We start from the raw sequence: 144,179 nt of genomic DNA, 5'->3' as shown, positions 1-144,179 counted from the left end.
GCTGTTTTAGCCACAGGTTCAATTGCTGTCTCAACTACCTCCGACATTGTCTCAAATATATCAGTCCAATATCCATGTAGGGTTAGACAGAACCAAAACATATGTGCCAAGGTTGCAGGAGCCTGACGACAACGGTCACAGATATGATCAATGTCAGGATAAATTTTAGAGAGTTTGACCTTAGTCCAATGAGTACGATGAAGTATTTTGCATTGGATCCATCCATGTTTGGCACACACAGATGAGGAGTGCACCGTGTATAAAATACTCTCCCATAGTTCATCTGAAATATCTTCTAATAAGTCTTCCTACCACTGACTTTTTATAGATGCCAGTGAGCTTCTATGTAGAGAACATACACTCACCTAAAGGATTATTAGGAACACCTGTTCAATTTCTCATTAATGCAATTATCTAATCAACCAATCACATGGCAGTTGCTTCAACGCATTTAGGGGTGTGGTCCTGGTCAAGATAATCTCCTGAACTCCAAACTGAATGTCAGAATGGGAAATTAAGGTGATTTAAGCCATTTTGAGCATGGCATGGTTGTTGGTGCCAGACGGGCCGGTCTGAGTATTTCACAATCTGCTCAGTTACTGGGATTTTCACGCACAACCATTTCTAGGGTTTACAAAGAATGGTGTGAAAAGGGAAAAACATCTAGTATGCGGTAGTCCTGTGGGCAAAAATGCCTTGTTGATGCTAGAGGTCAGAGGAGAATGGGCCGACTGATTCAAGCTGATAGAAGAGCAGCTTTGCCTGAAATTACCACTCGTTACAACCGAGGTATGCAGCAAAGCATTTGTGAAGCCACAACACGCACAACCTTGAGGCGGATGGGCTACAACAGCAGAAGACCCCAACGGGTACCACTCATCTCCACTACAAATAGGAAAAAGAGGCTACAATTTGCAAGAGCTCACCAAAATTGGACAGTTGAAGACTGGAAATATGTTGCCTGGTCTGATGAGTCTCAATTTCTGTTGAGACATTCAGATGGTAGAGTCAGAATTTGGCATAAACAGAATGAGAACATGGATCAAATCATGCCTTGTTACCACTGTGCAGGCTGGTGGTGGTGGTGTAATGGTGTGGGGGATGATTTCTTGGCACACTTTAGGCCCCTTTGTGCCAATTGGGCATCGTTTAAATGCCACGGCCTACCTGAGCATTGTTTCTGACCATGTCCATCCCTTTATGGCCACTATGTACCCATCCTCTGATGGCTACTTCCAGCAGGATAATGCATCATGTCACAAAGCTCGAATCATTTCAAATTGGTTTCTTGACCATGACAATGAGTTCACTGTACTAAAATGGCCCCCACAGTCACCAGATCTCAACCCAATAGAGCATCTTTGGGATGTGGTGGAACAGGAGCTTCGTGCCCTGGATGTGCATCCCACAAATCTCCATCAACTGCAAGATGCTATCCTATCAATATGGGCCAACATTTCTAAAGAATGCTTTCAGCACCTTGTTGAATCAATGCCATGTAGAATTAAGGAAGTTCTGAAGGCGAAAGGTGGTCAAACACAGTATTAGTGTGGTGTTCCTAATAATCCTTTAGGTGAGTGTATTTTGTCATAAAAAAAAGAAATCATCCTTTTCCCAATAGATATTGGCTCAAGGAGTAAATCTATGGAAGTGGGAGTGGGGACACTAGGAAATTGAGGGTGCATATTACGGATAAAACTGCGAGCCTGCAAGTATCGGAAAAAATTGTTTCTGGGCAGTGAAAACTTGTCCACGAGCTGTTGAAAGGATGCAAAAACATCATCTATATATAAATCTTTAAACATTGATAGACCATATGTTGCCCACTGGGAGAAAGTCTTGTCCATCATTGATGGTGGAAAAGAAAGGTTTGACGCTATAGGGGCAGACATAAAGAATGTTTGTAATCCATAATACAGCCTAAACTGTCTCCAGATTCGCAGTGAAGTTTTTACAATTACATATTTTGTATAGGGAGAAAAGGAACCATTAATAGGGGAGTATAACAGGGCAGGTAATGTAGTAGGAATACATGAAATTGCTTCCATGTCAAGCCACATGGGTGAGCACTGCGATTTGACCTGGTTTAACCAGTACTGAAAGACCCTGAAATTAGCTGACCAGTAATAGTGTCTAAAGTTGGGTAAGCCCATACCCCCAAGAGATTTGGGTCATTGAAGAAGTGCTTTGCTAATTCTGGCAGTCTTTTTATTCCAAATAAACTCTGAAACTGACCTGTCTATTCTCTGAAAAAAGGATTGAGGGAGAAAAATGGGAATGCACTGAAACAAATACATAAACTTTGGTAGGGTATTCATTTTTACAGAATTAATTCTACCAGCTACGGATATAGGAAGTACCGACCATCGTTCAAAGTCTTTCTGAACCTGAAGCAGTAGATTATCAAAATTAAGCTTAAAAAGATCTTGAAATCTATTGGTTATACAGACCCCGAGATATTTAAAATTGCACTGTGTAATTTTAAATGGTAAAGTATGTTGAAAGGGTATTTTTTGGCCACTGCATTCAATGAGAAAACTCACTTTTGCCTAAATTTAGCTTGTAACCAGAAATAAAACCAAATAATTTTAAATTGTTAAGAACCGCAGGTACTGACACAGGAAAATCAGAGATATAAAGAAGAAGATCATCTGCGTACAATGAGACCTTCTGTTCAATACCTAATCTTGTTATTCCTTTTATTGCTGGGTCAGATTTTAAAGCAACGGAAAGAGGCTCAATGGCAATAGCAAAAAGAAGTGGGCTTAGAGGGCATCCTTGGCGGGTGGAACGGTAAAGATTAAAGTATTCTGAACGAGTATTATTAGTCCTAACTGAGGCCTGGGGAGCAGAATACAGCAACTTCACCCATGAAATAAAATTCTCACCAAAACCAAATTTCTTTAATGTATAGAAAAGATACCCCCATTCTACCCGGTCAAATGCTTTCTCAGCATCTAATGACAGGACAGCTTCTGGGATAGAATGGGGTGAGGAGTTATAAACAACATTACATAAACGCCTTATATTAAAAAAGGAATGTCTACCCTTAATAAAGCCAGTCTGGTCTGAAGATATGATTGAAGGCAATGTAGATTCCAGACGCACCACCAATAATTTTGAAAAGAGTTTAAAATCCACATTAAGTAAACTAATAGGACGATATGAAGAGCAGTCCAGAGGATCTTTACCTCCCTTTAGGATCAGGGAGATCGAGGCCTGATTAAGGGTTTGAGGGAGTTTTGATAAATTAAATGATTCGTTGTACATGTCTAATAATATAGGAGCCAATTTTTTCAAAAATTTCTTATAAAACTCTGGATATCCATCCGGTCCAGGACATTTACCACTTTGCATCGAGGAAGCCGTTTTAGCAAGCTCGTCAATAGTGATGGGTACTTCCAGCTGATCAACAAATTTAGAATCAACTGTAGGGATACTGAGGGTACTAAAAAAATGATCAAAGTCAGAGAGGTTGGCAGTTTGCTCAGGGAAGTATAATAATCTTTAAAATGATTGTTAATTAGTATGGGATCTGTTGTTGTCCCTGAAGGTGTTTTAATCTGGGGAATAAGGTGGGAAATTGATTCCTGCCGCAGTTGGAGAGCCAGCAGTCGACCCGCTTTGTCACCCTCTTCATAATACCTAGACCTAGTTTTGAGCAGTAAATTCTCTACATAACTTGTTGAGACTATATTAAACTCTGCCTGTAATGATTGGCATTCCTTATAAATATCTGGAGATGGGGTAACTGCATATGTATTATCTAATTTAGTTATTTTCTGCGTTATCTCAGAACGCCTCTTTTTGTTTAACCTTGCCTTATGGGAAGTATATGAAATGATTTCCCCCCTAAGAAATGCCTTCAGGGCTTCCCAAAAAAGAGATGCAGATATCTCCAGACTGCTATTTGTGGATATGAAAAAATCTATTCGATGGGAGACAAATTATACAAAAGTGTTTTCTAATAGCATACGGGTGTTGAATCGCCATGGTGGGCACGTACCATTGAGCCCCTCAACGTAAATATTCATGGTAATTGGTGCATGGTCCGATATTACAATAGCATTATAGTTGCACGATTCCACTGATTGGATAAGTCTATTATCTATTAAAAAATAATCAATGCGTGTAAATGTTTGATGAACATGGGAAAAGAAAGAAAATGCTTTACCACATGGATTAAAGAAACGCCATGGTTCAGAAACGGCAAATTGTTCCGTAAAAGACTGAATTACCCGAGCAGATTTTGAGGGTGAATTATGTCTGAGAGAAGAACGATCAAGGTCAGGATTAAGCCAACAGTTGAAATCCCCTCCCAAAATAATAGAATATGAAGAAGTGTCTGGCAATGAGGAAAATAAACGTCTAAAGAATTTGTCGTCATCCCAATTAGGGGCGTAAATGTTAACTAAAAGAAGTGCCGGGTTACCAATTCTCCCTGAGACGATGACAAACCTGCCATTAGGATCCGTTTTAACATCTAAACATACAAAGGGCACTGATTTATGTATAAGGATTGCTGTCCCTCTGGCTTTACCCTGGAATGTGGAATGATAAACTTGGCCTACCCATCTTCTTTTTAATAGCTGATGGTATTTCGTTTTGAGATGAGTCTCTTGGAGATAAACAATATGTGCCCCCAAATGATGAAGATGATGTAGCACCTTACTACGTTTCACTGGTTCGTTTACCCCTTTGCAGTTCCAACTAACAAACCTTAAGTAGTTGCCTCCTGCTCTGTACCCTGTCTTAGACTGTGACATGTTTAAAGGGAAAGTATTAGGTCAAGTGTACAAGTAATATTGATCCAGCAAGGGTTTATCCTGGAGTTGCAAAATCTCCTGCAAAAATTGGGCCACATATTCAGAGGGACGTGAGCCCTCGCAGCCCTCGGGAAGACCCACCAGACGAAGATTGTTTCTCCTGGAATGCCCCTCCAAATCCTCGCACTTAGCATCAAGATGAGTTGCTCGATCACTGAGCGACGTTATCAAATTCTCAAGTTCCGTTGATGATGAAGAACGCTGCAGTTCTTTTATGGTACTAGTGTTGGCTTCGACCATCTGTTGCAAAGGTTCCATCCAGCCTTTAACGTCTGATCGCACTGTAGTAATCTCAGAGTGTAAATCAGTAGATAATGAGTCAATTTTCTGACAGATCTCATTCTTAACAGAGTCCAACATTGACTGAAGACAAGTGACAGTCCCGTGTGAATCATCCGCGGGGCCAACATTCACCGTGGACCCGTCAGCGTCGCCTGAGGAGAGCGGGGCTTTGTTGCGGCCTCCTTTACCCGCGTCGCCTTTTGACCGAGATGAAGTCATATTTACACTTATAATCAGTGTGATAATAGTACCAGGGTTTAGGAAGTTAGTTTTAAGTTATATAACACAAAAAAAGTGATTGTGCTGTTCAATACATGAACAAATCTGTTACCTTCTCCGAGAGCGATCGAAAACACGTCTTACATTGTCAATGCGCGATAGCGCCCCTCAGGTATGTAATTCAAAGCATTAGTGTGACATGGAGTGGCGTGGTCATGCGTCTTCTGTGGGAGAGGGAGAGCGGTAAGGTTTGTCACCTGGCTCATAATTGTCTCTAACACCTGTCTCTCATTATAGTGATGGTGGTGGGAGACTTAAAAGGCACGCCAGAGAATCAGAGGAGGAGCAGGCAACACAGGAGAATTTTCTGCAAGTGCAAGAATGTCAACGCCGGCTGTACGACAGGGGAAATCGACTATGGGAATTCGCACAGGGAAATAAAGTGCTTGTATTGCTTTCTACCCCAAGCTCTAAAATACTCACCAAGTGGCAAGGACCATTTGAGCAGGGGCGAAATTTTCATCAAAATGTTGGGGGGGACAATAAACATAACAATTATCAAGAGCAATTTTTGAAGGGGACACCAATAATACAGGCAAAATTGTACTTGCAAGGATACGTGTACACCGAGGAAAGCCTTACTACTATTATTAGTGTAGCATGGAGCTAAAACAGGCAATATGGTGTCTAAAATATACATCACTTAATATCAACTTCTTGTTTATTAAACTTGTATAAAATCAAAATTTGTTACATTTGTTATCATGCTGATATCTGGAGAAAAACTGCACTCTTCGTGTGATATTATATTAGATTAACTATATTAAATGATATAAACCAACTAAATCACAGTGAAAGCGTTAAAATATCAATGCGCACCCGGACTAGTCTAATCTACAAGACTAACCTTGCATGTAGTGTATGCGTACACTCTATGGCTGTGTGTGTGAGTGGGGATATACTACTGTATTAAACAAGCTAGGTAAACGCATAGACTGTATTAAACAAGGGTAACGTTAAACATTATAATCGCTAACATAGCAGACTGCATCAGTGACAAAAGTACATTGGTACACAAGTACACAATCATATATTTGTTTTTTGACATGATTTATTAATGACTCAGCATCATCTATATTAAAGAGAAAATAATAACTTCATCCGATGTTTAAAGTGAATAAAATAACATTGACTTACTGGAGTTCCACAACTACTCAAAAACTTTGTTCTTCTCTCCCACCACCGGAATGTGTGTGTGTCGGTGGTGAGGTAAAAGGGGCGGAGGCAGTGGACCAAAGCACTGTGAGGCAAGGGAGGGGGGACTCAAAATGTTTAAAATGTTTTTTTGTTGTTGCCCCGTTTGCATTTGTATTATTTTATTTCTTAAACAATTATTTTAAGAATATATCATTATATTATTTACAATACACATATTTTAATAATATTTTAGGGGGGGACAACTCTCAGATGGGGGGGGGTCCTGACCCCCGACCCCCACCCCGTGATTTCCGCCTATGCATTTGAGTTCACACGACAAGTCGGAGATCTCGATAATGACGTTAAGCGAATGGATAGGAGAGGGGCATATCAAACCTACCACCTTAACCTCCGCCAACCATGGAGGGAGGTGATACCAGTAGAGTGGAGCTCAGGCCAGAGGTATCTCACAAATCAAGTTAATTTACCCCGGTCCCTTGCGGAGACCACCTCTCACTGTCACAGCTTACAGACATTGCTCAGTTGCAAGCGGAATTCGCAGACGTGTTTTCACCCCTATCCAGTCACACAAACCTCCTAGAGCACCATATCAAGACCACCCCAGGGGTAGTGGTTCGTAGCCGCCCTTGTGAAAAAAAAAACATGCTAAGTATACTTGAAGCCAGACTAATTTAAGTATGCTTCAATTGTGTTAAATTAGTTAACTTGAAGACTGCTATTTTGAAACAACTAATTTTGTAATAAGTATATTTTAGTTGTATTTAAGTTGTAGTAAAACAAAACTTTAAGTGTATTTAGTGTACTTTTGTGTACTAAATTGGAACAAATTCAAGTATACTTTAAGTATATGCCAGTGTAGGGTAATTCCATGCTTGATTAGTGATATTAAAGTATACTTTATTTGTGTTACAAGTACATTACAAATTAATTGCAAGTGTATTCGAAACATACAAACAATATACCATAAGTGTATTATATTTGAGTAAAAAGTATATGCTCTGTAACACCTTTGGCTTATTCAAAATACTACAAATTGCACACTTTGTCTTCAATATCAAACTGTTATTACTTAGCCATACATTGTACAATACAGTTTAAACGTTACATCGTCTTACACAAGACAGTATTTTAAATGTGTTACCTTCATACACTGTAAAATTGTACATGTTCAGTTTACTTCAAAATTAAGGAAACCTATTTCTGCAAAGAAAACTTACTTACTAAAATGAAGTTATATTCATTTTCCTATGCAAGTAATGTCAACTTGTTATTAAACTTAATAGTAGTTAATGTTCTATAAATTAATTAGTAACCTTCCAAATTATTTATTAGTAGATTACGCTTAAGTCAATTAACTTAAATTTAATACAATTTGTTCACTTTACATCTGAAATACCACTAATCTCAACATGAGTTTACTGTATCACTTTTGAGTGGTGTACACTTAAAATACTATGTGCAATCGGTTTCCACATTCTCTTTAAGTAAACTGAAAATATTTTTTCTAGTTCAAATAACGCACTTAATAAGTTTGAAATTCTCAACTGTTTTTTGTGTAATAAACAGCTGAAACTCTAAGAACAACACAATAAAAAAACAATCTGTTCACAAGACTTCGACCTCTTGCCGCACTCTGCTGCTTGACAACATAATATCTGGACCATAAACAAGGTATAGAGCATTTGCACAGGCACTGTGCAAACTCCAAAAAAAAAAGAAAAAGAGCCTTTACAATTTGGAAAACCCTGCATGTGTCTTTGGAAAGATTTTTAAACTGAACTGCAATTACAGCAAAATATGCCAGAAACAAGTTCAGCTTAAAAGACCATTTTTAAGGGTTTGGAGACCCTTAAAAGACAGAAATGTCTTTTTTGTCCCAAAGACAGAAATACCCGCTGAATAAAATCAAATGTGTTCCTCATTGTCTTTGGATGGTCTAAATTTAGAGCATAGATCAAAGCAAAGTGGAGACATACAGAATGTGGCAAATTTGGGACATCATCCATGACAATTCTTCCCTCCATTGCATCCATGTTGAGGGCATGTGGATGTTTGGCAGGCTTGCCTTCAGGTAAAACTGTGAGCAGTCCAACATCTAATTCGCTGAAGCCTGCATCTACATCTGAATCCTATAAGAGAATGAAAAATAGGAAGTGTGAATTTCTGTTCAGTGCTGGATATATTCTAGTGACCAGGGGCTGTTCATTAACCAAAACTTTAAACTTCATTAATTTTTGTTAACCACAGCAGGTGTACAGTGCTCACTGCAAACATCAAGCACAAGGAAATGTAATCAAGCTTTAAATCATGAGAGAGAGGACAAGATTTACAGAGTTACAAAACAGAACATATTGTTTCAGAAGACATTGATGAAATCACTCATCATAAGGGTGAATTATAATTTTTGGGTGAACTATTCCTTTAAACTTTGTTTTCTAGTTTACTGTATCATATTGCATGTCTTCAGAAGACTTGGAAAATCACAAGTTCAATGGAATACTTTATTGTACTTTTACATTGATCTGAATTATTAAAGGGCTAGTTCACCAAAAATGTATTCACCAATTCAAGCAATTCTAGGTGTATATGACTTTCTTCTTTCAGCCAAACACAGAGTTATATTAAAAAATATCCTGACTCTCCCAAGCTTTATAATGGGAGTGAATGGAACCTTAGATTTTGAAACCCAAAAAAGCACATCCATCCAACATAGAAGTAATCCATCCATACGACTCCAGGGGGTTAATCAAGGCCTTCTGAAGTGATGCGTTTTTTTAAGAAACAAATCCATATTAGCACTTTATAAACTATTATCACTGGCATCCGGTAACACTGTCCGCACGCTCACAAGAGAGTCGAGTTCCGGCGTATGACGTAGGCGTAGCATAAGCTCCGGTGATAAGTGACAAACGCGAAAGCGCAGCGGATAGAGAAAGCCAGTGAACGGCCGTGACCAGAAGCCAGTTATTACAGTACATAAAATTATAAATATGGATATTTTTCTTACAAAAATGCATCACTTCGCTTTAGAAGGCCTTTATTAACCCCGTAGAGCTTTATGGATGATTTTTTTAATGGATGGATGTGCTTTTTTGGGCTTCAAAATCGAAGGTAACATTCAATCCCATTTTAAGCTTGGAAGAGACAGTGATTGTGTATGGCTGAAAGACCATATACACCTAGGATGGCTTGAGGGCAGGGGCAATTCTAGGGTCAGAGCTTTAGGGGTGCTGAGCACCCAATGAGCCCCACTGCCACCACCCACCCTCTTTTCACACAAAAATAAAAAATATGTCTATTGAAAAATAACTTTATCATTTTAACATTGGTTCAACTAACTCCAAAATCCAGATTTTTATTTTATTTATTTTTTTTCAACCTCTTCAGAGCACCAGCTTAATTGTGAGAGTTCACACAGACAGCCCCCTGTAACAAACACAAAACCTTCTTCACTCAGCTGGTTTTCCTGACCGTTAACTCCATGTGCCTCCTTTGTATCAACAGTCATCAGATTGGTTAGATTAGATTCAACTTTATTGTCATTGAACAAAGTAACAGGTACTTGGACAACAAAATGTAATTCATCTTCTGTAAATTATTTACAAAAAATGGTTCTTGAAAGGTACTTTTTTGTGTGCCAAACTGAGTACGAGGGTATTGAGACAGCTTTAACTGTTTAGGACCAGTGTCCTTATCCCCTAAGTCTGAACAGCTCTCTTCTGTCTCTGCTGCTTTGGCTTGGTGGTCCCTCTGTCTCTTCATTTCTTTCACTAGTCAATTCCCTCTCATCCCTTATGGACTCTCCCTGTTGTTTTCCTCCTCCTTTATTATGAAAAAATGTAGTGTAAAATAATGTTACAAAAATGTAATGTAATATAGGCTACTTAATGCCAATAAGTTAGTATAGGAGTATGAGTAGTTACTGTTTTGCTTGCCACTATTCACTATATGTCAATTTATTGTTGTTGTTTCCTCACCTGGTTCTTCCTGCATGCTCTCCCTTTCCCTTTCTCCTTCTCCATCTCCCTGACTTGGCACTGACAATCATACACAAATATATTGTAGGCAGGAGAGATGAGGTCAGTTTGTCATGTCACAAAAATGTCATGGAGACCATTTACAGATTCCAAGGATATGATCAAAAGGCACACAGAGGCGTAGCATTTTAAATGTCTTTATTATTATTGGGCTTAGAAACTTTTTTAAATCACACATTCCTTTCACAAGAGAAGCTGTATTCTCCATTGAGGGTTTGAAATGAATAAAAAAAATAAAAGCAGGGGACCATTGCCTAGATAAGTAATTTGATACAACAACAGATAGCTGGTTTGCATTATCTGTTACTGTAGCTTAACACTTTTCAGAAGAACAAAAAAAAAAAAAAAAAAACAAGACAGAGGTCATTATGAACTGTCCCTAGTCTCTCACCTGAATCTGTCTTTTTTCTTTTAAAGAACTGTCGTATGTCCATTGATCACTGGCAGGCCACACACACACACACACCGAGAGAGAGAGAGAGAGAGAGAGAGAGTAATGCTAGGAGTTAAGCCTGGTTCAGGTTAAATCCTCTGTGTGTGAGGAATGAATAAATACAGCAAAAGAAAAACATTAAACTTTCTTTTATTGTCTAGTTTGATAGTCAGCCACAATTGAAAAATAACAGATTCATTTAAAAAGCCACAGTGAGTGTTTTCACACATACTGGTTTACAGTGATATGTTTGTTTTACTCTGGTCCAAACGCCAGGGCTTCATGTTTCCATGACGACTGACCAGAAAAGACGCACGTGATGTCATGTTTACATGACTCCCGACTGTTAAAATGAGTATCAAATTAACGATAAACTTTAACAACAGAGACACACGTACGCACTACACAGTTTATTGTCGCGCTGCTGTTTTTGTTTCACGCTCTAGCAGTTAATAAACAGAACTGCATGCGTCTTGTGGAAGAACATTGTAACCGGCGCTATTTCTCTTCGTTTATGACTAGTCACCCAGGTGCTGTGCTACTCCACAGCGGCGGCGACCCGCTGAACTAAAATAGTCCGAAAATAAACACTTATTATGGGTGTGATGGCCGACAACGTGGCCCCACAGCAAGGCGGTAACTAACCCATGCAAAAACAATTTTTTTTCCTTTTGTTTGTTTATATTATTTTGGTTACCTTTTAGTACATTGCATTATTCAATATTTTGTTACAGACCACTTTATATACATTTCATAATAATGACAGACACAGATTTGGTTCATTACATTCACTTTATTTATTATTTACACTTATCATACATGACTGGGTTGGGTGCACACTATCCAGTTGTCATTGGTATATTGTGTTAATGTTGATTTCTTTTGAGTTTAAGTTACCTGCATGTGGAAAGTGGAGGTTTGGTGCTGCCTGGGACGCAGAGTTCCGGTGGAGGTCCATTCCATTAAAGGAAGGGCTGGCGTCAGCGGCTGCCATTTTATGCTGTTGGGTTAATCCATTTTGTTGATTAGCAAAAGGGGTGTATGATTGATTATGTTAGTTTTGTTTATTATTCTATTTTACATTTTGTTTATTATAATTATTTGAGTAGGTTATTTTATGACCTCTTTATTGATAATTTTGGAGTTAATTACTTTATTTTTTTTGTAATTGTCTTAATTGATGATTGTGGGGTCCCCTGTAAGTGTTTAATGGACTAGTCCTTTGTATATATAAGTTCTCCATGTGTGTTATTGGGAGGTCATGTTGGTTGGGTTGGTTTGATTTGATTTCTGTTAAGTTTGGTCCTGTTTAGTTGACCCCTTTCTTTATGGGCCCAAGACCTGACTTTATTTTCATTCAGTTTTTCAATTATTTTATTTTGTAACTTTAGTTTTTTTTTATGTTTAATAAATTATTTTTGGTTGGAAATCCTGTGTCCTTGGCCCTTGACTGCTTGGTCCCTCACAATAGGTGTACCATGGTGATTCAGGATACTGACTCCAGTACTCACCGATATGGTTTCGGAATCGGAACAACTCTAGGTAAAAGGAAAGAAGTGTGAGACACAGCTTTGGAGCAACTTAGTTGATTCACAACACTACATAACGGGTTCTCACTCTGCGTGTGTTTCGCGCTGGATGACGGTCGTGCTGAGCGGTGCAGGTACAGAGGAGAAGTAGAAGAAGAGAAGAGGATGATACCATTTGCTAAGCGGGGGTGTTTTCATTTTCATCCTTAACGCATACATTTTAAACCACAAATTACAGAGTATGTTTTGGACATTATTTAACCTTGTCAAAGATGAACAAACATTTTAGAATAACAACATTTCTTACTCCAAGTTTTAGGGGTGCTGAAGCACCCCTAAAAAGGGACTAGACTCGCCCTTGCTTTAGGGTGTGTAAATTATGGGATCATTTTTTTTAAACAATACATTTTTGGGTGAACTAACCCTTTAAGAACACAGAATTTAATTTACTGTATATTTTATTGCATCAATTTAATTTAAAATCACCAATGTCACAAATCAAGTCAAGTCAAGTCAAGTGGTTTTTATTGTTGTTTCAACCATATACAGTTAGTACAGTACACAGCAAAACGAGACAACGTTCCTCCAGGACCATGGTGCTACATAAAAACAACAAAGGACCAACATAGGACCACATGAGACTACACAACGAAATAAAATACCTATATAAACTACCTATATATACCTATATAAAGTGCACGTGCAAACATGTGCAAAAAGTACAGGACAGTACAACAAATTACTGACACTGAACAGGACAATAGACAGTGCAGCGCCGACCAGTACTCAGTAGTGCAAAAAGATGACAGTTTCTAAAATGTAAACATAACATACTATGAGATAATGTTCTATGCACATAGCAGTTATTGAGGTAGCAGACAGTTATAAAGTGACAGTTTATTAAAGTGCAACTCAGGACACGTGTGTGTCAAACCAGTCTCTGAGTATTGAGAAGTCTGATGGCTTGGGGGAAGAAGCTGTTACACAGTCTGGCCGTGAGGGCCCGAATGCTTCGGTACCTCTTGCCAGACGGGAGGAGGGTAAAGAGTTTGTGTGAGGGGTGTGTGGTGTCGTCCACAATGCTGGTTGCTTTGCGGATACAGAGTTTTTTGTAAATGTCTTTGATGGAGGGAAGAGAGACCCCAATAATCTTCTCAGCTGTCCTCACTATCCTCTGCAGGGCTTTGCGGTCCGAAACGGTGCAAGTCCCAAACCAGGCAGTGATGCAGCTGCTCAGGATGCTCTCAATAGTCCCTCTATAGAATGTAGTGAGGATGGGGGTTGGGAGATGTGCTTTCCTCAGCCTTCGAAGAAAGTAGAGAAGTATAGTATAAACGGTGATAAAAATTCTTACGAAACTCATCCTGAAAAATTCCTCTGGGTCATCCCCAAGAGGATTGGAAGACCCTGAAGCACTGCAGTGCAAACATGTGTTACATCAGATGACTAAGAAAAAGTAGATACAGGTAGACGTGAGGGTAACAATCATAGCCAAATCATGATTTAAAGATGACAATCACAAAGAAATACCTTGAGTCAACATGATGCATAATTTCATCAAGTGTTCTTCCCTGATTTCCTCCTTTTCTCTGAAATTTTCAGTCAAACATACAGAATGCTTGTTCAGCGCTGCATAGAACTCAGATCTCAGATTTTCCCCAGATATGCGATTGAATTTTGCAAAGACCTGAGCAAAAATATGGAGGTTATTAACATTCAAATACACAATTCATAGAAAGTAACTCTGGGATTTGGAGGAGGAAAACAACCTGGCTTTCTGTGAAAAGTGCTGGCCACTTCTCCAAGATTTCACAGACATGTTACTGTCATGCACAGTAACGTGAAGAGTCATCGACATGGCAAACTAAAATTAAAAAACAAAGAAAAAAGGATATTATAAGCTGCCTGTTAGATAATTTTGTCATCCAATGTATTTAATTTATTTGTTGATCTGCAATCCCCGTCTCGATACGGCTCAGCCAAGGGAAGAAAGAACTGACAGACACGAATGGTATCAAATCCTTTCTTCAAAGTTTATTGTCTCAGCTTTCTGTTATATGGTCCAGAAAACCACATTCCACTGGACCCTCACCAATGAAATAGTTCTTTACCTTATATGGGGTGACATACATTCGAGGTACATGGGAAACGTGAGAGAGAAAAAACACATTCCTTAGAACATCTTCAGAACAGGGAGCAGCTGTAGGTACCCAACAAAGAGGTTTGAAAGAGGCCTTCATTATTCCACATTACATCACCAGAGAAGTTTGTTGAAAAGCATTAATTATTCCACAATGCCCACTTTGATCCTGAAAGGATCACGTAGCCTTCTCAACCAACTTCAGTATTAGGTACACACATAATGGAGCATGGCGATATTATGCCTGTTTATCATTACATTCATCTTAACCAACTTCAGTATTAGGTACACACATAATGGAGCATGGCGATATTATGCCTGTTTATCATTACATTCATCTTTTGCATTAGTAGCAAACATGGGCCAAATAATAACATAAATAGAAAGCATATGGCAATCGATATAATGGAAGACATCCAGGGTGCGAACCACCCAAACACATTGAAAAATGACCCCATATTCCCTTATGTTATCATCAGCTAATTCTTTATTCAACTTATCCATTTCCTTTCATACCTTCATGAATTCACCATCATCATCATCAATGTGACCCAGGATGTATGTATACCAAATATTTTACATATTCCTCCTCCATCTTTAGCCAAGAATTAATCCAAACATTTAATACCTCTTGGCTGTCCAACACTGTCTAGACATACTTCAGGGTCACTTGAGGCATCACATTCTATGTATCTTCGTTTCCGGGTGTTTACCCATACCTTCACGTACCCGTACCTTCATAACAGAAACATCTTCCTGTAACATTACCATAAAACATAAAACATCATACATTATTTCTAGGAATTGGAATTACACTTGTGACTCCTTGCTGTTGTGTTGATACTGAATGGGCATAGGCAAGCACGAACACCTGCCATATGCAGAGTGTCAGTAGGAATGTCTTTATGTTGACTGTTCCGGGTCCCTCCTCAGGTCCTCCTAATTCGCAGATTCCCGGTTGGGCACTGGCGCTGCGTGTTCAGCTCCTCCAGTGCTTTCACCGTTCACCTTGAATCAGTAAGGCCCTCCTCTGGAGCAAGCTTCATGTGGCTTGCGTGGATCCACTGCAGTTGAAGGTCAGTCAGCACCCCTGTTCTTGTCACCGCCAGTACAGTAGTTGGGCCCAAATACTTTGGTTCTCCTAACTTCGTTGGTCTCAGACACTTCACAAGAACCTGCTGATTTGGAACAAATGGATGAGTAGGACTTTCTGCAGGCAGAGGGAGAGAGAGAGAGACATCACCATTTATGCCATTTAATGTCTTAATGAGGGAATCCACATATTCTGCAATCACCACCTCCGTGTCACCTGTGGAGAGAAAGCCAGTGCGGCCTTTGACCCAAGGGGTCGGGAAAGGCCTACCCATTAGTATTTCAAATGGAGAGAATTTAACAACAGAAGATGGTGACATTCTGAGTTCAGTCAACACAGCCGGTAGAACATCAACCCATGTTCTTCCGGTTTCGGTGCAGGCTTTGTTCAATCGTTCTTTTAACGTGCGATTCGTTCGTTCAACTACGCCCACCGACTGTGGGTGGTAGGGTATGTTGAAATGCCAATTTATGTTCAATTCCTTTGCGAGTAGTTGCATAATTTTGGACGTGAACGGAGTGCCATTGTCACTCTCAATAACGGTTGGAATGCCGAATCTTGGTATTATTTCTTTTGCCAGAATTTTTACCACTGTTTTAGCATTTTCCCTCACACACGGGAAAGCTTCTGTCCACTTAGAAAAACGGTCCACGATTACGAGTAATAATTTGTTATTCTTACATGGCGGCATATGTGTAAAATCTATTTGCAGGTGTTGGAACGGCAATTCCGGGTGCGGTAATGAGTCGTGCTTAGTAGACTTGTGTCTGTTATTCTGTGCGCATGTTAGACATGAGTCTAGGATTAATTTTACTGCACTTCGTACCCCACTTATGCAATATGTTTGATTTATTGACTGTATAACTTTTTCTTTTGAAACGTGCGAGATACCGTGATAATGTCGACAGAGTATTACTATTGCGGTTTTAGGCAGAGCCAGACGCCCTTGTTCATCCCTTAACAAATTATTCCGGTCTGGTTTCACTTCATTTGAGGCCCAATGTTGAATATCAGATTCAGATGGATTTGCCTGCAACAGTTTTATGTCAATGTCTCTTACCAGGGTTGATTGCATCATGGAAACTCTCTCTTTAGCTTGATTCAGATCTGGGCTTACCACAACTTCCTTCGCAGCCCACTTTGCTACCTCATCAGCTAATTTATTTCCCCTCGCCTCTTCCAGTTCCCGTCATGTGCCCCGCAACTTTTATTATGGCCAATTTGGCAGGCAACTGTGCTGCTCTCAATAATTCTGAAACCAGGTTATGATGTGATATAGGTTTGCCTTCAGCTGTCTTGAAATCTCTTTCCTCCCACATTCGAGCAAAATCATGTATCACCCCATAAGCATACTTCGAGTCTGTGTATATATTGATTGATTTACCTTTAGCCAATTGGCATGCTCTGATCAACGCAAACAACTCAGCAGCTTGTGCAGATTTATATGGGAGCGAATAGGCTTCAATAATTCGATTCGGAAGTTCTGTTACAGCATAACCACAACATTATACTGATTCATTTGGCTTGGAACAGGACCCATCAATGTACCAATGGTCCCCCTTCCTCCAGGGCGGATGAAGAAATATCTGACCTGCAGGAAGTACAAAGCAATCGTGTGTCGTTGGAAAATTCACCTTCAGTTAGCAATTTGTGTAATGACAATGTCGGGCCGTGTACAGAGGAAGTTGGTTTAATGGACAGATTAGCAGTAGCCAATAAAATAGCTTCATACCCCGATCGACGTTGTGCTGTCATGTGTTGCGCTGTAATGTTGTGCATGATCGTTCCTACCTGGTGAGAGGTGTGCACAACTAATGGATGTGAGAGTACAATGCGTTCTGCATGTTGTACCATCAATGCCGCAACAGCCACTGCTCGCAAACATGCAGGGAGGCCTCTGGCAACTGCATCCAAAGTTTTTGACAATTACGCCACTGGTCTATAGGTTCCGCCATGGGACTGAGCGAGGATCGCTGCTGCTGTGCCTGCCGCCTCGTGCACGTACAGATGAAAGCTTCATCATAGTTCGGTAAGCCTAGCGCAGGTGGAGAGCTAAGGCTGTTTCGTAGATGTTTGAAAGCCATGTCCATTTCAGCAGTCCACTCTATAGGTTCTTCAGCATTTGAGAGTGTTGCTTCTCTCAGTATTTTGTCATATAATGAGCAGTTTGGCACCCATGCTCGACAATAGTTCACTTCACTAAGCCCAAGAAACTTTGCATTTGAGTTTTTGTTTTTGGGCATTTGAAGGTAGTAATTGTTTTCACCCTGTCTGTGGAGAGACGTACTGTTCCTTTTTGTAGTTCATGACCCAGATAGTTAACCTTAGGTTCCACCCATTGCAGCTTTTCTTTTAATGCTTTGAAGCCAGCCTTTGCTAATACATTGCACACAATAGTTGAAGCGGCTGTGCATGACTCGATGTCTGGGCCGGAAACCAGTATGTCATCAGCATATTGCAGCAGACAGGTCTGTGGTGGCAGTTTGGTACCTTTGAGAGTAGCATGCACTACAGCAGAGAACACAGCAGGCAAGTCTCGAAATCCTTGAGGCATTCGCGTCCAAGTATACTGTTGGCCTCCATAGGTCAATGCGAACAGGGGCTGCGTAACTGGTGCAACTGGCACACTGAAGAAGCCAGAACATAAATCAATAACAGTAAAATGAGTGTGGTTTGCTGGAATTGAGTTAATGATAGTGCGTACATCTGGTACCACAGGTGACAATGGAATAATTAAATCATTAACTTTCCTTAAATCTTGTGTTAAACGCCATGTACCATTAGCTTTCTTTACTGGATTAATAGGTGTGTTGTATGGTGAGTGAGTAGGTTTTAAAATACCTTGTGATAGGCATTGCTGTATTATTGGGGCAATGCCTTGTTCTTTCTCTTTGGAAAGTGGATACCGTTTGCAGTATACTGGTAGGTTTGAGCAGAGTGTGACAACATATGTGTTACGAACGAAGGCAGCGAAGGCAGACGAGGAGAGCGGGTCTAAATGCAAAACTTACTTTATTGGACCAGATAAATGAACAAACACAAAGGAAAACCCTCAATGGGGAAATAAACACAAGACTGAGGAAAACGGGCAGGGAACACACACCAGGCTAACAACATTCAATGATAGACAGCGACTGAACAAACAGACAGGGTTTAAATACATGGACAAGGACAAAGGGGCCAATGAACAAACAGAACTCAAACAAGATAACAAGGGGATAAACAGAAACCGATGGCAAATTAACGAGGGCAGGTGAAAACAATGAACGGAGAACACAAACGCTAACAGGGAGACTGTGGAGCTAAACAAGGGACAAAAGTGAAAACTACGGAATTAAAAGTGACAAAAATGGTAAACAAAGGGGCAACGGTGAAACAAGATGAGGTAACCCTAACAGAGCCCCCCCTCAAGGATCAGATTCCAGACGATCAACAGTAACATCACATAAAACAAAAAAAAAAAGAAAAATGTCCATTGACTGGGGGGCACAAAGGGCTGGCAGGAAGTCCAAGGGGGCACAGAGGGCAGGCAGGAAGTCCAAGGGGGCACAGAGGGCAGGCAGGAAGTTCAGGGGGGCACAAAGGGCAGGCAGGAAGTCCTGGGGGGCACAAAGGGCAAGGACAGGTTCATGAGGCCTGGGAGCTGGCCACAGGGCAGGGACCGGTTCAGGAGGCCTGGGAGCTGGCCACAGAGCAAGGACAGGTTCAGGAGGTCTGGGAGCTGGCCACAGGGCAAGGATAGGTTCAGGAGGCCTGGGAGCTGGCCACAGGGCGAGGATAGGTTCAGGAGGCCTGGGAGCTGGCCACAGGGCAAGGACAGGTTTGGGGAACCTGGGAGGCCACTGGACAGGGACTGGGTCAGGGGGCCTGGGAAGAGGCCACAGGACGGGAACAGGGTCAGGAGGCCTGGGAGGAGGCCACAGGACGGGGACCGGGTCAGGGGGCCTGGGAAGAGGCCACAGGACAGGGACCGGGTCAGGGGGCCTGGGAAGAGGCCACAGGACGGGGACCGGGTCAGGAGGCCTGGGAGGAGGCCACAGGACTGGAACAGGGTCAGGGGCCTGGGAAGAGGCCACAGGATAGGAGCCGGGTCAGGAGGCCTGGGAGGAGGCCACAGGTCAGGAACAGGGTCAGGGGCCCTGGGAGGAGGCCACAGGACAGGGGCCGGGTCAGGAGGCTTGGGAGGAGGCCACAGGACAGGGACTGGGTCAGGGGCCCCAGGAGGAGGCCACAGGACAGGGGCCGGGTCAGGAGGCCTGGGAGGAGGCCACAGGTCAGGAACAGTTTCAGGGGCCCTGGGAGGAGGCCCTAGAGGCGGAGACCTGGAAGGATCTGGCGGCAGGGCCGATGGAGGTGGCGCCATAGGAGGCTCTAGAGGCAGAGGCCTGGAAGGCTCTGGAGGCGGAGCCGTAGGAGGCTCGGGAAGCGGAGCCCAGGAAGTCTCAAGAGACTTGAGGGGCGGAGTCCTGGGAGGCTCGAGAGACTTGAGGACCGGAATCCTAGAGAGCCCGGGAGGCGAAGCCATAGGAGGCTCAGGAGGCGGAGCTGTAGGATGCTCGAGAGGTGGAGCCCTAGAAAGCTCTGGAGTCTCTGGGAGCAGAGCCGTAGGAGGCTCGGGAGGCGGGGCCGTAGGAGACTCTGGAGGTGGAGCCGGAGGATGCTCGAGAGGTGGAGCCCTAGGAAGCTCTGGAGTCTCTGGGAGCAGAGCCGGAGGAGGCTCAAGAGGCGGAGCCATAGGAGGCAGAACCCTAGAAAGCTCTGGAGCCTCGGGGAGCAGAGCCATAGGAGGCTCGGGGAGAAGGGCCGTGGAAGGCTCGAGAGGCTTGAGGGGCGGAGCCCTGAACGGCTCGAGGGGCTCGAGAGGCTGGAGGGGCGGAGTCCTGGAAGGCTCGGAAGGCTCGGGGAGAAGGGCCGTGGAAGGCTCGAGAGGCTTGAGGGGCGGAGCCCTGGGCGGCTCGAGGGGCTCGAGAGGCTGGAGGGGCGGAGTCCTGGAAGGCTCGAGAGGCCCGAGAGCTGGAGCTCTGGGAAGCTTGGAGGGCGGAGCTCTGGAAAGCTCGGGAAGCTCGGAAGGCAGAGCTCTGGGAAACTCGGAAGGCGGAGCTCTGGAAAGCTCGGAAGGCGGAGCTCTGGAAGGCTCAGAGGGCGAAGCTCTTGAAAGCTCGGGAAGCTCGGGAGGCAGAGCTCTGGAAAGCTCGGAGGGCGGAGCTCTGGAAAGCTCGGAGGGTGGAGCTCTTGAAAGCTCGGGAAGCTTGGAAGGCAGAGCTCTGGAAAGCTTGGGAGGCGGAGCTCTGGAAAGCCCGGGAGGCGGAGCTCTGGAAAGCTCGGGAAGCTCGGAAGGCGGAGCTCTGGAAAGCTCGGAAGGCGGAGCTCTGGAAAGCTCGGGAGGTGGAGCTCTGGAAAGCTCGGGAGGCGGAGCTCTGGAAAGCTCAGGAAGCTCGGGAGGCAGAGCTCTGGAAAGCTCGGAGGGCGGAGCTCTGGAAAGCTCGGGAAGCTCGGAAGGCAGAGCTCTGGAAAGCTCGGGAGGCGGAGCTCTGGAAAGCCCGGGAGGCGGAGCTCTGGAAAGCTCGGGAAGCTCGGAAGGCGGAGCTCTGGAAAGCTCGGAAGGCGGAGCTCTGGAAAGCTCGGGAGGCAGAGCTCTGGAAAGCTCGGGAGGCAGAGCTCTGGAAAGCTCGGAGGGCGGAGCTCTGGAAAGCTCGGAAGGCAGAGCTCTGGAAAGCTCGGGAGGCGGAGCTCTGGAAAGCTCGGAAGGCGGAGCTCTGGAAAGCTCGGGAGGCGGAGCTCTGGAAAGCTCAGGAAACTCAGAAGGCGGAGCTCTGGGAAGCTCGGAAGGCGGAGCTCTGGGAAGCTCGGAAGGCGGAGCTCTGGAAAGCTCAGAAGGCGGAGCTCTGGAAAGCTCAGGAAGCTCAGAAGGCAGAGCTCTGGAAAGCTCGGAAGGAGGAGCCCTCGGAGGCTCGAGGGGTGCTGGCTCTTGGACGGTCATGGCTACTGGCGCTGGCTCTTGGACGGTCATGGCTACTGGCGCTGGCTCTTGGACGGTCTTGGCTACTGGCACTGGGACGGACAAGACCACAGGCGCTGGCTCAGGGACGGTCGAGGCTACAGGCGCTGGCTCAGGGGCGGTCGAGGCTACAGGCGCTGGCTCACTGACGTCGGAGGCTACAGGCGCTGGCTCACTGACGACGGAGGCTACAGGCGCTGGCTCACTGACATCAGAGGCTACTGGCGCTGGCTCGCTGACGTCTGAGGCGACAGGCGCTGGCTCACTGACATCGGAGGCTACAGGCGCTGGCTCAATGACGTCGGAGGCTACAGGCGCTGGCTCACTGACATCGGAGGCTACTGGCACTGGCTCGTTGACGGCTGAGGTGACAGGCGCTGGCTCACTGACATCGGGGGCTAATGGCTCGCTGGCCGTGGCAGGCATGGGCTCTGGCTCGCTGACCGTGGCAGGCGTGGGCTCTGGCTCGCTGGCCGTGGCAGGCGTGGGCTCTGGCTCGCTGGCCATGGCAGTCGTGGGCTCTGGCTCGCTGGCCGTGGCAGGCGTGGGCTCTGGCTCGCTGACCGTGGCGGCCGTGGGCTCTGGCTCGCTGACCGTGGAAGGCGGAGACTGGAGAGCAGAAGCCTTTCTTCTTTTCCTCCTCCTCCGGGCGGATGAAGCTGGCAACGCTGGCTCGTTGGCCGTGGCCGGCACGGAAAGCCCAGAGGCGGAAACCAGGATCGAGAGAGGTGGCTCCCCAGCAGCGAGCTCCCTCAAGACCAGACTCACATACTCCCTCCACGTGAGGTCTCCGGAGTCCGGCAATTCCCTCTGCTGGTGTGTTGGTAGCCCGAGCCGGTAGATGGTCTTCAGGGATGTGCCGTCGAAGCCGAGGTGGTTGGCAACAGTCGAAAAGAAGTGGGAGTATTTGCGGATGGTCAAATCCGCCTGGGTCAGTTCCATAAAGTAAGCTGCTAGATCCATATTTGGTGGTCTATCGTTCTGTTACGAACGAAGGCAGCGAAGGCAGACGAGGAGAGCGGGTCTAAATGCAAAACTTACTTTATTGGACCAGATAAATGAACAAACACAAAGGAAAACCCTCAATGGGGAAATAAACACAAGACTGAGGAAAACGGGCAGGGAACACACACCAGGCTAACAACATTCAACGATAGACAGCGACTGAACAAACAGACAGGGTTTAAATACATGGACAAGGACAAAGGGGCCAATGAATAAACAGAACTCAAACAAGATAACAAGGGGATAAACAGAAACCAATGGCAAATTAATGAGGGCAGGTGAAAACAATGAACGGAGAACACCAACGCTAACAGGGAGACTGTGGAGCTAAACAAGGGACAAAAGTGAAAACTACGGAATTAAAAGTGACAAAAATGGTAAACAAAGGGGCAACGGTGAAACAAGACGAGGTAACCCTAACAATATGGTCTTACGTCAATAAAGCCCGCCTCATCTTTGTGGGCGGCCCATAGCGCTGGGTCGACGTTGAGCATTTCCTGTTTCGCAGCAGAAGTGTTGTCAGACGTTGAGCTGCAAACTTCTCCGTAATGTCCTGTATACACAGACTGAAAATATACTGAGGGAAACAGCAATAGTAATCAGTTAGAATCAAAAGTTTTTTTTTTTTTTTTTTTCAATTTTATGCATCGGATTACAGACGAGTCAGGCAAAATCATGCATTTTAAACAAGTTTGTGTTATCTGGAGATGTTACGGGTAATTTTGGTGTCATATTGCACTTCACAGGAATGCCGATCATTCCCACAGAGTTCAGAGTGCGTCCCGTAATACAGCCCTCATAGCAATGCGCTGTAAATGATCTTTTAGATGCGCCAGTTTCGATGATAAAGGTATGCGGTTTTATATAGTAATTCTTTGCATTTAGTCAGCGTCTCTGACAATGTTATTGAAACGATTTTATATCCGTTTGGGCACTTGATTAAAAAAATGCAGCTGTTGTATCTTTGCTCGTATTTTTCTTTGAATCTGAATCAAATACGTCCGCGGCTGCAGGACGTGATACAACAGTGCGCACGGTGTCTTTGGTAAGCTAGGGGTTAAAGCTTTGTTCACGACAACATCATATTTAGGCGGCTTGTTTTGAAACAGAGACCGCTGCATGCATTTGATTAGTCTTTTTTTGTTCAGGACCTATGTCCCAGAATAGTTTTATTTTCTTATACACATCGTATGACTCTTTTATATATTTATAATCTCACTGAGGGTCCATTCACCCTTATTAACCATAGATTTTGGATTTACTCATGAATTGATCTAACTACGTTTTTTCTTTTTTCTCTTCCTTTTTCCTTTCTCCTTTCTCTGACCACACATCCACATTGTTGAAATATGGCTCAGTATTATAATCTTATTTATTGCAAAACATCCATTATTTCGGATTTTCCTTCGAAAGAGGACGGCTTATTTCCTGTGCCATAATGTCACCCTTTTAATAATAATAATACAAACAATTTCCCAATCAACACCGTTCCTGCAAATCAATAATGCAGATCAAATTTGTTCCATCTTTTCCTTAGGACAATTCCAGTCCTCTTCTTATTCATACCAGAATAAGGATATCCTTAAACTGCTGCTGTGGTTGTGGGGTTTTCCCTATATTATAATAGAGCAAAACCCTCCTTCCTATTTCATAATAGGGCAATATCGTCTCTTAGAAGAGGCCCCTGAGCAGAGTTATTAACGGAGTTAATATCGAGCCAAATTAAACTACGTTTTATTCAATCTGTCATCAGACAGGAATACCTGATACTTAAATCAGTCTTACCTGTCTGGAGAAATCCCGGACGAGCCCCCAAACTGTTAGATAATTTTGTCATCCAATGTATTTAATTTATTTGTTGATCTTCAATCCCTGTCTCGATACGGCTCAGCCAAGGGAAGAAAGAACTGACAGACACGAATGGTATCAAATCCTTTCTTCAAAGTTTATTGTCTCAGCTTTCTGTTATGTATGGTCCAGAAAACCACATTCCACTGGACCCTCACCAATGAAATAATTCTTTACCTTATATGGGGTGACATACATTCGAGGTACATGGGAAACGTGAGAGAGAAAAAACACATTCCTTAGAACATCTTCAGAACAGGGAGCAGCTGTAGCTACCCAACAAAGAAGTTTGAAAGAGGCCTTCATTATTCCACATTACATCACCAGAGAAGTTTGTTGAAAAGCATTAATTATTCCACACTGCCAAAGGTTAGGGGTCATTTATTAGAGAAGGCTTAACAACTTGCAGTGCATGCAAACTGCACAACTCATAAGAGAGCAAATGCTCAACCAGGCAGTCTGTGATTTGCAGAGGAACATTATGTCAGTGTTGATTGCCAAGATTTTATCAATCTGCATGAACTTGGGCAAACCTGAACAACATCCAACTGAAACCTCCATGTCTGGGCAGTACTTAATGCCATCAATGTAAACACTGGATGAAACAAGTGTGGTACTACAATTAGGACTCCACAGCTGCAGATATTCCTGAACATTGTCAGAAAAGTCTGTGACACGTGAACTACACACTCTGTCCTTTGTACTCTTGGCTTGAAAAAAGAAATGGCATCCATGTGATAGGCAATTGCCATTTGATGCGTCTTGGCCAGCATTAAGGGGACATTTTTTTTAATTTTGTGCAACACGGATCACTTTCTTGAAGAACTTATTTTCCCCTCAAATCAAATTGTCCATAGATTTCTCAACAGCCCATACATTCCTCAAGTTTTGGTTGGAAATTGATTTTTGATAAAAATACTTTTAATACATAGAATGACATGGACAGTCATTTGTAAATGCAGAACTTCCATTTCCACTGCATAGCAGGTCATCATCTGGTACTCTACAAATAATAATAATAATAGTTAATCCATCACTCAAAAGTAAAAGAAACAAAATCAGATGCATATGTTTCTTCAAATTGTGGGCCACTTACAATGTTGGACAATGACTAAAATGGAAACGGGTATTAAAAACAAAGCCTGCTGAAGTTTCTGTGCTGATTTATATTAAATAAGATATGCATAAAATAATATTAATAATGATAATAATACTCTACTTGAAGAGGTGGCGGCGATGGGGTCTGCTAAAGACTCGCTGATAAACTCAATTGAAAAGTACCTCAGAATAACGCGTAGTGAATAACGTGTTTGTGCAAGTTCTTAACATGAGCTAATATGTCACACAAAACAGCATGAAAACAACAAAGTACAAAAAGCTCTATCAATTATTAAGAGTATTAAACAAATAAAGCAGAAATTGAGGTTTAAATCAAAATATATTACCTTTCATTTACCGAAGAAGAACGTCGAATCCTCAGTCCATGTGCTTCTGCGCTGTGTGTGGACGGCCAGTCTTGAACATTTTGAGTAGTCAGTTAGTTAGTTATGGGAGCTATGTATTCGAAAATGTCAGCAACAATTAAAATTGTCAAAAACTCAACATTTTGTTTAATTTGGTTAAAAATATGTCTGCCTCCAAACTACTATTACTATAGGTACCAAAAAATAGCAGGATCTATTAAAAATGTATAATTTAAACTCCAGATGGGAGGCAGTTACACCAACCTTGCTTTTAAATGAAAAAAAAAAAAAAATAAATGCTGAAATAAAGAATCAAGCAAAAAATAATAATTTTTGGAACAGCTGCCACACACAAACTACGCATTGTTATTTTTCTTGCTGAAATGCTCATAGTTACACTTGCGTAATATACTAAAATATATTTTAAATAAAGTGCAAATAAATACACTTTAAAAAAATAAACTGAATTTTCACTTAAAGTATATTTATCAAAAATATATTTTTAGATAATATACTAAAGTACAATTATTTTAAAGTGTGTTAAAAGTTGTATTGTGAAAATTGGTAAAGCATGATGCTAATATACTTTAAATATATTTAAAGTTAGTACAATTTTGGTAAGTATATTTGCAATATACAATTGAAAAAAATTATATATTTAAAATACAATAAAATATGATTTTTTTTTCACTAGGGCGCTTTTTCCCTATCATCTTCCTGAACACAAGAAAAAGTTTGTTCAGGAAGAATTAGAGGCAATGTTCAAAATGGACATAATGCAATAGTCGCACAGTGATTGGGCCAGACCGGAAGTTCTGGTACCGAAGCGCGACAGCTCGGTCCGCTTCTGTGTTGATTACCGGAAAGTTAACGTGGTATCCAAATTTGACGCTTATTCAATGCCGCGAATTGATGAGATACTCGATCAGTTGGGCGCGACTCAATTTTACTCTACATTTTTTAATTGTAATTTTTGGCATATTGTCATATTCTGTATATTGCATATATCTACTGTAGATAATTACAATTTTTATATCAGTGAACAATTTATGGACACTTACTTTCAGCATACAAGTGTTCAGCATTTATTGCCATTTTCAGATTCGTAGTCTAGGGGAGTGCGGGGCACAAACTATAACGTGAGGTTAGTTGTCACACACGTGGTTTAAAAGTTTCCACACATGCTGGTGAGACAACTTCATTTGTTTACTTGTTGCCATATCAACACTGTACAGATTTAAAAAAAAATTGTGGAAAAATTAATCATTTCAAATAATACATCAAATTATTTGCCAAAAGTTCATTTTAAGGTAGCAAAAGTAAAAATTTGCATGAGTAAATTTTCATCTCTGTTTATTTAAAATAAGGCAAACTTGGTATCATTTTAAACTCAAATCTTTTAGCTAGCATATTACATAGAATTTTAATTCTCAGATAGCCAGCAGAAGTGACCAGCCAGGTTTAAATTCCAGTTGCGCCGATGGGGCACGTTGTACCACTTCGTTATAATGTGCCCCAATTCCAATAAACTTTATGCAGTTCCATGCAGTCAGATATGTAATTTACATAATTTCCCTTAATGCATCTGTGTGTTTTGTCATCAATCCATGCATTATTTCGGTCAATGCTGTGGCTTTGTTGTTTAATTATTGTCAAGTGTCAAAGTTATTGTAAAGTTAATAAATGGCTTTCATTGACATGAAAATTTAGCTAATCTTCTAGGCTTTTTAATTAGATCAGATACAGTTGGTGGGGGGTTAAGCTGTTATAAGGTATTGTTACAATATTCCCCTCTCCTGTTTCAATTTCTTTTTTTTAGAGGTAGATTGCAAAAAAGTACACTGTATTCATGAAACAAGACCACATATGTTTAATAGACACGTGTGAAATAATGGGAACAAAGAAAAATACATCGAAGTACATTTACACAAACGTAAGAAAACCAAAAAGTGTTAGATTGTGCCCCGTGCTGTATTAATAACACTTCAAATTATAATCATATTTCATTAATCAACTAATGGGGATTTTAAGTGAATGTTAGGGATTCTCTGTATAAATGCGGGGTTTTGTGTCTCACCAGGGGCGATTCTAGGGTCAGAGCTTTAGGGGTGCTGAGCACCCAATGAGCCCCACTGCCACCACCCACCCTCTTTTCACACAAAAATAAAAAATATGTCTATTGAAAAATAACATTGGTTCAACTAACTCCAAAATACAGATTTATTTTCTTTTTTTTTTTTTTAGACCTTTTCAGAGCACCAGCTTAATTGTGAGAGTTCACACAGACAGCCCCCTGTAACAAACACAAAACCTTCTTCACTCAGCTGGTTTTCCTGACCGTTAACTCCATGTGCCTCTTGTATCAACAGTCATCAGATTGGTTAGATTAGATTCAACTTTATTGTCATTGAACAAAGTAACAGGTACTTGGACAACAAAATGTAATTCATCTTCTGTAAATTAATTACAAAAAATGGTTCTTGAAAGGTACTTTTTTGTGTGCCAAACTGAGTATGAGTGTATTGACACAGCTTTAACTGTTTAGGACCAGTGTCCTTATCCCCTAAGTCTGAACAGCTCTCTTCTGTCTCTGCTGCTTTGGCTTGGTGATCTCTATGTTGCACTCCCTCTGTCTCTTCATTTCTTTCACTAGTCGATTTCCTCTCATCCCTTATGGACTCTCCCTGTTGTTTTGCTCCTCCTTTATTATGAAAAAATGTGGTGTAAAATAATGTTACAAAAATTAAATGTAATATAGGCTACTTAATGCCAATAAGTTAGTATAGGAGTATGAGTAGTTACTGTTTTGCTTGCCACTATTCACTATATGTCAATTTATTGTTGTTGTTTCCTCACCTGGTTCTTCCTGCATGCTCTCCCTTTCTCCTTCTCCATCTCCCTGACTTGGCACTGACAATCATACACAAATATATTGTAGGCAGGAGAGATGAGGTCAGTTTGTCATGTCACAAAAATGTCATGGAGACCATTTACAGATTCCAAGGATATGATCAAAAGGCACACAGAGGCGTAGCATTTTAAATGTCTTTATTATTATTATTATTGGGCTTAGAAACTTTTTTAAATCACAAATTCCTTTCACAAGAGAAGCTGTATTCTCCATTGAGGGTTTGAAATAAATAAAAAAAATAAAAGCAGGGGACCATTGCCTAGATAAGTAATTTGATACAACAACAGATAGCTGGTTTGCATTATCTGTTACTTTAGCTTAACACTTTTCAGAAGAACAAAAAAAACAAAAAACAAGACAAGAGGTCATTATGGACTGTCCCTAGTCTCTCACCTGAATCTGTCTTTTTTCTTTTAAAGAACTGTTGTATGTCCATTGCTCACTGGCAGGCCACACACACACACAGAGAGAGAGAGAGAGAGAGAGAGAGAGAGAGAGAGAGAGAGAGAGAGAGAGAGAGAGAGAGAGAGAGAGAGTAATGCTAGGAGTTCAGGAGTTAAGCCTGGTTCAGGTTAAATCCTCTGTGTGTGAGGAATGAATAAATACAGCAAAAGAAAAACATTAAACTTTCTTTTATTGTCTAGTTTGATAGTCAGCCACATCTGAAAAATAACAGATATAAATCTAGGAATGAATAACAATTCATTTAAAAAGCCACAGTGAGTGTTTTCACACATACTGGTGTCATACAGTGATATGTTTGTTTTACTCTGGTCCAAACGCCAGGGCTTCATGTTTCCATGACGACTGACCAGAAAAGATGCACGTGATGTCATGTTTACATGACTCCCGACTGTTAAAATGAGTATCAAATTAACGATAAACTTTAACAACAAAAATAAACACTTATTATAGGTGTACCATGGTGATTCAGGATACTGACTCCAGTACTCACCAATATGGTTTCGGAATCGGAACAACTCTAGGTAAAAGGAAAGAAGTGTGAGACACAGCTTTGGAGCAACTTAGTTGATTCACAACACTACATAACGGGTTCTCACTCTGCGTGTGTTTCGCGCTGGATGACGGTCGTGCTGACCGGTGCAGGTACAGAGGAGAAGTAGAAGAAGAGAAGAGGATGATACCATTTGCTAAGCGGGGGTGTTTTCATTTTCATCCTTAACACATACATTTTAAACCACAACCTACGGAGTATGTTTTGGACATTATTTAACCTTGTCAAAGACGAACAAACATTTTAGAATAACAACATTTCTTACTCCAAGTTTTAGGGGTGCTAAGCTGAAGCACCCCTAAAAAGGGACTAGACTCGCCCTTGCTTGAGGGTGAGTAAATTATGGGATCATTTTTTTTAAACAATACATTTTTGGGTGAACTAACCCTTTAAGAACACAGAATTTAATTTACTGTATATTTTATTGCATCAATTTAATTTAAAATCACCAATGTCACAAATCAGAAGTATAAACGGTGATAAAAATACTTACGAAACTCATCCTGAAAAATTCCTCTGGGTCATCCCCAAGAGGATTGGAAGACCCTGAAGCACTGCAGTGCAAACATGTGTTACATCAGATGACTACGAAAAAGTAGATACAGGTAGACGTGAGGGTAACAATCATAGCCAAATCATGATTTAAAGATGACAATCACAAAGAAATACCTTGAGTCAACATGATGCATAATTTCAATTCAATTTTAGAATAACACCATTTCTTACTCCAAGTTTTAGGGGTGCTAAGCTCCTTCTCCAACGAAAAGGGGCTAGACTCGCCCTTGTGTCTCACTCTCAGCACACAGAGAAGATTAAACGCGGGCTAATTAACAGCTACTAATGTCAGTGTTTTGGTCTTGTCATGTTTTACTTTGTGCACTAGATATCGCCATTGTGTTCACCCTGTGCCTCATTTTCAGAGTTGCTATTTTTTGTTTGTTCATTGCTCAGTTTTTGAGTTGACCAGACCTGTTCTCTGCTGCTCCCAAGCCTCTGTGGATTACTGACTGCTTTTGTTTGGAAATACCTTTTGTTCTCTCTGGATTTATGATTTTTGGAACCTTGTGGATTTTTTACTGCCATTAACTTTTTGTTAAACTGGATTTTTAGTACATTGCTCCTGAATTCTTCTTTGGATTATTAAAGACTTGTTTTTGTTTTAACCCTGACTTCCTGTGTTCTTTGCACCTGGGTCCACATACTCCTTGATTCCTCTTGTGTGAAGTGCCTGCGACCTTCAGTTGACTCCCGAGTCTTCAGTTCCCTCCACCATGTGTTACCCTGAGTTTCTGACAACTAATACAAACCATTTAAATTACTTGCTTTGGCTTGTCATTGATATAAGACTGCTGTGACTGCTTTAAACAACTTATCAGTATGTGGTTTCACACATCAATTAAAAAGCATTAAAACTTATTTTAAATATTTTTAAATGAGAAAGAAACCTGTAGAAGAAGTTGATGAATTTTTAATTTTAAAACAACATTTACAAGACTGCATATTGTATGCCACACTGGTTGATAAATTACCAAAATCACCAGCAGCATTAGGCAAGAACAAACAAAATAATGTGATTATTGGGTGAGAAGGATAAAAAAGAGGTATATACATCAATATTTTGTAATTATGATCCTTCTATAAAGTCATCCCAAACACGTTAAATAATGTTGAATACATTAATTTATAGTAAAATAAATATACGCTACACTTACGTTTCACGTTCTGATTACAATAATTATGTTGAAAACCTTCCATTGACGTCATCATGGTGAAAATACACCGATCGCTCGGGTAGGCAGGGTGTGGCTCCTATGGGGCATATTGTAACATTTCACATTCTTTTTTTCGAGGTAGATTGTGAAAAAAGTACAGCTGTATTCATTAAACAAGACGACATATGCTTACGCTGTAATCACTGCCACGGAGAATACATTTGCTGCGTTTGTTACAAGAGTGGCGGATGTGGCTGCTAACACGCTAGCGACCAAGACAGACTTGGTGTGCATTTGGGAAAAGTTGGAAGAACTTGAGAATCATAACCGGCAAAACAACAGATTGGCCAGAGATTCTGGCCAAAGTTCTGAGATCATCCAATACAGATTTGGTGTTCTGTGACTCTAAGAGTAAAGGAAGTCTTTCTTGGAAGAACCACAGCATTTTCTTGTTCCCAGACTTTGCAAATTCGACAAGAGAGAAACGTGATCAATTCAAGGAATGCAAGAAACTCTTACATCAGTGGAAGGTCACTTTTGCACTGATGTTCCTGGCCAAACTGAGAATAGATACTAATGATGTCCACAAAATATTTACATGCCCACAGCAAGCGATGTCCATCATAAAGTCATGGTAACGAGTAAGTTATTGTGTGATGCTGCCGAGTGGGCCTGACTCACTCAACTTTCACTTTACTGTCCAAGGAAAATTTGTGTCTTTTTTGTTTCTTTTTGTGTTTGTTCCACCTTGCAGCTGGTGTTTTTTTTTTGTGGAGGAACACACCTTCGGGACAGGTATGTGGAAGAATATACATGTTCTTTGTGCTTATTCTGCTTATTTTCTGTTGTGTAATTCTGTCTCACAAAATTTGTATAGAAGCACCGGACTTGAGCAATCCGATGGCAAAGTTGTCATGGAGAATCTCGTAGGCATACATGGACTGTTTGAGTTTAGATGGATGAACGCCAGTTGGCGCTGTCGTGCATAGGGTTAATGCCCACACTTTTCTTTTAAAGGACATGTTTTCTTTTGCATTGGCACAAGTAAGATCAGGGGAGTCATTACATTGAGAAGTAAACATCTACAATTCAATTGTCTCAAACAGATTCAAGATAAATTAGGAAGAGTAATTACTGTTTTAGCAGAAATTCCAAAAAATGTTAAAAGATGAAATCAGTGTTTATATGGAGATCAACTGGTCCTCAGTAACTAACCTCTGAGGACGTGGTTTGGGAGGCACTTAAAGTGGTCCTAAGGGGTCGAATCATACAGAATGCCTCATTCATCAAAAAATCCAAAACACGAGAACTCGTGGAGTTGGAAGGGAATATTAAAAATGCTGAGGCAGAGCTGAAGCGCCGAATGTTGTCTGATGGCCTCAGAGAATTGACCCGATTGAAATACAGATATGACACTATTTTGTCACAGAAGGTGGAGTTTTGGCTATTCAAGGCAAGACAGTCATACTTCAAGTCGGGGGACAAAGCAGGAAAACTTATATAAAGCAGAAAGAGTCTTTTTCTACCATTTCCTCTGTGAAATTTGCTGGTGGTGAAATATTTACATTGGCCCTTAATATTAATAATGCTTTTAAAGAGTTCTATCTTGATCTCTATAGCTCCACATCTTCGTTTACTGATGACGATATTAGAAATTTTGTCGAACCATTAGAACTCCCTAAACTGCTGCTCTTCGGATAACATTAGGCGTTTCATCAATATCATGTGGTCAGTGGCGAATTATCAGAATCTGGTCGCTGCCATCTCACTTGATGCCGAAAAGGCGTTTGGTATGGTAGAATGGGATTATCTTTTAAAGATTTTAGAGTGATACGGGTTCGGAAATACTTTTATTGGATGGATTAAGTTACTTTATAGACAACCTGTAGCGGCGGTACAAACAAATGGATTAATTTCAGATTATTTTACTCTGGATAGGGGCACCCGACAGGGTTGCCTTCTTTCTCCATTATTGTTCTGCCTTGCCCTGGAACCATTAGCAGCTGTGATAAGAAGGGCAGATGATTTTCTAAAATTGGTTGCGGGTGGTATGGCGCTCAAGCTTTTGCTTTATGCTATGATATTTTATTATTCGTCTCTGACCCTACTAGATATATGCCTTGTCTCCAAAGAGTTATTAATTCCTTTTCTAAATTCTCAGAATACAGAATCAGATGGTCTAAATCCGCAGCTTTGACACTGACAGCTTACTCTTCGGTAACAGCTTTTCAGATGGGTGCCTTACAATGGCCCAATCAGGGCATTAAGTATTTGGGCATTTTATTTCCAGCAAATTTGTCTGATTTAGTTAGTTAATTTTGACCCCTTAATAAAAAAGGTTTTCGAACGATGTGGGCAGGTGGGCTTCATTACATTTATCTATGATTGGGAAGGTTAATGTAATTAAAATTAATTGTATTACAAAATGTAACTACCTGCTACAATCTCTCCTTGTAGATATCCCCCACTCTTATTTCAAGCAATTTGATAGCATAGCAAAGTCCTTCATTTGGAATGGTAAGCGTCCTAGATTACATTTCAGTAAGCTGCATAGGCCAATTGACAAAGGTGGGCTAGGCCTACCCAAGATTTTGTTTTATTATTATGCATTCGGTCTCAGACATTTGGCTCATTGATCACTTCCACCTGAGAGAGCTCCTCCCTGGTTTTGTATTGAACAGGAAGTTCTGGCCCCTATTTCGCCATAGTAAAGCCTTTCTATCAAACTAATCAAGAAGTTACACCCTGCTATCTCACATTTGCACTCAGTGCGGACAATAGTGTCCAGAGTGTTTAATTCAGACATTTATTTAAATGTTGCCTAGAGCATGTGGCTGAACCCCAAATTATGTCTTAATAAGTACCCTTTTTGCTGGTTAGAGTGGATTGTGAGGGGGGATACTACACTCGGTGATCTATATTAGAGTGGAGTTTTGAGATCCTTTTAAAATTTTGTTCAACATTTTGGGATTCCCAGATCTCAGTTTTATAGCAGCACCACCTGCTCTGTACTGTTTTTGGGAGTAGTTTACACCCCCCTAAAGTGGCAGATCCTCTGGGAGAGGTGATTACTGCTTTTGGAAAAGGTCATGAGGCACCAGTGTATTACTCCCTGCTAATTTAAACTTGGTATTGGAGGAGAGAGTGTGGGCTAGGATTCTTAAAAACATCAAGTCTGGATCTAGAGATGCAAGGGAGTGCCTTATGAAATTCATGATTTTGCATAGATTCAGTTGGATCCCCTCTAGATTGTATAGGCTTGATCTTAAAGACACACCCACCTGCTGGCGATGTCAATCAGAATATGGAGACACAAACTATGTCTTTTGGGGGGGTTTTAAGATCCAAGAATTTTGGTTAAAGATTCAGAGTTTTATGTTTGATGTATTGGGCACTCAAATTTGATTTAGCCCCAGACTCTGTATTTTAGGCGATGGGGCGGTCTTCAATATAGAGAATAAGCACATAAAAATTGGGTCCTAACCTGCATCATGATTGCTAGACAGATAGTTTTAAGGGGATGGAAGTCAGCTGGAGCAACCCATTCAAGAGTGGTGCTCAGAGATGGGGAGTGTAGCACCTTTTGAAGAGAGGCCATCCAGAAAACTGGGGAATTTAGACTTGTTTGTGGGGAAATTAATCATAAACAAAAAATCATTCGGAGGGCTAGACAAGGATGATTGGCAGGCTGCATTTGGCTCTTGTGCCTCTAGTTGACTAGCCCTGGATTATGTGTTAATAAATGTTCAACACTTGAATTCAAGGCAAATCATACGATATCGACATGCTTTATGAATTATAATGAATTGTCATGAAACTGTATTGCTCCAGTCTCTGAAGTGCCATCTGATGTGTTGCAATAAAGAGAAAGAATTTTTAAATGAAGTCAAAAGTACTATGAAGGCAAGATTCATAGTGCAAATAACCAAAATTAAAAGATACCATTTCATCTTCAAGTCCTTGAAGAAAATGGGCTTATGTATCTCATATTTAAGTTCACTTAAAAAACAAATGTGTTGTATGTACATATATCTTCCTATGTATTCAGTCATTCACAGTGTGTAGTGAGTAGAGAGGGCCTGAGTTAAAGGTGCACTTCGTAATTCTAATCCAATACAATTATTGTCAAATTCTGCAAATATCCCCACAGTTTGCTAGCTGTCCGTACTATGGGTGGGCTGAAAATTTTTAATTTGTACAGCTTTTGGTCTGTAAATGGGACAAAAACAAAGTGGATAAGACTGATCCACACAACACTACTCCAGGCTATCAGCTACAGGGAGTGGTTCTTACGCGTGCACAGGATTGGGGGGCAGAGAGAGAGGAAATTCATTAGTAAAGCAATGGCAAATATGGCTGAGGCAAACTTTCTACAATCCAAGGAACACAAATGGCTGAAAAACAGACCAAGAGAAAAAGGTCAGACGAATATAAACTAAAAAAGAAGGATTATGATAAATCGAAGGCTAGGAGCCATGTCAACATCGGCGAGGCTTTTCAGCAGTGGAGAGACCTCCAAGAGGTGAAAGGCTTGAAGACAGATGCAGAAGTTTCTCTTTTTCTTCCCGATAGGTTAACAATACTTTTTGCTACATTTCACAGAACCATATATGCTGTTGTTGTGATGTTAGATTTAGTAGCAGGAGAGTTGTGTGTCTGGAGCTGATGTGCGTAACACCACCTTGCGTGCATGAATTTGAGGGGCGGAGCTTCTAAAGGAGCACTGAAGTGAGTGGTGTGTTTGTTCTGGCAGTCAAGTTCAAATATCAAGTGCTGATATTCCTCCCTCCCTCCTTCAAAAACAACACTGAACAATAGTTTTCTGAACACTAGAATAACACAGCACAGCAATAAGTGACTATTCTGAAAGCAAAACATGAAAATGCACTTTATTTAGTAATTAATGCATAAAGGAAGACCCTCTCTTATCTCCACACAATGGAAATGAATTGTATCACAGCTAATGTTTTTTTTTTTTTTTTGGTGCATTTTTAAAGAAACAATTTAAGCCTATTTTTACATTTAACAAAACTTGTTCTTTTGCATACAAGTTTCTGGCTGAAGAAAAAGCAAATAAAAGTTTTATATATCTGAAAAATTCATGCATGACAGAGTACTACGTTATGTTAAATACAAACTGATAAGATCCTAATGTGTCTATAGAATATAATTTTCCACACTTATCTCCAGTGTTTTAAAATTATTATTAATTATATTCATTAGAATAAAAAAAGATCATTAAAATACACAAGCATGTTGCTATGGAACTAAAAAGTTGTAATAAATTGAGTTATATAATCATACATATAACATTAAGAAAAAAAAAAACAAATTACATAGAAATGCAGCAATCTCGTGTCACTAAACAGTGGACTTTCCTACAAATGATAATCAGCAATTTAGACACAAGTATGTCCATCGGTACCAAAAAGTACACAAGAGACTTGTCAAACTGTCAACAATAGGATGAGATGTTAATAATTGACAGATCTAATAAAATTATTTGGAGCAACAAATAACATCAGTGGCCCGTGTATTCTGAAGGCATTGAGAATGCAGACATGCATTAGAGTAAACCTCTGCATAGGACAAGAAGTTTCTGAAAAACCACTGATCTAGGAGGGCACCACAGTAATAATTACTAAAAAGAACCCATTAGAAATCCTGCTGTAATGCACTCAAAACCACAACTTGATCCTGGTACAAATTCTGTCATCTCATGCTACTGGTAATTATGGTTATCAACAAAACCCCATCTATATCGTAGAGATATTTTACACAGCTGTGCTTGTACACAAGGCCATATAAAGTTACAATAACCTTTACAATAAGCAAAAAGGAAGTCTGTTTGTCAATATTTTGCTAACATTATAATGGTATATTTCATAACTAACGTAAAAATAAAGTAAAAAAAAAAAAACCCCACAAAAACACATTCTAAGGCCACATACAGTACACCGTATGTTGCACATATAAATCTGTACATTATATTGTGGGTCTTCTGGATGTTTCATCATGCCATTTACCATGAATATGTATAAAAAGAATGCATAACCAACAGTTCAGTGAATCCACATATTTCACCACAAAATAAAAATAAAACAAAATAAATGGACAAATATTTTTGTTAAACAAAGTAGCCTATTTTTAAACCATTAAGATTTTTTCGATTTGATGAGACATATTTTTTGAACGTTTCTTGAGATAAGAGTGATGCCAGAGACAGGTGCACTTCCTGTAAACTGAACTCAACTGATAATATAATTTCCACCAGCTCATGACAATTAGCAATAGAGGAGAAGGGGTTGTTATATACACATTTGTCAAATTCATACAGAGTTACAATACCAGAGCAAATATTTATCATTAAAAACACCTGTGAATGTTTAATGTATGAATTCCACAAGGACAAGTAGAGTTTTACAAACAGATTTCATAATGGTAGTAGGATGTTACCTGAGTCCTCAGCACAGTAGGATACTAAACCGTAGCACTTAACAGCAGGCCTATACATCACATATTATGCAGATTTAACAACATAATGGTGTTTAGCTAAAACAGAATGTGTATCAATAGTTGTCTGTTAATAATCGCCAAACCATATCAATAAATGATGGGCTGTTCCCTCACACAAAAATCACTTTTGTTTAGATGGTTGGTAGCATGAAATTTCCAAGTTAGTCATGTTTCTTCAAACAGTATCTTCAGGCATGAATTTTGTTCCCCACTTCTTAAAAGTACCACAAAACCCCTTCTAATTCCATAATCTATCCAAAAACATATCACATTCCTATCATTAATCAAGGGAGGACCTCTTGTTTTTTCAAACGAAGGAACTGATAAGAAAGAATGTTTGTCATCTTTTCTGTAGAGCGTCTCTCTGTCAGCAGGTGGCACCAATGTGCCGATGAGAGAGGTCTGAATGTGCTGTCTACAATGGGCCTGTCTTGGCAGGGTAGTGTCAGACAGCGAGTCGCCCCGGGGCAGGGTGTAGGGGGCTCCAGGTGGAAGGTGGGGCTGGGGGAGGCTCCTGGGGGAAAGAGCATGGCTGAGCTTCAACTTTAGCCACACCTCGACCCTGACACAACCGCCGGTGCCTCAACAGTCTGTCTGTCCGTGAGAAGTTCTTACAGTGGAAAAAACAAAAGTTAGTGTGAGTATGTATGTACCTGCAAAAAAAAAAACTTCTGACAAAAGAGCTAACGCATGGGGGAGACTTTTAGTAGTTTGTTTTTCAGGAATCTTTAATCTGAAGCTTTTGGTGTGGACTGAAGTATGTTTGACATCAGAGTAGGGCTGGGCAATACTGAAAATTCACTAAGAAACACTGAGCATGTTTACATGCAAGTTCTTACACATTTATGCTTAAGCTGACACTGTGTGGTCATGTAAACACATTAAACGGCTTTCCTTTATTGGTGTAAGGTCATAAATAAACCGATCAATATTCATAGATTCTTGCCCATTACTCAATTTAGCATTGTATATAACACCTTTACTGCCGTTCTTACTGGCTTATGCAATGGAAGCAAGTGTCGTTTGCATGCCTCTTCGACAAACAAACAAAGCAGAGAATAACTTGATTATTTCAAATCTCGGTTTTCTTTCTTTGCCAGATTTTTTTTTTAGGGAGTCCCTGCGTATTGGTGTGCATGTACACATGTGCAATGGGCTCACTGTGAATTTTTGGCTGATTTTAAATATCATTTTTGTTTGTAAATTAAGTTTACTTAAGACACCGTCATTTGCTTAACGACCTTCCTTGTTCTTTATATGTCCACTTTACATTAAGGTATTTTCATGAATTACTAATGTTGAATATGTATTAAGCATTTATAACATGGGAGGTAAAACTGCTCACTATTTGGCCAGTATTGCATGAAAGTCACTCTTTTTATGCATGTTGTTATAACTGCATATCAATGATTTATAATGCATTTTTAAATTACTTAAAAGGGACCTATTATGCAAAATGTGTATGTTTGTATATAAATGTGAGTCTGCAGTGTGTGTACACAACCACCCTACAATGTTAAAAGTCCACCCACTCCTCTTTCTTATATTTCTATTAATCAAAAACAGTGTGTCAATATGAATGTTTTTGTTTCTCGGCCTCACCCACGACGGACTCCACCCTATTCTTATAGATTCTCCCCAAAGTGATTACACACGGCCCACCATTTTTTACCAGCGCTGGAGCAGATACAGTGAGAAGAAGAATGTCTCCGCTTCATAAGTTCTGTTGCTGGCTGTAAAAGTGAACATAAGAGTCTTCATGTACTCCCGGCATCAGAGCCACTGAAGACGCAGTGGAAAAGTTTTGTTTTTGAAGGAAATGTGCCCCAAAACATACAAAAAATTTTTGTGCTAATAATTTTACACCGGACTGCTTTGTGAATGAGTGTCAATATAAAGCAGGATTTTCAAAAACATTTATTCTCAAGCATGGATCAGTACCAACTGTTCGTGTTCCAGCTTCATATCCTGATGATGTAATCATCACTTTATATTTTGTGAATGCTTGCAAATCTTGTGCTTCTTAGCTGATTCCATGGCTAATGCAGCCTTTTACAGACAAGTTACCATTGTCTCTGAATGTATTCACGGAGACCAGATATACATATATTCAAACATTAAATGGCTGAACTCAGGTATTTACGCTGTCAATCATATTGGTTCTGTTCTCTTACGAGAGGTTCTCTCGTATTGCGTAAGCTAGCTTACGCTATGGGAAAGATTAATCTTTTCTGAGATATTGAAGCCAAAAAATTATCCTTAATTTTGTATCTATTGTCAACACAGTGCGGCAGCTGCAGACCTTGAGCGGGCTAGCTAGCGAGCTCATTGGTTGCTCTGTGGCAACTGCTGCAGCCTATAGACGAGCTTGGGCGAACTCGCATCCAATGAGAGGCGTCCGCGCGCTCACTGCATCAAAGCCCGCCAAAAAGGGCGTGACTAAAGTGCATATAAGCGTAGTTCGTAGGCTGGAACCCTGATTTTCATCTCTTCAGCGAAGCTCTTCGCATCACTGAACCGGAAGCCGCGTCGCCGTTCGAGGGGCATCAAGCAAGCGTGGACAGCGCTCGAAGCAGCCGGCCGTCTTCGCCACCTTCAGCCGTCCTGCGAGCTACGCCATCCGGCGACGTATCCTTTTTAAAAGCAAGCTAGTTCTTAAAGAACTTCACAAAAGAGTACGAGCGTCTTTTTTAAGATGCCTCGCTCCACTTGCGCCTCATGCCGCGCTCCTCTCAGCACCGGAGACCGCCACATCATCTGCGCTCTCTGCCTGGGACTGGGGCATGCAGAGCTCACCCTCGTCGAAGGCGGATGCGATCTCTGCGAGGAGCTGCCGATGTCGACCCTGCGGGCTCGACTCGAAGCGCTCAGGACCGAAGCCGCCGCGCCGCCTTCCGTTCAGCCGCGCAGAAAAAAGGCTGCCGGAAACAGTGGTAGAAGCGATTGCCTCGCCGGAGCCCATCCCTCGAGCATCACCTTCACCCTCCCCGCCCACCCGGGATGCGCAGTTGCCGCCGAGCGGCTGCTCTGCTGCCATCTCGAACGAAGAAGCGGAGGATAAGGGCTGTTCCATCGTGGCTTCGGACAGCGAGGAGTGGTCAGGCTCACACGCCACCTCCTCGGCCCAGGAATCCAGCAGGACCCGCGCCGGAGTCGTAGGGAAACTAACACGCCTCCTCACACAGGCCGTCGACCGCCTCGGGCTCGAGTGGTCACCGCCCCTTGAGCAGGCACCCAACAGACTTGACGGCTGCTTTCTACAGAGCCGCCGCCGCGCAGCACCCGCTACCCGGGCCGCTCCCTTCCTGCCGGAACTCCACGGCGAGCTTTCCAAATCATGGAATGCGCCTTTCTCGGCCAGGGTCCGATCCCACGTCTCCACCTCTCTTGCTTCGGTGGACGGCGCCACTGAGAAGGGCTACGCTTCCATCCCTCCAGTCGAGGATGCGGTAGCAGCACACCTTTGCCCGCCCTCCGCGAGATGGCGGTCTAAACCAGTGCTCCCGTCTAAGGCCTGCAGAACAACTTCCGCCTGTGTTGGCCGCGCCTATTCCGCCGCCGGCCAAGCTGCATCTGCTCTGCACTCCTACAGATCCTCCAAGCGGCCCTTCTGCGGGAGTGGGATGAGGAAAGCAGGCATCCAGAGGCAGTTGCAGACATACGGAGTGCTACGGACCTCGCCCTCCGCGCTACCAAAGCTGCAGCCCAAGCTATAGGGAAGTGCATGGCCGCGCTGACTGTGACCGAGAGACATCTGTGGCTAACGCTAGCCGACATGGGAGAAGCAGAGCGCTCTACGTTCCTCAACGCACCGCTCTCTCCATCCGGTCTCTTCGGCTCCGCGGTGAGTGGTATCATTGACCGGTTTTCAGAGGTCCAAAAAGCCACACAAGCCATGAATCTCTTTCTGCCTCGTCACGCTAGCTCCTCTGCAGGCTGCCCACGTGAGCCTCCTGCACGAGCCTCTTCACAGCGCCCAGCTCAACAAACCCAGACTTCTCAGCGTCGACAGGGCGGCCGCCCTCGATCGCGCTCAGACAGCCGCCGCAGACCACCGCCCCCCCGCGGGCCTCGGACTAGAATTACGCTGAAACCTGAACAACCGAAGTCCTCCTAGCTTTGTTGACAAAACGACGGATCAGTCCCGCTGCGGCCGGACCACCGTCAAAGCTTCGCCCCCTGTCAGTCCCCTTCCTTCAGGCTACTACAGTGGTAGATTCAGCAGCCAACAAGCCGGTGTTAACGCCCACTTGCCTGCGCTCAAACACCGTTTTCACGGCGACCCAAATAAATCTGGTAAAGAGCAAGCATGCCATATGTGTAGAAAATGTGCCCACAACCCAGTGTTCACCTCTACACACAAGCATTACACATCCCGTGTCCATACCAGAGAGCAAACATGTCTTATGTGTAGAAAATGTGCCCACAATCCAGTGTTCACCCCTACACACAAGCATTACACATCCCGTGGCCCTATCACGGCACACTCACATAAAGCGGTTACGAACCGCTCGAGTGTTAGGGTTAATAAACGCACCCACGAATCCGTGCGCGCGCCCATTCTCTGCCCGCTCTGTCACACGGCCAGCAAACACCTCTCTATGTGTAAGTCCCGTGCCCGTGACTATGCTTGCGTATCACTTAACGGACGTGACTCTTTCCCCATTCACCTCAATCGGGAAGTCACTCACAGAACAGCCTGTCCATGCTGTCTGCGAGCAGTCCAGCATAAGCACAGTAAGCGCGCTCACACATTCTGTTCAGCGCGCTGTGTGCGGCAATCAGAGCGATTTGGCCACTCACCCTCTAACATTACGCTTCAAAGCGTGGGAAGATATTCCAGGGATATCCGAATGGGTGTTAAGCACAATAAAACAGGGCTATTTGCTACAGTTCGATCGCCGTCCTCCTTGCTTCAGAGCGCGGCTCGAAACTACTGTGAACACATAAGCAGCGTGCATGCTTCCTTCAGAAATAGCAAACCTTCTGTGCAAAAGGGCCATAGAGAGAGTGCCGCCTCCCCTGAGCGAGTCGGCGAAAGACGGCGGCCTCAGACCAATATTAGATCTCAGGGTTTTGAACAAAGCGCTTGCAAAAAGACCGTTCAAAATGCTTACAAGCAGCAAACTCCTCGCGCATGTGCGCCAGGGGGACTGGTTTATTTCTCTCGATCTGAAAGATGCATACTTTCAGATTCAGATAAATCCCCGTCACAGGCCATTCTTGAGATTCGCCTTCGACGGCCAGGTTTATCAATACACCGTCCTTCCGTTCGGCCTGTCCTTAACACCCCGTACTTTCACGAGTGCATGGACGCGGCGCTCGCACCCCTGCGGAGTCAGGGTTTGCGAATTCTGAACTATTTGGACGATTGGCTGATTTTAGCACAATCACATACGGAGCTTCTGTCTCACAGGACAGTTCTCCTCAGTCATCTGAACAGTTTGGGCCTTGCAGTCAATTGGACCAAGAGCTCACTACAGCCCAGTCAGACAATTTCCTTCCTTGGAATAGAACTAGACTCAGTGGCAATGACGGCTCGCTTATCTACACAGCGCGCGCGCCGTGTGCAGCAACTAGCCGCGTCATTTCAGATGAACAGCCTCACACCTCTGAAAAAGTTTCAGAGAGTGCTAGGCTACATGGCCTCAGCCGCAGCAGTACTTCAACTGGGTTTACTGCGCATGCGCCCGCTTCAGCATTGGCTAAACACCCGCGCGTCTCGCCGGGCTTGGGCCACAGGCCGCCAGCCAATCAAAGTGACTCAGACCTGTATTTCAGCTCTGCAGCCCTGGACAGTGGCCGAGTGGTAGAGCGGGGAGTGATGATGGGAGCTGTATCTCGCCGAAAAGTCATCTCGACAGACGCGTCCAACACGGGTTGAGGCGCGGTCTGCGAGGGCTCTCCGGTTTTTGGCCTATGGTCAGTTCAGGAAAAGCTCCTTCACATAAATTGTCTGGAAATGATAGCGGTCGAGTACGCGGTCGAGTACGCGCTCGTGCACTTCCTCCCAATCATTCAGGGTCACCACGTCCTGGTCCGCTCGGACAACAGGTCTGTGGTATCCTATCTAAACCGTCAGGGCGGTGTCAGATCCAGGAACCTCTTCCATCTGACGAAACGCATACTGAGTTGGTCCCAGCGCCACCTGCGCTCGCTGAGGGCGACGCACGTGCCAGGCCACCTGAACGACGGCCCAGACAGACTGTCCAGAGACAATATTCCCCCAGGGGAATGGTCCCTGCACGCTCAAACAGTCCAGACGTTATGGCGCATATTCGGCAGAGCAGAGATAGACCTCTTTGCGTCAGAAGAGAACTCTCACTGCCCAATATTTTCTCGAAAAGCGAGGACGCGCTGGCAGAGGACTGGCCCAACCGCCCACTTTACGCCTTCCCTCCTGTCTCGCTATTGCCACAGGTAATGCAGAGGATCAGGGAAACGCGCCACTCGGTGCTCCTCATAGCCCCGCGCTGGGAGAATCAAACATGGTTCCCGGAGCTTACGCAGCTGTCACTGACAGCGCCGTGGCCCATCCCAGTGAGAGCAGATCTCCTCTCGCAAGCTCGCGGAACGATCTGGCATCCCCACCCAGAGCGCTGGGCGCTACACCCGTGGGTGATCAACGACTACCCGTCGCTTTGCCAGGAGTAATAAACACCATCATACATGCTAGAGCCCCCTCCACGAGAAGACTCTATGCGTCAAAATGGTCTGTGTTTTCAAAATGGTGCACCGACAGAGACCTGGACCCACGGACATGTGGGGTGTCGCCGCTGCTCGTGTTTTTACAAGAGCTGCTGGATAAGGGCAGATCCCCATCCACGCTCAAAGTGTACGTGGCGGCCGTCGCGGCATTCGCTGAACCCCTGCACGGCCAGTCACAGGGTAAAAACGAGCTGGTCATCCGCTTCCTCAGGGGAGCTAGAAGGATGAACCCTCCGCGCCCCTATCGGTTCCTATCTGGGACCTTTCTATAGTTCTCGAAGCTATGAAAGCCCCCCCTTTCGAACCGCTTCAATCCGTGGATGTGAAACACCTCTCACTTAAAACCGTTTTTCTAACTGCCCTATCATCAGTTAAACGGGTGGGAGACCTTCACGCGCTATCTGTCAGCGCTGCGTGTCTTGAGTTTGGACCAAGTGACTCCAAGGTCATTTTAAAGCCTAGACACGGCTACGTCCCCAAGGTGGTCGGTACTCCTTTCAGAGCACAGATCATTTCCTTGTCGGCGCTACCAGCATCTGATAGCGAACGCGACGCCAATCTCCTTTGCCCAGTCAGAGCACTGAGATTGTATACTGCGCGCTCCGCATCTTTCAGAAGCTCCGAGCAGCTTTTCGTTTCGTTCGGAGGGCGCACCAAAGGTCTCGCCGCCTCGAAACAGACACTGTCCAGATGGATAGTGGACGCTATTGCTGCTGCGTACGCGTCAAAAGACCTACCATGCCCGCTAGGCATTAAGGCTCACTCCACTAGAGGCATGGCCTCCTCGTGGGCATGGTCCAGCGGGATTTCCATTCACGACATATGTGTGGCAGCGGGCTGGGCTTCCCCCTCCACCTTTGTCAGATTTTACAATCTGGAAGTACCCGCTCTGCAGGCTAAACTGCTAGCAGTTTAATACGCTACAGCTCCCCTGGTGAGCTGCATTAATGGGACACAGTCCACACAGACCGGCACCACCGCTCTGTCTACGTGCTTATGTACTACACACACACTGGCCCGCACTCTTGCCGGCCAAATATTAATTCCCCACTCACAAGGGCTCCCCCGGGTCCCCCTTAATTCCCTGGGGCTCATGCAGTGGATGCTTGGCACGCACGGCGTTGACAAAGGGTTCCCGTAGCGTAAGCTAGCTTACGCAATACGAGAGAACCTCTCGTAAGAGAACGAATCGGTTACTAACGTAACCTCGGTTCTCTCTAGATGAGGGAACGAGTATTGCGTAACCGGCCGTTCTCGCGCCACGAGCGATTTTTCGCTTCATTCAATGAAAACCAGGGTTCCAGCCTACGAACTACGCTTATATGCACTCTAGTCACGCCCTTTTTGGCGGGCTTTGATGCAGTGAGTGCGCGGACGCCTCTCATTGGATGCGAGTTCGCCCAAGCTCGTCTATAGGCTGCAGCAGTTGCCGCAGAGCAACCAATGAGCTCACTAGCTAGCCCGCTCAAGGTCTGCAGCTGCCGCACTGCGTTGACAATGGATACAAAATTAAGGATAATTTTTTGGCTTCAATATCTCAGAAAAGATGAATCTTTCCCGTAGCGTAAGCTAGCTTACGCAATACTCGTTCCCTCATCTAGAGAGAACCGAGGTTACGTTAGTAACCGATTCGATTTATTGTTGCTGTAGTATCTGAAGCACCAGATGTAAAGGCACAGCCCTCTTCCGGAAAGGGGGTGGGGAGCAGCAGCTCATTTGCATTTAAAGAGACACACACGAAATCAGCGCATTTTTTATTCCACCCAAAAAGAGGCATTTATAACAAGGTATAATAAATGATCCGTGGGGTATTTTGAGCTGAAACTGCAGGCACATTCTGGGGACACCTGAGACTTGTATTACATCTTGTAAAAAGGGGCATAATAGGTCTACTTTAATAGTAATTTAAACCTCTTTATAAACACTTACAGGGAATTTAAAAGTTTTACCGATTTACACTTCAGTTGAATTAAATGATTTAAACTTTAATTCATCAACTCGTTTGTGATGGTAATGTTCATGAAAGTCTCTGTGTGAAAACATATAGCATAATAACAGTTCAAACCAAGCAATTGAACAGTGTAAAAAAATAGCCTTTATTAAAGGTGCTATAAGAAATTTTATCCAATCTGGAACTTCCACCACGCTTAGCGGTTGATTAGACACACCCCGTCTTTAAAAAAAAATCCAGCACCCCAAAGACAAGCACACACACAGACAAGCTTGGAAACTGTTGAGTTAGAGCAGATGGAGGGTGAGGTGCAGGGACGTGGGAACTATATTGTGGGGGGGTGTTAGTGTAGGCCTATAGTAGGCTGTGTTATGTATCCTGATTGACCTTATGATGAGTTAAATCTGTTTTGCACATGCATCGCCACAGAGTTAACCATTTCAGACAGTACCGGTCAGCCTCTGTCTCGTTCACTTCACGTCTGTGGGCGTTACGCACAGCTCAGTGTGGCCGCTCCAATTTACCTTCATTGAAATCTAACCTTAGTGTAATTGACAATTACTAAAAAATAATTTGCTACCTAAAAGTTAAAGATTTTTAATAAAACGCAAGAGATGGTGGATGTGTGAAATTTCATGATTTATGAGTGACGTAGTCTAGTAGAATTTTCAAAAAAATATTTTGCAACCTAAAAGTACCTAAATATTAAATATAAAACGCATGTGGACTGATATTTTTCCAATGTCTGGACTCCTTTATTAATGGAGTATATAAACAGATTTTTCAATATATTGGTATTAAATGCATTTTCTGAGAATTTATTTCAAGTTTTTACTGCAAATGTCGAAATGCGCGCTCTTTGTTCCATCAGTCACCATATATCGGAAAACATTTGGAATGGGTCAGACATAATTCTGACCACTTATTGTTTTGTTTTAAGTGAATTTCATTTGTATAAATTGTATCTTCATTTTAATCAATGTTTTCATCAACAAATTGACTGGATTAATAAATAAGAAGCAAATATAGTAGACAATATAATTAGGACACGGAGGCGCCTGCGCGTGAACTGGAGCGCGTCTCATAAATGAACCGAAAACTGACAGAACACACTAGTTTATTAATAAACAATTTAAATGTTTAATGCATAATCCTTACTTTGGCCGGTTCTTTGTGGCAAGCTTTATGCGTGCGTTGAGATACTACACATAACGATGAATCGGATGTCAAATCCAGTGATGTTGCCCCCCCTTCTCTTATTCGCTTTGCTGTGGGAGCTTTTGAAAAGAAATTTGAAATCCGTTTTTGTGTCATTTGTGTCAAACTGCCGGAATGTTGCTTTCTTCACTAAGAGGATAAAATCATATTCTTCCGGGACTCGCGTCCTTAAATTATGTCTCCGCTGCGGCTGCGCATACAACATATAACTGACCCCCCAGCTTGAGATTTCTAGGCGACCGTTATTTAGAATGTCACTTTATGGTTTCCATGGTGACGCATCATTGCTTGTCACGTGACACACCGCAGCAGCAACAGCGCTGAATGAATGATGATCTGCTTTTATGTCATTTTTCCTTTTTTATTCAGAATATTCAAATGTGTTAGCTTTGGCATAAAATATCTGATATTCCGATTGTCAAATACATGCAAGTGGAAGTGTATTGTTGTTTAAACACCTTCATAACGATCGCGTTAGTTCAAATGTATGCGCGATGGGCGCCGCCATGTTAGTTTGTGCCGCAGACGCAGTTCAGAGAATCGGATCTGTTGGATTTACAACACGTGAATTCATCCACTCCCGAAATACTTAAAAATAAGTGGCTGGTGAACTGGGAGAAGAATAGAGTAAACATTAAAGTTACTTACACAATGTGTATCTGATATGAATAAAACGTGTCGAATTATAATGGAAAGGATTATTATTACCTCTTACATAGACATCAGTCTGTATTTTACGGCCGCCCCCCCCACTCCAACGTCTATGGTGAGGTGTCATTTTGCTGTTCGACCATGAGCACTTTCAGTAACAGGACTTCTGATTGGCTAAACAATCTAACCATGGCTGGCAGACATCTTTTTCGCAAGTAATAAGTACATTTTCTGCATGTAATTTAATAAACAAATCACTAACAGCACCTTAAAGAATCATAATTTTGGGGCGTAGTCCATACATGGTATAGCTATATAATAATTCAAGACCTCAGTAGTGGTCTAGTAGCAATTATGGGATATTAATTAGTATTAGTCTATCCTATTAAAATAAATGCATGTCATCAGACACTGCTGAGTTTTCACCTGTTGACAGTGTTCACACTGATAGGGCTTCTCTCCGCTGTGAACGCGCTTGTGTCGCTCCAGATGATACCTCTGAATGAAGCGCATGTCACACATGTCACATGCAAATGGCTTCTCGCCTACCAAGGGGGAAAAAAAAAAAATATTTAAAACACTGCTTCATTCTCAAAGTAGTCAACAAATACAATTCTAAAACATTTATCCTCATGTTTGAATCAAGACTGTCATAAAAGGTTTCAATATGAAATAAAGTAATTGACTTCATACAAACTCGAGTTTGTAGACAATATGATATTCAATGAACCTTTAACAGGCTTTAATATAGAGTGGAACTCTGTGTTGTTTTGGGATTGGTTTTTAAAAATCAGAGACCTGGTTTGGGACTTGAGAATTAATTGTACATTCTTAGAAACCAAATGAGATTGACCATTGGAATGGTTTACAAAAACGTTGACCAACTAACTTTATTTTGCATAGTAACACACAAAAATCAAGAAACTTAATACGCTCAGGAACAGCCATGAGGCGTGAATGTCTACATAGATGTTGCGAAAATGCAGTCAAATCGGTGTGGAACTTGCCAGATATAGAAAACTCACTCCTATTTACAGTAAAGAGGTAAAAAAACGAGGACTGGCAAAATCAAGTTAAAAGTTAAATTAATTTAAAAGCCTTTTTTTTTTTTTTTAACAAAATTAACAAATTTAATTAAACCTTCCATACATTTCAAACTTCACCTCTCTCATCATCTTAGTCTCTCTCACACGCGCACATTATCAAACTACTTAAGCTGGCACCGCACTAGCTGATTTTCCAGTGATTTTCAGTTGTGAGCTTCATTTACATAATTGCCGCCAGATGGAGGGAGACGAAGCGCGCACTAACGTCTACCAGTGGTAGGTCTTTAATCACTTGAGTCAGTACTCCCTGCGGAGTTCCAGCAACAGCAAAAAACGGATCCAAAATAGTTTTGTCACTAGGCTCGTGTACTCTTCAAGTGACAAAAAAGCTTCTTTTACTGAAGAACTGACAAGACGTCAAGCTGATCTGATGCGCTCAGCTGCAGATTGCCTATAGCTGTTATGTAGTTATTTGCACTTAAAATAAATAATAAAAAATAAAAAACAGAACTGATTTTGTATTTCCTGCCAACAGACAACAAAAGAGGCCAGAATAAGAGCACTTAATTAAAACTCTGATCTAATTAAACCACATATTGCTTACTAGTGGTTATTGGTTTCTGAATACTAGTTTGGGGTTACTTTACTAAACACTGACACCCTGTCTACACAGGACATGTACGTTGATGTCTAAACTGTGTCAAAGTGAACAAATGACGTGCAGAAAGCATGAAGCTGTGAGCTTGAGTCGACTTCAAGTGAATAATCAGTATCATATAGGGATGGTACGATATATCAAATTTCAATACATTGTGAACCAGAAACATTATTAACAATATCTTGGCAAAACTCAGTATTTCGTGATTTGAAAGATTGTTTTGGGTCCATGTGATCATAAATGAAATTAACCGTCAAACAAATAGTTAGACAAGGTCCTTGAGCTTTAAGTGCCTGAACTTAAATTTTAGAAAGTACTGAAATACCTGGAAATTCACCTTGTTGTATTGAAAAATGCCAGTGCTCTATGATATGTCTCTTCCCACGTACAAGGACATTTTTAAGAAAAATACTGCGTGGAAAGGTGTATCTGAGATCGCAGGGATTTTATGGACGCAGACAGACCGGCATTTGCATTTTCGCTGCAGATAAACAGCTGCTATGGCAAACGGCACGCCTTGTTTCTCATTCATCTTTGATATAAAGCATTTTATGTACTGATTCCATTTATATTTAGTCTTTTCCCTCCAAAATGTTTGTTTTTAGTGGCAAGAAAAGAGATTCGCTGTCAACAGCAATGGAATGACATCCGTGAATGTTATTTATAAACGTTACTAGGCAACCAGTAGTGGGAACACCCACTAGCGACTTCACCGCCAGCCACTGGCGACCTGCAGCGACAAAGTCGCTGGCAGTGTGTACGCACCTTAATAAGTATCCATCAAAGATGAGATCCCGCACTCCACTTTCATGGAGTAATGTGTCTTTTAATATGCTTTCTGTTCTTTACAGTCAGATAAAAAAGTAAAAATAAATTTTAATTTGAACAACAAATAGCATGGAGGCGCTAAAATACAGAGACTTCATTAACGAGTGAGCAAAAACAAACTGAGTCTGTGAGGTGAGTGTTAAACTCTTACATTGACAGTATCACTATAGCACTTGTTATACAAATTAATGTTAACTTAAAGTTATTACTTTATATTAATATTAAATTGTACACATTATTTCAAACATTGACAGCTCATATCATTATTAAATATACAATGTCAACAAAAGTTAAAGTTAAAATGTGATTATAATAATAAAGACAAACCGATTTATTACTCTGTTCAAGCCGAATAAATTTATGGTATGTAAGTTTCACATATTTAAAGCACCATCTGGTGGTTATTTGTGGAATAAAGTGGCTTCAATGTTTATATTGATGGCGGCGGACTTACGTGAAAAGTGATTCTTATGTTGGGATAAATGACAGCTTATTTTAATAAAGCAAAAGTAACATTAATGATTACATTGATTCTGATATTTTAAAATGAGTATTTGCTGAATATAAGCAACTTGTGCATGGTTAAAATCTTGTATTTTATTTATTGGAATAGGCAGTTGAAATTACATACATCAAATATGATACAACAGGCTTTTGCGGTATCTCTCAATCACCATTCCATTCATGCCCATGACAAAAATCACAGAGCTATGAATATTCAGACACTTTTTATAAGATATATTTTTATATATGCTGCTTTGTCATTGTAAAGATCTCATTATTTTACATTACAAGCTATGATGAACTTATACGGAAGAGGATTAGGGCCAAGCAATAATAAAAAAAAAATAAAGCCATCTCGAGAGTAAAGTCATTATGATGCGAGATTAAACGCGTTAAATTTCGAGAAAAAAGTTGAAATACAATCTTGAGAATAAACTCATTAAATATCGAGAATAAAGTCATTATAATGCGAGATTAAACTCATTACATTTCGAGAATAAAGTCGTGTTTTGAGAAAAAAAAGTCGAAATGAAATCAGTGTTCACAGCATAGCCATACTGATAGAGGACATGGCAGAGTTGGATCGCTTAGTCAAGCTATATTTTAGATTTTCTTTCAGTAACAAAGAAATACTATCGACTTTAGCTAACTATGACAGAATAATAATTAGCATACGAACTTTAAGGAGAATTTGCAAGCGGCTAGGTCTTTTTAGAAGGAAAAATCAGTTCAATTTGCGCGATGTACTCGTTTTTGTCCAACATGAAATGACAACCAGTGGATGTAAGGATGAATGTGGCCTCAAATCGGTCTCAAAATTTAACGCGTTTATTCTCGAAATGTAATGTTTATTCTCAAGATTGTATTTCGACTTTTTTTCTCGAAATTTAATGAGTTTAATCTCGCATTATAATGACTTTAATCTCGAGATGGTTTTATTTTTTTATTATTGCTTGGCCCTAATCCTCTTCCGTAAACTTACCATAAGTTCCTGAGACCCAGTGAAAAAAAGTTATTTTTAATGTCAATATAAAATGCAGATGATAAAAAAAAAAAAAAAAAAATGATTTGATGTACTGAATTGAACTGATATATTTAAATCTATATGTATAGACCAAGGAGAGAAAGTTGTCAGGGCAAAACTCACAAACATTTGGTATCTCTGAAAAGCCCAGGGAGTCCTCTGATAATACCCCAAGATTTACCACTATAGCATGTATGGGCTAAGAAAAACATAAATAACAAATGTTCTACACAAAAATGAATTGCTGGGTCTCAGGAGGATAATGGCCTTTAAAATGTAATACATTAAATATGATTTTAAATCTATATTTTTTTTTTAATAGTAAAATAATCACCGTCAAGGCAGGGGGACACCATGAGCGGATTCTATGAATCATTTCTATTGCAATTATTTATGCTCACATGGTACTCCTGTTATTTTGGCCAGCTTCACTCCGAGTGAAGAGAGCGAGATCTCTGCAAAACAGTCTGCATATCACCCGCAGACAAAACAGTGTTGTTTGGAGTCTGCTAGTGTGGCGCCAGCTTTACATGGGCACAAGAAATCTGCTTAAGACATGAAAGTAGCCTTCATGTTTACATTTACTGTGTAAGCAGTGTACAATTTAACCCCATATGCATGCAGCTCAGTCAGTAAGCAGCTTTCTCAATGGCGAAGGGGATATACAATTTTTCCGCAAACTCGTGTAATTGTGTAACATAATTGTCTGATGAATTATATTTTATTCTGTTGCTTTATTTTACTTTCAGATGTCCCACAGTTGCTGCTGTGTTTGTTTCCTTAATTTTCCATTACGGCCTGTCGTGGCATTGCGCTGCAATAGTGGGGATTCCCTTTTTCCCCCTCATACTCCGGGATTCACAGGGATAGTTCACCCCAAGTGAAAAATTCTGTCATTCACTCAGCCCTTTGTAAATACAACTATTATAACCCTATGAATATCTTTTTCTTAACACAAAGGGACAAATTGTGAAAAAAAAGTATGCTTAGTGATGTCATGCAATGGCAGGACTACCTCTTCAAGTGTCAAAAGGACGCAAAAATAGTCCACCAGCATGGATAAACGGTAAATAATAAACTGCCTTCATGCTTGCATGTATGGTGTTCTGGGACTGGTTTAACACCAATTTAAAACATCGGCTACAATCGGTCACATCTGCATATGTAGGGTTAGTTCACCCAAAAAAAACATAATTAATTGTTTACTCAGCCCTGTGTTGTTATAACCCCATATGACTTTCTTTTTCTTAACACAAAGGGAGAAATTGTGAAAAAATGTCATAGTGATGTCATATACAATGGCAGTTTATGGTTTATGGAAGACCTACCTCTTCAATCTTCAAAAGCATGCAAAAGTATAAATCAGAAGAATAAAAATTATTCAATGAGACTCATGATTTTTCTAAAAGCACACTATGACGTTTGGTGAGAAACAAACTGAAATATAATGTATTATTTAGTGAAACGGTTGACAGACCGTAGCTCTACTCAGCACGTTCATGAGACTGCACGAGAGCTGTATTTTTTGCGAGATGGGGCGTTCAAGCGAAAACTAAAAAAACTGGTCCGCCACTGTGATATTAACAACGGAACACAACTGCACACAAACCAGAGAACAGAACTGACTAAATATGTCTGATGAGATGAGTTTGTAATCCGAGAATAGATGCATTTCTATGACTAGCCTTATTTATTTGAAACGGAGTTCTCAATCAAACTGAGATAGACAGACGAGGCTAAAGGCAACAACAGTCACACAGTGTCCTAACCTGATGGCAAAAAACATAAAAGGTCTATTTTCTATGTTAATCAGAGTTTTTGTCCTACCCAGCCGTGACAAGCAACAGGAAATTCTGTTGATCGCTTGGTTTCTGTTTTCGGCATCGCACAGAGTAACTCCATCCGATGTGAACTAGTACTGGTCCAGAGTGAACTTGCTCTCGTGCAGTCTCATGAACGTGCAGAGGAGAGCAATAGTCAGCCAACGGTTTCACTAAATAATACATACAAATTTGGTTTGTTTATCACTTAAAAATCTCATTGTATGCTTTCATAAGAAGTCTCATTGAGTAATTTATTAGACTTCAAATTATACTTTTGTGTGCATTTGAAGATTGAAGAGGTAGTCACCATAAACTGCCATTGTATGACATCACTGAGCATGACATTTTTTCACAATTTCTCCCTTTGTGTTAAGAGAGAAAGTCATATGGGGTTATAACAACACAGGGCTAAATAATTAATAAAATTGTCTTTTTTGGGTGAACTAATTATTTAAGCACATATACAGGTGTGCAGATAGTAGCCGGTGTTTTAAATTGGTGTTACATCAATCCCAGAACACCGTACAAGTAAACAAAGGCAGTTTGTCATTTACCATTTAACCATGCTGGTTATTTACCATTGAACTACTGATGAGGTCTACTCTAGCTCACAGCTCCTACAGCACATCACTTAGAATGTTCATTTCGGTGCATCAAGTGTAGACAGCCTCATGCCGTTGCGTCATGTAAAGAGACGTGTCATGAGTAGACAGGGAGTCATGGTTAAGTGAACTAACTCCAAACTGGTATTCTGGAACCAATAACAATGAGTAAGCAATGTGTGGTATAATTAGCTCAAAATTCAGGTTTATGTCACAGTTGGCCACAGCTCTCTCTAATTTTTGCATCTACTGTTGTTGGTTGGCAGGCAATACAAATTCAGAGCTGGATTTATAAGCTATTGTAGTCCAAACATAACAGAATTTTGTATAGTTTTTTTTTATTGTTAAAATAGCCAAATCTATTGGACTGTGTAACTATAGTAACAGGGCTTTCCTTTCCCCACACTGTGGGTGGGGCCACTTTGCAGACTGCATCCGTGGGGGGAGGGGCACACACAGGCAGCAAGGAGGTAAAATGGCACAAAATACTCAGCCAATCAGAAAATGTGATTCAACTTTCAAGGTTTGATAGTTTCTGAAAGTGGTATGATAGTGTGCGTGAGTATGATGGTGTGTCTACGTGATTTGATTGTGATGGTATGAGTGAGTATATGATGGTGCGTGTAACTGGCTTGATATTGTGTGTGAAAGAGTTTGATGATGTGTATGAGTATGATGGTGCGTGTAAAGCCAGAGCCACACTAGCTGATTTTCAATTGTGAGGTTCATTTACAATCAACGATCAGGTGGAGAGAGACAGAGTATACATAATGGCACCAGCTTAAGTGGTTTGATAATGTGTGAGAGTATGATAGTCCTTGAGCGAGATAAAGTTTGTTTGGAAGGGCCTCTCATTTACCAACCTCAATCTCATGCCCTCCAAAAGACATGACAGCAAACCAAAATGCACAAAAAGATCAACAGGTAGGGAGCGTTTCTGATAAAAATAAAAAAATAATTTGGGCCACTCACCTGACTCTCTTCTGCCTTTTACTGATTCTAGGGCTGTCACAGAGACAGATGTGATTTCTCAGAACATCTATTTAAGTGATATCTGTTAAGTAGTATACACTGAGTGTATATACACACATTCTACAAGACGCGTCAACCACACAAATAGCCGATCCAAATAATTACACATACATTTTTGTTAAAAAGATCAATTTACACTACATTTTTACTGAAATTTCAAGAGACCGTCCCAAGTAAACTTCTATTTGAAACGCCTAAATGTTGAATGATGCCGAATATGGCATGTACAAATGTTAAAAGTGGAGGTATTACTTCAACTCCAAATCCGAAAAAGTTGGGACAGTATGAAAAATGCTAATAAAAATAAAATGTAGTGATTCGTAAATTATATTCACCCTTTGCTATATTGAAAACACTACAACTACACATTATATGATGTTTTACCTTGTGAATTTCATTGTTTTTTATGTACAGTCATTTCAGATTAGATTATTGCAACACGCTCCAAAAAAGTTGGGACAGTCGAGTGTTTACCACCGTGAAACATAATTTCTTCTAATAACCGTATTAAGCATTTGGGCACTGAATACGCAAGTTTTGTTCAGTTTAGAAAGTGGAATTTGTGCTATGGTGTGCTTCATAAAGCACCACACATTCTCAACTGGAGATGGTCAGAACTGCAGGCGGGCCAATCTAGCACACGCACTCTCTGCTTATTCAGCCAGTATGTGATTTGAAGTTGTCCTGCAGGAAAATACAGGGACGTCCCTGGAAAAGACAGTGCTGGAATGGCAGTATATGTTGCTCCAAAATGTATACATATCAGTCCCTTTGCACATACAGACACTGGCTTTTGGACCTGATGCTGATAAAAGCTTGCATGGTTTTTTCCTCTTTGACACAAGAACACGACGACTGTGTTGTTCAAAAACTATTTTAAATGTGGACTTGACAGACCAAAAAACACAGATCAACTGTTCTACTTTCCATCCAAGATGAGACAGAGCCCAGAGAAGTCAGCAGCACTTCTGGACAGTGTAGAATTATGGCTTCTCCTTTACATAGTAAAGTCTTAACTCGCATCTGTGGATGAGCAGCAAGAGGTGTTGACTAACAAAGGTTTACTAATGGTAATCCCAAACCCATTTTCATGATATCCATTTCAATTGAATTATGTTTTTTAAAAAAGTGACATCTGAGGGATCAGAGATCACGCTCATTCAGAAGTGGTTTTCAATTTGTCCTTTACGCATGAGATTTGACCAGATTCCTTGAATCTTTTAACTATATGATGGATTATTTGCTGAAGCATCTGTTGGCAAATTGATAAGTCTCACAAGGTAAAGCATCATGTGTAGTTGTAGTGTTTTCAATATAGCAAAGGGTGAATATAACTGACAAATCACTACATTTTGTTTTTATCAGCATTTTTCATACTGTCCCAGTTTTTTCAAAATTGAGGTTGTATGCAATATTGTTACTGGAGGTTTTGACCAATAATTTGAATAGTTAATGCCATCTAGATTTGTTTTTATCTAACACACCCTAACCATGTAATATGCACTAAAATCTCTGGTTCCAATCCAGGTCTCCAAAGTAAATTGGGGGTTTTGAAATTTGAAAAGAACACATACCAGTATGAATCAGGCTGTGTCTTTCCAAGTGGTACCGTTGGAAAAACCTCATGTCACACATGGAACAAGCATACGGCTTCACTCCTAAATGTAGAGCATCAATTTTTAGGGAATGTTTTCACAAAACATGTAGCAAACAATTGTTAATGGTGTGTAAAATGTAGAGCATGCTATGCTTTTGATACTTGTCTTAAATATGTTGCATGCTGAAATAATTTATGATGAATTAACAGAATTAACTGCGGTAAGCCTGACCTTAAAAATGTTAATAAACATTCCTATCCTTGGAATGGTTGGAAATCACTATATCTGAATTTCACAGACATCCAAATATAGCAGAACGTTTTAGCTTGGGTAACGTGTAATAGTATGCTGGGGTTCCTAGTAACAGTAACGATGCTGAATCAAGATGTACAAGTATGCTTAAAGAATAATTGACCAAAATATTACTATATCAGAGTGTGGGACTTCTAGAGGTAGGACTTACTGAGTTAGGAAGTAGAAACATTAGTACAGGACTTTGATAGCAATAGTAACTAAAGGGTGGTGGGTCTTGACAAAGGGACAATTTTACAGTAAAAGTAGCTATGGTTTATAGAATTGCTTAGGTTGAAAAATGTGTAAATTAAATTGTAAAATGAAGCAAATGGACAAATGAACCAATTGGAGAACAGTTTGTGGGGGTGGTTATTATATTGTAATGCATTCAACTGGAAAAGGTTGTTAAACGAGTCAATGTAAAAATTACTTAGCATGCACATAACTTACATTAACTAGTAAGAGGTGGGGGTTTGATAACACATACCCGTATGAGTGAGGCTGTGTCTCTGCAGGTGATAACGTTGAAAAAACCGCATGTCACACATCGAACAAGCGTACGGCTTGACTCCTAAATGCACAGAGCGCCAACAGTTCAAATGTATATACACGTGTGTGTGTGTGTGGGTGTGTATTTTTGTATTGATAAAGCATTTTTAGGAATTTTTAGTGCTCTGGTATGCCAAGTGCATCTGCAGTACCTAAGACTGAAAAAAAAAAAAAAAAAAAAAAAGGTTCCTTAGAAATCTTTTAAGGGATAGTGTACCCAAAAATGAAAATTGTGTCATTATTTACTTGCTTTCTTCCATGGAACACTGAGCATTCCCTAACATTCAGTCAACATTAAATATCATTGCAGAGAAATCTTTTTTCCATACAATGAAATTTAATGGTGACTGATGTCATTCTGCCTTAAGGGTTGCGAATACTTAGTTTTCTCTCGTGCCCTTCCATCTCGCACACAGTCGAGCACTTTAGCCTCAGATAATACTTTGACTGCAAGCCCATACAGACGCATTCAACACGTGCTTTACCACTGCTTTGTGATACTCTTTTAGCACAGTCAATACCACACGAATGTGTATGCAAACAGTTGCAAACTGTACGCATGTCTAGAAAAACTGGACTGCACACAAAACAGACTGCACATATACTGTTATGATGATTACATTTTTGTCACTCGCACTGTGTGTAAGACAAAGCAGCACGCAGAAACCTGAAATATACTTTAGCCGTGACATTTCTTTTGTGTTCCAAGGAAGTCAGTCAGTCACATATGGGTTTACATGAGGGTGAGTAAATTATGGCAACATTTTGAACAAAGTAATATTGGGATAACTATTCCTTTAAAGAATAGATCCTCTATTAATTTGTGTGTGTGCCACATATCAAGTTCCAGTTGTTAACCCACCTGTTGATGAGCTCTCCTCTGTAATGAGATAAACCGTTATTTCCAGACTAATTTTTGAGATTTAAGCTTGCTAATATATTAAGCAATATGAAAAATACAAACTCGAGTTTGATGTAGTTTAACAGATACTTGTTCTCTCCATAAAATACTAAGAGCTGTGTGAGGCATTCATAATACTGTTTGCCTTATGGAAGAGGGGTAAGCAGAGATTTCCCCTACCCGTATGGGTGAGGCTGTGTCTCTGAAGATGGTAAAAACGCATGTCGCACATGGTGCAAGCTTACGGTTTCACCTCTAAATGCAAAAAGCAGCAGCGTTTTCACCTTATCGCCACCTATCAACTTAAATCAAGTATTGATGGGAACTTTACAACTGAAAGAACTATGTAAAATATTGTTTTTAAATATTTCAACCATGGTTGTGCACAATGACAACTTAAGTTGAATTAATTAGGGAATTAGGTTGACTAATTGAAATAACTAGTCCCCATAGGTTGCGTATTCATTGCAATGCACATTAAATCTCTTAAACCCTCATCCTCCACAAAATTATGCAGTGGCTGGCTATCCATTTTGGATATGGAATTTCACATGATTTACGGCAGGGTGTTAAGCGCAGGTTTGAGTTATACATGAATAGCGCTGCAAAAAATGTGTATTAGCAACGGCATACTACTTCTGACTTTTTCTGCTTTTAGTGCTGACACTGCACACATAAATGGTACTTCTTCCACATTGTCCGGTTATCATTTACTGATGCATCAGAAGGTCAGTGGCAACAGGCTTAAAGTTTAAATAACTTGAACTGGGAAAGCTCTAACAACCTAGGCCTAACACATTGGTCCATCATAAGTGCCATGTACCGTGTATTTGGCTTTTAGATGATAGATAAATGTTGATGTACTTCTTTGGTATTTAATTCCACTGTACAAAGGCTGCAAAGTACTTGATTTTTGCCACAAGTCCCAACTAGGTTTGTTTTGTAAGAGATCCTTTCTCCATTACTTGATCGTTAAAACGAAACTGCTGTTGTGTGTTTGTGGTGTGTACATTAGTCCCACACATTGCAAAGGTTCAGCCCTAGTTTACCAGTGACTGACTTATGATCAATAATATGGTAATAAACAATACATTGTATTCTAAAGCTGCTTTTTGTATTGTCTTATCAATGATTAACTCTTCTGCCACAAGAATGTAATGCAGTTTAATTATCTGAATATATATGCACACACGCACGCACGCATCCTTACGGTCAAAAGTTTTGAAACGGTTACTTATTATTTACTATACGCACGCACGCATCCTAACAGTCAAAAGTTTTGAAACGGTTACTTATTATAATTTTTCCCCCCACATTTTAGAATAATAGTAAAGTCAACAAAACTATGCAATAACATAAATGGAACTATGGGAATTATGTTGTGACTAAACAAAATCCAAAATAAATAAAAACTGTGTTATATTTTAACAGCTTAAAAGTAGTCACCCATTGCCTAGAATTTGCATGCATGAACTCTTGACATTTTCTCAACCAACTTTTTGAGGTATCACCCTGGAATGCTTTTTAAACATTGAAGGAGTTCTCATCTATGTTGGGCACTTATTGGCTTATTTCAGTCATCAATTTCAAAAAAACTTTTTTTTTTTTTTATTACATTTTAGTTTTATAATGAAATAAATTAACATGGTGGAACAAGTATATTTTTGTCTACAAATGTGTGTGTGTGTGTAATTAATTATATCAAATTATTGTTATATGAAGGACATAGCAAATATTTGTATATGCGATTAATTAATTGGGACACCATGTAATTAATCTGATTAAAATTTAAATCAATTGACAGCCCTAGTGCATGCATGCATATATATATATATATATATAATTATGAGATTAACGATTTTATATAATCTAAAAGTATAATAAAAATATAACAAAAAAAGTTTTGGGGAAAATAAATCGTAGGTGTAAAATCAAGCAATAGAGATATTATGATGTTCACCGGGTCATTTCATCATGATCACATGAACAGAAAACAATGTTGCAAAATTTGGAATTATCAATATTTGCCTCAATGTTTCGTAATTTTTTTGGTTTGCAAAATATATACATATCTGTTCAGTATTGTAGTATTTGTTGTACTGTCTTCACGATTACTTAAAATAAAACACAATGTATTACAGCAATTTACCATAAAATAAATATGATACATATGCAAAGATACATATACATAACACTTTAATCTTGAGACAACTGATCATCAGAAGGTGCACCAATAATAGCTGACAGAATACACTTTAACCGAAGAGCCCATTTGTTCCATTTAAAAATATAAAATTTGAAGCTTGAGAAAAGGTAACGGTAACATCAGCATCATCATGTAATATTGTAGAACACAGTTTCACCTGTCTGAAACTAATGTACTAAAGTGTTTACTGTTGTTGCAAATAGTAGGCAAAGCATGTCAACAGACAGCATCAAAAGAGTGTTTTCAACCAATAAGACTTAAATTTTTTGTTAAACTATGGTAACAGTGGTCAGGTAGTGTCTCTGTGAGCATCTAAGGCGGCAGGGTGGGGGTAAGATAGAAAGACACATACCAGTATGTGTGAGGCTGTGTCTCTGCAGATGGTAACGGTGGAAAAAACGCATGTCACACATGGAACAAGCATACGGCTTCACTCCTAAATGACCAGAGCAAAATATTAACCATGTGCAAACTCTCTCAATAATGCAATCTAACAATTTCACAATCTGAGAAACTAAAGAATACAGCCTGCACTGACAGTTGAAATGTTAAGCTTAAATATGACTAGTGTATTTGCATATAATTAGTGTGTAACAAGAGACAGATAATCAAATTATACAATAATTCTTTAACAAAGTGAGTGAAGGTCAATGATGGAAATTTAGATTTGCTTGATTAGGGCCTTTAAATCTGATGCAGAAATCCCTTAATATTATTGCATTTTATACAGTGTACCTGTTTTTGTGTGTAGAGCAAACCAAACTACTCTCTATTTTCCCAAACAACTGATAATGTTCTATAGATGTTGCACAGTATAATAAAGAACAAAAATGAAATAAGGAATGAAGGACAAGGTGGGTTAAAATTTTAAAGCTTATACTACTTGAGGCAAGTGTGCGATAACTACCCACTGCCTTCTTCAGAAGGCAGACCTGTCGGAAATCTGACAAGTTAATTCTGCCCTTCAACTAACATTTACCAAGAACAAACAACATCCTCCAGTGAAAATACTTTAAAAGGACAATTATGCACTTTCTACCCTTAAAACAATGGACAAAATAACATTGATTGATATCCTGTATTAAACACTGCCCAAAATTATGGATTGCATAAAAAAAAATAAAAATACCTTGTCTGAAGAAATTGGCCAAATATTTTCAGGTGTATGATCGTGACTAATGCTCTATGTGTGCAGTTAAATAACAATCATGTGAAACCCTCCAAAACAGCTTTTTTTTTACTAAATTTCAGCAAGATTAAAATCTGTAAATGTTAAAGCTCATTAATTTGAACAGTATGGTACAGCGGGTCTAAAGGCACCCCTTAAGGACATTTAGTTTTTTTCTGGTCACAAAATGTATCAAGGTCAAATGTTTTTATTTTTATTGAAAATATATGGAGCAACATAATTTGTATGAAAAGAAATGATAAAGGAAGGTTGCTTCGATAAAATTTCAGTCCAAAAAAAAAAAAAAAAAAAAAAAAAGTGTCGAGGGATCAATTTAAACCACACTTGGGGTAAAAGGCTCCCTAATTTGGGGTAAAAGCCCCCCAGGGGGTTTCAAGTGATATCATGTAGATTCCAGGTCAATAGTTATAAGGCACAATTTGTCAACTAATGCAAATACTTTCAAGACAGAAAGATGCTTTTTCAGTAAAAAAAAACTAAGATGAGGCTTACTCAAAATTCTAAGTCAACCATTTCCTGTTAATTTCTAACACAATCTCTATTATGATTGGATGAGTCAATGTGAGCCCACTTTGAAAAATTTTCATCAATCTATTCCCCCCACTTAAGAAAAACAATGTGTTTAATAGGGGCCGTGTAGCCCCTGCAACAGGGGAGCTTTTTACCCCAAATACCATCCTTACACTTATTGAACGGTTATTGTAAAATGTCTGATTTAATGACCTTAAACAAAACTGAAAATGATAAATAAGTATTTTGTCTAAAAAGAAACTTGTTAATTTCAGGGATTTTCAATAGCAATATAAATTTGCAACATTAAAAATATAATATCAAATAAATGCAATTGCCTCAAAATCAACATTTAGACGTACACCCAAAGATCTAATGGAACAGGAAAATTGTCCAGTGTATAGTGGCAAACAGGTGTTTAGGAAAGTGCTGTGGTAGTTTGTTGTTATTTAGTGTTTTGGGAAAAATTAGGTCAAAGGAGCTTTTTACCCCGCGGTGCCTTTAGCCTCGTTGAGCCCTACTCATTTCTTGTAAGTGCTAAAGTGAAGCAGCAGTTTAATGGCAGGGTGGGGTGTACAAGAGACAACACATACCCGTATGGGTGATGCTGTGTCTCTGCAGATGGTAGCGTTGGAAAAACCTCATATCACACATTGTGCAAGCAAATGGCTTCACCCCTAAATGCAAATGACTAGAATTAGAGTGAACTTGATCAAATCAGCTTCAACAAGATGACTATGATTAGAAAAAAAAAAAAAGAAATGGCATATTTCTTATTATAGCAAATTATAAAAAAGTACAAGATTGCTAATCCTCTTTAAAAATTGACAAATGCAACTGAAGCTTCCATGCATCATACAATTAAATGAGCTGAAACAGAGAGACCAGTTTAAAAAAAATTGGGTCGTGAGGAAAAGGTGCCATTTGTTTCCATGATATAAAGGTGCACTCAGTAAGTTTTTAAATGGCTTTTACTCGTCCGAACACTACCAGTGGTTTTGGACTTTATACTGACACCTATCATCATGGGCACAAAGTTTGTTTACTAACAACAGCCGATCATGTTCGTTTATGTTCTGTTTTGTTACTTTTGGACTGTTTTTTTTCTGTGTCATCATACACACATCTGCATAATGGGATATTATTGGATACAATCCAAACAAATTTTCATGCATTGTTATACACTTGTCTGTAACCAGTGATGTGCCAAATTCTGACTACCTAGTATGGGGGTATGATTAGGGACAGGTGTAGGTATGGCCTTCAGGGACAGGGACCAATGACTCCCTACTTTGGTAAGCGGTGGGTGTAGGGTGGGCTTTAGGGAGAAGAACCAATCAGGTAGCATGGAGTAAGAATCTAGTGGGGATTCAGATTTCAGCACAACACCAGGTAGCCGTGACTTGCGAGCTATCTGCCTGCTGAAACCATCATATGGTCTTGTTTGGAGCTTGATATCGTGCTGCCCATCCGTGATCTGTAACGTGAGAGCAGCAGGTCATAGCAGTTTGTTTTATCACTCCAGCAGGGACCTTTTTATTCATGAAATTGTATCTTTACACTTGCATTCATTCTCTTTGGACTGTCTGGTGGATCAAACTTTTGCTGATCCACACAATCACTCTGGACAATACTGTTGACTACTGACTCCATCGTCATCTGTAGTAAGTGTCAAGTAAACTCGGATTTCTTTGTCCCGATTTTTTTAAAATATGCTGATTTTGGAATGTAATCAGCATATTAGTGTGTATGTAAATGTGCTCGATGTAAAATTAAACTGCTTTTATTGAGTAAAATTAAACTGCTTTTAAGTCTTCTAATGTGAGTGTGCATCATTTTAAATGTTTTTCTAAAAAAGTGCAGAACATCAACACAGTAGGGTTGCACGGCATACTGGTGCTACGGCAGTATCGTGATACTAAAGCTTCAAAATACTGGTGGTGGCCACAGTATTTTTTAAACGGTAGTACCCTCAATACGTTAGTACCATAAGTAATGTTGTATGTGCGGTAGCAAATATTATTTTCGCTAAAGCCTTCATTTGAATCAGACCCATGTCTGCAATAACAAATAATTTTTGTCTTTGAGAGGCATCTGCTTCATGCAGTACACTTTAAGAGTGCAAAATGCTGTTTAGAATTTGCCACTTATATGGTATTGTTTATTTTTCAATGTGTGGTTTTCCCATGCTTCAAACACACACGTCTGAATCCCAGTGTGTTTACTAGGACAGAGGGACAGAAGCAGTTGTAATAATGAAACAGCTGCTCAAATCAGTCTTTTCAATGTTCAACATTCAAATAAATCACAGAAATAATGGAACAAATGGTTTAAAGACGTTGCTGTTTGAACTGGCTCTTTTGGTGCGGCCAATTAATTTTTTTGAGGGGTATTTTTAATTTAAAACAAATATATATATCAAACTAAGAATGTATTTGGCAACAGGTTACTCCATTTCAGCCTTCTCCATGTTCATCCGTCAGTTTTTACCACTTCCGGAGCAACAAGTGGAAGAGAAATGAGACTTGAGTTAATAATTTTATTTTGCATATATTACCAGTCTTTCTAGCATTTTCTTAATACAAACATTTTTTTAATACTATCCTTGCAATATGACCCTTCCAACTTTCACACCAAGCATAAGCACTTCCTTTTCTAATTAGCAAAAACTTACGGAGTGCACCTTTAGCATTGTTATGAAAACAAGAACAATCAGAGATACTGAACTTAGTTACATAATTTCACAGATATACCCATTTTGTGTGCACAGCAAAATACTTTTTTTAATAATACACTTTTTATTTTTTAACGATATTCATCACAATATCAGCCAATTTTCTAGACACTAAGTAGAAAAATATGTATTGTTAATAATATGGTTCAATAATACTTTTAGGAAAAACCATTCAGTAATTCCTGTACTGATCTTCAACCAAATTGAGAATGCGAGTATGTATATTATTGAATGGCAATAGCACAAAAAATAATTATTATAGGTTATTAATATTCTTTCCAATTATACGGTGCGATTTATTACAAAAGTACACAAGACACACGTTCAGTGATAATATAAGTATTAGCTTCTATCTTTTCAAATTCAAAGTAAATAAATTTACTACGACAGGGTTGAAATAATGTAAAGCAGGATTAGCGTAAGTAACAAAAAAGTACCTTCAACCACATATTAAGGATTGGGGGCAGTTGTTTAGAAATCATCCACTGGTTGACCCCAATTCTGCATGGTTACAACCCTGATCATTTTGGCTTGGTAAAGGGTGTAAGCTTATGGCTGTACACCTAAATTCAAAAAGTAATAATTTATTGCGACAAATGTGCATTTTTATATATTGTGTTTTTGGTCCTTTGATCAAAATATGTGTGATAACTTTGTAATCTGGCATACAATCCATTTATGGATTATGAAATATTTTTTGAGAAATACATTTATCAAGTTGCACATGGATACATCATTACAATTGCACACTACGGAGTGTAATATGCTCATTTTGTGCATAGCCTCATGGACTCGTACCCGTATGGGTGAGGCTGTGTCTCTGCAGGTGGTAACGCTGAAAAAACCTCATGTCACACAAGGGACAAGCATACGGCTTCACTCCTAAACACAGAGTACCAATGTGTTAAGCTCTGATGAACAAAGACTTTCAGCTCAGTATGTCCACCACCCCAAAATGCATTTTACATAACTATGTCCAAACTCGAGTTTGTTGCAGCCAAACCTATATTTCAAAATAGTTTTTTTGTGTGTGTTTGCCTAAAAAGCTTTATTTGTACAGAGGCTATTCAGCATTGCTGCCAACTTTTTAATAACATTCAGTAAACAACAGGGGTTTAAAAAATGCATCGATGCATCTGACAAAGAAATTTCAATGCATCGATTAGAGTTAAAAAATGTATCATCACAACTATATTTATACCCAATATGATTCAAATGCCGTCTCAAATAACAAGAGCATTCTAGCAACAGATGCGGAGCATGAGAGATTGAAGGGGAAATAGGGCCATTTGAAATTAAGAAAAGTTCATGCTGCCAAGTTCACTACCTGCAACCCCAAATAGGATAAGCTGGCAAATAGATGGATGGATGCTGATAAAACATTCTTGTGAGCATGATTGACAAGCATGCCTCCATTCTGCTGCCTCTCCCATAATAGGGAACTGACAGGTACAATATACACACCATGTAAAACCACCTTTACACTACAAACAGATTTTTTTTTATTCTATATCCCTGCCTGATTATAACATGGGCCTTTTCTGTCTTCGCACGACACATTTAATTAGCAATTTTCATTTTTTATTTTAGCGTTACATATTATGCAAATCTATAACACAATCTAGGGTTTATATACTATCTGTATGTGTGTGCATCAAGTCATTATATGTGGATACATTTTTTCATATCAGATACATAATGCATGTAACATTAAAATTATATTTCTATTTATATATGCAGCCATACATATGCCAAACCTCCTTGGTCCTAAATGCATCTGTGACTCTAATGCTCAATATTGGTGCATGTCATGCTACCTAAATTCATAACATTCAGTAAAAACTTAGAACCTTTTTTCTGCATTTTTAAAAAATATAATTCTAAATCATTCTAATCATTCGGATCAAATTGTGTCTAGGTTATATATTTCACTATGCATCGCAATTTGTTGGTGAAGAATCGTAATCAAATCATTGTTAGTGCAAACTTTACACCCCTAGAGAACAACATCTAAAAAAAATTGAGCTTCTGCAAATTTGCAATCAATTTGTTGATGCAGCTTTTTAAGCCAAGAGCGCAACAGTCGGGTTCCAGAAGTAGAAATCCCTTTCATTTTATACATAAACTAATGTATGTTTAAATTATATAAATAAACCTTTTAAGACAGACCTAAAATGAGCTTCGAGGTTGTTAATTGATGGTATATGCTTTTGTCAGAGCCATCAGTTCAAATTATTTCAACTTCATTGCATCAAAATTATGTTTAATAGTGGAATTCAAAGTGAACAACAACACTACCCATGACCCAGCAGATTGAGTTTGTCTCCCTATATTTTGCTATATATATATATATATATATATATATATATATATAATTTTTTTTATTAATCCCATACAAGATCCCATGGCTATTTTAATGGTGAAATTCAGTGTGAAAAATCTGCAAAAAAATAAAAAAGACAAAAAAAATAAGATGGCTCATGATTTTTCAACGGTAAACTTTTTCTGGGTTCAATACATGTTAAGTGATAGCATTTGTGGCATTATGTTGATTACCACAAAGATTCTTTTTGACTTCTTCCTTTTCTTAAAAACAATTTATATATATATATATATATATATATATATATATATATATTTTTTTATTAATCCCATACAAGATCCCATGGCTATTTTAATGGTGAAATTCAGTGTGAAAAATCTGCAAAAAAATAAAAAAAGACAAAAAAAATAAGATGGCTCATGATTTTTCAACGGTAAACTTTTTCTGGGTTCAATACATGTTAAGTGATAGCATTTGTGGCATTATGTTGATTACCACAAAGATTCTTTTTGACTTCTTCCTTTTCTTAAAAACAATTTAAATAAATAAATAGATACAATTTTAAATAAAAATTGAGGTTACAGTGAGGTACTTGCAATTGAAGTGAATGGGGTCAAGAATTTAAAGGAAGAAATGTGAAGCTTATTTTTTAATAAAACAGAATTCTTCTGTTCTGTCACTATGTATTATTAGAGCTGTTATTAAATTGGATATAACTTTACACAGAAAAGGTTAGTAAGCTATTTTAACACATTATACCATGTTAGCAAAAATATTGTTTACATGTTGTTGCTATACTTTTTAATCATGCATACGGTTTACTTTAAATCAGGGTATTTTTATGGATTGGCCCCATTCACTTTCATTGTAAGAGCCTCACTGTACATAAGATTTAGCTTTTTTTCTTTCAAGGAGGGACAAGATGAAATTAATTGTATTGGTAATCAATATTAAGTCACAAACGCTGTTGATTAAGCTTAACTTGCATTGAAACCTAAATATTTTAGGAATTTTTAATAAAAACTTAAACTTATTCTGGACTGGCTTTGTTAAAAACTGTTTCATAGGTGTCAGTAGAATAAAACTAATTTATCAGTGGATTAGAAATATCATACTCCAATAAAATATGTTAGATAGATAGTGGACTCTGGCATGAGGCACATACAGTTGAAGGTAGAAGTTTACATACACTTAGGATGAAGAAGTCATTAAAATTCATTCCCCAACACTCTACAGATTTAATATTAGCAAACTATAGTTTTGGCATGGCTCGAGTAATTTTTCCAACAATTCTTTACAGACAGATTGTTTCACTTTTAATTGACAATTGATCACAATTCCAGTGGGTCAGAAGTTTACATACACATACACATTAACTATGCAATTAAGCAGCTTGGAATATTCCAGAAAATGACATCAAGCCTTTAGGCAATTAAAAATATGCTTCTGATTGGAGTCAATTGGAGGTGTACCTGTGGATGTATTTTAAGGCCTGCCTTCATGGCAAAATCAAGACCTCAGTAAAAAACTTCTGGACCTCCACAAGTCTGGTTCATCCTTGGGAGCAATTTCCAAATGCCTGAAGGTGCCACGTTCATCTGTGCAATCAATATTAAGCAAGCATAAACACCATGGGACCACGCAGCCATCATACTGCTCAGGAAGGAGATGCAGCCAGACTACAGTTTGCAAGTGCACAGGGGGACAAAGATCTTACTTTCTAAAGAAATGTCCTCTGGTCTGACAAAACAAAAATTGAACTGTTTGGCCATAATGACCATCGTTATGTTTGGAGGAAAAAGAGTACGGCTTGCAAAACGCAGAACACCATCCCAACCGTGAAGCATGGGGATGGCAGCATCATGTTGTGGGGTTGCTTTGCTGCAGGAGGGACTGGTGCACTTCACAAAATAGATGGCAACATGAGGAAGGAAATCTATGTGGATACATTGAAGCAACATCAAGATATCAGCCAGGAAGTGGTCGCAAATGGGTCTTCCAAATGGATAATGACCCCAAGCATACCTCCAAAGCTGTGGCAAAATGGCTTAAGGATAACAAAGTCAAGATATTGATGTGGCGACAAAACCCTGACCTCAAATCAATAGAACATTTGTGGGCAGAACTGAAAAAGCATGCGCGAGCAAGGAGGCTTACAAATCTGACTCCGTTACACCAGTTCTGTCAGGAGGAATGGGCCAAAATTCCAGCAACGTATTGTGAGAAGCAAGGAATTGAGAAAAATTGTGTTTTAATGTATTTGGCTAAGGTGTATGTAAACTTGTGACTTCAAAAGTATGTGGGGAAATCTTTGCCTAATAGCAAATTTACCATGATTACGGAGTTTAAAAAATTATTTCCACTACTATATTTATACCCAATGTGATTCAACTACAGTCTCAGATTACAATAGCATTCTAGCAACAGATAAGGAGTATGAGAGATTAAAGGGGAAATAGGGCAATTTTAAATTAAGAAAAGTTCATGCTGCCGAGTCTTGAACGGCCTAACAAGCATCGAGTGTAGATTAATTGTTCCAATCGATTATTAAATTGAAAATAAAAAAATAAAAGGATCAATTTTATGTGATTTATCTGCTAAACTTTGATCCCATTCTGATTGGCACTTGTTTTTGAACTATGAATTGATGGTTTAGGTTTCAGATCTGTGGAAGGAGTTCAGTAGATAATGCTTCTTTGGAATTCTAATGCTTCTTTTACAAATTTTTTTAATTGACAGTCCTAATATATGCAAGTAGTTTATAATAATAATAATAATAATAATAATAATAATATAGGACAATAATAATTATACAATGCCAATTCCGAAAAAGTTGGGATAGTGTGAAAAATGCAAATAAAAACTAAAGTAATTTTTGTATTATATTCACCATTTGCTATATTGAAAGTACCACAACTACACATAATATGGCTGTTTTTTCTTTAATTTTTCATGTAGTCAGATGATTGCAAGACACTCCAATAAAGTTGAGACAGGGAATTTAAGACAAATAACAATTTGATGAGTTGAAATAAAGCGATGTGAAACAGGATATGTTAAACAGGTGAGGCAATTGTGTCATAGTACTGTTTGAGCTATAATGATTGTGTCTGCTATACTGATTTATAAGGATCCTCCAAAAACAGCCTATTCCTAGAGCAAGGATTGTTCAAGACTTGTCAATTTACCAACAGATGCTTCAGCAAATAATCTAGCAATTTGAGAACAATGTTCCACAAATGTAAAATTGGCAGGATTTTGGGCATTTCACATCTCTGTGCATAAAGGGCAAGACGAAAACCACTTCTGAATGCATGTGATCTCTGATCCTTCAGACGTCACCGTCTTAAAAACCATCATTCATCTGTAATGGATATTATGAACATGGGTTTGGGATTACTTTAGTAAACCTTTGTTAGTCAACACCACTCGCTGCTGCATCCACAGATGCAAGTTAAGACATTACTATGCAAAGCAGAAGCCCTCCATCAACACTGTCCTGAAGTGCTGCTGACTTCTCTCGGCTCGGTCTCATCTTAGACGGAAAGTAGCCATTTCCAAAGAGGAAAAGGACGATCCAAGCTGTTATTAGCGTCAGATCCAAAAGCCAGTGTCTGTATGAGCCAGGGGTGTGTCAGTGCCCATGGCATGGGTAACTCGCACATCTGAGAGAACACCATGAATGCAGACAGAAATGTAAACATTTTGGAGCCACATATACTGCCATCAAGCAGTTTTCATGGGAAGTCCCTGCATTTTCCAGTAGGACAACTTCAAACCACATACTGCCAGATTACATGTGCATTACTGTGCAAGTAGAGTGTGTGGGTGCTAGACTGGCCTGCCTGCAGCCCTGACCAGTCTCCAATTGCGAATGGGTGGCGCATTATTAAGCACAACATCCAGCAATGAAGACCCTGTACAATTGTGCAGCTATGGTACGGAGCAAAATATTAGGCACATAGGATGCTTCACAAAAACATTTGTATGGTTATTTATAATCAATAATAACATGGTTATTTATATTTTCAGCTTCAGTGTCTCAATAAGAAATATACATTTTAGACTCCCAAACATTTATTTTGCAAATAGAATAGAAGAACAGGGAGCCGTGCAACAGATGGCATGGTCCCCACAGAGCCCCCCACTGAATATTGAGTCAGTCTGGTATTACAAGAAGAGAGAAGCAATTGAGACTGTGAATTGAACTGTGGCAAATCCTCCAAGAAGCTTTAAGCATCCTATCTGCCAACAACAAAGAAAAACTGTATCCAGGTGTACCTAGGAGAATTGGTGCTCCTCACTATGCAAGTGCCTAAACCTTTTGCACAGTACTGTACATAATGGATGAATGGGGGAAAATTCCACTTTCTAAACTTAAACTTGTGTCTTCAGTGCCCAAATGCTTAATAAGAGTTATTAGAAAAAAGGTGATGTTTCACAGTGGTAAACACTCAACTATCCCAACTGTTTGAGCATGCTGCAATTATCTGATTTAAAATGACTAAACATTGAAAAAAAAAAACATTTAAAACATCATATTATGTGCAGTTGTAGAGCTTTCAAAATAGCAAAGGTTGATTATAATATTTCAATTCAGTGTATTCCATAGCTAGTTTAAGATGTACTTAAGTAAAGAAACACCAATGTTTTTATGCCTTTAAAAAGGATTCTATAATTTTATTTTGTTTTTAATTATTACAAATGATACAATTAAGGGGGGTCACACACCAGAAGTGATTGGCGGACGACATGGCGCGTTCTAAAATTGGAAACAATTGTTTTCTATGAAGGAACGCACACTGCCGGCATCGTTTGGTGTCTGTCAGTTGCGCCCAGCTACGACTCCAGAGGCTGCTCAAATTTCTGCCATGCCACGGAGCGCAACTTACATAATTAAATTAAATTCAACCCAAATCATTATCAAAAGGACATAGATTTACTCTAGCGTTGTTCATTCTTGAAGCTAAAAACCTTGATTGCTTTTGTGTGTACAGTATGCCACCTGAACCGCATCGATTTCTGTCCAGTGTTTGATGGCGCTTGTCATCAGGTGTGCGACTGCCTTTAGGCTATTAAATTTTTTTTTTAAATGTTTTTGGAGATTTCATAATCATTAACTTATTAACATTATTACATAATGAACATTTATTACATTTACATAATAATGGACATGTATTATGTTTAACTTAATACAAACATTGAATTATGCTTTGTTATTCTGCTATGAGTGGCTACAATCCCTATATAAGGAAATGAACGGTAAAAATTCTTCTGGAACCAAGACGGCTGAAAATTGGGTGGGCAATTGTAAAAGTGTATAGACAATGTTTCAAACATGTAGAAAAAAAGTGTTTCTATTGCAATGGAAACAATAATAATAATAAAAACTTATTTGAATCGGAGACAAACAAAATATATTTAAAAAAAATCAAATTGACTAAACACTGACAAGTTGGCAACAGTGCTAAGCAGTGCATCTGAGTAGTCAAATGCAACACTGCGTGGAGTCAGAAGAGACGGCTCATACCCGTATGAGTGAGGCTGTGTCTCTGCAGGTGGTAACGTTGGAAAAAACGCCTGTCACACATAGAGCAAGCATACGGCTTCACCCCTAAATAGACAGAGCAAATTATAAGTAAGATTAAATCTCTAAACTATGTATATACACACAACACATTTTGGCAGTATAGAGAGCATGTCAGGTTGACAGATATGGCATGCATTTTTACTGTAAGACATGAGTGCAACAGATTGCAAGCAAATGAAAAGCATGTGAAAGATGTTTACAGAGCTTAACAGTGCATTTAATCACAAGCCATGTGTGCTCATTATAGCTATCAGCTACTGAGAGTGGTTCTCAACGGTCCTATTAAATGGTTTGACAAGCAAAGTTTTCAATTTTGTGTTGACTCCACACTGAATATTATGGTAAGCTTTGTCTATTACTGGCTAGTTTTTAGCAATTCTACTGGAGTTTCGACACTTCACTCAATTAGAATATGAGTTGCTAATTTAAATAATGTTATTTAGTGATTAGCACTAAAGAGACAGACCTCGTGTGCACCCATTCTTTTTCTTAAACTACTTCTAATTCCATGTGCAAATGCTTTCGGCTCAACATTAACTTCTTGCCTTAATGTCTGCTATCTTCAGGCCAGCCCGTGCCACTCTCTAGCCCCTGGTTGTTGGAGACATTTTGTGACCTCTGCACTAATCTCAGAGCTGTCATCCAAATTCATCCACCTTGACCAGTTTTCTGCTTTCAACAGAGTGAACCACCCTCTCCAAACTGGGCATAAAAGGAACTGGGTTTGGATGGTTTGAGTCATACCTCACAGGCAGTCCCTTCAATGCCACCTGGACAGAAGAGGTGTCAAAGTCACACTAGCCAACCACTGGTGTTCCTCAGGAATCACTGCTTGCTTGGACCCTTACTTTTCTCTATCTACACTACTTCACTTGGACTAATCTTAAAGGCACATGAGTTTTCCTACCACTGCTACACAGATGATATGCAGCTTTACCTGTCATTCCAGCCTGACAACCCCACTGTCTCAGCTCATACTCTGCCTGCCTCTCGAAGATCTTGGCCAGAAAGGAATGCCACATTCAGCTCAACCTTGCCAAGAACTCAAACCAATCATAAAAGGCACATGGGCTTTTGCAAAACACTGCTCAACCTTGCCAAGACAAAATTCCTCATGATCCCAGCCAACCCGTCTGTTGACCACAACCTAAACTAAAGTCAAACAGGACAGCCTGGAACCTGGGAGTGGTGGTTAATGACCAGTTTAATTTACCTGCCAACATCTCATCAACTGCCCTGTCTTGTAGGTTCGAACTTTACAACAACAGGAAAATCAGACCTTTCCTCTCTGAATATGCTGTGCAGCTCCTGGTCCAAGCTCTGGTCATTTCAAAACTGGGCTACTGTGATGATCTTCTAGTATAATTAAGCAGCTGCAGAAGGTCCAGAATGCAGTAGTGTGTCTGGTCTTCAATCAACCAAAAAGAGCACATGTCTACCACTTTTAATTTCACTCCACTGACTACCAGAAACTGCCCACCTCAAATTCAAGGCTTTGACTTAAGACAACCAAATCGAACAGCACCCTCTTCAATTCACTTTTCCAGGTCTACATTGCCACATGCTCTATGTGGTCATTGAACGAGCAGCACCTAGTGGTCTGTCTCTTTCTTCTGTGCTAGCTTCTATACTACTACTATTGCAGATATTGTTGACTTTGGTATAACAAATTGCTTGCTAGGTTCTTCATTTGCAAGTCACTTTGGATAAAAGCATCTGCTAAATGACTAAATGTAGATGTAAATGATGCATTTCCTATTGGAACAAGAGGTAGGGGCAAGACATATCAAAGGGCTATTGTTTACATTACAGCCATGAACCAGGATTCTCTACAGGCTATTCCTAGTCAGATACTACAGAGGATTTGATTGAACAAATCTGGATACACCTGTGAGTGCAAGATAATCACATCAATGTTTTTAGTATTTCTATCTGGTTAGAGAAAGACCATTTTTAGTAAGTGTACCTATTAAAAGGATAATACTTATCAACTTTTAGGAGTACAATAGCATAAAGACTAAGTTAACAGCCATGGACTAAAAGCCACAAAAGAACAAACAAAAAAAATGGATAGACTGAACTTGTAAAGTCAACAAAGTGGAAAAAAGGAAACAAAGATTGAAAAATGCAGCAACTAGTGAAAATATCAACCAGTTGTGTCTATGTCCAAATCCAAAAACATGGGATTTGATCAGAAGCTACCTGAATTTGATGTGAAACCGTAACAAGAACTATGTTTGCCAACCATGGACAAGTCAGATTTAAAAAATATATAAATAAAAAGGAGTCAGAGCTTGACTCTGGACCCTTTCCACACAATTCAACACTCAAGAACTGTATTGACAGCGAGTGCTGTTGACATGTAGCACTGTCAATAAAAAAATATTTATAGTACTGCCCAGCAGTCAACCACAATGATATTGTATATTCTTCATGGATATTTTAGCTCTTAGAAGAGTAGAAAAGTAAAGTCCCTACCAAATATACAGGTGATGAAGAAAATATGAACCATGAGAGCAGAAGCCATGCTGAGGACATGCTAACAAAGCAACAGACACAAGCTCATGTGCATGGCAAAAAAGCTACAAGTGTGAGATTTGCTCAGCAAAAGCAGAAAGTTGCAGAATTTTAAAGTATTAAAAGCATTATATTGCATGGTTCAATTCAATTGACCAACACAAAAGCAATGCAGCTGCTCAAGTTTAGTGGGTAAGAGATAAATCATACCCGTATGAATGAGGCTGTGTCGCTGAAGGTGGTATCTTTGGAAAAAACGCATTTCACACATGGTGCAAGCATACGGTTTGACCCCTAAATATGTAGAGAAAATAAAAATAAGCTGCCCACAAATCATTATTCTACAAAATATCATGACATGTGCCACAAGCTTTGTCAACAAGAACCTGCATCTGGACGCAGTTACCGTTCACACAATAACTGGAATGTGGCCATAAGCAGACTATTAACAATAAGTGCAAAATTTACACAAGCTACAACCTAGATAAAGTTATCCTGACATTTTTCAAATAAAGCCTAAAGGCCCCTTCACACCAGCTCATAAATGTGGTCACAAAAAACATGATTTTAAAATGGAAAAATGTATCTCTAAAAAAAAAAAAAATCACAGGATAACGAAAATCCGACATTGGCTGTAAAGAGCTTTGGTGCTGAAAATCCTTCAAAAATATTAGGCCCTTTTCAGAACTGGTATTAACATCTGTCTCGGGTAATTCAGTCAAGTGGGCAGTGGTGACAGACTGCTGCTTGGTTTTCCCTGTCTTTGATGAGATTCAGTGACCACCAGGATCAAGAAACCACCAGCCTCGATGTAGTTGTCTACCGCACACAAAACTGTTATCACAAAAAAAAAGTCACTGTTTGTTGAGCAGACAGGAAGATGGATACTGAACAAGTGTATTTGCCATTTTTTGTTTTCTATATTCAGCAGAGTCCACGTTCATTGTTAAAGAACACACACTTATTGGACTGGCTAAATTAATACGTTTGTGTTTTGTTTGTGTTGTCAGATGCCTTTGCAATTCACACTACAACTGGAATATGGCCAAATATGACCACCTCCCGATGTGGTTTTAGTGATCCAATCTCAAAACATTTTGGACCCCGTTCACACCTGTATTTAGTGGGGTCCACGCACTCGGATCGGATCACCTGAAACGGATGTTAATGCCAGGTCTGAACAGGGCCTTAGTGGCATTGTGCTCGGTGTGAACAGGCCTTAAGAAAAAATAAAATACACAAGGTTTTGTTCTGTGCAGACACTATGACCTGTAAAATAGAGTATCCAACTTGGGGTTTATATAAATAAAAGGATAATATGAATTCCTACGGTATTTTTATATATCAAGAATTCTATTTAGAAAAAGTAACGATACAAATTATATTGCGTACCTTGCCAAAAACCTCAAAAAGTTTTTGAGTGCAAGCCTGTGTGTTGCTTTATTTTAGACTAGAGTAAATAATGATTACAAAAAACTTTTAAATGAAACTTTGCCATTATACTTATCAAAAGAGGAACATACAGGTTCATAAATACTGACAGATTATTTTTGAGATTAAACTACTCATGTTCATGTCCAATGTAATGCCACATACCAGTGTGAGTGAGGCTGTGCCTCTCCAAGTGGTAACGTTGGAAAAACCGCATGTCACACATGGAACAAGCATACGGCTTCACCCCTAAATGCACAGAGTGGCATATTTAATGATTGTCTACACAGAATCAAAACCCTGCTCAAAAATGCACACATTCAATTGTTACACTTCCAACACCCCACATGGGTAATGTTGCTCTAAGATACAGTACATGACAGCTTCAATGCTGCCTTCAGAAGATAAAGAAAAGTGCTCAGTCAAGGTTGTGTTTATGAAATTTAGCTTTGGGCTGCAGTCATTTAAAACTAATTTAAGTAATTACTTCTCCAATAAAATTGACCTTATCAAACAAGCTTAACCTAATAGCAGCAAGCAGTTACTACAGAGCCCCTTAAGCCCAAAGTATACTTAGATTTTGACACGAACGCTCAACTGTCTGCATACTGTCCAACGCAAGCCAGTCAAATTATACTCCATTTGATGGTGTGCGTATACACCGGACAATTTCTCTTCAGGAGTTAAGACCCAAAAAGATATCTTTATTTTTCTTCAGACTCGAGTTATACTAATGCAGGTATCTCCTGACCAATATACACATGCGCATTGACATGCACATCCACATCTATTTTTACCTTCGTCTCCTGTTATCGACGGGTGATTACGTCTCCTCACCATTTCTTTGTGACAGCAACGGCTCAAATGTGAGTTTTGCCACTTATTCAAGCAAATAAATCCATGCTCATTCTGTGCGTTCAAAGACGAACTGTTAGACAAATCGGGCCGCGTGCTTTCAGTTCTCGAGCACTCTGCTGATGACGAGATCTGCGACATGCGTCCTGTGCACGAACTGACCTAAGTATACTTTGGGCTATAGAGGACAGGGAGTAAATTTATAAATGTATAATCTGAAATAGTTTTGAGTTCCATAGCAACAGTTTTGCATTACCTTGCAATACGTTTTCGGTTTACTCGCAATAGTAATAATTGCTATAGTAATACTGTATAATACGGACTATAGTAGCAATGGTTTTGTGGCAGAAACAATGGTTTGGACTCAACTGACCATGGATTTATTATAGTAATATTGTAGAAACCATGACTGTAGTAGCCATGGCTATTTGGTGGAAACCATGGTTTGGATACAATTAACCATAGTTTTATTGAAGTAATATTGCAGAACAGATTCAGTACAATTAGTCTTACTATAGTAATATTTTATCACAAATACCCTTATCCGATTTTTACAACAATAAAAGCATAGTTGACCAATGGTATTCGTATTAAAAGCATAGTTACCATGAAAATGTTTTTTATTACCATGGTTTTGGCAAAACTATTTTGAGGGGACTTGTTACTTTTGCGAGGGAACACAAAACAATTTAAAAAAATACATTCCCTCCCTGTCCCCCATTCTGTTACTGCCAAGAGCTGTTTAACAGTGACACCAATTTGTAGACAAACCCGGAAGGTTAATTTGCCATTGGTTCCCTCAGGAATTTCCTATGGGTTTTTATGAAGGGGTTTTTCCATTTATGAGCAAATTGTTTTCTGTTTAAAACATTACTTGGATGTTTTGTTCTACTACATAAATTAGTCAGACAAATAGTGTACAATAAGCATGTGAGTGAACTTGCCTGACGAAACAGAAACTGTTGTAGTTCTTATCCAACAACTTGTTAGCAACATATAAAAAAAAAGGAAAACACTTGATACTTCAAAATTCCCTTTTGGGGTATGACCTTGAGTAATTTAAGTTGTAGAACAAAATGTCCAAGTATATGTTTACAACAGACCTTATTTTACCCATGGCTCAAAAATGCTAATTCTCCTCAAGGTTTTTGGACTACAACCTGAACAGCTCTATTTAGGAAAATGTAGCAGTAATCCATCAAATGACCAATTCTGCATATAACAGTTACTTTTTAAAGTCAGATTACAGTTGAAGAGAGGAACCAGTCGTACCAGTGTGAGTGAGGCTGTGTCGTTCCAAGTGATAACGCTGTATAAATCTCATGTCACATACAGCACAAGCAAATGGTTTTTCCCCTGTGTGAAAGAGAGAGACACATGGGTGTAAAACCTACAGAACACAAACAATTGATGCTAAATAAAGTAATTAGCAATTTATGTACCCTGTACTGTACAAAAACTATATCAATGGCATGCTTCCTTGTTTTTTTGATACCCCTCGCTTAAGAGTGCATAAGTCTGTACTATTCGTACCAGTATGGATGAGAATGTGTCTCTTTAGGTGGTACCCACTCCTGAAGGCTCCGTAACAGTGATCACAAATGAAGTTCTTCTGTACTTTTGAAAGTGGACAATTTCCATTTTCATCCACAATCGCCTACAAGGAAAAATAAAACAAAATATATTAATTGTTCGATTCTAATAAATCTGACAACATAGACTGTTTAGTCATACATATAACAGTCAGTTTCATTCTGTTCTTTTCCATTCCGTAGTGGGCCATCTATCTAGAGTCTGAGCTGCAAATGCTGCTTCATAGCCACAAAATGCCACATCAAATACCACTACAATCTGGGAATATTTTAAAGCTTGCAACACTATGTTAACAAAGAACTGTTTATTGAGGCGTTTTTATTATTTTACTTTGTACTTATGATTTAAGAACCTCAACTGGCTAAAACTCTTTTCATTTTATAGCTGTATGATCTCTAGTTTAATGAATGTAATCAGGGTTCATACAGGGATCATTAAATGAAAATTAAGGACTTTCAAGTACTTTTCCAGCAACAATTTGTGAACTTGAAATTTACATATAATTTTGAGATCCCAACTTGCATTACGAGTGATGTGAACAATATTTACATGTCAAAAACTCTAATAATTCCAAATGGATAATTAACAAATGTAGCAGAGGTCACAGGCCATGAAAATACTCCATCTATCATCTATCTATCTGAAGAATTTGCTGGCAAATTGCGCTTCTCTGTCTAGCAATCACTTTGGGCGAATTAAGAGAGCAAGCTCATAAAATGTTACATCATCCATAGCAATGAGGTCGACTCCATCTTACTCTTACATTAAGATTTCCTTAGTAAAACTTGTTCTTAGCAGTTTTGTGAAACGGTTTTAAGCAAATACTCTTAACTAGGAACTCTTGAGTATGGAAGCCCATTTTGTCCATGGTTTATCACTTTTTTCTGTCTTGTATTCTATTGATCAAAACTTAATTTTCTCATAATCTCGACATAACAAAAGTTGTTTTCTCATGATTTCAACTTAAAGTTCCCGTGAGAAAAACTCTTTTGCAGCTCATAATGTCACAGGCACAGCAACTTTATCTTCTGTTTATCGCAATAGAATAGGCTTCTCTAGGTCAAGGAAATGTATTTTCTCTCAGTTTTATCTAGTGACTCGCAAGTCTGCTGACCTGCATCTCTCAGTTATAATCTGGAATCCATGGAGTAATAATGGGAAAATTAAGCTTTCTGAAGCAAAAGGGTATTCATTGCAAACTTATTAGGGGTTCAAGCCCGAAGGGCTAGAAACCTATTGTTTTTACTAGGATTTGTATAAGGTGTTCGAGCCCGAAGGGCTAGAAACCAATTGTTTTGCTAGGATTTATATTATTATTATTATTATTATTATTATTAGGGGTTCAAGCCTGAAGGCTAGAAACCCTATCGTAATTGCTAAGATTTTATTAGGGGTAGGATTAGGATTGTTGGGTGTACCTGGTTCACATACCCAAAACATGACCCACACACACACAGTTTAGGGCTGGGCAATATGCAAGAAATATGTTCATAATATTTTTATTAAAAAAAACACAATATCTGATTACATCATCAACCCCCCTGCCCCAATGCCATGTCATGTGTAACTCCAAGACCACTTGCAGGTCACCCACCGCAGTGGCGGACAGATGAGCAAAATACTACACATGATATAGACAACCCGTACTTGGCGGGTCGCGACTCGTAGGTGCCAATATTAAACCCTGGACTACTGTTCAATATTTTTGCCGCCTTCCCAGATCCAAGGTGTTGGCATTTCCAAATATTGTTGAACATCGTCAGTCAATGTGAGTCCATATTTGTCATATATCGTCGATATTCTTTTAAATCATCCTGTCATCCAGCCCAGTGCAAATTGTGAAAGCTGAACTGCAATTTAACAAGCCGGGTCAATTTGAACTGCAAAGTGCTACAGTTGGGCTGGACCATGTTATCAGATATCAACGATATCTTACAAAGATCTTAATGCCAATTGAGACACTCAGTTGACAGCCGATGATGGACAATATCGTGAAATGGGTCTGGGAAGTCACCAAATATATTCAACAGTGGCCAGAGTGGGAGATTAGCACCTGCCGCATGTGAAGAGGCTGAATCCAGTTTGCAAGCACCTCGTCCAAATGTAGGCAATTTCATGCATGGGTAATTTTGCTCATCTAGCCGCAACAGGCGGGTGACCTCTAAGAAGTCTCAGAGTGACACATGACAAGAAATGCTATTATTCACAAAAGACACATGCTTGAAGAAACACACACTATAATATTTTTAAGAACAAACAAAAGAAAATCTGTCAATGCTTGTGTCTGATTCACTGTTTGTTCAGAGGCGTGCAGCATGAGTCGGTCTTGTGGAATCTCGTGTAACAAGCGCATGTAAAGAGTTCACAATTTTTTTCTGTTCCATTCATCTGAAAATTGCAAGAATAATGTCACCTATGAGAATGCTGCAAATGATCTCCGATCATCTCAGGAGGTGCTGTGAGTTTAGTTTGCTTTATTTCCACTGACAAGTTTGCAGTTAACATGTATTGTGAATGCAACTCTGCAGGTTCAGCAATATTTATCTTTGTATTAAAGAAACAAAAACGAAAGTGATTAAATAATACAAGACACGTTCACCTTGAACCTAAAATTGAGTTCTATTTTATTTTATTTACGCAGCATTAACTGTATTACCAAAACGCAATACAAACAAATTCGATAAGAACACAGATTTGGCAGCTTTATTTTGGGAGCAGAAGGGAATTTATTAAGCTTTATTATTATTTTTACAATATTACATCTTTAGTTCTTAATCTGTAGGTTATTAGTAATTTTCCACCTGTTGTTGACGGACACTTCCGTGCTGGCAAATGCTTGGATTTGGGGAGGTGGTTAAATACGATTTTTTAATCACTTTGCTATTTTAATTGCATTTTCATTTAGCTTAAAGTGCAATTTGAATTTAGAAATGTCTTTTATGTTTTTGTGTTTTAATAAACAAATAAATTTTTTAAAGCAAAATCAATAAAGCAAAACTATTCACCAGCAGGAGGGTTAACGATATAATTTTTACATATCACCCAGCCCTATGCTACAGTTACTTTATTGCATACTGCACAAAAGGGATAACCAAAATCAGTTCAATGCATGTTAAATGCACTGTAAATGTAACTATGGCATATCACAGCTAAATTAACCCTTATGTTGTGTTAAGGTCATTTTGACCCAGACTTGTTTTGTCTTACTTTTTTTTCCCAATTTGAATAATATAGCTGGGTTACCAGGGTCAAGCCAATTATCTGCACCATGGGCAGCAAAAGAAGCTTTGACGTGTTTTTGGTCAGAGTCTGATGAACAGTATACGAGGAGTTAGAAAAAGTAAACTTTCAATCATAAAAAAAATCTATTTATTGAAAAAAATATCTACTTCTTAGAATTTTTGTCTAGTATGTGGCGCTGTTCTGAAACTGCTCCGGTAGAATCTTGGCATGATGGTTATCATGCAGGAAAGCATTCAAGAGTTATAAGCCAAAATATCCATTATTCCATCTCCTGACCAGTAGGGGGCAGTGTGCCAAAACACCACGCGTAACATTAGGGCCTAATGGTGATGACACGTAACAAGTTTTGTCCCAATTCCTCAAAACGTTGGGGAGATATAGCCTCAACTCAGAAGTTATAAACAAATATTTTCTTTTCTTATTTCGTGAACACTAGGTGGCACTGTTACAAAACTCAGCAGGCACCTTCGAGTCCTGGGGCCTGTGACAAATAATAAGTTTAGTATGAATACGATAAAGCATTACGGAGATATACCCTCACATCCATTTTGGAAAAACGGTTTGATTTCTCAAAATTCTATGAATAAAACTTTGCCGTGAGTGCCTCTTGATGATGTAGGCCAAAATGGACAAACGGCCTATGATGAGTTCGAAAACATTTTCATGCGGTCACTGATATCTTGTTTTTACCTCAACTAAAATAAAGTCATATTAATTTGAATTTAGTTTCTCAGACCTTGAGTTGTGTAGTGTACGCTTGGCTTAAGGGACTATTTAATTGATATTGCATGGACTTGTAGTCATCAGATGACTCCTTAATCCTGAACAGCAGTGTTGGGCCTCATGTATTCAGAGATAAAACAAAGGCAGGCCAGCACAGTTATAAAGCCTGACTGAGGCCTACACACAGTCATAAAACCTTACTGTAACAACAGTGCCAAAATCAAACAAATGGACTCCAAAACAGACTACAAATAACATGAAGCCTTGCTCATTTGACATCTATGTGTGAAATTCCAAAGGATCTAACTCTCAACTCCTATTGGATGAGGTGCACAACAGAACGCCCCTCAACCATGATGTCATCAGGAGCAGAAATACTTAATCTGGGCATTGCTTCCAGAGACATTGCGTGCCGTGCATAGATGCAGCTCATCAATGCTCTCAGGTGTAGCCTTGTTGCACAAGGAAGTAACGTACGACTTGAAACTGTGGCCATACAATCTCCATCTCGCTGGACGAGCTGAGATTACTCTGTGTTCCACCGAACACAGATCCGAAGGAGAGAGTATCAGCAGCCATACTGCCCACCGACAGAGCAAGGAAGCGGCCTCCCGTCATCACCCGAGCCTCGAGGAACCGAGTTGGAGATAAAGGACAGATGAACATACATTCAACCTGCAATCTCATGCAATTTAAGAGGTTTACATCTGGGCAGAGATGGAATATTATAGTGTGTTATTCTTGTGTATCAAGGTTATTGCTTGTACAGTTTAAGGACCACAGAGTCCACCCATTGCTGCAAATAATACTTATGGTATTACTGTAACGTACTGTTAACACAAAGGAGATTTGCTGTATTTTAGTCCAACCACGTTGGACTGTTGTGTATTTCTGCCATCACGGTTGAGATCGGCACACTCACTAAAGAACCAAAGACCGCGGGATGGTTTACGAGCCGTTCACCATGGCTCTGAGCGATAAACTAACAGCTGCTTTCTCTCCCACAATTACGAAACCAGCTTCGGTGCCGCAACTTTATTCTCTCGCTCTCATTCTAACCACAAACATATATCTTCGATAATTATTAATTTTTGCTAATAACCAAAAACGCTCCTGAACGTAACACACAAAAGCAGCTAGAAGCATTTTAACTATCAGTTTTATGTACATAATCTGCAACATTTAAAGCTAAAATACATGATGAAAGGAATACATCAGGATACTATTATGTAGAGATGTGCCCAAAACTGCTCGAAATTCTCCGTTGAGTGTGCACTAGAACTGAAATGATTAGTCGATGTTAAAATAAAACATTTTAGACAAAAATTTCCATTGCCGAATAGACATTTAATGTAACATGAGATCACTTTAAACTCTAATGATGAGAGCAGCACTGCAGCTCTCACTCTAAACTTTCACAGCTTCAGGTGATGTAGATTGCAATGTATGAGGGAATTATAATAAAAAAATGCAAAGTAAATACAGAAGCACTCTCGTTGTGGAATAAGTGCAATACTTGCGTGTCGAGAGTCGTTAATGGAAACACCCCGACGTAACATCTTTAATGCAGTTATAGTTAATGCGTTATAGCTTTATTAAAGTTCAAATAATAATGAAACAGGTCATGTAACTAACTACAAACTCCGAAACTGGCATTTTTCTGTACAGTCAGCGCCTCTTCTATGAGTTGTGTGAATGTCCCTAAGATGGAGAGATTGAAAATGCAATCGATGATGCACACAAGGATGTCTCTCTTTGGAAGGATTCGTCCTCCAGAGGTCGCATTTGTCGGCATACGTCATCGACGCGGTCTCGTTTATTTGAATTTTATTTTGAATGCAAAAAAGGTTACCAATTAGAAAGGCGAGAGACGAAGTCTTCCCCAATTATACACTGAACCAAAATGTTTTTTATTTGTTTTGGCTTGTTTTCCAATATAAATATGTGTACATTCCAATATAAACAATGTAACAATTTCTTTTAGCAACTATACTGCAGAAGAAAAATTGTTATCTGAGAATGTTGAATATAAAATAAAAAATTAAAAATATTTTAGAATATCTAAAATCCTCTTAAAAAAAAAAAAAACAACAAAAAAAGATGCAGTCACCTGAGAAGCAGCATATAAGATATTTATACTTTCTTTCAGGGAATAGATCTTGAATATAAGTATATTTTGTCTTTACTGCACTCACAGAAGTATAACCAAGTAAAAAATACACTTATATACAAAATACACTTACTGTATATTTAAGATACATTCTCTTAAAGCAAGTCTAAATATCATATATGTTGCTTCTCAAATAAATGTATCTTGCTTTAAGGATTTTTTTTCTGCAAAGTTTGTGCTTTACATTTAACAATTGCTTGACACCTTGTGCCGCCAGAATAACATTGTTGTCCATGCACAAATATAAATGAATATTTATTTCAGCAGATATTAATTAGAGATGCACCGATTGCAATTTTCTTGGCCGATGTCCGATTTTTTGCAAGTGTGACCTGCCAATACAGATTTTTTCTGATTCCGATTGTCTTTCTAAGAACTATTATTGACCACATATACAAACAAAATCTACCTTTCTTCAATGCTAAATTTTATTTTCAGAATAAAATAAATTATTAAACATTACAATTTCCCCCAAACTGCACTAAGTTACAGGATCTTCTCTCACTTACACAACTCTCAAAATAAAGTGCTCTCTGACTGGAAAGAGGTAGAAATAACAATTAACTGCAAATGAGTTGCTTTATATAACAGATGTCATTTCCCACTATTTTTATAAATGGACCTTTTTTTCTTTATTACTCATCTAACAAAACAATTCCAAAGATCTGAAAAACTGAAGTGTCCAATACGCTCAACTTACGTTAGATGTACAAATATCAGTTGTAAAACTGAGCACTGCTTCCGGAACGGCTTGTAACCATATCTGTCAACACTCCCGTTTTTCCCAGGAGTCTCCCGTTTTGTCATTTCTCCCAAAAAACTCCCGTAATTTATATGGCCCAACCCACGTTATATGAATAATCACAACAATATATTATTCCAAGGTGGTCCAGTTGCCAGATCTTGAATGAAACGCATCCTACTCACACAATCGACACATCATACAAATTTCAAATCATTTATGACCACAATCTGGCAACCTACAACCCATTTGCGCTGTTGATATCTGCGCAGGTAGTAGACGCGGGATGTTAAATCAAGCATCACTGGTAGATGGGAGAGGAAGACTCAGCTGGAACAGCTGGATGGAAGAATTGAATTTCATATCCCGAAGCCATACCGACAATGCCCACGCCTTTTGCAATGTGTGTCGCACTGATTTTAATATCGGACACGGTGGGGAAAATTACGTTACTCAGCACATTAAATCACAACGGCACAATTTCTATAGTATTTAGCCTGCCTCTGCCATCCAGCACCCCACTTCCCCTCTCCCGGATTTGTGTACCCAAATGTTGACAGATAACAGGCTGCGTGTGTGACATGACACAAGATTAAACAACTCGGGCAATGCGACATCGGAAAGTACTTCCTACTCTGTATCGAGGAAATGTATCCGATTTCTGAACCCTCTGTCCTCAAATATGGAGAACGGCTGGTCATAATTATTATTATTATTATTAGGTTATATTATGAATAGGCATATATATACAAGGCATATTTTATTCATAGAAACTATACGTTTAATAGAGTAACATTTAAAAATGGGCATTTAATTTAGTTCAGGCACTTCTGGTTTAAGCCCCTCCCGCAGTTGTAAATCTAAATACAGATAATGTTGCAATATTACTATTACTACTACAATATTACTATTAATATTATTATTTTACAATATTACCTCTACTGTTATGTCCATTTGGGCAATTACAAATCTAGTTTACAGACACCCACAAGGGAAAAGCACTATCAATTTCAAAAGACAACTCTTCACAAAGCAGATTAACTCTATTATAACACCACAGCCCTTTAAACCACATGTATACTGCCTGTGTGAAAACAAAAGCAGTTATTTTGCTACTGCGAACTCCCCCATCTTTCCTTTTACAGCCCACCTACCCTTCCCCCCGGACCAAAACAAGCCATCTCCTCCCCCACAACACAAACACACTCACAGTAACAGGCCGTTTGGACACCCAAACACTAATGTTTCATGAATATTTTTACAAGATTGCAGACATGTTAACTCAAACAAGACCAACTAACAGAGGAAATATCAAAAAGCAAATATTTTCAGACAAACGTCGCAAGATATGTGGTCGACTGATAATCCCTTAGCACGACTGTGTCAGACACTCCCCACCTCCCTTTACACACTGACCTTCCCTGCTTGCCCGTCCTGCTCTCTCACTTTGCAAGGTGTTCCTGACTTCCGGTTCTTTTTCTTCAGATGCATGTCCTCGTTGGTTCTCATTTCCTTCTCTTCCAGCAGTCGCGGGGCTGGAAAATCACCCTCCTTCCGCAGAAGCTACACACACACAAACATACTCATTACAAACCTTTACTAGACACAAACGCTGATCAATTTTCATATAACACCACAAAATACAAGGAAATAAATGTTTACATTCTGCAAACCAACAGAATGAGACACACAGAAGTTTATTGTGTACCAATAATCATTAAGTTAAATGTACTGTATGATGGCTATATTCTGGATGACTATCTGGCATACACATTGGATGACTATTTTACAATCATTATTGGCAGTGTATCTCACATGGTTTTGCTTCAGGACCAAGCAGCAACCCAGCACAGTACCAATATTGTTAATGGCACTAAAGTAAACAAAAATGTCCTTAAGTCAAACATTGCAACTTATTAAATATTACTATAAACTGCAAAGGCCCAACAATACGATTAGCAAAAGAATTAAAAGAATAGTTCACCCACAAATAAAAATGGTCAATTTACGAGTTATTACTGTATGTAAAATCACTGAATAGAGATATCTCTTTAAGTTACCTTACCATCTGCACCAACAGCCGAAGCAACTACATCTCATGCTTTTTCCTTTGCTATTTAATCCTTATAAAATGTATGTTGAAGGTCAGAGAGCAATTTGTTACTTCACAATCAGTCTTGTCATCCATCGTCAATACAATAATGAGTCAAGTTCTGAAATTACAAACCATACGAGCTGTTGCGTGCATCTGTTGAACAAGTCCATTCAAGGTAGTACTGGGTATTGCTGTTAAGCCTATATGCCTGCGCTCCATGTAAAATAGTACATTTTTAGGCTCATAACTTGTAGTAAACTGTAGTTTAAACTTTTTGTTTCACTTTGCTATGTTTTCAAGGGGGGCTGGTGTGAGCCAACTGCTTTTTTGTCAGAGATATTATTTTTCTGCTTTTATTACATGGATTCATTTTACAATTAAAATCAATTCACAGAACATGATTTTAATATTGGTAAATGTATTGTATCTATACATTTCTTAGCAACTTCCTTTAGGTGGGGGGTCCAGTAATTTTAATAGAACTTTCATTATGTTTTTCTATTGTAGGCTAACAAGAAATAACTTATTCTGTGTGAAATATAAAAATGTAGCCTACTTCATCAGTGGATCCATCCATTGGCTCAGAGAACTTGTACTCAGGTACTCTATCCAGTAGTGTTGATGATTAAAATTAATTTCAGAGAAGCGTCTTTTTAATCTGCTCACCAAAAAGATTTGGTCAGATTAGTTAATTCTTGTTAATGATGACTTATGTATGCATTTCGTTTGTGGACGAGTGTACCAGTACGTTCAGTTCCTTCATGAATGAAATGTCTCTCTCATTTAGACAAAAATGATCGACTTGAACTTCAGTGAAGGGGCGTATTCGTTCAACAGGTGAAACTAATGGTATCTTCCAAAACAGCCCGAAATTGACTGCTATTGGCTCACGCTATATTCAGTCTTACAGGCATGAAAAGCCACCAGAGCAGACTCGTGCTTCCAGTGCGGGCCAGTCAAATGTGTGACAGGTATCTTTCTTTGGGCTGGTCAAACATTTCACAGTTTGGGGATCCCTGTTGTAACCTGTTAACATGGGCGCTGGAAAAAAAAATCTCAGCTCATGTGCTGCTCAAACTTGCAATGTGAAACCAAGGCCGGATTTACCACCGGGCCGATTGGGCCGGTGCCCGGGGGCCTCCGACCTGTAGGAGGCCTCCAAGACCCCACTAACTGTGTGGCCTCATCCTTTTTTTTTTTTTATTATTTATTTAAAATTAAGTTAAAATAAAATTAAATAATGAGTGTGTGTTTGTGTGTATGTGCGTTAACAATCATTTATTTGGACACAAAAAAGTATCATGATCAGTTTTTTGGCTGTGTCGGCTGTGTCTGATGATGACAATGAGTCAGGTTACCGCTGAAACTGTTGATAGCGGCAAGACCGCGGTAGAAGACAGTGTGAAAAAAGAGAATTGAGGACATTGAAAAAACAAACAACATGGATAAAAAACGGTGGAGCAGTGGAGCCACAAAATGGAAAGCTAAAAGTGAGAAGGATAGCAGAGAGGATTTAATTAGGAGAAATATTCCAACCATAAAGAGCCTTTATTTAGCGCGGTGCCTGCGGTGATGCTAGCGAAGTTTAGCACAACATCCAGCCTTGCTATTTCAGATGAACCTGAGCATCAGCACCAGCAGGACAAGACAAAGAACCACAGCCCGGCTGGAAAGACAGACACCTGCTGAAGGCGGCAGAGACCCGGCGGTGACGGGTAGGTAAACGTACATTACCAGTTGGACAGCCTCAAAATGTAGATCTATCTATTACTTTTTCCCCTTATTAAAAACCCTGATTATTATACAGGTGAAACTCGAAAAATTAGAATATCGTGCAAAAGTTCATTAATTTCAGTAATTCAACTTAAAAGGTGAAACTAATATATTATATAGACTCATTACAAGCAAAGTAATATATTTCAAGCCTTTATTTGATATAATTTTGATGATTATGGCTTACAGCTTATGAAAACCCCAAATTCAGAATCTCAGAAAATTAGAATATTGTGAAAAGGTTCAGTATTGTAGGCTCAAAGTGTCACACTCTAATAAGCTAAACACCTGCAAAGGGTTCCTGAGCCTTTAAATGGTCTCTCAGTCTGGTTCAGTTGAATTCACAATCATGGGGAAGACTGCTGACCTGACAGTTGTGCAGAAAACCATCATTAACACCCTCCACAAGGAGGGAAAGCCTCAAAAGGTAATTGCAAAAGAAGTTGGATGTTCTCAAAGTGCTGTATCAAAGCACATTAATAGAAAGTTAAGTGGAAGGGAAAAGTGTGGAAGAAAAAGGTGCACAAGCAGCAGGGATGACCGTAGCCTGGAGAAGATTGTCAGGAAAAGGCCATTCAAATGTGTGGGGAGCTTCACAAGGAGTGGACTGAGGCTGGAGTTACTGCATCAAGAGCCACCACACACAGGCGGGTCCTGGACATGGGCTTCAAATGTCAAACGTCTTACCTGGGCTAAAGAAAAAAGAACTGGTCTGTTGCTCAGTGGTCCAAAGTCCTCTTTTCTGATGAGAGCAAATTTTGCATCTCATTTGGAAACCAAGGTCCCAGAGTCTGGAGGAAGAATGGAGAGGTACACAATCCAAGATGCTTGAAGTCCAGCGTGAAGTTTCCACAGTCTGTGTTGGTTTGGGGAGCCATGTCATCGGCTGGTGTTGGTCCACTGTGCTTTATTAAGTCCAGAGTCAACGCAGCCGTCTACCGGGACATTTTAGAGCACTTCATGCTTCCTTCAGCAGACAAGCTTTATGGAGATGCTGACTTCATTTTCCAGCAGGACTTGGCACCTGCCCACACTGCCAAAAGTACCAAAACCTGGTTCAATGACCATGGTATTACTGTGCTTGATTGGCCAGCAAACTCGCCTGACCTGAACCCCATAGAGAATCTATGGGGCATTGCCAAGAGAAAGATGAGAGACATGAGACCAAACAATGCAGAAGAGCTGAAGGCCGCTATTGAAGCATCTTGGTCTTCCATAACACCTCAGCAGTGCCACAGGCTGATAGCATCCATGCCACGCCGCATTGAGGCAGTAATTAATGCAAAAGGGGCCCAAACCAAGTACTGAGTACATATGCATGATTATACTTTTCAGAGGGCCGACATTTCTGTATTTAAAATCCTTTTTTTATTGATTTCATGTAATATTCTCATTTTCTGAGATTCTGAATTTGGGGTTTTCATAAGCTGTAAGCCATAATCATCAAAATTATATCAAATAAAGGCTTGAAATATTTTACTTTGCTTGTAATGAGTCTATATAATATATTAGTTTCACCTTTTAAGTTGAATTACTGAAATTAATGAACTTTTGCACGATATTCTAATTTTTCGAGTTTCACCTGTATATATTCTCTTATTACTTCACCTTTAGAGGTGAAGCGCTGAATGAAACGCAATCATCTTTGTTAAACCCCAGGATACACACCTGGCTGGAAATCATGAGCTGCTCAGTATCCAAAATCGAAGTACAGGCTACATTTAATTAATATATTAATGCGTAAACATTAATTTCATATGCTAATGGCGCTTGTTATGAAAAAGAAGCAAAATCACTTTGGCTATTATTATTATTATTAGAGGAGTTGATCAGATCGAAGTTGACATTGAAATCAGTCTACTTCATATGATCCTCATAACACACCTGTTACATTTCTTATTTCTGGACTGTACAGGTATTTTCATTATGTGCTTTGTTTATGCTATCAGATAGTTTTGGTCTTGTTTGGGTTGTCTAATATTATGTTTATATCCACATTCTTAATCCACAGAATAGGTCTAATATCTACCTTCTGTACATTACACATCACAATAGATTTATTAGCAAGTCTCCGGCTCACATGAATTCTTGTTTTTATTACACTCAACGAATAATCAATCAGACCACTCTCTGGAGCGCATGCATGCGCTGCAGCCATGCACACACACAGACGCAGCGAGAGAGAATAAAGAAACGTATAGCTGGTTAAAATTAAAGCTAACATGCTAGTTCAATTTCATGTCTGATAAAAATCTTTCTTTATCTGTCAAAATGAAGGAAAGCATTTTTGTCTATCAATAAAAAATAATTATCGGAACAATTCACAATAAGGTTCATTTGTTGACAACATGGATTAATGAACTAACAATGAACAATACAGCACTTCTTAATCTTAGTTAAAAGGATAGTTCATTGCAAAATTACAATTTTCTCATCACTTACCCTCATTCTTCTGAAGTACACAAATGAAGGTTTTTAGAAGAATATTTCAGCTCTGTAAATCCATACAATGCAAGAAAATGGGTGCCAAATATAGAAGCTGCAAAATCCACATAAAATTAACCCATATGACTCCATTGGTTAAATCCATATCTTCTGAAGCAATGTGATAGGTGTGGGTGAGAAACAGGTCAATGTTTAAGTCCTTTTTCCTTCACTTTCACATTTTCTTTTTGTGTTTTTGGTGTTTCACATTCTACTGGGCAGGGAAAAGATTTTATGATAAAAATGACTTAAATATTGATCCGTTTCTCACCCACACCTATAATATGTCTGAACACATGGGTTTAACCACTGGAGTCATATGGATTACCTCTATGCTCCCTTTATGTGGATTTTGGAGCTTCAAATATTTGGAACCCATTCAATTGCACTGTATGAACCTACAGAGCTGAGATATTCTTCTAAAAATCTTAATTTGTGTTCTGCTGCAGAAAGAAGTCATACACATCTGGGGTGGCATGAGGGTGAATAATGTAAATGTTGAGAGAATTTCCATTTTTGGGTGAACTATCCCTTATTTTCCTTATAAACTAAAACATTTTTAAAATCAAGTTGCATTTGTTAAAATGAACACACTAAATTTCTTCTCTTTACTTTGCAATGAGGAAGAGCTCGTTAATAAACTCTCTCCATAGTTTCTGTTGCAGAAGTCATCAAGCTTTCCTACCAGTATCTGTGCTTTTGCAAACATGGAGAGAGAAGTGATGGAGTAAAGTACCTCAAGAATGATGAAATTCCACCTGTCAAACGGGCAATCATATCTAGTATATAGTCTCCAATAGAAGTCTTAATCCAAAACAAATCCTTTTCTCAGAAGTTTTTGAATCACTTTCCATAACAATTTGCATATCATGATATAAATAATTATTGACCAAACATTTCAAGGATGTTGTGATATTTAAAAAAAAAAATATATATATATATATATATATATATATATATATATATATATATATATATATATATATATATATATATATATATATATATATATATATATATATATATATATATATAGCCGACCCCTACTATTTATTATTCGTAATTGTATGGTCAGGTGCATTTTAATATTTGCATTTTACATGCCCCACACTGTCCATAACCCTATCAGAACACTAATGAAATCCAGTTTTGGGTTGCATCAACCAGTTAAGAACCATTAATGTAATGGTCAGCAAACATGGGTTTTGAAATAGCTGATCCTGAAAACATATCTTTTAATTCATTAATTCCATTGTAAATCAAAATTTACTGAAATATATTTGGAAACTGAAATAGTTTCTTTTTCACTAACAAGAACTGACAACATTTTGTTAATTGGCTGATTAGGCAGTAACAAATTGCCAAATATTGGTCTATCACTAGTTAGAGAATACTTTCTTGGCACTACGATAATGAAAATAACAATTCTCTACACTAAATAAGTTAATATACAACCATTAAGAACAAAATAAGCAATTTTTAGCTCTACATTAAATAGAGTTTCAGGAACTCTTTGAATTTGTCTTCTAACCAGTGGAGGGCAGGTCATGCCTGTCGGTAAGACCATGTGTCCTTGTGTCACTCGGTCCTGCGGATCTCTCTGGGCTGAACCGTGGCCCGCCGCTGGACCCAGCGGTGACATCATTTTCTTCGGAACTGCCATTGAGCTGGCTTGCATCAGAGCCATGCTGGACAGCACTGCTTCACATCCTAAAAGCCCTGCCTTAAAACACAACACCAAAACAGAATTTAGAACATAACATGAGCTCTTGTTCCTGAAAGTGCATAATTTATAACATATATATATAATATTTTTAACACTAAGCCAGGGCTCCAGACTAACCCATGAGTACATAGGCATTTTTCCACTGCAGGAACTTTTTCTAGTTCCTAAGACTATTTCAGGTTCTCCTTGTTTTTCCACCATATGAACTAGTTCCACATGGAACTAAAACCTAAACCAAACCAGGAAACTTTTAGTATTTGCTGCTGAGGTGGTAAATTACCTGCAATGGGGAACTATTTGGTGGAGTCAGAAGAACAAACTTCTCGTAGGTCCAGAAAAATGCATTATCAGCCACCAGACAGCCATTATCAAGCATTTTTAAAAGTCTGGTTGTAACCTTTGTTAAAACTTTTGAGTCAATGCTATTGTTGGCTTTTCAAATCAAAATGGATAGATGGACAAACACTGCTGAGCAGGACCTGCTGAGTGTTTATGGTAAGGAAAAAATACAGCATCTGGCAATGCGTCCCACCAGCTAGAGGCTGTCTACACTGAACGTGTTGATGCAAACATTCTAAGCAGTTTATTTGTCTTGTTGGCAGGAGTAGTGCCAGTGTGTGCAGCGCAAAATGGAACAAGACATCCATTTATTCTTAGTGTAGACAGCTTCATTGATTGTAATGGGATCTATTTGTTTTTGGCACATCATGCCGCTCACGTCTGGTGTTGACAGGGTGTGAGTTTGAAACATTGGCAAGAAACGAGGTGTAAACATAATCTGATTGCCTCTTGAAGTTAGGATTTGATGACATTAAACTATGTAGATTGGAAATGTATTTATTTATTTAGTTAGTTTTAACGCCATATCAACAACCCGGCTATTCACATGGCAAACAAAGGTTCATCAAAAAATATTTACAGTATTAAATAAGACACTTAAAATGTATACAAGACAAAAACTGTCAAATCTGTTCAGATGGTACTTTTTAAAAATATCTATTAAACAAGTCTCTGTTTCAAAAGTGTTACAGTTCAGTAAAATGTGCTTGATGGTCATAGGGGTTTGGAAAGGTATACATATGGGAGGATCTTCACCAGTCAGTAAAAACGCATGTGTTAGTCTTGAATGGCCCAGTCGGCATCTGGTAAACACTATTTGGTCATGCCTAGATTTAAAATTTTTAGACATTTCTTTGGATTCTGGGGTTCATTTCATATAATGTATTGCTGTTGCACTCATTCCATTCTGATTGCCACTTATTGGTGATATATGAGTTTATTAATGGCCTGAGGTCAGAGGGTGGTATCAAACATTCTGAGATCTCCAAGTTTAATGTCTCTTTTATAGCAATATCTTCTTTTTCATTTCCTGCTAGACCAATATGTCCTGGCACCAACAGAGTATAATGTTAAAATCCTTCGTCTGTAATCAATGTATTTTAGTCTAAATGTTTATGATTATGGGATGATTGGTCTCCGTGGATTCAAGTGCTTGATGGCAAGACTTTGAATCTGAAGCGATTAAAACGTTTTGTCCTCGAACCAGCTCAATGTTTTCCAGTGCCAGAAGCAGTGCTCGGGCCTCAGCTGTGAAGATTAGAGCTCTGTTCTGGAATGGCCAAATTGTTGATCTCTAATCACTACTGCTGCTGATACACTTATCCATTTTGGATCCATTCGTGAATAATGTACTATGGAGTGGGAAACTACATTTCAGTTCCAAGAATTCCTGTTGATACATGTTGGGAAGTGTTTCTAAATTTTTTATTTGTGCCAGTGCCATAATAATAGTTGCTTCTTTCAAGGTCCAGGGGGGAACAGGCCAAAAATGAAGTCTTCTGTGGTCCAGTTTGACATTCAAATTCTCCAAGTATGGTTTAATCCATATTCCAAAAGGTTTGATCACTTTAGGTCTAGCTTCATACAGATAAGAACATTCTGATTGGAATACTGGTGTCATATTACTTAGATTTGCTTTGAGGTTGACTGCATATTTTAAAGCCAGTTTCAGACACCTATTCTGGTGGGGAGGTTCACTGGCTTCTGTAAAAGACTTTGAATGGTACATGTTCTGAAGGCTCCAAGAGCTAGACCTATTCCCTGATGGTGTCAAGTGTTCTAACGTATAACTTCCGTGCCTGACTATACACAATGCTCCCGTAATCCAGTCGCTCTGCTCGCTTTTTAGGGGTTTTCCACTGTGGATAGAACCTCGTACCTGATACTTTTTTTTAGTACCACCTCTGCCGAGGTTCCAAGCGAGCCGAGCCGATACTAAATGTGACGTCAAAATCCTGCAGATCACTGATTGTTAGAGAGAATGTCACTAGCAGCGTCACTGGATTTCCGACACGGATCATCAAACTATAGTTTTAAAGTTAGCAACTGTGATAACAGTATTTACAGCATTTGTTCACGCGACTTTCGACATGTGAGAAAAAAACGGCTGTGTGCAAAACAACGCCATGGTCAATAAACGAGGTGCAGACTATCCACTCGTTGGCGAAGAAAGAAATGCCACAAAACTAAAAAGTCTTTCAGGACCTGTATCAGCTGTTGGCTGCACACAGCAAACTCCGGACCTACCAACAGTGTAGGACAAATAAAATTTAAATATAGCTGCGAGCAGCGATTGCGGGCCCAAGCCGGTGGCACCGCCACCCCCGTGCCTTTAGGGTTGCTGTGCACAATGGGCAATAACATAAACTCACTTTGACTGTCGAGAAGATGTGTGCTGTAGAGCTTGCATCAGTGTGGGCTCTGCAAAAGTGTGCATCGAGGGCACATATCAACCACAAAGTATGCGTGAGCACTCTTCTGATACCTAAAATGAAAAATGAGACACCCTACGGTCTCATGGAGTTAATGGACACATGAAATAAGTACACAAGACTGAAAATTCATATGAAGTGTGCCATTTGGGACAGGGCCTATGACCGTGAACCACAATAGTCACATCTATGAGGTAATTCAAATGTAGAATAATTTTTAATGTCATAGGATGTCATAGGTCAATATCTTTTGCAGCACTTAAATGTGTTAATCCAGAAGGCCAGTATTTATCTGGAGGTCTTTGTACAGGTTTAGTAATGTAATTATAATTTACACACTGCTGAAGTTTCATCGAGATCAGTTAATGTATGCAGAAGTTATAACACACTTCCTGTTTCTCTTTTCGCACCATCATTTCGTTTCCTCGCCACAGCAAGATGTTATATTTATATATACTGTATACATGTTATATTTTGTTCTGTTCTCCCCTAAAATGATCAGATCACTTAAGACGACATGAATTATACCAATGGAGTCGTATGGCTTGCTTTTATGCTCCCTTTATGTGCTTTTTGGAGCTTCAAAGTTCATTTGTATTTCTGTTGGTCGGAGCTAATGACTGTAAATTAGAAAGTTGTTCGGCTTGACGAGAACAATATACATGCCGAGTTTTGTAACTGTAGATAGAACCAACTAAGTTATAACACACTTTATGTGTCCTTTTTAGTCATAAATTAATTTCCTCGCCACGGCCAAAACCGTTCGAGATATCAAAAATCCGTCCGCAATGTAGCATCCTCAATGTCTTGACTTCATGCTGACCGCGTTTGGTGGCGATTGGATTAATTCTCTAGGAGGAATATATATAATTCCAGAGCATGTGTTTCCAAACAACCCATAATAGCCGACTTCCTGTTGGGCTGGCGTAAAACTTAGAGCAAGAAAGTTGTTCGGCCCGATGAGATATATAAGTGTACCGAGTTTCATATTAGTACATGCAAGCATGTTTGATATATGGACAAGTGTTCGAATCCCATTCCAGGGGGCGGTGTCGAGCCCCCCTGCCACGCCCGGGTACCATCTTCAGCCCGGCCCTGATGGCCACGGGTTCTGACCTGTGTGCAAAGTTTCAAAGTTTGAGCACGTTAAGGGCCCCAAAACCTTGAAAAACTAAAATAAAAGCATTCTCACTCAACAGCCAAATCATCCCCCTCCCCACAGACACAGAGAGACGTAGGGTCAGAGAGAGAGGGAGAGAAAATTCTCCAAAACATCCACATTCAAACCAAAATATCTGACTTTCTGTTGGTCTGAGCTAATTACTGTAAATTAGAAAGTTGTCCGGCTCGATGAGAACAATATAATTACTGAGTTTTGTGACTGTAGGTCAAAGTATGAAACCAACCCCCCACTTTTGTCAAAAGGTGGCGCTACTGAGCCCCTGCACAATGCCAGTTTCTGAAACTTTGCACATGTCTACTGGCTAATAAATGTGATGTGTCTGTCGAGTTTCATGCAATTTCAAGTATGCTAAGAGTCTCAAAAGCATCAAAAAAGAATATTCAAGTTTGAAGCGTTGCCGCGTCAACAGGTATCTAAGATATCAATAATCCTTTCACATGTCTACATCTGCCGTGTGTTTACATTATACACCTAAAGTTTTAAGTAAATCGGGTAAAAATAAGAGGGTGATTTCAAAGCATTTTGAAAGTGACACATTTCCTTCTGCCAGTTGGTGGCGCTATAACTTTGACTCACAATAGTCACATCCATGTGATCGGCCTCTTACAGCGAACACACTGCTGAAGTTTCATCGAGATCAATTAATGTATGCAGAAGTTATAACACACTTCCTGTTTCTCTTTTCGCGCCATCATTTCGTTTCTTCGCCACGGCCAAACCGTTCGAGATATCAAAAATCCGCTGGCAATTTTTCATCCTCAATGTCTTGACTTCATGCTGACCGAGTTTTGTGGCAATTGGTGGAATTCTGTAGGAGGAGTATTTCAAATTCCATTGCATGCGTTTTCCAAACAACCCTAAATAGACGATTTCCTGTTGGGCTGGGGTAAAAAGTAAAAGTATGAAGGATATATGAAACGATGAGATCTATGTGTACCAAGTTTCATATTATTACATGCAAGCGTGTCTGATTTATGGACCAAGTTTTCGGACCCTGTTCCAGGGGGCGCTGTTGAGCCCCCCTGCCACGCCCGGGTACCAGCTTCAGCCCGGCCCTAATGGCCACGGGTTCTGACCCGTGTGCAAAGTTTCAAGAGTTTGAGCACGTTAAGAGCCCCAAAAGTGCCTGAATAGTCGTAAGAAAAATAATAGCCTAACGAAAACAATAGGGCCTTCGCCTTTTCAAGCCAAACTGTAATGTGCAGTGGAAATATGCCATAATTAATGTTCTGTAGAGATGTAAAGGAATGGTAGTGTCCGCACCCCATTTTGTATTGGCATGCACTTTTAAAATATTATTTGTTTAAAAAAATTATTTACTCAACATCTTCATCTGTGGGACAAAGGTGAATTTATAATCACAGACAAAGCCTAAGAATTTGAAATAATTCACTACTTTAATGGGTTCTCCTTCCGTACTCAACTCTGGGTCGGGGTGTAAGGTTTGGAGAAGGCAAAAATGCATGCATACTGACTTTGTTTTGGAAAATCTGAATCTGTTCTTTATTGACCAGTTGTTTATTTTATTTATGCATAGATGTAGCTGTCATTCAACTATTTTCACGTTTTTCCCTCTATAGCATATGCACAGGTCGTCAACATATAAACTTCGACAAATTTGGGGGTCAATAACTTTGATTATACTATTGATTTTGATGCTGAATAAAGTCACTGAAAGAATGCTCATTCTCTCAATGGTTTTGCAGAGACAGCTAGTCAGAGCTATTGGACGGTAGTTTACGTCAGAAGGGTCTTTACCTGGTATAGGGATGGGAATAATTATTACTTGCCTCGAAGGTGGTATATTCCCTGTTTTCCAAACATTATTACAAATCTCCAAGAGGAGTAGTAGTATTGTATGTGGTAAGTGCTTCAGAAATTCGTAATGGATTCTGCCTGGTCCAACTGAAGTATTATGGGAACGTTTGATAGCCCTTGAAAGTTCCACTGTAGTGAAGGGTTGATTTTAAGGCACAGTGTTATTTGAGTGGAAAATCAGAAGTTTCTGTTCATGTTGTATACGTATCTTATTGAATTCTGTTAGGCAGTTGTCAAATGGAGACTTCTTTTCAAAAGATTTTGCTAATATATATTGGTTATTTCTTGAATCATAGTTACGAGAGTGCCTTGATGCTTGATGTGTCGGATTCGAGAGTCTTCATATTTGTTTTTCATCTTTCGAATCAGGTTCCAGATTTTTGGTGATGTGTATTTGCTGTTAGGTTAGATACATATTTTCTCCAACTCTGTCTTTTTGCATCATTAATAATCCTTTGTGCTTGTGCTTGGCATATTTTAAATCTTACTAGATTTTCTTCTGTTGGGTGTCTGTTGAACATTCTCTCTGCATTTTTCCAAGCTTTTATGGCTTTTTTTGCAGTTGTCATTGAACCATGGGTTATGCCTGTGACTTGGTTTTGGTGATGTCTTAGGGATAGTATAATTAGCTATATCTATCAGCTTGTCTGTGAAACTTGTAACTGGGACTTAGCTGTCTTGGGTTGCTGAATTAAGTTTATCGTAACATTGGGTCTGGAACAGGTACCAGTTGGCTTTCTTGAGATGCCATCTTGGAATATTATGTTGGTATTTGATCTAATAGATGTAACGATTAGGGGAAAATGATCACTTCCACATAGATCATCGCAGGTGCGCCATGATAAATCAAGCAAGAGATCAGGTTCTACTGTTCAGTGCTTAATGTTTTACTAACCTCGTTTTCACAGTTTTTGCACCTTTCAAAGGCTTCACTGTATATATTACGCACTAATAAAGATAATTATTTTTATTTTTAACTGTATAAGTGAATGTTTTTTTTTTTTTTTACATACGTCATGTGTACATACAGTAGAACTAAACTATGAATCGCAGCATTGATTTAATTGCTAGTTGAAATTAGGGTTAATAAGGTCCATACACAATTATCCCTGTCGCGATTTTTAAACACAGTTATTTGAGACAACCGCGATTATTGTATAATTTCTTAATGTACAAATAAGAAAATTTTAAGCGAATATACTGTAGAAAATACCATGAACAGCACATTTGTGTGTCATTCAGTTTAACTACGCATCACTGATCCACACACCGGAGGTCAACCAGCTCCTCTCCTGAAGAGCGCGCTCTGATGCGTGTTGTCAGCAGAGGCTCGTGCAAAACTCCCACAAAAGTATAAATGAACAAGTATTAACTTTGATACTGAACACAAAGTGCTCCAGTTTCACTTTAAACGATCGGGTAATGGCAAATGTTCCTGGTTCAGACATGCTGTATTAATGACACACAGTGACACATAATCTATTTCTGTGGAGTGATAAAATGATGAAACAAAATCTCAAAAGGTTCTGCTTCATGACAAAAAAGGGCTTGTAGGTTTAATCAGAGAACTAAAATAATGTGTGAAATTGAAAAAATTATGAAAGAAATATTTGACTACTGCATAATAATAAAACTATAATATAAATAGAATAAAATATATTAAAATTATAATTTTATTTCTTGAATTATAAAATATACGAGTTCAAAAAGCAAGTGTAAATGTAAAATTTACCAAAATTAAAGTTGACCAAAAAGAGAGAAATATTTTTATATATATGAAGTTGAATATGTAAAAATTACTTCTTTGTGTGTATGAAGCACACATGCAGAAAAAAGCACACAATTAATCATGAAAGCCTTTAACGAGACAATTAATCGTCACAGCCCTAAAACAGACAATTAATCATCATAATTGAAATTATTTGTTTGACAATTAATTGTCAGCTGAACAGCTGGAGGTAGCATTAAATCAGTCTCTTCTCTTGCTCTCCTGTTGTTTTCTATCTCTTACAACTCCGAGCATATCCTGTCCATGTGATGTTTTCTACAACAAAACCATCTTTCACAAAGTGAAAAAATGTTTATGTTTTGAAGTGAGTAGGTTTAGCTGTTATCGCATTAAGTTCAGGCATCACCGCCAGAAGAGTCACAAGCTCATGTGCCTCAGGCACAAAGCTTATTTAAATAAAGTTCCTGCTGTAGTGTACCTGGTGGAAAAATGATGCTTGGAATTTAATCAGAATAGGTATACTGTAGTTCCACGACTAAATCCACGATTTTAGTTCAGGTACTAGTTCCACAATTGTGTGTAAAAGCACCTTAAGTTCTAGTGATGGTGGCACGAGCACCTGATTGGTAGCACTAACTCACCACCTTTTAACTTGGGATCAGATGTAAATTTACTGATATTAACAACAGTAACATCTGTGAAACGTTAAAGGGTTAGTTCACCCAAAAATGAAAATGATCCCATAATTTACTCACACACAAGCCATCCTAGGTGTATATGACTTTCTTCTTTCAGCCAAACACAACCGGAGTTATATAAAAAAAGATCCTGGCTCTTCCAAGCTTTATAATCGGAATGAATGGTACCTTAGATTTTGAAGGCCAAAAAAGCACATCCATCCATTCATCAAAAAGTAATCCATAGGGCTACAGGGGGTTAATAAAGGCCTTCTGAAGTGAAACGATGCATTTTTGTAAGAAAAAGATCCATATTTATAACTTTATAAACTATAATCACTGGCTTCTGGTAAAGGCCATATGCACATTCACGAGAGAGTCGAGTTTCGGTGTATGACTTAGGCGTAGTGTAAGCGCCAGTGAGAAGTGACCAACGTGGAAGAGCAGAAGATAGAGGAAGCCAGTGAACGTGTGGATGGCCGTTACTGGAAGCCAGTGATTATAAAGTTATAAATATGGATATTTTTCTAACAAAAAAGCTTTGCTTCAGAAGGCTTTTATTAACACCCTGGGGCCGTATGGATTACTTTTTTGATGGATTACTGATAGCTTGGTCAATCATTCATAAAGATCCTCTAAAGTGCTTAAAGGGCACCTATTATGGAATTTTGAAAATTACCTTTCATGTAGTGTGTAACATAGATTTAAGTGAACAAAAACATCCTGCAAAGTTTTATATATGAAAGTTCACCGTAAAAAAAGTTATTGTCTCTCAAAAGTAGGAGTCGACTCTGAGTCAATGTAATGAATCGTTTTTCCAAAGAGTCATTTTCCTTTTCGTTGTGACGTCAAGACGAAAAATTATCAAATTGGCCGCGCCCACTCACTGCGCGCGCAGACACCAGGGAAAACTTGAAAACATCATGTCGACAACAAGACGCTGTGTTCTGAAGTGCATATCAAAAGCGACCTTTTATTCACTGCCCAGGGACGAGCATGTGAAGAATCAGTGACTAGAGTTTATATTTACAACTATACCACACAAGTATAGCCCGAACCTTGTGCTGTGTTCGCGTCATTTTAATGACGATTGCTTTACAAACATGAATGCTTTCAAGTGTGGATTTGCGAGCCGGTTGATACTGAAGGAAGGTTCAGTACCAAGTTTATTTGGATCAGCTTCCTCCTCCGAATCACAACCTGTAAGTATTATTAATAATTGTTGCTTTTATGTGTTTTTAGCATGCTTAATAAGTATTTGTGTGTGTTGTGTACGTTACGCTCAAGCGCAGCTTTTAGGTCTCAATGTCAATTTTTTTGAAATATGTGAAATGTTTGTCGATGTTATTGGAGTTGTCATAAAGAATAGAGCAATAACTTGTAGTAATGCAGTGCTTTATCAATATGTTTATGCGTTGGGCTAACGCAAACAATAACTGATTGGGTGTTTACCACCGAACTTTGGGCTATGATCGCTAACATAAATCAACTCAAATTCCTTCTCTGATTTTGATTTTTTTACTACAAAGCGGTGATGGGCGTTCCGTTTCCGACAATCTCTGCACAGAGTATACCAATCACAACTGACTGGGTCATCTGACCAATCACCGCAGATTAGCGTCACGCAAAGGAGGGGTTTGGAAAAATGAGTCGTTGAACGAATCATTTGGGAGTCGATGAGCAAATCAGGTAAACATAAATGCATATTATAAGACAACAAAAGTGTTTTTTGTCATTGCATGCATGTAAAACTGTTGTTGGGGACCCCCAAAACAATATTAGGAACATTTTAAATGCCATAATAGGTGCCCTTTAATTCTACTTACTATGTGCCTTTATGAAAATGTAACAGTTCTTACATATCCATATTTTAACAGTGGTATTTGTAATTAGACCATAACAGGTAAAACATGCTTGGCTTCTCACTACCATGATTGAATGCAACTATGGTATTTTTGTTGTGAAAAAGATCTAAACACATTAAGAAATTATACATTCAAATTGCATGAAGAAATTGCATAGTTGCAAATTGTACACAAAAAATTATTATATATTACTCCACTAATATATGATAAATTATTTAACACAAGTATATTAATAATATTTATATACTGTATATAAATATATCACATTTCTGCCAAAACATTTCATAGTTAGAGTTACTATAGTAAATTCATTAAAAATTTCTGTAAGGGTGGAAATGTGTGGATTGAAAAGCTTTACAATTTAGGCCTGCATCTGTGCAAGATTTCTTGTTTTCCTTCACAACACTTAAGAATTCCAGGGCTGTTTAATATAATTTTAAACCATTGTAGTCACAGAGACATTTGTGGTTTACAACAGCCACTGAACTCAAATGGGTTGCATGACCTGCATAACATTTTGCACTGGTTCTCACATTGCAAATTATAATGATCTGTGATGTGCGGTTGAGACTGAACCGAGAGTAAACACTCTAAAGCTCTATCCATTCAGCCATACTGATAATAAAAATAAAAATAAATAAAAATCCTGACACCTCATTGGAAGAGAGAATACATAAATTAAAGGAATATTTTGGTATCAATACAAGTTAAGCTGAATTGATAGCACTTGCGCCATAAAACCGATTAACAAAGAAAAAAAAACCAGGTTACAGTGTAAAGTGCCTCACTGTAACCTCGATTTTAGCTTTTTTTTAAAGAAAAGGAGATATGATCCAAAACAATTTTGGCAATCAACATTATGCCACAAATTCTATTGACTGAGCTTAACTTGTATTCAATGGAAATATTGCTTAAAAAAAAATATATATATATATATATATATATATATATATATACACACATATACACACACACACTCACCTAAAGGATTATTAGGAACACCTGTTCAATTTCTCATTAATGCAATTATCTAATCAACCAATCACATGGCAGTTGCTTCAATGCATTTAGGGGTGTGGTCCTGGTCAAGACAATCTCCTGAACTCCAAACTGAATGTCAGAATGGGAAAGAAAGGTGATTTCAGCAATTTTGAGCGCGGCATGGTTGTTGGTGCCAGACGGGCCAGTCTGAGTATTTCACAATCTGCTCAGTTACTGGGATTTTCATGCACAACCATTTCTAGGGTTTACAAAGAATGGTGTGAAAAGGGAAAAACATCCAGTATGCGGCAGTCCTGTAGGCGAAAATGCCTTGTTGATGCTAGAGGTCAGAGGAGAATGTGCCAACTGATTCAAGATGATAGAAGAGCAACTTTGCCTGAAATAACCACTCGTTACAACTGAGGTATGCAGCAAAGCATTTGTGAAGCCACAACACGCACAACCTTGAGGCGGATGGGCTACAACAGCAGAAGACCCCAACGGGTACCACTCATCTCCACTACAAATAGGAAAAAGAGGCTACAATTTGCAAGAGCTCACCAAAATTGGACAGCTGAAGACTGGAAAAATGTTGCCTGGTCTGATGAGTCTCAATTTCTGTTGAGACATTCAGATGGTAGAGTCAGAATTTGGCGTAAACAGAATGAGAACATGGATCCATCATGCCTTGTTACCACTGTGCAGGCTGGTGGTGGTGGTGGTGTAATGGTGTGGGGGATGTTTTCTTGGCACACTTTAGGCCCCTTAGTGCCAATTGGGCATCGTTTAAATGCCACGGCCTACCTGGGCATTGTTTCTGACCATGTCCATCCCTTTATGGCCACCATGTACCCATCCTCTGATGGCTACTTCCAGCAAGATAATGCACCATGTCACAAAGCTCGAATCATTTCAAATTGGTTTCTTGAACATGACAATGAGTTCACTGTACTAAAATGGCCCCCACAGTCACCAGATCTCAACCCAATAGAGCATCTTTGGGATGTGGTGGAACGGGAGCTTCGTGCCCTGGATGTGCATCCCACAAATCTCCAACTGCAAGATGCTATCCTATCAATATGGGCCAACATTTCTAAAGAATGCTTTCAGCAACTTGTTGAATCAATGCCACGGAGAATTAAGGCAGTTCTGAAGGCGAAAGGGGGTCAAACACAGTATTAGTATGGTGTTCCTAATAATCCTTTAGGTGAGTGTGTGTATATATATATATATATATATATATATATATATATATATATATATATAAGGAACGTTTCACCCTGAGATTAAAATTCTGTCATCATTTACTCACCCTAATGTTATTCCAAACCCAAAATGTTAGTCTCACCATTCACATTCATTGCATCTCCCCTACAATGAAAGTGAATAGTGACTGTCATTCTGCCTAAAATATCCTTTTTTTGTTGCATGGTATGGGTGAATTAATGATGACACACATTTTATTTTAGAGGAACTATCCCTTACACTAACACAAATTAATACAAATCAAGTTATTTCATTGGAAGTGAGAATATAAAATTAGGTACTGTACATCTGAATTTCTAAAGGAATAGTTCACCTAAAATGAAAATGATCATAATTTACCTTCAGACATATATCAGTCTGTTCCTCACACAAAACTATTCTATGTCTTCAGAAGGCTTGGAATACAGCACCCAAGCTGTATGGATTATTTTAAAGCATATTTTGGAGCTCAACAACATCAGTCTCCATTCACTTTCAGAAAAAGCAGCATAAATGATCCTGGAACACCACCAATCTTTGGTGTTCTGAGGTAGAACCAAAAGCATACATTTGGAACTACGTGAAGGTAAAAATCAGTGAGCAAATCTTCAAAGAATTTTCATTTATTGGTGAACTTTTCCTTAAGTCACAATAGCTAAAAGGTTATAAGTCGTGCCAAAATAGATCATTTTAATAGAACCAACCCATTTCATATGGTCACGGACGGCGCTCCCGGGTATGTGTGACATGGCTATGGACAGGGTGGGAGAGAAGTGTGCGAATGAGACGTCAGTCCAGACAGTGTGTCACACAAAAACTCTCATTAGCCTCTATCATCTGGAACCGATGTCTTTCCTTTAGTGGAGATGAAGGGAAGATGAGTTAGAGTACAAACATGGTGAGACATTTACAAAATAAATACAGTTCTTAGTCCGATCAGTGTGGGTAACAAAAAACAGATTCAGTCACTTAATGATTTTGGCTAAAGTGAGTTTGCTAGGCATAAAATTCAACTATAAAAGTTATGTCCTACACTATATTTTGATTGGATGAGCGGCATACATGTAAGGTAAGCTGTGATGAGCAGAGTGTTTAGATCATTTTTGCCAGTCTAGCTCAATTATTAAGACACCCAATTCAGGCCATGGGGTTGAATCAGGTGATAGATAAGGTTGTTAAACACTGATTTAGAGGTTTTATTGCCATATGCATAGGACAGTAATTTTGTGTTTAACAGCATTCGTTGAAGACATTCGTGCACAATGATAGAATACTTCGTGTACACATCATGCATCTGAACAGCATCTCAGGGCGCGCTGCGTTCGTCATTAACTCGATCCCCGCAAACACACAATCCACAGCTACCACATCAAATCCACACATTAACTCGTGCCTTATTGATTAAATTACTGCTCGCACGTCATAGCAAGACCCAGATTAGTCATGTGCGATTTATTCCGCGCTGATGTTGATTTTCAATGCGTTCGTGTGGTACGGTGTGTCTCGTGCACAGGCGCTTTTTTTCCAATACTCAAATCTCTATCACCTCGAGATTTTTATAAGCGAGTCAGACATCAGTGATCCGAGCCATAACAAAATAATAAGATATATTTTGATGGAGGTGACATGTCTAGTGCTCATTTATCTTACCTTAGTAGTGCACAATGTCGCTCTTCTATTGGAACTCAGCTCAGTTTACAAACACAGGAAACGACACCGGAAGAGCAGCACATGAACGCGCACGGGGACTGCAACGTCACAGGCTGGCCTTGTCCAAGAGTGCACGCGACAGGAAATAAACGTTCAAGACTGTCCCATGTCTAAAATATACCAAAGTCAGTGCACTTACCCACACTAAATCCGCACTAGCGCGAATACCGCTTCGGAGCGGTCTTTCAGGCTTAGTGTATGCCAGATTTCATCACATTCAGGAGCTCACACCCCGCCGACCCGAGCAACCGTTTATTTCAACGTGAAAGAAACCTTATCAACATAACCCAGCTAAAACACGACGTACCAGTTACGTAATTTTGTCCGTACCTTTTGGTAATTTCCCAGGCCCGTAATTGTACCATATTTCACGTAATAACTCAAGACAGATTGCATTTGTTTGTTTGTTTTTGTTGCTGTAGTTTGCATAACACAAGTGTTGTACATCTGGAAGACGGTTACATTTTACAAAAAGGGTCATATTAAATAAAATGTTAATAGTAATGTATTTCATGCATCCTTTGTTTTGTATCCATTTGCTTTACAGTCTCAGATTATTAATTATTTAGATATTCAATTTTTTGAATCCTCTGCAACAGAATACTATCCACAATTTGGGAGCCTTACATGTCAAATTAATATGGAGGTCCTCTGGATAAAGACACATTAAACTTTATTTAGACAGGATACATAATTTCTGTATCAAACAGGCTTCTGATTCACAAATATAAATAATTATATTTTTTGGTTTCATACCATTTAAATAGCTTTATATTGGTTTGGGCCAATAACCAATTTCATTTACTGACCCAACAACTAATGGGTATTTGCACATCACCCTTCCCATACGATAAAAAAATAATAATAATAATTCAGCCAAAATTTATTTTAAATGTATGCCAAATATATGTTGTAACTGTGAAGCTCAATAAAATATATTTTTGAAATCGAAAATATATTTAATTTCAACCTTCATTTCACAAATATATTTCAAAATGTATTTCAGGGTCAAGAAAATACATTTCCAAGAATCCACAGAATGTGGATGGAGATCAAAGTATCCATTCTTTAAAATGAAAAATAACAGGAATATATTGGCAGTCATATCACCCTGCATCTCTTTCCTGGTTGCCCATTAAAGCTAAGCAGGATTAAGCCTGGCCAGTACCTGGATAGGAGACCTCCTGGGGAAAACCAAGGTTGCTGCTGGAAGTGGTATTAGGGAGGCCAGCAGGGGGAGCTCACCCTACGGTCTGTGTGGGTCCTAATGCCCCAGTATAGTGACGGCGACACTATACTGTAAAAAAGGCACCATCCTTTGGATGAGATGTTAAACTGAGGTCCTGACTCTCTGTGGTCATTAAAAATCCCAGGACACTTCTTGTAAAGAGTAGGGGTGTAACCCTTGGTGTCCTGGCCAAATGCCCCCCCCCATTGGCCCCTATCTACCATGGCATCGTATTAATCTCCATCCCTGAATTGGCTTCATAACTATACTCTCTCCTCTCCACCAATAGCTGGTGTGTGGTGGGTGTTCTGGTGCACTATGGCTGCTGTCACATCATCCAGGTGGATGCTGCACACTGGTGGTGGTGGTTGAGGAGATTCCCCCTATACTATGTTAAGTGCTTTGAGTGCCTAGAAAAGCGCTATATAAAAATGCAAGGAATTATTATTATTATATCTTATGTACAACATCAAAAAATAATTGGCTACAAATAAAAACAGAGCCAAAGGTTTAGCAAGAATTAGATAGCAGATCAAGTTTATTTATTTGCTTGTCACATTACAGAATACCTCACTACTAATGTAGTGTACAGTTGACTTTGACATTAACTGACATACAGTAGGACATTTAATGATAACAAGGCAGTAAGTGTACTGTATGATATGACATTTTGAAAAGGAAACAAGATGCACAAAATTGCTATGTACACTTCAATTTTTTTTACATTAATTCATTAAGGGATACACTTTAATGTTTGCAGGATCCGTACATTAATGCGCGCACGCAGCACAGTCTGCGCATGCGCATTGTCTTGTGATGTTAGAGATATAATTCGATTTTAAAAATGAAATCTAAAATACTTAAAGAATCCTAAAATAAATGTCATGTAAGTGCAAAGGAAAAAAAATAAAAATAAAAATTTCTGTTCATTAAAAAAAAGTAGCTTGATTACCACGTTTAATTTTTTCTTTTTATCTTTTTTGAAATAACCGCTGCCTGAGGCGCGAATACCGACCGTGACCACATACTGGAAGACACAAGCCGATTATGTTTGCGTTAATTAAGTGGGTGGAGGATGACAAATTCTCAATTCTGCCCACTGAACGTATTAGAAAATTTGATGAGGATGAATACTCAGCGGTTATGGAGGAAAATTACGTTTTACTTGGTGGAGTGGCGCCAAGGTGTCAAAGAGCCGAAAGGGAGGTGGGTGGCCGGCCTATGAGGCCTCCATCATCAAGATAGCAGGTGCCTATTTTTATTATCCTATTTCCAATATAATACTCTTATATTATCCTCTATTATTCTGTATACCGCTTGTAGATTTATAACAAGACGTCAGTAAAATATTAATTTTTGTAATTTTTTTAGGACCGTATGTAGTTGTGACGTACTACAATCATTAGCCTTTTTCTTAGCATTATTCTACCTCCTCAGAAACATAAAAAACTTTACAAATAAAACTTAAGTAAATTGAAGAATAGCTACCCAAGTCAGAAACTCGGAAGAGAAAGAGTAAACCTTCAATAAATCTCCTAGAGGCCGCAGAGATGAGAGGAACAAGCAGCTAAGACGTGCATACTAACTTGTACTGGGCCCGGCACCATGCTTGGGACGTCCCTGATTGTTCTTGAACACTGCATCTGAACAAGGAATAGTCTGCTATATAAATGTTTTTCTGATGTACAGTATTAAGTGACTTGTTTCTAATATATGAATTTATTCTACAGATGTCAAAGACTGTTGTTCCCATCTCAAATACGTGTATTAGCTGCTTTTTATGTAATGTGTGTGCCACATGATATTATGTCACATATTAAGCATAACCATTAAAATAATGACTGTTTTCTTGAGATCATTAGATAAACTTATTTTGTAACAACAATTGTCCAGTACTATTGCTAACATATATCCATTTACTGTATTCATTTTAGCCTGTGGAATCAAATGCAGATTGCCTTGATGTAAGTTATGCATGTTTAACTATTTTTTTTTATTTTATGTTTTTACATTCAAATAGACTTGTATAAGTCAGGAACAGTATTCATAGCATCTTAGTGATTTGAACATGACTGTGGTAGATAAAGAATAGTTCACCTAAAATAGATATTCTCATCATTTACTCACCATTGTAGTGCCTCAAGTCTGTATGACTTTTTTATTCAGTATAACAGCAAGATATTTTCTGATGGAGATATGGTGAGTATATGCATATAGATACACAGTCCTAGTGTTTAACACATGCACATAACTTCGGCATGTCTCTGTCCCCTCGCGTCTTCACGAAAGTCGCAGAGGCAGCCCTTGCCCCGCTCCGAGAATCCGGCATTCGCATGCTCAATTGGCTCATTCTGGCCCACTCCTGAGAGTTACTATTCGCTCACAGAGACCAGGTGCTCAGGCACCTCAGCCGTTTGGGGCTTCAGGTCAACTGGGAAAAGAGCAAGCTCGCCCCTGTTCAGAGCATCTCTTTTCTCGGCATGGAGTTAGACTCAGTCTCAATGTCAGCGCCAGGGTTATTTAAAAAAAATAACCCTTCTGTTTTCACTGATAATAGTAATTGTGTAATACCGTATACCGTGAAACCGTGATATTTTCTGAGACGTTATCATACCGTGAAAATCTCATACCGTTGCAACCTTAGGTGCCGAGAAGGAGTGCCCTTGACAAGGACACCATGGCAGCCATATATGGTAAGTCAAAAATTAAGGTGTGTCCGAAATTGCATATTATTTGAGTAGGTACTACATTTGTATTTTAATTTACTTCACAACCATGTTCTATATGAATGAATTTCAGACTTACCTACTATTTTTCAAATACAATGAATTCGGACTTACTACCATGTTGAGATCTCTCAAATTTCATTGAAATATCTTAATTTGTGTTTCGAAGATAAACAAAAGTTTTACGGGGTTGGAACAACACGAGGACGAGAAATTAATGACAGAATTTTCATTTTTGGGTGAACTATCCCTTTAAAATATAGAAGAAGTTTACCAATGTGTCCAGAGGAGCTTTGGGGATTGCAGTGAATTCTAAGCTGGGGGAACTGAGATGGCTTGAAAAAAAAAAGCTTTGAAATTTAAAGTATGTTCCTTGGTTGATTTTTATTCAAATTTGTTGCATACATGTTCACATTTTAGACATCAAATAAAGATTTTCTTCAAATGTTACATGTGTGTATTTCTTTGTATTAAAATATGTGGAGGGCAAAATATATTTTTAAATGCTTTTAAAATATATATATATTTTTTCAAAATATATTTTCAAAAATGGCCCAAAAAATTATTTATGTAAATGTTTACATTACATTTATTCATTTGGCAGATGCTTTTATCCAAAGCAACTTACAAAAGAGGAGAACATAAGCGAATCGTCTTAAGGAGACATTGGTACGAATAGTGCCATATTACAAAGTTTCACTAGCATCAGAATAGTTTTCAAAACAGATATAAGTGCAAAAAGAAAGAAGTTTAGTGTTAGGTTAAGTGCTCTTGGAAAATATGTGTTTTTAGCCGTTTTTTTTAAGACAGAGAGTGAGTCAGCTTCACGGATGGAGTTGGGAAGGTCATTCCACCAACGTGGTATGATAAACTAAAAGTCCAGAAAAGTGTTTTGGTGCCTCTTTGTGTTGGTACAACAACGCACGTTCCTTCAGGCTTCTGAAGGAGTGTAGTTCTGCATAAATTATTTTAGGTATACTGGAGCAGACCCAGTGACTGTTTTGTATGCCAGCATCAGAGCCTTGAATTTAATATGTGTATCAACCGGCAGCCAGTGGAGAGAGACAAAGAGTGGTGTAACATGCGCTTTCTTTGGTTCATTAAAGACCAGACATGCTGCTGCATTCTGGCTCATTTGCAGAGGTCTAATTGCACATGCAGGAAGGCCTGCAATGAGAGAGTTACAGTAGTTCAGTCTAGTTATGACAAGTGATTGAACAAGCAGTTGTGTGGCATGTTCAGAGAGGAAAGGTCTTATCTTCCTGATATTGTAGAGTGTAAATCTACATGATCTTGCAGTCTTTGAAATGTGGTCTGTGAAGTTTAGCTTGTTATCGATGGTTACCCCAAGATTTCTGACCGTTTTGGAAGGCGATACTGTAGTTGAACCCAGCTGCACGGTGATGTTGTGTTCAACAGCAGGGTTGGCTGGAAAGTCAAGAGTTGCAGGTGGTGTTCCTTCATCCAGGCAGAGATTTCTGCCAGACAGGCAGCGATTCGAGCAGTCACTGTGGTGTCGTTGGGCTGGAAAGACAAGTGCATGTCATCAGTATAGCAGTGGTAAGAGAAACCATGTGACTGAATGATGGGTCCTAGTGATGTTGTGAATATGGAGAAGAGAAGTTCCAAGATCCAAGATGGCGGCACGGTAGCACGCAGCGGCCGCTCCGGATCCAAAATGGTGCTATTTTTGTTAGTTAGCCCGACTTTTACGACACATGGACATCAGAGCAACCGTCGTTCATGTTTACCATCGCCAGACACGACTAAAATATAAGATTCATGCAACAACCAAGCTGCATGGTGATCTGCAGGAGAAGCTATGCGACCTTGGCTTGCTGCGAAGACCAGGCCTCCAGTCCTCGGCGTCGTCTGATGCCGATGACCAGGGTAGAGGACGTCGTAAGCAGTGTGCGAGGAAGCGGAAGCGTTGCAAGAGGGCAGGGGTCCATGCTAGGCTAAAAACAAACCCTAGCCGGCCGGCTCTCCCATCTATCTTGCTCTCAAAAGTTTGCTCCTTGGACGATAAACTGGACTACATCCGACTCCAGCAAACTACACAGCGTGAGTTTATAGACTGCTGCGTCTTTGTATTCATGGAGACGTGGCTCAGCAACAAAGTTCCAGACGCCGCCATTCACCTAGACGGGCTCACCTCGTTTCATGCCGACATGAAATGCAGCAATGTGCGGTAAGACTCGCGGTGGTGACTTGTGTGTTTATATCAACACGGAATGGTGCAAGAACTCTGTGCTAGTCTCTAGCTACTGTTCATCGCTGTTGGAGCTTGTGACTGTTAGATGCAGACCTTTTTATTTACCACGGGAATTCACTGCAGTCCTAATAACTGGAGTTTTCATTCCCCCCAGCGCTAATGTTAAGGAAGCGCTCTGTGAACTGAATGGGGCTATTAGCGTAGTGCAGAACGCTCACCCTGACGGACTGTTTATTGTCGCCGGAGATTTCAACCATGCAAATCTCAAGAAAGTGCTCCCTAAATTCCATCAGTATGTGGACTTTGCAACGAGAGTGGCGAACACGCTTGATCTTGTTTACTCAAACATCCCAGGCGTGTACCGGGTGGAGACCTGCCCCCACCTCGGCTACTCAGACCACATCTCTGTTATGCTAATTCCAGCATACAGACCGCTCGTCAGGCGCACAAAAAAGCTTCAGAAGCAGGTGAAAACCTGGCCAGCAGGAGCCATCTCTGCTCTTCAGGACTATTTTGAGTGTACTGACTGGCACATGTTTAGGGAGACTGCAACATATGGCAACTCTACCAACTTGGAGGAATACACAGCATCAGTGATCAGCTACATCAGCAAGGGCATTGATGATGTCACTTTCTCCAAGACCATCACCACACGCTTCAACCAGGAGCCGTGGATGACTGCGGAGGTGCGTGCGCTGCTGAAGACCCGAGACTCTGCCTTTCAGAGCAGGTGACAAGGCAGCCCTAAGATCATTGAGGGCCAAACTGTCCCAGGCCATCAGGGAGGCAAAGCACGCACAGAGAATCCATAGTCACTTCCAGGACAGCAGCGACACGTGGCACATGTGGCAGGGCATCCAGGCCATCACCAACTACATGACAACATCAATAGCCTGTGACAAAGATGCCTTCCAGATGCTCTGAACTCTACTTTCTTCGAAGGATGAGGAAAGCACATCTCCCACCCCCCATTCTCACTACATTCTATAGAGGGACTATTGAGAGCATCCTGAGCAGCTGCATCACTGCCTGGTTTGTGACTTGCACCGTTTTGGACCACAAAGCCCTGCAGAGGATAGTGAGAACAGCTGAGAAGATTATCGGGGTCTCTCTTACCTCCATCAAAGACATTTACTTAAAATTCTGCATCCGCAAAGCAACCAGTATTGTGGATGACCCCACACACCCTTCACACAAACTCTTCACCCTCCTGCCGTCTGGCAAGAGGTACCGAAGCATTCTGGCCCTCACGGCCAGACTGTGTAACAGCTTCTTCCCCCAAGCCATCTCCTCAATACTCAAGGACTGGACTGACACACACACCTGTACACAATCCAACTTTTGCACATGTCCAGAGTTGCACTTTAATTCATTGTCACTTTATACCTGGCTGCTACCTCAATAACTGCTATGTCCATAGAACACTATTTCATAATATGTTATTGTAAAGAGTCGTGAATGATAAGGAGGACACATAGACCAGTTGCTCCTCTCAGGTAGGGATTTTAATGGGCACGCAGCAGTGCTCTCAGCTTTCACAAATAACAAAATCTTTAGTAACACAGTCAACACAAACTCAGTGAACACAAAGTTCTCTAAATACAGGGAACACGCCAACACTGGACTGACGTGTAGATTTCTGTCTCTCCCACTGCCCGTGGCGTGGGTGTTTTATCCGCTCTCCCCGTGCTCACTGAAATTAGAGACAGGTGTTAGACATAATTTGGCTCAGGTGTAAGTGCCCTTACCGCTACGCTCTCTCCGGACAGGCACTTGACCACATCCCCGCTGCCACAGTTATGTTTACATTTAGCATTTAAGAAAGTGTCATCTTTTTGCACTATTCGTTACAAATGTGTACTGTCGGCGCTGCACTGTCTCTCACTGTGCCTATTGTCCTGTTCCTTTAAGTAATTATGGTACTGTCCTGTAATTTTTGCACACGTTTGCACATGCACTTTATGTAGAAATGTTATTTAGTCTGTGTAATCTCATGTGGTTCTGTGTTTGTCCTATGTTGTTTTATGTAGCACCATGGTCCTGGAGGAACGTTGTCTCGTTTCGCTGTGTACTGTACTACCTATATATGTTTGAATAACAATAACAACCACTTGACTTGACTTGAAGTGGCCCAAGCACTGATCCCTGAGGTACCCTAGTAAGTAACTGATGCGGCTTGGATACCTCATCTATACAGGCTACCTTGAAGGAACTATCTGAGAGATAGGAGTTCAACCAGTCAAGCACAGTTCCTCTGATGCCCAGATTAGAGAGGGTGGAGAGAAAGATCTGATGGTTGACTGTGTCAAAGGCTGCAGAAAGGTCCAGCATAATCAGAACGGATGATCTGAATTCAGCTTTCGCCTATCTCAGCGACAGCAGGGCAGTCTCGGTGGAGTGTCCACTTTTGAAGCCTGACTGATTGTCATCCAGCAGCTTGTTCTTTGTGAGATAGGCAGAGATCTGATTGAAACCTGCCCTTTCAAGTGTTTTTTGCCATGAATGGGATGAGAGAGACTGGTCTGTAGAGTTCTATCTGTGTGGGTTGAAGTGCAGGTTTTTTCAGCAGTGGGGTTACTTGAGCCTGTTAAATGTAGTGGGAAAAGTGCCTGTAAGTAGAGATGTGTTAATTATGTGTGTAAGTGCAGGTAGGATGGACAGAGAGATGGCCTGGAGAAGGTGTGATGGAATGGGGTCAAGGGAACATGTGGTGGGGTGGTTGGAGAGGAGGAGATTAGAGACATCAGTGTCAGTCAAAGGAGAAAACATAGAGAAAGAATAGTTGCATACAGGAGCCAGGTGTTTGACAGGGTGTGGTGCTGCGAATGTATTGCTGATGGTTGTAACCTTATTGTAAAAAATGTGGCGAAAATATCTGCTGTCAGTAATGTGTCAGGTGGTGGAGGGGGAGGACAGAGAAGTGTGTTGAATGTTCTTAACAAGCTACGAGTCTGTGGTGCTGTTGATCTTGGTCTGATATTAGGAGGTTTTTGCATCTTTCAAATTATCTGAAAAAGTTGAAAGCAGAAGCTGATATTTACCTAGATCTGCTGGATCTTTAGATTTCCGCCATCTCCTCTCAGTTTTTCTGTTTCGTTGTAATAGTTGTATATGACTTTCTTCAACCGGAGTTGTGTTTGGCTGAAATATCCTTCCAAGCTTTATAATCGGAATTAATGGTACCTTAGATTTTGAAGCCCAAACAAGTGCATCCATCCATGAAAAACGTAATCCATACAGCTCCAGGGGGTTAATAAAGACCTTCTGAAGTGAAGTGATGCATTTTTGTCAGAAAAATATACATATTTATAACTTTATAAACTATAATCACTGGCTTCCGGTAATGGCCGTCCATGCGTTCATGACAGAGTCAAGTTCTGGCGTATGACGTTGGCATAGTGTAAGCTCCGGTGAGAAGTGACGAGCGCGAAGGCGCAGGGGAAAGAGGAAGCCAGTGAGTGCGTGGATGGGCGTTACCTGAAGCCAGTGATTATAGTTTATAAAGTTATAAATATTGATCTTTTTTTATATAACTTGTGTTTGGCTGAAAGAAGAAAGTCATATACACCTAGGATGGCTTGAGGGTGAGTAAATTATGGGATAATTTTCATTTTTGGGTGAACTAACCCTTATATTATTTATATGAATACCCCTTTGTTATCCTTCTTGCACAGTAATCACCTTAGTAGGGGTTCAAGCCCCAAGGGCTGTATTTGTTAGGATTAAGGGGCCAAGCAGTGAAGCTACTGGAACCCTGTTGTAATTGTACTAATTTTCTTCTTTTAGGGCCAAGCCAGAAAGGCTAGAAACCCTATTGTTTTTGTCTGCATTTTTATTAGGGGGAGAAGCAGTGAAGCTGCTGGAACCCGAATGTAATTGTACTGATTTTCTTCTTTTTATGGGTTCAAGCCTGAAAGGCTAGAAACCAAATTGTTTTTGTTAGGATTTTTATTATTATCAGGGATTCGAGCCTGAAAGAACAGAAACCCTAATGTTTTTATTAGGTTTTTCATTAGGGGTTCAAGCTCGAAATTTGACAAAATGAACATAACTTTTGAAACATATGTCACAGATTCAAGTGCCTTATATCATTGGATTCTCAAGAAGAACAAAATGTCTCTCTCCAATTTTATTTCCGCAATTTGAGATTTTACGTAAAACCTACTTTTGCGATCTACTCCTAGGTCTTTTGACAGATTGTAAACAAACCAGTGCAGAAATTTGTAATTATTTTTTGAACTTTCAACTCAGCATGGCCACACCCATCCAAAATGTTCGTTGTATGCAGGGCCAATTTTACTTAAATGGCTATATTTTTTTAACTGAAATAGCTTCACCAAATCTTCACCAAAATTGACATACCAATGTAGGGGAGGACACACAAAAAATATTTCTGCGTTTGGCCACTTGGTGGTGCTATAATTTGAACAAACATGAAACTGGCTCTTTTTATGTGACCATTGCCCCGACTGACTTGAAATTTTGAATGTAGCCTCTTTGTCCAACACCCAATTATCCATTGTGCCTTTACCTAAGCAAGCCAAAATCACTTGCTTAAATGACTGGCATCCTGTTGCTCTGACCTCCATCATCAGCAAATACTTTGAGAGGTTAATCAGAGATTACATCTGCTCTGCTCTGCCCCCCTCTTTGGACCCATTGCAGTTTGCCTACCGCAACAACCGCTCCACTGATGATGCCATTGCATCTACACTGCACACTGCTCTCTCCCACCAGGAAAAAAGGAATGCATATGTGAGAATGCTGTTTGTAGACTACAGCTCAGCATTCAACACCATAGTGCCCTCCAAGCTTGATGAGAAACTCCAGAATCTGAGCTTAAACAGCTCGCTGTGCAGCTGGATCCTGGACATCCTGTCAGGCAGACGTCAGGTGGTTAGAATGGGCAGCAACATCTCCTCATCACTGACCCTTAACACTGGAGCCCCGCAGGGCTGTGTTCTCAGCCCACTCCTGTATTCACTATACACACATGACTGTGTGGCAACACATGGCTCCAATGCCATCATTAAGTTTGCTGACGATACGACGGTGGTAGGTCTGATCACTGACAATGATGAAACAGCCTACAGAGAGGAGGTGCACACTCTGACACGCTGGTGTCAGGAGCATAACCTCTCCCTCAACGTCAGTAAATCCAAGGAGCTTGTAGTGGACTTCAGGAAGAAAGACAGAGAACACAGCCCCATCATCATTAATGGAGCACCGGTGGAGAGAGTCAGCAGTTTCAAGTTCTTCAGTGTCCACATTACTGAGGAACTCACATGGTCCGTCCACACTGAGGCCCTTGTGAAGAAGGCTCACCAGCACCTCTTCTTCCTGAGACGGCTGAGGAAGTTTGGAATGAACCAGCACATCCTCGCACTGTTCTACACCAGCACTGTAGAGAGCATCCTGACTGGCTGCATCACCGCCTGGTACGGCAATAGCACCGCCCACTACCGCAAAGACCTGCAAAGGGTGGTGCGAACTGCCAGAAACATCATCGGAGGTGAGCTTCCCTCCCTCCAGGATATCTATAACAGGCAGTGTGTGAAAAAAGCTTCATCAGAGACTCCAGCCACCCGAGTCATGGGCTGCTCTCACTGCTACCATCAGGCAGGAGGTATCGCAGCATCAGGACCCGCACCAGCCAACTACATGACAGTTTCTCCCCCCAAGCAATCAGACTTTTGAACACTTGATCTCTCACGATCAACAATCAGCACTGCACTTTATTAATCATCATCTTGTACCACACACTGGACTGTCAAATATATTCTCCCCAATTCAACGACTGACTGTATATATATTCTTATATACCCTTACCCATATTTTTTCGTATTCTATATTGTGTGTATTGTTTACTGTAGATTGTATATTGTGTTGTATAAGTATGTGTACATTTGTTATGTAAATATGTTGTTTATTGTAATTGGTACTGCTATGTTATTCGGAACTGCACACAAGACTTTCACCTACTGTTGCATTTGTGTACACCGTAGTGTGACAATAAAGTGATTTGATTTGATTGATTTGATCAATACTTAAGAGGAAATGTGTATATCTAAAAACAAATATGGCCAAAATATTAGCCAATTAATAATCATGTGCTTTTAGACAAGGCTAGCAATGGGCAATCAAAATGAAACTTCATGGGCTTATTCGACACTGGGTCACAGACATCTATCTGTATGACATTTGAAATAAATTGGCCACAGGGAGGCGTTATCAAATTTTATGAGCACAGAAATGGCTGTATGTCTCTTAGTGTTTAACAAATACTAACAGTAATTAATATAGTAAGATAGGTCTCCTCACTCTGAACAACTTTGCCTCAAGAACTATTGCTGTCAATCAAAACATTGTTTTAGCATCATTAATTATTTGAAATACCTACTTTTGCGAACTACTCCTAGGTTTTTCGTCCGGTCAAAATGAAACTAGATTATAAAGATTGTTTGGAGTCCCTACATCAATAGTTATATAAAATAAATTATGTTTCACATGCCTATAATAGACCAATAGGCTATAACTCCTGAACACAATGAGCCATCTCAAACAAATTTGAGACAAATCTGTTGGGGATGAAAATGAGGACACAAGATAAATTATGTTTCACATGCCTATAATAGACCAATAGGCTATAACTCCTGAACACAATGAGCCATCTCAAACAAATTTGAGACAAGTCTGTTGGGGATCAAAATGAGGACACAAGATAAATATGCCTTAGATTGACCACTAAATGGCACAATAATAATTCAAATTCTAGATATGTCTTTAACTATGGAACTGTTGGTTTGAATTACTTGAAATTTAGCATGCTGTGTCTTTGTCCAAGATGCCAACAAGAGATTCAGATTCAACTTTATTGTCATTGTGCAGAGCCAATGAAATGCAGTTGTGTTTGCCTATCCCAACTAAGCTGGGGTCAGAGCACAGGATCAGCCATGAAACAGCACCCCATCAGATAGAGTCTAGGGCCTTGCTTAAGGGCCCAACAGTGGTATCTTGGCTGTGCTGGGGCTTGAACCCCCAACCTTTAAGTCAGTAACCCAGAGCCTTAACCACTGAGCCACCACTGGCCCTTAAAAGGTGATGAGGATCAAGTTTTAGCATCTTTTAGACAAGGTTAAAAAAAGGCAGATCAGAACAAATCGTGGTGGGACTATTTGTCTCTTGGTCAAAGAGGTATGTGCAAAATGAAATACAAAAATCGGCCACCAGATGGTGCTATCTAGTTTTAACATGAATGTAAATTGTTGAATGTTGTGCAGTTTGTCACAAAGACAAGCATTGTTCATATCATATGATACATCTCTTTCTGAACAACTTTGCCTCAAGAACCATTGGTGTAAATGCTTATTAGAAAAAACGACTTTTGCGAACTACTCCTAGGTTTTTCAGTCAACAGCAGCAAAACCTGTACAGGAAGACACTTTGCACAGCAAAGATCAATCATTATAAAAAAAAAATTTGAATTGTTTATTTGTCATGGATATGAAAAGGTAATAAAAAAAACATAGGTGTGGCCAAGTGTTCCCAAAACTCATAAATGAGAAACACAATTGTCATCAAGCTTTGTACACATAGACAAAATGTTATTCTTTAATTTGTGCAAAATGTGGTCAGACAATAGGTGGCACTATAAAAATATCTCCATATCTCTGTGGTACCTAACCTGATTTTATGAACATAATACATTTTGTTTCACTGTTTTTGGTGATATCTGACAACAAGCACATATATAACTGATTTATTGATTCATTATTAAACTGCTTCAATGGCTGGAACTGAGAGAATTGCTGCTTGCAGCTATATTTATTTTGATCATTATTATTATTATTATGCCCTAAAACTGTGCAGACCAAACCGTAAAGCCTAGAGACTTGAAACTTTAAGGGATGGCAGTACTAGTACATATGGCTAGCCGTATGCGTTGAATCGCCCCAATTGGCCCATAGGTTGCGCTATAGTGAACAACATTTTTTTGGCCATAACTCGGGCCGTAAGGGCTAGAGACTAAATTATTTTTACAGTGATTCCTTGCATCATGCTGAAGAGGTCCCCCATGTCAGATTTTTGCTCTGTCCCTTCGTTTTCCAGCTAATTTGGATTGTTTGATTTTTGTTTTAAATGAACTTGCCCTAGGCTGTTTGCCCAATCAAAATCAAACCAAATGAAAATTTAAAGTCATTTTTAAATTTTTATTTATCGTCAAATGGTATTCCTAAACATACTTAGCGGGCATGGTCACTTTGCAAAAATGGTTATAACTTTTGTACAGATTGAGATATTATCAACAAATTTTATACACTTCTGTATGGGGTCATTTTGAGGACACACAAAAAATGGCATGACTCTGCCTCTTGGTTGCGCTATAATAATAACCATGGAACTTTGGGGCCGATCAACTTTAAAATATGTCCAAGTATCAAGATGGCCAAGATGCATTCGTACCAATTTTCTTTTTATTATTGGGGTACAAGCATTAAAGTGCTGGAACCCTATTGTATTTGTACTGATTTTCTTTTATTAGGGTTCCAAGCACCAAAGGTGCAGGAACCCTAATTTATTTGTTCTCATTTTCTTATTATTTGTATTATTATTATTGTTAGGGGTCCAAGCACCAAAGGTGCAGGAACCGTATTGTATTTGTTTCGATTTTTTTATTACATTTAGGGGTCCAAGCACCGAAGGTGCAGGAACCCAATTATATTTGTTCAGATTCTCTTATTATTAGAGGTCTAAACATGATGTGCTGGAACCCCATTGTATTCGTACTGATTTTCTTATTATTATTAGGGGTCCAAGCTCGAAGTGTATTCAAAGATCGTATTCGTACTGATTTTCTTTTTGTTATTATTATTAGTGCTGGAACCCTACTGTATTTGTACTGATTTTAATTTTATTAGGGGTCCAAGCACCAAAGGTACATGAACCCTTTTGTATTTGTTCAGATGTTCATATTATTAGGGGTTCAAGTACGAAGAGCTGGAACCCTATTGTATTCATATTCATTTTCTTTTCTTATTATTATGAGGGGTACAAGCACGAAGTGCTGGAACCCTAAAGTATCTGTACTGATTTTCTTTATAGGGGTCCAAGCACGAAGTGCTGAACCCTACTGTATTTGTACTGATTTTCTTTTTATTATTATTATTAAGGGTCCAAGCACGAAGTGCTGGAACCCTATTGTATTTGTACTGATTTTCTTTTTAGTGGTCCAGGCACCAAAGGTGCAGGAGCCCTATTGTATTTGTTTGGATTTTCGTATTATTTTTTTTATTATTATTAGGGGTCCAAGCACCTAAGGTGCAGGAACCCTATTGTATTTATACTGATTTTCTTTTTAGGGGTTCAAGCTGTGACGAGGCATGCAAAGAATGAGGATCTAAGTGCAGCTTTATTAAATAAACAAGAAAACTCAGAATAAAGAAAAACACAAGAAACAAAACATGCAAGAACTGACAAATTAACTGGGAGAAACAAGGGCTTAAATACACAAGGGAAAACAAGGAACACCTGGGGAAACAATCAGGGAATGAGAAACAATCAGGGGAAAACCAATCATAAAATGAAACTACAAAGGACTACAAAAACAGGAAACAGGAACTAAACAAGAACTTCAACATAAAAGTACCAAAACAAAAGACAACAGGGAATATGACATATCCCCCGCTTTAAGGAGCGATTCCAGACACTCCAAAAAAAGTGGAATTGGAGTGAAGTGGAAAACAAGAGGCTCGGGGGGGCACAAGGAGCAAACAGGCAGTCCAAGGGGGCACAAGGGGCAAGAAGAGCAGAGGAACATGGCAAGGTCAGGGAGCAGATCAGGCGGACAGCCAGGAGGCCAGGGCAGATACAGGGGACGACCAGGAGACCAAGGAGTCCAGAGCTGACCAGGCGGACGGCCAGGAGATCAAGGTGACCAGAGCAGATCAGGTGGACAGCCAGGGTCAGGAGGCCTGGGAGGTGGACAGGGAGCGGATCAGGAGTCCTGGGAGGCGGCCACAGGATGAGGACTGGATCAGGGGGGCTGGGAGGCAGCCACAGGACGGGGACTGGGTCAGGAGGCCTGGGAGGTGGCCACAGGACGGGGACTGGGTCAGGAGGCCTGGGAGGTGGCCACAGAACGGGGACAGGGTCAGGGGGCCTGGGAGAAAGCCACAGGACAGGAACTGGGTCAAGAGGCCTGGGACGTGGCCACAGGACAGGGACTGGGTCAGGAGGCCTGGGAGGTGGCCACAGGACAGGGAACGGGTCAGGAGGCCAAGGAGGAGGCCACAGGACAGGGACTGGGTCAAGAGGCCTGGGAGGTGGCCACAGGACAAGGACCGGGTCAGGAGGCCTGGGAGCCACTAAAGGAGGAATCACTAGTAAGGCAGACGTAATTTTTGAAGGATGGGTCTCTAGGGGAGCGGGCAGAGCCGCATGAAGAATGGTCTCCGGGGGAGCGGGCGGAGGAGGGCGGAGCCGTGGAAGGCAGAGCCATGACTCCGGGGGAGGGACCATGGAAGGCTCAAGAGACAGGGCCGTGGAAGACTCAGGAGATGGGGTTGTGGAAGGCGGAGCCGTGGATGACTCTGGAGAGCAGAGGCCTCTCTTCTTTTCCTCCTCCTCCGGATGGTCGAAGCTGGCAACGCAAGCTCTGGGACGGACGAGGCTGGCAACGCAAGCTCTGGAACGGACGAGGCTAGCAAAGCAGGCTCTGGGACAGACGAGGCTGGCAACGCCGGCTCTGGGACGGACATGACTTCCAGCTCGTTGGCCGTGGTAGTGGCAGGTGTGGGCGTTGGCTCTTTAAGAGTACTCTCAGAAGCAAACATCTGTAAAATTAAATTCACGTACTCCTCCCACTTGTAATCACCGGTCTTCGGCAATTCCTTCCCTTCATGGGCAAGGAGGCCGATCTGGTAAATGGACTTCAAGTGACTATCAGCAAATCCAGTGGCAATGGTGCTGAACAGATTTTTAGGGGTTCAAGCCTGAAAGGCTAGAAACCAATTGTTTTGTTAGGATTTTTAGGAGTTCAAGTGCTAGCGCTGAAACCCTATTGTAATTGTTATTATTTCATTAGATTTAAGCACGAAGGGCTAGAAACCTATTGTTTTTATTAGGATTTGCATTATTATATGATTATTATTAGCTGTTGATTTAACACGTTAATTCAGTGCGATTATTTTTATTAAAAATATTAACACAATTAATCGCAATGCCCCCGGACCGTAATAAGTAAGATTCCTGAGAAAAGCAAGCTTGTAGTACCACCTGTTTACTCCAGAGGGCAGAAAGTGAAACTTCAGCTGTATGGCAATGCACAGTTTATACAGTGAACAAAACAACCCTTCAGCAGGCAGCACAACACAAACATGCGTTACGTTCTTGCGTTCAAAACACTTTGGGTGCAAATTTGAACTAAGGGATATCAAGATGTGTTCTAAGTATCCAACTATATTTAACTTGAAACAGTGACCTAAAAACGTTATGTTTATGACGCAACGCACTCGAGACGCTACACAAGCATGTCTGACTCAGGTGTACATTGATGGGTCCTTAAACAAGCACTCATAATTAATCTCTTACTGATTGACAAATTCTCTACTGAAATATTGCAATATTTAAAGGTAACTATGTATAATTATTTCATAAATATATATTGAATTATTGTTATATGATGGGTTTTCTCAGCAAATATTTGTATATGTGAATATATATGATTAATTAATCAGGACACCGTGTAATTAATTTGATTAAAAACTTGAATAGATTGACAGCCTTAATTAATATTAGGGGTTCAAGTGCACTGAAACCCTATTGTAATTGTTAAGATTTTTATTATTATGAGGGGATCAAGCCCGAAGGGCTAGAAACCAATTTTTTTGGTTAGGATTTGTAATATTATTATTATTATTATTATTAGGGGTTCAAGTGCTTAGCGCTGAAACCCTATTGTAATTGTTTAGATTTGTATTATTGGGGTTCAAGCTAGAGGTCGACCGATTAATCGGCCGATTTTTTGCATTTTTTACATAATCGGCATCGGCCAATATCCACGCATATCAAGCCGATTATTAGGCAGGCGCATCTGTGGGCAGCCTAGTGTTGTTGTGGAACACGTGTTCGATGCACGCTGCCCCTAGAGTCATTTTCCAGCAGAGTGAGCAGACCTCATCCAGTGCCTAAGGAAGGAGCTAAGTTCCTTGGAGAAAACAGTAAGGGTTAAATTTGTATAACTTCTTTAGATTTTATTAAAAACTTTTGATATGTTACTGCCAACTTCAAGAAAAAAACGTGTTTTATCACAGCAGAAGGGTTGATATCATGTCACAATAAGGAAGCAAGAATTTTGCAATTACAGACAGTGAATCTGAGACTTTTATTTGTTCTGTTTGTGTGTCTTATATTTGAGAGGGTTGTCACTCAATGCAGATAAATAAGTAATAAAAATATACCAACGCAGTATAGGCTATTGAAGGACTGGCTTTGGTAAGCTCGGACGTTATCGGTTCTGCTGTCGGTACTGGAGAAATTAAGAAAATACATTCTTTATTGCTATAAAGAGAAAGTTATTTTATCTTGCCAGCCATTTCTATGTATAATAATATGAAATCATTTGTCTGTGATGCAATTTAGCTATTCGCAGTCAGAGAGAGAGAGAGAGAGAGAGAGAGAGAGAGAGAACTCGCTCACGCGGTGCTACAGCGGGCAAAACACGAGCCCTGCTTAATGAGTGACAGAACTAAACATTCAAACATAGCCTGGTTTAGATCTGTGATTATTAGTCTGATTTTATTTTAGATTTCGCCTTCCAAAGATTATAAAAATAATATTTATACATAAGCCGCATTCTGTCTAGCACAACTTCCTTCCCTTCACAGCGGTGCACTGACATTTCTCCCTAAAACTCAAACTTAACGTCAGAATCAGCACGATCGGTGATTGTTGTAAAATGCTACTTTTGCTAAATTGCCTGACGCGTTTAATAATAAAAAGAGCTCAAGAGATAGGCTACCATTCCCAAGGCGGCGCGCGCTCCGAAACACACCGCAAAGAGACGAGCAAAGTATAGACTGCTTTGGGTTTCATGCGTCTAAACGATCAACTATACACAAAAATATGTCAAAACGACAGGCTTGGAGATTCACTTAAACACAGTTTATGTCTTAAATGGACGTAGTTATGGAAATAGTTGGGGAGAAAATATGCTGCATCAGGAGCCTATTAGATCTGCACTCGGTCTTAAAGGGGAAGCTGTCTATTAAACATGTGACGATTGAGCCATTACTGCGAATCAAACAACAAAAGGCAAAGAGAAAATCACTTACAGCTCTTGAATGAATAACTTATGCATTAATAAGCATTAATCTATCTATGATAAACTATGCAGTGTTATTTTACAATTGATTACTTTATTAGATTTCTTTTTAGACCACACCTGAACAGTAATGTTAGACCTTCCTGAAATAAAATTATATATATATAACAAAAAGAACCGTTAAGAATACCATTAAAGTACCGGATCGATAAGCAGTATCGGTAAGATAGTAATACCATTAAAACCTTAACGATACCCATCCCTAGTTATGCCTGTGCTTCTCTTGGATGCTCTGAATATTGGATTACATGTCTGGATTGCCCCTTAATTAAAGCTGCATTTGGATCTCAACCTTCGTGTCTCGGAGCAGTTCGTAACACCTGCTTTGTTTATTTAATATATTTGTCATACATTATTTATACAATATGTTTTTACATTATACATTTTTTATTTTAAGTGTACAAGTGCAGATTGGTCAAGTGTTCAATAAATGTATTTGTTGAGAAATGTTGTCTATCTTAAGTAATTATTTGTGTTACATTTTATCTTTCAAATAAAAGGTTCAAATAAGAGGTTAAAAACAAGCACATATCCTGCCGCCCCGGGCCATGTCCCGTCTGCTCGCTGAGGGCGTCCCTCTGCGGCTAAGAAACACTCTGCTCCGCCTCAACCCGGGCCTAGCTCTTCCAGCATCGAGCACTCCGTGGGAAGCACATGCCCCCTGTCTCACAGACCCCCTCGAGGACCCGGAAGGCTCCCAGATGCTCCGGAGACAGCCGACCCAGAGTCCAAGACGTTAGCTCCAGAGGTGGTAAGACCGATCCGTCCCCCGGTGGAGGGCCAGTAGGAGAATCTTGTGTTTTTTCATTTGCCGCACTCCCTAACAAGGGCTGCGGTACCCAAATTCTCAATAACAGAGCTATTTCCTTTGTCTCTGGGTCACCTGGCCCGCAAATGCCGTTCTCACGGCACTCTGCCTTCAGGCCTCAACAGTCCCGGCTTCCTGGACACGGTACCCCCGCCCTCAGCCCCACGACTGTTCCCCGGCCGGCCGGTTCAGCCGAGTCCAGAGGATGCCAACATCGGACCTCCTCCTCAGTCACGAACCCGCCCCCTGCCGGGTGCGCAGAGCAAGGTAAGTGCTTCGAGTTTGTTCTCAGCACCAAAGCCTCGGGACGCACCACTGCCTCCCGACGCCATATTACCTGTTCCGCGCCGCTGCAAAGCCCCGCCGGGTACGTCCAAAATACTCGTCCCCTTGGTGCCCCTAGCACGGAGTTTAGATGCGTGGCTTTCACTGCCCAACCCGTCACGCTGGCTGCACCGGACCATTCGACTCGGTTACGCAATTCAGTTTGCCAGGCCTCCGCCCCCTTCGCGGGCGTCCGTTTTTCCACAGTATACGGAGAACATACCAAATCCCTGCGCAAGGAAATCACATCTCTTTTACTCAAAGATGCGATAGAGCCTGTCCCTCCAACCGAAATGAAGAAGGGTTTCTACAGCCCTTACTTCATTGTACCCAAGAAAGGCGGCGGCTTACAACCAATCTTGGACCTGCAAGTTTTCAACCGGGCTCTGTCCAAACTCCTGTTCAAAATGCTCACCAAGAAACAGATTCTGTCTGGTGTCCGGCATCTAGATTGGTTCGCAGCGGTAGACCTGAAGGAAGCGTACTTTCATGTCTCGATTCTGCCACGACACCGACCCTTTCTACGGTTCGCATTCGATGGCCACGCATATCAGTACAAAGTCCTCCCCTTCGGCCTGTCTCTGTCCCCTCGCGTCTTCACGAAAGTCGCAGAGGCAGCCCTTGCCCCGCTCGGAGAAGCCGGCATACGCATACTCAATTACGACTGGCTCATCCTGGCCCCCTCGCGAGAGTTACTATGCGTGCACAGAGACCAGGTGCTCAGGCACCTCAGCCGTTTGGGGCTTCAGGTCAACTGGGAAAAGAGCAAGCTCGCATCTCTTTTCTCGGCATGGAGTTAGACTCAGTTTCAATGTCAGCACGTCTCTCCAACGAGCGTGCACAGTCGGTGCTGAAATGCCTCGCTTCCTTCAAGCCAGGAACTATGGTCCCTTTAAAACGTTTCCAAAGTCTCCTGGGGCATATGGCATCCTCCGCAGTGCACTGTGTGAGAATCACCACCGCCTGCCTCCAAACCTTCAAACCCTGGACAGACCTCTGCTTTCTACGGGCAGGAGTACCCTTGCAGCAGGTGTCCCGACACATCCTGGTCACAACCGACGCCTCCAAATCGGGTTGGGGCACCATGTGCGACGGAGAACGGCTGTTCTCTTTGCCCTGAGGAAGTTTCTCCTGTTAGTACGAGAAAAACATGTCCTAGTCAGGTCAGACAGCACCACAGTGGTGGCTTACATAAATCGCCATGGCGGAGTACGCTCCCACCACATGTCACAACTCGCCCGTCGTCTCCTCCTTTGGAGCCAACAGCGACTCAAGTCGTGCCACTCACATCCCCGGCAACCTCAATGTGATAGTGGACGTGCTGTCATGACAACGCTTGCCTAGTGGGGAGTGGAGGCTCCACCCCCAGTCGGTCCAGCTGATCTGGGAGCGGTTCGGCAAGGCCCAGGTAGACCTGTTTGCCTCCCAAGAACTCTCCCACTGCCCGCTCTGTTATGCCCGGACAGAGGCTCCCCTCGGGGCAGATGCATTGGCACACAGCTGGCCCAGGGGGCTGCACAAGTACGCATTTCCCCCTGTGAGCCTTCTTGCACAGGTGCTGTGCAAGGTCAGGGAGGACGAGGAGCAAGTCACCTTGATGGCCCCCTATTGGCCCACTCGGACTTGGTTCTCGGATCTCACTCTTCTCACGACAGCCCCTCCCTGGCGAATTCCCCTGAGGAAGGACCTTCTTTCTCAGGGACGGGACACGCTCTGGCACCCGCACCCAGACCTCTGGAACATCCACGTCTGGCTCTTGGATGGGAGGTGGAAGATCTAGCCGGTCTACCATCAACCGTCGTATATACAATCAACCAAGCCAGAGACCCTTCTACCAGGCATCTTTACACCCTAAAGTGGTGCCTGTTCGCAAATTGGTGTTCTTCCCGGGCTGAAGACCCACAGAGGTGCGCAGTTAGGTCAGTGCTCGTGTTCCTACAGGAGAGGCTGGAGGATAGGCTGTCCCCCTCCACCCTCAAGGTGTATGTCGCCGCCATCGCGGCTCACCACGACACGATAGACGGCAAGTCTCTGGGTAAGCACGACTTAATAACTTCCTCCCGGCCAAGCCTGTTGGTTTAGGGGTTTCCGTTGGCCTGTAGTATCAATGTACAAAATTAGAAAATTTTTGACCTGAAAATGGGACATTTGGGCATGGCCTGTAGCGCCCCCTAAGGGCGAATGTGGGCCATTCTTTGCACAGTACTTCAGAGTGATGTCATCTTGAAAAATGTTAGGCTTGAAAAACTATCAGTCAAAATTACATTTGATTTATTGACACATAAATTGAGGCAATGTAATCATTTACATAATTATGCCCCTTTCTACCAATTTGTGTTGTATTCATTTTTGCTAAGTAACAAATTGAAAGACAAATTCTATACATGGGTACCAAATGTCAAGTCAATTTGGAGCTATGGTTTAGGAGAAGATGATCTTTAGGTTTTCTTAAGATCTTAGAGTAGGTTTTCACAAATTTTCACTGTACAGGAAAATCTATCATGGTGGAAATTATGGGTCCTTGAGGCTATTTGTTCCCCATGAAAAATGAGGCATGTACACCAAGTTTCAGAAGAATTGGACAAATGGGGTGGAAATGAAATCATTTTGAAAATGGGACTTTTGGACGTGGCCTGTATCGCACCAATGGGCGAATGTGAGCCATTTTTTTGCATAGTACTTCAGAACTAGGAAAAACTTTGTCAAGACAAACTATGATGCTGGCTTGAGAAAGGCCAAACCTTGAACCAAGACTGGAACTCGATGATAACAATAAAACAAGATCACTTCAAAAATATGAAATATATGCAATTACTTGAAAATGATTTAAGCTCTCCATGTCATTATTCCACATACGGCATTCACTGAGATTTTCACTTTGTCCTAAGACTTCATTTTATGCATTGTAAAAATAACTGAATGTTAAAGAGATATTTGATAATTTCCTCACTCTCATGCAGTCCCAGATGTGTATGACTTTCTTCTGCAGAAATTGAATGAAGCTGTTTAGAAGAATATCTCAGCTCTGTTGGTCCATTCAATGTAAGTAAATGAGAAGTGGTGAGAAACAGATGAATAATTAAGTCATTTTTTACTATAAATCTCTACTTTCTCTTTCATAAGCACTTTTATCTCTTAAGAGTTCTTTTTCAGTTTTTTTGTGGTTTACATAAGCGTTATCACCCCTCCTGAGCAGGGAGGACAATTTATAGTAAAAAAAAACAAAAAGCATTATATTTATATTTATATATATATATATTGATCTATTTCTCACCCACACCTATAATATCACTTCTGAAGGCATGGATTAAACAACTGGAGTGTGGATTACTTTTATGTTACATTTATGTGATATTTGTACCCTCTGAGTTCTGATCACCATTCAAGTGCATTGAAAGGGCCAACATTGTGTTCAGCAGAAGAAAGAAAGTAATACACATCTGGGATGGAATGAGGGTGAGTAAATGATGAGAGAGATTTATTTTTGGGGTAAACTAAGTTTATTTGAAAAACTATCTAGACTGTTTATAGCTCTCAAGATGTACAGGCTCACACTTTAAATGGTCAGTGCTTTGTATTTTAGATCATTAAAATAGCAACAGATCAAGTGAAACAATGGAGATTGAGTGATTGTTTTAATATTTTACATGCCATTCCAAAACGTGGCATTTTACAATGTAAGAGTGAAATAAAAAACTAAAAATAATACCATTTGTACTGGGAGGCTCCGGAGGCGGAGCCGTGGTAGGTGGAACATAGGAGGCTCTGTAGGCAGGGCCGAGGGAGGCTCCGGGGGCGGAGCCGTGGTTAACGGAGCCGTGGGAGGCTCCAGAGGCTCAGGAGGCGGAGCCGAGGAAGGCTTGGGAGGCTCAGGAGGTTGAGCAGAGGGAGGCGGGGCCGCAGGAGGCCCGGGATGCTCAGGAGGCGGCGCCCTAGGAGGCTCGGGAGGTGGAGCTGTAGGAGGCTCAGGAGGCGGAGCCGTAGGAGGCTCTGGAGGCGGAGCCCTAGAAAGCTATTGAGTCTCTGGGAGCAGAGCCATAGGAGGCTAAGGAGGTGGTGCCGTAGGAGGCTCTGGAGGCGGAGCCGTAGGAGGCTCAGGAGGCGGAGCCATAGGAGGCTCGGGAGGTGGAGCCATGGGAGGCTCAGGAGGCAGAGCCATAGGAGGCTCGGGAGGTGGAGCCATGGGAGGCTCAGGAGGCAGAGCCGTAGGAGGCTCGGGAGGCGGAGCCCTGGAAGGCTCGAGAGGCTTGGGAGGCGGAGCCCTGGAAGGCTTGAGAGGCGGAGCCCTGGAAGGCTCGAGAGGCTTGAGAGGCAGAGCCCTGGAAGGCTCGAGAGGCTTGAAAGTCGGAGCCCTGGAAGGCTCGAGAGGCTTGAGAGGCGGAGCCCTGGAAGACTCGAGTGATTTGAGGGGCGGAGCCCTGGGAGGCTCGAGATGCTTGAGTGGTGGAGCCCTGGAAGGCTGGAAATGCTTGAGAGGTGGAGCCCTGGAAGGCTCGAGAGGCTTGAGGGGCGGAGCCCTGGGAGGCTCGAGAGGCTAGAGGGGCGGAGCCCTGGGAGGCTCGAGAGACTAGAGGGGCGGAGCCCTGGGAGGCTCGGGAGTAGGAGTCCTGGAAGACTCGAGAGACTTGAGAGGCAGAGCCCTGGGAGGCTTGGGAGGAGGAGCCCTGGAAGACTCGAGAGACTTGAGAGGCGGAGTCCTGGGAGGCTCGAGAGGCACTGACTCTTGGACGGGCACGACCACTGGCACTGGCTTTTGGACGGTCATGGCTACTGGCGCTGGCTCTTGGACGGTCATGGCTACTGGCACTGGGACGGTCGAGACCACTGGCGCTGGCTCAGGGACGGTCGAGGCTACAGGCGCTGGCTCAGGGACGGTCGAGGCTACAGGTGCTGGCTCAGGGACGGTCGAGGCGACAGGCACTGGCTCACTGACGACTGAGGCGACAGACATTGGGAGCTAATGGCTCTGGCTGGTAGACCGGGGCAGGCGTCCTGGAGGAGCCCTGGAAGACTCGAGAGACTTGAGAGGCAGAGCCCTGGGAGGCTCGGGAGTAGGAGTCCTGGAAGACTCGAGAGACTTGAGAGGCAGAGCCCTGGGAGGCTCGGGAGGAGGAGCCCTGGAAGACTCGAGAGACTTGAGAGGCGGAGTCCTGGGAGGCTCGAGAGGCACTGACTCTTGGACGGGCACGACCACTGGCGCTGGCTTTTGGACGGTCATGGCTACTGGCGCTGGCTCTTGGACGGTCATGGCTACTGGCACTGGGACGGTCGAGACCACTGGCGCTGGCTCAGGGACGGTCGAGGCTACAGGCGCTGGCTCAGGGACGGTTGAGGCTACAGGTGCTGGCTCAGGGACGGTCGAGGCGACAGGCACTGGCTCACTGACGACTGAGGCGACAGACATTGGGAGCTAATGGCTCTGGCTGGTAGACCGGGGCAGGCGTCCTGGAGGAGCCCTGGAAGACTCGAGAGACTTGAGAGGCAGAGCCCTGGGAGGCTCGGGAGGAGGAGCCCTGGAAGACTCGAGAGACTTGAGAGGCAGAGCCCTGGGAGGCTTGGGAGGAGGAGCCTTGGAAGACTCGAGAGACTTGGGAGGCGGAGCCCTGGAAGGCTCGAGAGGAGGAGCCCTGGAAGGCTCGAGAGGTGGAGCCCTGGAAGGCTCGGGAGGCTCGAGAGGCGGAGCCCTGGAAGGCTCGAGAGGAGCCCTGGAAGGCTCGAGAGGAGCCCTAGAAGGCTCGGGAGGCTCGAGAGGAGGAGCCCTGGGAGGCTCGAGAGGCTCGAGAGGAGGAGCCCTGGAAGACTCTGGAGGCTCGAGAGGAAGAGCCCTGGGAGGCTCGAGAGACTTGAGAGGCGGAGCCCTGGGAGGTGGAGCCCTGGAAGGCATCCTGGAGGAGCCCTGGAAGACTCAAGAGACTTGAGAGGCTCCCCCTGGGAGGCTCGAGAGGCGGAGCCCTGGGAGGCTCGAGAGGCACTGACTCTTGGACGGGCACGACCACTGGCACTGGCTTTTGGACGGTCATGGCTACTGGCGCTGGCTCTTGGACGGTCATGGCTACTGGCACTGGGACGGTCGAGACCACTGGCGCTGGCTCAGGGACGGTCGAGGCTACAGGCGCTGGCTCAGGGACGGTCGAGGCTACAGGCGCTGGCTCAGGGACGGTCGAGGCGACAGGCACTGGCTCACTGACGACTGAGGCGACAGACATTGGGAGCTAATGGCTCTGGCTGGTAGACCGGAGCAGGCGTGGGCTTGGGCTCGCAGACCGGGGCAGGCGTGGGCTCTGGCTCGCAGACCGGGGCAGGCGTGGGCTCTAGCTCGCAGACAGGGGCAGGTGCGGGCCGGGAGGCGGAAGCCCGTTTTCTCTTCCTCCTCCGGGCAGACGAAGTGGACCGCGCTGGCTCGTGGAAAGTGACTGGCGTGGGGGTGAGCTCGCTGACAGATGGGGCTGGTGTGACAGGAAGTACCATGGTCGACTGGAGAGTCACCACTGAGGGAGGAGAGGTAGGGTTCTCCTCAGCGACGCCCACGGTGAAAGGTGAGACACAGACCATTAAAGTTACCTCCATGAAATCGCGGAGCTTCCAGTAGAGCGTTGCCGGTGGCAACCGCTCTTTTAGCCAGTCAATAAGGTTGTCCCTGAAGAAGACCACAAGGGAAGAGTCAGGGAAGTCTGAAACGCTCACCAGAACGAGGAAGTCGCGGATGTGGTCTTCTACCGGTCGTTCCCCTTGTTTTAGGCAGAGCAGCCGGTAGTTTGCTTGTTGTACCGCTGGATCCATAGTGGTCGTTCGTTCTGTAAGGCTCCAAATGCGGTTTATTTCAAAATAACAAATAAGCAAAACACAAAGCGAGAAAACGAGACAAAAAAATTATAATAACGCAAGGTCTCTTTGAGTTTCCGTAGACGGCGCACCCTGTTTATTTTCTTTATTTTACAAAAGCACAAGGTTTTGTTGTTATTGTAAGTGTACACAAATAAAAGTAGACCTTTTATAGTTTGTAACAATGTCTTACATGTATCTGTATGGGCAAAAATGACAGTATTTTTTTTGTTGTTTCCGCTGTTTTGAGAGAAAAATCTAACAGGACGTCACCTGGAATAATGGCAGAATTCAATATAATGATACCCGATTTCTTTCTCAACTGTTTATGTTCAATTGAGACATCACAGACTCCCCAATATATCATGTATTTTGACAATTTGTTGTATGAAATTGTCCGTTCAAAAGCAAGAAGAAGTGAAAGCGATCTCTCATCGGGGTGTGTGCGGGGTGTGTGCAAACTGCTCGCAAACTATTTGAGTTGTTTTGCCATTTGTTGAGTTGAATAGTGTAAAATCGCTTGAATGTTCAAACTTGAAAGCATTAAAACACACAACCGACAAACCTTTGTGAAAATGCAAGCAAAAATGATCTCGCCTCGCGGATCACGTGTTGTCAGATACAACCCTGATACAACATCATTCTCGGAAGTATTGATACTTTAGGATCGATCCGCCCATCCCTATTTTCTTTAGACATATGTTTCATGTTTGTGTGATAAGTATTCGTGGAGTTTCACTTGATTTTTGTGATGTGTTTCAGAAAGATACTTGCGAAGACAGAGACGGTGCACCCTGTTTATTTTCTTTATTTTACAAAAGCACAAGGTTTTGTTGTTATTGTAAGTGTACACAAATAAACGCAGACCTTTTATAGTATGTAACAATGTCTTACAGATATTTGTATGGGCAAAAATGATGCAGTATTTTATTTAAGTTGTTTCCGCTGTTTCTAATTTTGTTTTTAGCAGAACGTAACACCAGCGCCTGTGTCGACCCCGGGAATAATGGCAGAATTCAATATAATGACACCTGATTTCTTTCTCAACTGTTTATGTTCACTTGAGACATAACATACATATATAATGTATTTTGACATTTTGTTGTATGAAATTGTCCGTATTATTATATTCCATTCCTACCGGAGGAATCTAATAATATTAATAATAATAATACTGTCAATAACAATAGATTTCCTCCTACCGGAGGAATCTAATAAAAGTACATATCCTGGTATGGTGCTTGCCATGTCTAAACTTGTCACATGGCATGTTTTAGCATGTTGCTAAGCACTGATATTATGATCTTAGCATGTGTTTGCATGATACTAGCATATAGCTAGTATGTTTTAACACTTAACTAGGTATTGTTAGCATGTTTTTAGCATGTTTTATCACATCGCTAGGCATTGCTAGCTGGTGTTAACAAGATGCTAGCACGTTTTAGCATTTCACTAGGCGAACCCCTTAGAAAAGTCGTAGCACAGGTGTTGTCAATATGCCGGTCGATTTGACACCTCTTTCGTGGGTCTATGACAAACGGTGCGGGATGAGTTTGGTGCCGAAATTTGGATGTGAGATTACAATAGTGTTGCTTTGCAAGCACCACTAATAATAAGTATGTGAGATTACAATAGTGTTGCTTTGCAAGCACCACTAATAATAATAAGTATGTGTGAGAATAAGTATGAGATTACAATAGTGTTGCTTTGCAAGCACCACTAATAAGTATGAGATTACAATAGTATTGCTTTGCAAGCAACACTAATAAGTATGTGAGATTACAATAGTGTTGCTTTGCAAGCACCTGTAGGGCCTTGCCCCAATAAAAAAGGCAGCAGAGACCGCATGGCCCTTTGTTCTATGATCGAAGGGGAGACATTGGTTTCCCAGAATGCTTCACAGCCGAACGGGAAGTCCGGCCCATGGACTCAATCTCAAACGTCATTGGTCAAAAGCAGCCTATGACCGATGGTGTCATCTTCTTGACAAAACTAGCGGTCCGATTTGATTTCGCTCTCTCTCTGCTTCCAGCCTCGCTGCCTACTGCTTTAAGCCTCGCTGCGCTCTAAAGAGACATATCTAAGGAATTTCCCTCCTTCTGGACAAAGAGAGACCACGTTTTTCTAAACCTCACCATTTGGCCATGGTAGAGTAAGATTAACTTAGCTTTGTTCCAGTCGTGTAGTGTACTTATTTGGAACCGGTTCATTTCATTTTCACTGCGAGACAACAGTGAATTTATTTAGAAAACGGAAAAGGTGACCAGCTTCCCTTCACAATCGTTTTCTATCAACGTTGATGTGGAACTTTCCAGTAAGGAAGGGACAGGAAACAGCATCAAAGGTAAAGTTTTTCCTTTTTAATATGAATTAACAATTATAAAAATGACATCACACATTTCTTGCTCGTGGTGTCAGGTTCTCTCTCTCGAGGCTCTCTTGCTGCTGCTATTTATGCCGCTCTCCACATGCTACTGCAATTAGACACAGGTGTTAGACATAATTTAGCTCAGGTGTAAGCGCCCTTACCGCTTTTCTCTCCCGGACGGGCGCTTGACCACGCCCCCGCTGCCACATACCCCCACCGCCCGACTCAGGCCGGGGCGTCATCCGGCCTGCCTACTACCCCCCATTTCTGGAGAGGAAGTCAGCGGCAGCCATCTGCACCCCCGGACTGTGGACCACCTTGAACTTAAAAGGCTGGAGGGCCAGATACCAACGGGTGATCCGGGCGTTAGTATCTTTCATGCGGTGGAGCCACTGCAGTGGGGCATGATCCGAGCAGAGGGTGAAGGCCCGCCCCAGCAGGTAGTATCAGAGGGTGAGGACTGCCCACTTGATGGCCAGACACTCCTTCTCTATGGTGCTGTACTTAGTCTCCCTCAAGGAGAGCTTTCGGCTAATGTACAGCACCGGGCGCTCCTCTCCCTCCACCACCTGCGAGAGTGCGGCCCCCAGCCCCTGTCTGAAGCGTCACCCCCTTTTTGGTCTTGGGTCTAGGGCAAGTCGCAATCGCCGTGGTCTTGTCAATTTGGGGACGCACCTGGCCATGACCCAAGTGGAACCCCAGATACCGTACCTCCACACGCCCAACCGCGCACTTTTCGGGTTTGCCGTGAGCCCCGCCCGCCGCAGCGATCTCAGGATGGCCCTCAGATGTTGCATGTGCCGCTGCCAATCATTGCTATAAATGATGATATCGTCTAGGTAGGCAGCGGCGTAAGCAGTGTGCGGTCTGAGGATCCTATCCATGAGACGCTGAAACGTGGCTGGTGCCCCGAACAAACCGAAAGGAAGCGTCACAAATTGGTGTAATCCAAACGGCGTGGTGAAGGCCGTGTTTTCACGGGATATTGGTGTCAAGGGGACCTGCCAATAACCCTTCGTTAGATCCAAGGTCGAATAAAACCGAGCAGTACCTAACCGATCGAGCAGTTCATCAACACGGGGCATTGGGTACGTGTCAAATTTAGACACCGCGTTGAATTTTCTATAATCCACACAGAAACGTACAGACCCGTTGCTCTTGGGAACAAGGACGACCGGGCTGGACCAATCGCTGTGGGATTCTTGTATTACTCCCATCTCAAGCATCGCGTCCAATTCTTCCCGAACTACTTTTTTTTTATGTTCGGGCAAGCGATAGGGGCAGCAACGTACCACCACACCCGGCTCGGTCTCGATGTGGTGTTGTATGACGTTTGTGCGGCCCGGTAGAGGAGAAAACACGTCTGCAAACTCCTTTTGTAGTTTGGAAACCTCTGCGAGCTGGCGCGGCGAGAGGTGGTCTCCACAAGGAACCGGGGTGTTAGGATTGCAGGCTTTGTTTACCTCCGGTCCAAGCTCCGCCCTCTCCGGAACTACCGTTGCCAATGTCACAGAGGCCGCCTCTTCTCTCCACAATTTCAGGAGGTTGAGGTGATATATTTGACGAGAGCCCCCTCTATCGGTACGTTTAACCTCATAATCGAGATCCCCTACTCGTCGTGTGACCTCAAAGGGTCCTTGCCACTTGGCGAGTAATTTCAAGCTCGATGCTGGGAGTAATACAAGGACTTAATCTCCCGGTGCAAATTCCCGTAGCTGAGCACCCCTGTCATACAGCCGGCGTTGGCGTTCTTGAGCCTGGAGCAAATTCTCCTGTGTTAATTGCCCCAGTGTGTGGAGCTTTGCTCGAAGATCAAGAACGTATTGAATTTCATTTTTACTACTAGAAGGTCCCTCCTCCCAAGCTTCACAGATGACGTCAAGGACCCCGCGTGGGCGTCGCCCGTACAGCAGCTCAAATGGGGAAAACCCTGTGGAGGCTTGTGGGACCTCTCGTACTGCGAATAACAGGGGGTCCAGCCACTTATCCCAATTCCTAGCGTCTTTGTGTACGAATTTACGAATCATATTTTTGAGCGTTTTATTAAATCGTTCCACCAGTCCATCTGTCTGAGGATGGTACACGCTAGTGCGAATCGACTTAATGCCCAAGAGTTCGTAAAGTTCGCGAAGTGTTCATGACATAAAAGTAGTGCCTTGGTCGGTGAGGATTTCTTTCGGAACCCCCACCCGGGAGATTATCTTGAAGAGTGCCCCGGCAACACTACGTGCTGAGATGTTGCTCAAAGGCCGCACACCACCTGCGGACGTCGCCGCCAATGCCCGGCCAATAGAAACGGGCTATAGAAAAGTGTCTTCCGTTCCCCTAGGTGACCGGCCATAGGATTATAGTGAGCCGCCTGGAAAACCATTTCCTGGCAGCTCCGAGGAATCAAAAATTTTGTCACCTCCTCCTTTGTTTGAGCATCCTGCGTCATTCTGTACAACTGATCTTTAATAACCGAAAAATATGGATATGAAACGGCAACGCCCGGCCGGAGTTGTTGACCATCGATTACTCTCACTTGGTCAAAAGCGTGCTTAAGGGTTTCATCCCGCGACTGCTCCAAGGGGAAGTCCCCCTCCGGGAATTCCCTGAGAGGAGGGGCGACAGCCTCGCCCCTTGCCTCGTCATTCGGAGCAGCCGAGGACGGCCCCGGCTCCGCCTCCCCCGCCAAAGCGTCACACATCACACATCTCTTCACTTTCATGCAGGACCCATCCGCACAAACTCCCTCTAATAAATTTCTAAAATTCGGCCAATCAGTACCCAAGATTAGCGGATGGGTGAGGCGGGAACTAACCGCTGCCTCCACACTATGTTTTTCTCCCCGGAATTTGATCGCCAAAGTCAACATGGGATACTTGTGAACATCCCCATGCACACACCTCACCCTCACCCGTTTAGCTGAGTCCAAAGCCCCGGGTTGAACCAAGCGTTGGTGGATGGTGGTCTGGTTACAGCCTGTATCCAACAATGCTTGGTATGTACCCCCCTGGATCCTTACCGGAATCCGGTACACTCCAGCCCGATCGGGGACAGCCTGCGGGACATCGGAGACCCGCACCACCGTCCCCACCTCCATCAGCAGACACTGATCCCGGAAGTGGTCCGGGTCTCCACACCTCCAGCAGGCCGGCCCAGGTGCCACGGCCACACCCGTGCTGGCGGGCGCCCCCACCTGAGGAGGAGAGCGGCTGAAGGATGGAGAAGGGGTAGGCGGGTTCTCCCACGGCCGGGAAGTTGATCTCGGGAATCCTCCACGCCTGCGCGGGGCAGGAACGGGCCCTGGGGAGAGAGCAGAGCAAGAGGGCACAGGGGAGGGGGAAAAACAGGGGAAGACACAGGGAAAGGGGAGAGAGAGAGAGACAGAGAGAGAGCTCATCCGCTCTCGGAATCGCCGCCATGTGGTCCTCTGCAAGACGAACGGCCTCCTCCAGCAACGCCGGGCGGTGGCACTGGACCCACTCCGCCGTTCTCCTGGGCAAGCGCTGAACAAACTGCTCCAGTACCACCTGATCGACAAGTCCCTCAATGTCGCGGTCCCCCACAAGCAGCCACCTCCGACAGGCATCACGGAGCCGCTGGGCGAACGCAAACGGGCGGTCGGACTTATCCAGTTTCATGGCCCGGAAGAGCTGGCGATTTTCTTCCGGGCTCCGACCAACCCGTTGCAGGATGGCTTTCCTCAGGTCTGCATAGGCCAGGAGGCTTGTTGCCGGCAGTTGTTGCGCCGCGAGTTGTGCTTCCCCGGATAAGAGAGGGACTAGGCGGGCTGCCCACTGGTCTTGCGGCCAACCCCAAATTTCCGCCGTACGTTCGAACAAATCAAGGAACACCTCTGGATCATCTGCCGGCCCCATCTTCTGTAACGCAGGCGGGGGCAGTGTAGTGCGGGTGTCCGGTGTCGTGGCTGCGGCTGGAGCGGCCTCTTGGCTGAGGAGGCTCCGGATAGCGAGCCGGTCCTCTGCTTGAGCCCGCATGATCTCGAAGAACCGACGATCCTGGTCCTGCCGGAGCTCAAGCAGGGTTTATTGTTGGCTCTGATGGAGTGTGGCGAGGGACTGGAGGACTTCCACTAGCTGGGAGGACTCTATAGGGCGACTCTTCTCCATAGCTTGGAAAACATTCCTTTTTCCTATTATTCACGGGTTTCGGCACCAATGTGGAACTTTCCAGTAAGGAAGGGACAGGAAACGGCGTCAAAGGTAAAGTTTTTCCTTTTTAATATGAATTAACAATTATAACAAATGACATCACACATTTCTTGCTCGTGGTGTCAGGTTCTCTCTCTCGAGGCTCTCTTGCTGCTGCTATTTATGCCGCTCTCCTCATGCTACTGCAATTAGACACAGGTGTTAGACATAATTTAGCTCAGGTGTAAGCGCCCTTACCGCTTTTCTCTCCCGGACGGGCGCTTGAACACGCCTCCGCTGCCACAGTTGACTACCTCCCGCGTTTCTCTCGATCACCGGACCCAAGAAACAACACAGAGACATGTCTTTTCGCTGACGAGTGTAAGACAAAGGACCGAACCCAGATTGTTTTCTCCTGACTGCTCAATGCAACAGGAATTCAACAGACAACCCTGCAGAAATCACACAGGATTTCACAAGTAAGGCTTGATATCTGGGCAGATTTAGTTTAGAAACTGTGAATTTTCTTATAAAACTAAATCATATATATTTGATTGCTGAATGTTTGATGTTTTGATTAACATTGTATGTTTAACTACGATCGCTGAACGTTTGATGTTTTGTTTACAACTGTACATTTAACTACGATCGCTGAT

General features: G+C 40.9%; 1 protein-coding gene across 8 annotated transcripts; it reads right to left on the bottom strand.

Annotated features, from left to right (window-relative positions):
* Window positions 1-36,596: 36,596 nt before the first annotated feature.
* On the bottom strand, window positions 36,597-109,543 carry znf740a (zinc finger protein 740a). Of its 8 annotated transcripts, XM_052111003.1 has the most exons (16): window positions 109,456-109,543; window positions 108,510-108,660; window positions 95,342-95,533; window positions 88,875-89,021; window positions 80,521-80,644; window positions 80,260-80,343; window positions 78,298-78,381; window positions 76,912-76,995; window positions 74,125-74,208; window positions 67,070-67,153; window positions 64,131-64,214; window positions 62,191-62,274; window positions 58,670-58,753; window positions 57,865-57,948; window positions 49,200-49,318; window positions 36,597-38,855 (listed from the first exon to the last, which is right to left on the bottom strand). In XM_052111003.1, the coding sequence occupies exons 2-16, from the start codon at window positions 108,552-108,554 to the stop codon at window positions 38,691-38,693; spliced, it is 1,548 nt and encodes a 515-aa protein (XP_051966963.1). In that variant the 5' UTR covers window positions 108,555-108,660; window positions 109,456-109,543; the 3' UTR covers window positions 36,597-38,690. The 8 variants fall into 8 exon arrangements, with proteins under 8 accessions (XP_051966963.1, XP_051966966.1, XP_051966965.1 ...); XM_052111006.1 differs by lacking the exon at window positions 57,865-57,948; XM_052111005.1 differs by lacking the exon at window positions 67,070-67,153.
* Between the last annotated feature and the right edge of the window lie 34,636 nt (window positions 109,544-144,179).

Source organism: Xyrauchen texanus, chromosome 39, assembly GCF_025860055.1.
Source record: "Xyrauchen texanus isolate HMW12.3.18 chromosome 39, RBS_HiC_50CHRs, whole genome shotgun sequence".
Lineage (NCBI taxonomy): Eukaryota > Metazoa > Chordata > Actinopteri > Cypriniformes > Catostomidae > Xyrauchen > Xyrauchen texanus.
This window is presented reverse-complemented; position numbering and strand designations above follow the sequence as displayed.

Coding starts and splice junctions, on each gene's coding strand:
- znf740a (XM_052111003.1), bottom strand. CDS start 108,554: ATGTCACACATACCCGGGAGCGCCGTCCGTGACCATATGAAATGG. Junction 95,534..108,509: donor TCCGTGACCATATGAAATGG/GTTGGTTCTATT, acceptor TTGTGTTTTAAG/GCAGGGCTTTTAGGATGTGA. Junction 58,754..62,190: donor ACACAGCCTCACACATACTG/GTATGTGTCTTT, acceptor CTGTGCATTTAG/GAGTCAAGCCGTACGCTTGT.